At 39.1% G+C, this 144179-nt stretch overlaps 1 protein-coding gene and 1 non-coding gene across 9 annotated transcripts; both read right to left on the bottom strand.

Moving 5' to 3' along the window:
• Window positions 1-266: 266 nt before the first annotated feature.
• On the bottom strand, window positions 267-100673 carry LOC127574120 (protein tyrosine phosphatase type IVA 3-like). 8 transcript variants are annotated; one of them, XM_052022829.1, is made up of 7 exons: window positions 100528-100673; window positions 71858-71935; window positions 26142-26709; window positions 24369-24461; window positions 17962-18092; window positions 17123-17197; window positions 267-11548 (listed from the first exon to the last, which is right to left on the bottom strand). In XM_052022829.1, exons 3-7 carry the CDS (start codon window positions 26244-26246, stop codon window positions 11431-11433), a joined length of 522 nt encoding a protein of 173 aa, XP_051878789.1. In that variant the 5' UTR covers window positions 26247-26709; window positions 71858-71935; window positions 100528-100673; the 3' UTR covers window positions 267-11430. The 8 variants fall into 8 exon arrangements, with proteins under 8 accessions (XP_051878789.1, XP_051878788.1, XP_051878785.1 ...); XM_052022828.1 differs by lacking the exons at window positions 71858-71935; window positions 100528-100673 and adding exons at window positions 52851-52907; window positions 62832-63100; XM_052022825.1 differs by lacking the exon at window positions 71858-71935.
• On the bottom strand, window positions 48824-48897 carry trnas-aga (transfer RNA serine (anticodon AGA)). Its single transcript has one exon. It is a non-coding gene; the product is annotated as a tRNA-Ser (tRNA).
• Window positions 100674-144179: the final 43506 nt, after the last annotated feature.

Genomic DNA, 144179 nt, shown 5'->3' on the forward strand with positions numbered 1-144179 from the left:
TTAGCTGCTAATTTGACCTACTGCTTTAAGATCACTGTTCTAATAGTTCTCACGGGGAAGCAAAATAAACAGGGACATCCAGGTAACCAATCACAGGTGCTCATACCATTTCTGCTGAAGATATCAGTAAATGAACAATGCTTCTTGTAATTATTTTTTCAACTTCAAGGAAAGTGGACTACACCCAAAGTGTTGATGTCATTTAAGATCCCTTGGTAAGACACAACTCACTTATACCTAAAATTAAAAACAAACAATACGTATAGTGAAAATGAAAGCCCTTTTTTATTTACCTTGCTGGAGGCAAATTCATCAAATTGTAATTACAATTGTTTTGAACACCAAACGTTGTTCACTAAAAAATTAGCTGTCTGACATAAACAATACTTTACAGTCTACAAAAACTAATCAAAGGGCTGGGTATTAATTTTTCAGCCACAATAGCTCCATCTAAGTATAGCAGACAAATTCAGATTCATTGTTAATTTGGATAAGTCCTTTGGTGTAGATTTCCTGTTTTTCTTTTATTTCTCCAAACGTTTAAGCCAGTTCCAGAGGATGTTTCTTTCTCTGTTGCAGTTTTATCTTTGCAGTGTAGCCTATAGGACTTGGGGACAAATTAACAGCGTAGTATGTGTAGTTGTTACTCAGGAAGACCTTAAAACTGGATCCTTTGTTATTAAATTCAGCAATGCAATAAAATTCCATTATAATCAATTTCAAACCATTTTTACTGATAAGATAAACATTTTAATCATTTTCTCTTTTGCCATTGGTTCCCCATTTGTTTTACGAGGCAAAAAGTCTTAACAAGAGTACAAGTTAATATTATTCACAAATATTTAAAATAAAAATGCTCCATTCAAATGATTCCAGAGGACTGTCATGAATAGTATTTCTATTCTTCTCTAATTCAAAAAGAAATGTTGAAACAGGCCATGTTCTTTAAAGCAACAGCTGGATGAATTAGTTCAATTAGCCAAAAACCATAATTAGAACACAATCAACACACACACACAAAGTGCTGGAGGAACTCAGCAGGTCCAGCACTTCATGTGTTGCTCCAAATTCCAGCATCTGCAGAATCTCTGTGTCTCCATTAGAATACAATGATAATCCAGATTTTCATGCAGTTCCCCAGCTGCTACTCAATAAAATATTTGCATCTGGATTCAAAGTAGTAGGATATATAATTCTGTATATTGAAAGATTAAGTGTTTTACCTGCAGGCCTTCAGTGCAGACACTGTAAAATGTGTTACATTATTAGTGTCCATACACACATTTTAAATGTGTATGTGCTTCATATGCTATTTTGATACGGTGAAGGCCTCTGAGCTCAGATTTATCATCTGAAACTTTGGCCAAAAAATAAAAGCAAATTTAGTACATCTCTAGCACAGGGGAGGATGACCCACCAATGGTATGACTACTAACTATACAGGACTTCATAGTTTACAATTATTATGTACAAGTGAGTGGTTTTCTCTCAGATGCAATCCAAAATTAAGAGTAAACACATTCACAAATGTATATTTGGTACACTTGGTCGTCTGTTCATATGCAAAAACCTGAACACTTGAATACCGTCACGTTTGTTTGTCGACTAACTAAGCTCATTGCCAATTAAGTTAGCTTGTTCAGTATTAGAAAGAGAAAAGCACTTCGGATAAAATGATGTACAATTTCGCTGTTGGATATTACAATTTGCCTGAGTAAATTAACATATTAAGCAAATTCAAAGCTCTTGATAAAAGCAAGTAAACAGACTTCTATATTCCATGTGAGAATTTAAAAATGCTCTCCAAAAATCTCTGAATCTTATGGGGAAACATTGGTGCAGATAACATTGTGTGTTACCAGACAGTACAAACTGACAATTTAAGGCCTGGTTATAAATTAGTTGATGTGTCCATTGATACAATGGCCAGATAAGTTCCTTTAGATTTTATTAATGGCAAGTTCCTTCATATTTTCTTAATGAAGCAAAAAGGATATAGAGGCAAATTCTGGTCAACTTTAATGGGCTGCATTACGCAATGTGCAACATTATGAAACAGGAATAGAACACAAAGCTCAAGTCTACTTTGCTGTTCAATAAGACCACAGCTGATACTGCACCATGTCCACTTTCATACCTGATCTCCCTATCTCTGGTTCCCTTTTGTCTGCAAAAATCTATTCACTTTAGCTCTAATACACTCAACTGAACACTCACAGCACTTTGAATCAATCTGAAATTTCTGCTTAACTCCATACTCTACAACCATCCCCTTAACCATTGTAACAAATACATGCACATGTAATTTAATACATTTCTCTTTTAATAATGCAAACGTAGTTTAATGTTTCTCCTTAATGCATTCCTTCTGCTTCACCCTGTGAAATGCTTTTCAGAATGTTTTAACAGGAAATGCAATTCAAATGAAGCAAATTTGGTTCACACAGCTGTTTCCCATTCTGTTCCCAAATGGCATAATACCACAATGTGACACACCAACTAAACCCATCCAATTAATGAGCCAGATTTAAGAGGGGTGCCCAGGAATCATAATTGTGCCTGTTATCAAAGGAAATGAGGTCTGAGCCATGCTAGGGAGAGTGTTAAATGAGGAATGCTTGAAAACTTTGTGCATGGAATTAAGTTGTGGGGCACTACTGTTTGCACTTTGAATAAAAATAAACTTAATTGCATACTATTATGTTCACTTTCATGTCTATCCACTTCTTATCCTATGGACAGAAATAGGATAAGAAATGAATAGACATGAAAGTGAACATAATAGTTTTCTCTCCCTAGTTAAATTTGTTGTATTTGTGTGTTAATTGTTTTAACACTTTTGTTACAACAGGGTAAAAATTAAATAGCCAGACAAGCTTAAGTCCCAGGTTTGATGCATATAGAAAGAGTCAGCTTGTTTGGAAGTCAGGCAAATTGCCCACTATAATTTTCAGCAAATTACAGTATAAAAGCAAGACAAAACTGCAGTGTTGCCAAAACCTCAACCATGAAGGCATTTAATTCACTGCAACATTTTCATTTATTGTTCATAAAAAGAGCAAGTGCTGAAATTTAGTTTGAGCACAACAAACCACAATTAGTTTCTACCATGGCAGATGTTAATTAATGGGGTGCTCAATTGTGCTAGCAAGAGTTGGTGTGGTTTGTTCACTGCCATTATTTGGCCTGCTCTGCCCCACTTAAGATGGTGTGAGATGGTGGCCTGAGTTTAGTGTTGTGTATAATTAATTCTCTGTATCAAAAAAGATCAACATTAAATGATTGAAATATTGTCAAATTGTTAGGTATAGAAAGCACAAGCCAAATTTTGTCCTTTTGGCCCCAGTTGCAACTTGCATTCTGATAAGAAAGTGGTGATTGAAGGAAATTGTGCACAGTACTATCTGTAGAGGAGACTCTTATAAATGGCACTGAAATTAATAAAGTACAGTTCAGTTATTTAAGTTTTAAAGGCCAGAACTCCAGACCTCTTGTCTTCTTCAAACCTTTTAGAGCTGAGGGGATGACAATCTACCACCTTAAAAAAAGGATAACACAATCTAAAAAAGCAGTTCCTGCAACAACTGAAGTAATATGCTCATCCCTTAAAGTGGCTTCAAACATCAACTTTCTGATACGGAGACAAGCAAGCTGCTAGGGAATCATGGCCATACATTTTGAACATACAATCCAAAAACCTCTCAGAATGCAGATGTAATTGTCCTTTTTACAACTCTTCCTGGTGTGAATCAAGATTCTTTTGCTACAAGGCCCAAAATTTGGTTACCTTAAATATCAACCTCGACAATAAACCTCAAATTTTTCCTTCTCGTGGGAGGAAACTACCGATTATTAGCACCGTTATCCCAACTAAGAATTTTAGATCAAACACACAACGCGAAAACAAAAATACAACAAAAGGGAAAATATGTTTGTGCAATACCATAGTGTCCTTTGGGGATGGCATATGGAACAAATAATAGCTTTTTTTTTAATATAATCCTGCCACATCAGTCACTGACGACAATTAGGTTCAGGATTCATAATAAAACCATACACATACCTTTCAAAAATATGTACGAAAAACTCTCTTTGCTCTCTTAAATCACCGGGGCTGCTGCTTTAGTTATTTTTGAGTTAATCAAGCAATGCTTTTGTACAACTTCTGCAATGCAATATTTAAACATGGTTTTACTTCAAACTACATCTATGGATATGTACAAGTCAATAATTAATAAAAAGGAACAGGACATTACTGAATATATTAACTGTTGAGGCAAATTAATTGCTTTTCTTTTTAAAGCACATATTTTAAAAGGGTGAATGTTACTTGGTTACATGATAGAGGCTTTACTTGTCTTGATCCATAAACTCATTTAAACAACGAATTACAATTTACCAAGAAGAAAGTTTCAATAAAATGCTCATGAAGTTGATGAAAAATAGTGCTTGCTTTTAAATAAAAAGGACACTGTTGTTTTGAAGGACTGGTCATAGTGGGAGGAAATGTTTAACAAAAGCAGGTTTCATTTAGGCAGGATAAACAGAACCAGTAACAAGTAATGACATTTAATGACATCACAGGATTTTTTAGTTGTTTGCTTTTTTGTTAAATATGCTCCAAACTGAGTATCAAAGTACAAGATATTTGCATCATTGCACTTAACACTCAGTACAGCTGTGCGTACTGTGCAAACAAGTTGTTCTGCTTTCTGATACCTTTATTGTATTGCCAATACAATAACAATACCTCATGGCTATTTTCAGCAGGCATAAATTCTCAAATCATGAGTATTACTAGATTCTGTTCTGTTTTTGGCCAAGTGGAAATGTTGGTTAATTCAGTGCAACTAAATTGAACACTCAGACTTGTGCAAAATGATTGGACTGAGTGTTTCTAACCTTCCCTCCTCCCTATTGTTCATTATGTATGTATACAGAAAAAGAACAAGCATCAGAGGATCTCAGCAATGTGCAGAACTGAACCTGCATCCATTCCCCCATCAATGGGCGCTGTACATTGATGCACCAATTTATTTTATCATGTTGTGATTACATCTTACTTCATATTATGTCTAAAATGTCACAACATTACAAGACTTAAGGAGTTCAGCCTCCAGGTACATATGTAACAAATATTGATTTGGGAGCTTATAAGATTGCTTGGTGCCTAAAAGATGAGTATTGCATGGCTGCATTTTCAAGCCCATAATTTTGAACTTTAACTTGCACAAGTCTTCCACAATAATATTGTTACACATTAACTACAGGACGAAGCAGGAGAGTAGCTGGTAGGTAAGGTAAGGTTTACCTGTTATCTGTAATAAATTTTAAAGTAGGATAAAACTAGGTAGGGAAAGAATTAGTTCAGATGGAGGACATGGTGATGCGCTGCAGCTGCTTGATGTGGGAGCTAGTGGACCTTGCTGTGGTGCACGATGACCACGTCTGCAGTAAGTGCTTGAGGCTGGAGGAACTTCGGCTTAGAATTGATGAGGTGGAGTCGCAGCTTCAAACACTGTGAAGCATCAGGGAGGGAGAGAGTTATGTAGATATTGTGCATCGGGAGACATTCACCCCCCCTTAGAGCAGGTACTTCTGGGGTCCAGGAAGTAGATAGAAGGGTGACTGTCAGGGGAGAGAAAAGGAAAAAGAAAATGAACAGGCAGATAGAGCAAAGGACCCCAGAGGCTGTTCCCCTCAGTAACAGGTTTTTCTGCTTTGGAAGCTGTTGAGGGGGATGACCTGCAAGGATCAAGTAGCAGTAGTCCAGTCTCTGGCACTGGGACCGGTCCTGCTGTTCAGAAGGGAAGGGAGGAGAAGAGGAAGGCAGTAGTGATAGGGGACTCGATAGTCAGAGAAACAGATAGGAGTGAGCATGAATCCCAGATGGTATGTTGCCTCCCAGGTGCCAGGGTCTGGGATGTCTCTGATAGGGTCCACAGGATTCTTGAGCGGGAGGGAGAACAGCCAGAAGTTGTGGTTCATTTTGGTACCAACGACATACGTAGGAAGAGAGATGAGGTCCTGAAAAGTGAGTTTAGGGAGCTAGGCAGAAGGCTGAACAGGACCTCAAGGGTAGCAATCTCAGGATTGCTGCCAGTACCACACGATAGTGAAGGTAGGAATAGCAGGAGATGGCAAATAAATGTGTGGCTGAGAAGTTGGTGCAGGAGGGAAGGTTTTGGATTTTTGGATCATTGGAATCTCTTCTGGGGAAGGTGGGTCCTGTACAGAGAGGACGGGTTACACCTGAACCCGAGGGGGTCCTTGCAGCCAGGTTTGCTAGGGTGGTTCGGGAGGGTTTAAACTAGTTTGCGAGGGGGTTGGGAACCAGAGGGGTAGGTCAGAGGAAGAAGGGGATGGGGAAAAGTCAGATCTAATAGGCAGAGAGGTTTTGAGGAAGAAGAAGCAGAGTACAGGGTATAAAAGTAGAAAGGTGGATGGGCTAAAGTGCACTTACTTAAATGCAAGAAGTATCAGGAATAAGGGTGATGAACTGAGAGCTTGGATAAGTACATGGGACTATGATATTGTGGCTCTTGCAGAGACTTGGCTGTCACCAGGGCAGGAATGGATATTGAATATTCCTGGTTTCTAGTGTTTTAAAAGGGATAGGGAGGGAGGGGGGAGAAGAGGAGGCGATACTGGTCAGGGATACTATTACAGCTGCAGAAAGGTGGATAATGTAGAAGGATCCTCTCTAGAGTCAGTATGGGTGGAAGTTAGGAAGAAGAAAGGAGCAGTTACTCTAACTGGAAGTATTCTATAGGCCCCCTGGTAGCAGCAGGGATACTGAGGAGCAGACTGGGAGGTAGATTTTGGAAAGATGTAAAAATAACAGGGTTGTTATCATGGGAAACTTCAACTTCCCAAATATTGATTGGCACCTGCTTAGTGCCAAAGGTTTAGATGGGGCAGAGTTTGTTAAGTGTGTCCAGGACAGATTCCTCTCACAGTATATTGACAGGCCGACTAGAGGGAATGCCATATTAGATCTAGTATTAGGTAATGAACTGGGTCAAGTGACAGATCTCTCGGTGGGTGAGCATTTGGGGGACAGCGACCACTGCTCCATAACCTTTAGCATTGTCATGGACAAAGATAGGAGCAAAGAGGACAGGAAGATATTTAATTGGGGAAAGGCAAATTATAAGGCGAGAACTAGAGAGTGTAAATTGGGATGGCATTTTTGAAGGGAAATGTACTATGGAGATGTGGTCGATATTCAGGGATCTCTTGCAGGATGTTAGGGATAAATTTGTCCCGGTGAGGCAGAGAAAGGATGGCAGGGTGAAGGAACTATGGGTGACAAGAGAAGTGGAACAACTAGTTAGGAAGAAGGCGGCAGCATACATAAGGTGTAAGCAGCAAGGATCAGATAGGGCTCGTGAGGAATATATAGTAGCAAGGAAGGAACTTAAGAAGGGGCTGAGGAGAGCAAGAAGGGGACATGAAAAGGCTTTGGTGAGTAGGGTTAAGGAGAATCCCAAGGCTTTTTTCTCATACGTGAAGAACAGAAGGATGACGAGAGTAAAGGTGGGTCCGATTAGAGACAAAGGTGGGAAGATGTGCCTGGAAGTTGTGGAAGTGGGTGAGGTTCTCAATGAATACTTCTCTTCAGTATTCAGCAAGGAGAGGGGTCTTGATGACGCTGAGGACAGTGTTGGTAAGGCTAATGTTCTAGAGCATGTAGATATCAAGAGAGGATGTGTTGGAGCTGTTAGAAAATATTAGGACAGATAAGTCCCCGGAGCCTGACAGAATATTCCCCAGGCTGCTTCGCAAGTCGAGGGAGGAGATTGCTGAACCATTGGCTAGGATTTTTGAGTCCTCGTTGTCCACGGGGATGGTACCGGAGGATTGGAGGGCAGCAAATGTTGTCCCCTTATTCAAAAAAAGGTAGTAGGGATAGTTTGGGGAATTACAGACCAATGAGCCTTACGTCTGTGGTGGGCAAGCTGTTAGAAAGGATTCTAAGAGATAGGATCTATGAGCATTTAGAGAATCATGGACTAATTAGGGACAGCCAGCAAGGCTTTGTGAAGGGAAGATCTTGCCTCACAAGCCTGATGGGGTTCTTTGAGGAGGTGATCTGGAAGATTGATGAGGGTAGTGCAGTAGATGTGGTCTACATGGATTTTAGTCAGGCGTTTGACAAGGTTCCACATGGTAGGCTTCTTCAGAAGGTCAGAGGGCAAGGGATCCAGGGAGGCTTGGCTGTAGAAAGCAGAGGGTTGTGGTGGAGGGAGTGCATTCAGATTGGAGGGCTGTAACTAATGGTGTCCCACAGGGTTCAGTTCTGGGACCTCTACTTCGTGATATTTATTAATGACTTGGATGAGGGGGTGGAAGGGTGGGTTAGCAAGTTTGCAGACGACACAAAGGTCGGTGGTGTTGTGGATAGTGTGGAGGACTGTCAAAGCTTGCAAAGGGATATTGATAGGATGCAGAGCTGGGCTGAGAAGTGGCAGATGGAGTTCAATGCAGAGAAGTGTGAGGTGGTACACTTTGGAAGGACTAACTCCAAGGTGGAGTACAGGGTTAACGGTAGGATTCTGGGTAGTGTGGAGGAGCAGAGGGATCTGGGGGTTCATATCTACAGATCACTGGGACTTGCCTCACAGGTGGATAGGGTAGTTAAGCTTATGGGATGTTAGCTTTCATAAGTCGTGGGATCGAGTTTAAGAGCCGCGAGGTAATGCTGCAGCTCTACAAAACTCTGGTTAGACCTCACTTGGAGTACTGTGTCCAATTCTGGTCGCCTCATTATAGGAAGGATGTGGAAGCATTGGAAAGGGTACAGAGGAGATTTACCAGGATGCTGCCTGGATTGGAGAGTATGCATTATGAGGAGAGACTAAAGGAGCTAGGGCTTTAGTCATTGGAGAGGAGGAGGATGAGGGGAGACATGATAGAGGTATACAAAATATTAAGAGGAATAGCCAGCGCCTCTTTCCTGGGGCACCAATGCTCAATACAAGAGGGCATGGCTTTAAGGTAATGGGTGGGAAGTTCAAGGGAGATATCAGAGGGAGGTTTTTCACCCAGAGAGTGGTTGGTGCATGGAATGCGCTGCCTGGGGTGGTGGTGGAGGCTCAAACGTTGGTCGTTCAAGAGATTGTTAGATAAGCATATGGAGGAATTTAAAATAGAGGAATATGTGGAAGGAAGGGGTTAGATAGTCTTAGGCATGGTATAAAGGTTGGCACAACATGGTGGGCTGAAGGGCCTGTATTGTTCCATGGTTTGCAGCCCAAGAACACAATCATAACAAAGAGAAAAGTCAGCAAACCAGCTAGGTTTTGTAATTGGTTGTTACTTCCATTAATTAAATTGAATAAGATCTTTATAGAAAGCAGAAACGGGCTTGGAAAAAAAGTAAAAGAACTGACTGGATCACATCACTTTCTTTGGAAAATTCAGGCAGCTAATGCTGTAGTCACACTGGTCATTAATGAACAGAAGGTTGTACAGCTTTAAGTTGACTTTCACTACTTGCACTGTTGTATTATTGACTTCACTGCAACAAACTAGTTACCTTTCTCATGGTCAGATTAGTTTCTAGCAGTTGTGCTTGAGCTGAACTTTGAATGAAAACTGAATTTCATTCATATGGTTTTCTTTCTCCACGTACAAAAACAATTCAAAGTTATAAAAACTTAAGCAGATGACAAAGGCACAAAATGAGATGAAATGCCTGCTCCATTTCATTATGAATCATTTCCTAGAGCTCGCAAATCATTTGTTATTTGTTCTCTTGAATGGTCAGTCATCTCTTGCTCCACAGATAAGGCCCAATGTGCTGAGCATTTCCAGTATTGAGCTTTAATTACAAATAAATTACAGAAGAGGAAAAAGCTTTAGTAACAAAGTGGCCTTGCTTTCTCACCAAAGTCACATGTGAAATAACTTGGTTGTAAAGCTCTGATCAGCAGAGTGAATCATCAACTTCCAGGAGTTTACACTCCACTATACCCTGATTTTGACTTAGGCTGAATTAAAATGAAAAAAGTCTTCACTGTCATTAAACATATAGTGTGAGTGCACACTTAGATGCTTCCCATTCAACTGCAAAATTTATAATTCACTTTAAAAATCCCCTTAGTTAACTCCTACCAACTTGTACTCAAAAAAAATATGGGAATTTGGTTCAAGATCTGCCCATAAGATAACAGCAAGAAACTGCAAGTTTTGGAAATCTGGAAAAAAAACAATGGAAGATACTGGAAATATTCAGCAGGTCAGACAGCATCTGTGCAGAGAAACAGAGTTAATATTTTAGATCAATGACCTTTTATCATATGGATATTTCTAGCATTTTGTTTTATGACACGCAAGAGACTTCAGTTGAACTTAAGTCTTCATAAACAGGTATTATTAAAAATTATTAAAAAAAAACTTCGTTTCTCACACAATCAATATCAAAACTCACTTGCTTCACTTCTTTCCCTATCAACACCCAATTAGGGTAAGCATTCGGTACCCTCTCTGTTAAGTCATTGAGTGAATATTATAGATAAGTTCAGGATTAGTACGCAATTACTGGCAACTTTCAATGTGGACAGGAAAGTTTGTGTTTGTGAAGAACCAAATATCAATTTGGCGATAGCTATTTGGTGCTGGAACCAGAAGCACACAGATTAGTGATTCTAGTACTGGGATATTGTTTTAAAAACAAAAGTGTGGAATCCTAGGAATGAAACTGCCTTAAGGGGACCTTGCACCTATTGCACTGCACTCTCTCAGTAGCTGTGACACTTTACTCTGTACTGTTATTGTTTTTACCTGTACTACATCAATGTACTGACTCAATGTAACTGCACCGTGTAATGAATTGACCTGTACGATCGGTTTGTAAGACAAGCTTTTCACTGTACCTCGGTACAAGTGACAATAATAAACCAATACTAAAGGCCCATCAATGCAAAATATTCCTCTGCATTTGGTCCAACAAACTTAAGGAAGCACTTTATAAGAATCATCAACTCAATTTATCAGGCCACAGAATAATGTTTCATCACAATAACTGTACCAATTATATTTAAGTCAATTTGCATCACATTTACAACTACTTTCCTGGACCCATACTTTATTTTTTAGGTCATCACAGAAAATTTCCATTTGAGTACCAGCCATAGATGAAACAATCAGGATATCTTTTTAAAGGAAGAAAGAGACATAAAATTGCAGATGGTAAGATTACCTCAAATGATGAGTTGCTTAGAACTTTTAACCAGAATCAAAATGCCTTCATAAAGAAACAAACTTCTTTTCAGTTGGCGATTTTAGTATAAATAAATATTCAAGTTACTAATGGAGGAAGAAACAACATCTGATTGGATTTTAAGACAGGAAACCCAAATGGCATTTTATTCTTTTTATATATAAAAATCACTGTAAACCATTGTTTGCTGAAAGTGTTCAAGTTCATACGATGGCACAACTGTTCTTGTGATTATTAGGGTCCTTGAAACGAAGTCTCATCTTTGGCCGATACTTTTCCAAGTATGAGAGTTGTTTGCTGTTGATGGCACCTCTACGTTTCCTGTTTCATAAAAAAAAGACAGGAAAAAAGTGAAAAGAAATCCAAAAATGATGAAATTATTCTTAATTTTTATATTGTAAATATTTATTTTTAGAAGTCAAATTTAAATATCAAATTTCCACCATAGCCATCATAAATGTCAAGAAAGCCACATCAGTTCTTCCTGAATGTTGTCTTGAGTTTTGCTACAAGCTGGCATGGATGGCTTTGTTTTTTTGAGGAATTGCAACACTACATAATCACCATCAATTTTCCAGTCTTATGGTGACAGCGAGCTGACTAATGAAGCAGCTTAAGATGATAGGATCTATGATATTGACCTGAGGAACTCTTGCAGCAATGATCTGGCATTGGTTTTTTCGAACTCCAACACACAAATCTTTATTTGTGTGAGTTACGACTCTATTCTTTATGCACAGTGACTTAAATATTATCAACGAATCAAGAAATAGGATGAAGCTGGAGGAAAGTGGCACCGAAGTAAAAGATCAGCTCTGATCTTATTGAATGGTGGAGCAGGCATGACGGTATGGATGTCCAATGTTTGCCCTGCTTCAGTGTTCTTACGTATATAAAAGGGCTCCTTCATGTCCCACTCATTTTAAGTGCTGCCTTGATGACAAATACAGTCATTCTCAACCCACTTCTGAATTTAGCTCTTTAGTCTGTCTTTGGATCAAATCTGTATTGACTGCTAGGAAAGACTGATGAACAGATAAACCTTGATGTACATGCCCAGGGATCCCTGAAGCAAACAACACAGGGTAATAAAATGATTAAGCAAGCATACAAGATACTTGCCTTCCTTAGCTGGGCATAGCATATAAGAACAGGGAAGTTATGGCAGCCTATATAAAGCACAAGTTAGGCCACAGCTGGAATACTGTGCGCAGTTCTGGTTGTCACACCATAGGAAGGGTGTGATTGCATATGCAAGCATGCACAGGAAGTTCAGCAGGTAGTTGTTTGGGATGGAGCAATACAGATATTGGGAAGAGACTGGATAGCTGACTTTGTTTCCCTTTGATCGGAGAACGCCAAGGTTTGTGCGAGCTAACTGAGATAGATAAAATGTGAGAGGTGTAGATAGGGTAGATTGTGACAAACTTTTCTTAGCAGAAGTGTCTATAATTAAGGAGTTGGTGATTTAGAGGGGAGTTGAGGAAATATTTCTTCAGCCAGAGGGTGTTTGGAAACTGGATTGCACTGCCAGCGACCGGGGTTCAATTCCGGCCACTGTCTGTAAGAAGTTTGTACGTCCTCCCTGTGACTGTGTGGGTTTCCTCTGGGCGCTCTGGTTTCTTCCCACGTTCCAAAAGACATGGGTTGTGGGCATGCTATGTTGGCGCTGGAAACATGGCGACACTTGCGGGCTGCCCCCAGAACACTCTATGCAAAAAGATGCATTTCACTGTGTGTTTCTATGTACATGTGATTAATAAAGAAATCTTATCTTATTTAGATGAGCACTTGAAATGCCACAGCATAAGAAGCTATGAACAGTGCTGGAAAACGTGACTACTTTGGATGGCTTCTTGATGGCCAGCACATTGGTGGGCAAAGGACCCGCTTCTATGACATACCCAAGTAATTTCTTTTCACATTACTGAGTGGATAGTAATATTGCAACTGTAGTGGAATAGTATGGCTAGAGGTTTGACTAGTTTTGGAGTGCAGGTTTTCAGTCCTACAGCCAGGATGTTGAGTACTCTTGTCCGTTTCTTGTATCACATTGACTGAATACTGGTTTCAATGGTGGTGATCTCAGGAAAAAGCCAAAATCTATCAGCAACTTGGCTCTTGAGGTTTAACATGGTTACAAATTCACAAGATCACAAGACAAAGGAGCAGAAGTAAGCCATTCAGCCCATCGAGTCTGCTCCATGAGCTAAACTAATACTATTCCTATCTAGCCCCAATTTCTGGCCTTTTCCCCATATCCCTTGATACCTTGACTAATTAGATACCTATCAATCTCCTCCTTAAACGCACCCAATGATTGGGCCTCCACAGCTGTACGTGGCAAAGAATTCCATAATTCCACTACCCTCTGGCTAAAGAAATTTTTCCTCATTTCTGTTTTAAACCAGTACCCTCTAATTCTAAGATTGTGCCCTCTAGTCCTGGACTCACCCACCATGGGAAACAGCTTAACCATATCTACTCTGTCAAGTCCTTTCAACATTCAAAATGTTTCTATGAGGTCCCCTCTCATTCTTCTGTACTTCAATGAATACAGTCCAAGAGCCGACAAACGATCATCGTATAAGTAAGCCCTTTCATTCCGGGAACCATCCTCGTAAATCTTTTCTGAACCTTCTCCAACATCAGTACATCCTTCCTAAGATACAGGGCCCAAAACTGCACACAGTACTCCAAATGAGGCCTCACCAGTGCCCCATAGAGCCTCATCAACACTTCCTTACTTTTATACGTTATACCTCTTAAAATGAATGCTAACATAGCATTCGCTTTCTTTACCACCGATCTGACCTGGTGGTTAACCTTTAGGGTACGCCGCACAAGTACCCCCAAGTCCCTTTGTACTTCTGTACTTTGAATTTTCTCCCAATCTAGATAATAATCTGCCCTTTTATTTTTCTCCAAAGTGTACAACTGCACATTTCTCAACATTGAATCTCATCTGCCATTTCTTTGCCCATTCTCCTACACTATGCAAGTCTTTCTGCAACATTCCTATTTCTTCAATACTCCCTACTCCTCCACCTATCTTGATGTCGTCTGCAAACTTAGCCACAAAACCATTTACTCCATAATCCAAATCATTAATGTACAGAGTAAAAAGAAGTGACCCCAACACCGACCCCTGTGGAACACCACTAATAACTGGTAGCCAACCAGAACAGGATCCCTTTATTCCCACCCTTTGCTTTCTGCCTACCAGCCAATGCTCCACCCATTCCAATATCCTACCTGTAATTCCATGAGCTCTCATCTTATTAGTCAGCCTCTTGTGCGGCGCCTTGTCGAAGGCCTTTTGGAAGTCTAAATACACAACATCCACAGCCTCTCCCTTATCCACCCTACCTGAGATTTCCTCAAAAAACTCCAATAGGTTGGTCAGGCAGGATCTTCCCTTCACGAAACCATGCTGGCTTGGGCCTATCTTGCCTTGCACCTCTAGGTATTCCATAACCTCATCCTTGAGGATCGATTCCAATAACTTTCCCACCACTGATGTCAGATTAATAGGTCTGTAATTTCCTTTATGCTGTCTCCCACCCTTCTTATACAGCGGAAATTCTTCAGCCTAGTCTTGAGTGCTCAGATTCTGGGCCCTGCCATTGTTGAGTATTGAGGGGGAAAGCTCTTGAAGCCTCCTTCTCCTCCCTAACAGTTTAATCACCCTCCCCTATTCATAACTTGATGTGGTACAATTATGCATTTCAGTCTGCTTAGCATACGTGTTGTCCTGTATTATAGCTTCAAAAGGTCAACATCTAATGTTTAAATACGTCTGCTATGATTCCCAACATGCCCTTCTACATTCCTCATCGAATTAGTGTTTACACACTGGTTTGATTGTCATGGTGATCAATATATGAGGCCATGAGATTACAGATTTTGTAGGAATACATTTTTACTCCTGCTGATGGTCTACAGTGTCTCATTGTTTTGAGCTATCAGATCTCTTCCAAGTCTCTCTTATTTAGCACGATGATATTTCCACACAACATAATGGAAGGTAATGTCAGTGTAAAGACAGAACTTTAACTCTATAATAACCATAGGGTGGTCAGTCATAGTCAGAGAAATACAGCATGGATACAGGCCCTTTGGCCCAACGAGTCCATGCTGACCACAGTGCCCATCCAGCTAGTCCCAATTTCCTGTGTTCGGCCCATATTCCTCCAAGCCCCACCCATCCATGTGCCTATCCAAGTGCTTCATAAACGATACTATTGTACCTGCCTCAACTACTTCCTCTGGCAGCTCATTCCACATACTCACCACCCTCTGCATGAAAAAGTTGCCCCTCAGGTCCCTTTTAAATCTTTCCCCTCACCATAAACCTATGTCCCCTAGCTTTGGACTGCTCTACCCTGGAGAAAAGATAGTTACCATCCACCTTATCTATGCCTCTCATAATTTTTAAACATTCCTATAAGGTCGCCCTTCATTCTCCTACGTTCCAAGGAATAAAGACCTAGCCTGGACGACAACTCCCTGTAACTCAGGCCTTCTAGTCCTGGCAACATCCTTGTAAATCTTTTCTGCACTCTTTCCAGTTTAACCACATCTTTACTATAACAGGGTGACCAAAACTGTGCACAGTACTCCAAGTGCAGCCCCATCAGTGACTTATACAACTGCAACATAATGTCCCAACTCCTATACTCAATGCCCTGGCTGATGATAGCCAGCGTGCTAAATGCCTTTTTCACCACTCTGTCTACCTGTGACACCACTTTGAATGAACTATGCACTTGTTCCCTAGATCCCTCTGTTCCATTACACTCCCTAGTGCCCTACCGTTCATAGCATAAGTCCTATGCTGGTTTGACTTTCCGAATTGCATTATCACACTTTTCTGTACCGAAATCCATTTGCCACTCCTCAGCCCACTTCCTAACTGATCAAGATCCCCCTGTAATCTACGATAACCTTCTTCACTATCAACAACAAACTTACTCATCAAGCTTTGTGCACTTGCATCCATATCATTTAGATAAATAATGAATAACACCAACTCCTGCGGTACACCACTAGTCACCGGCCTCCATTCCAAGAAACAAACTTCATCCACTATCCTCTGCTTCCTACCTCTCCGAGCCAATTTTGAATCCATCTAACTAGCTCTCCCTGGATTCCATGGGACCTAACTTTCCAGACCAGCTTACCGTGCGGGACCTTGTCAAAAGCCTTGCTAAAGTCCAAGTGTCTAAAGTACAAAGTCTAAAGTTGTACCAGTGCTGTCATAGACAGATACATCTGTAAGAGGTCAATTGGTGATTTCAAATTTAAGTACATTTATTTTTCATGTTGGTTCACTCATTATCTGCTGCAAACTGTGGCTGGCAAGTTTAACATCCTTCAAGACTTGGGCAGCTTGGTCATTGGTGGTGCTGCCAAGCCACTATTGTGATGGACATGGAAGTTGCTCACTCAGGGTATATTTTGTGTCCATGGTATGTCCAACTGCTTTGACATGGAGGAGTACTGATTCAACAACTGAGGAAGGTAGGTGATAAATCAGATTTCCTTGCAAATGCATGACAATGCCCTGAGACTTCATGGGCTGTGGTGTCAATGTTGAGGACTCCTAGGTCTACTTACTCCCACCACAACTTCTGGCAGGTTGGTCCTGCTGGCCAGGCAACATCCTGACAAATCTCCTCTGTACCCACTCTAGTATTAATACATTCTTCCTCTGATGTGGTGACCAGATCTCTAGATAGTAATGACGTATTTGTTAAAATTAAGTGCTCCATTGCACTTTGTATATCATGCAGAGTTTAGTTTTCAAAAGGAACCAGGTAGAGTTCCCTTGTAAAAATGTGATCAAATCAAATAATGACTAAAACCAGTTTTAAGGGAACAAATGGTACTTACTGCCTGATAAATTGAATGGCATCTTCATACTTCATTCCACATTCGATAAGAGCAACTGCTACCAGTACAGGAGCCCTGCATATTTGAAACATCTGTATAAGTAAATTATAGCACAAGGCACTGCCCCATCTCTTAAGATGTTATTGTTTTAAACACAACTTTAAAATATGCGGGTCACACCCACCTCTCTGGACATTGCATTTTCTAACACTCCCTGGAAAGAAAATTTTTCTAATACCTCATTCCTCCATTGATGACAATGCCAAATATCTTGATACACTCACACATCTCTCACCAAGATTATGGATATCTCCTACCAGCATCCCTGCATCAATACGTTCTTATGGGTTGTGCCAGGAAGAAGAAAGCTTTTACACATTCATTGCATATTCTTCTTAACTCCCCACTTTGCCAACAAATACTTTCCCAAATTCTTTTGAAGCCCTTTGTGCCATTTGCCAAGTTTCATACTCAAGTAATTCTGACATTTTGTTCTCCCCAGTTATTTTAGCGGCCCGTTGGACAACATACTACTTTTTGCAATTCTCTCCTTCAACTGCTCTGCCTGGTATATTGCTTCTGTCAACTCTTCTCCCCTACTAGAAATTGCCAAGTGTTTGATTTTCTTCTTTTATGATCTGTCCTTGATAGGTTTTCTTACACTGAAGAGACTACACAATTTCCTTCTGCCACTATCAGCTTATTTGAATTCACTCAACTATAGATAAGAGAAAATTAACCCTTACTACAATAATAACAACAACATTAAATTACAACTTCTCCAATAATAAGACAATAGGAAGTTAGACATTGACCAGCAGAAGTTCTTGTATACCTACCGCCCAAGGCCAGCAACACAATGGACTGCTACACAGCTTCCAGGTTCTTCTGTAAACTTAGTTTTAAGTAAATTTAGCCAATCATCCACAATTTTGCTTGGAGGTGGATCACCATCATCAAATGGCCAGTCCTTAAAAAGGTAAAAGTGCTTGTAAAACACTTGGTTTTATGCTGCAACGAAGAGGACTTTGTCATCAACCTTTCCAAATACGTAATATTTTAATTCATGGTTGGTCTAAGACGAAACACAGCAACATGAAGCCATCTTAGACATCCGATAAAAGATGATCAAGATATCTAACAAGTGAGTAATTAGTGTGTCAAAATTTAAATACATGAAGTATAAACTCCATCTTCAACCATTTCCATTACCGGCCCTGAAGTATTCTTCAGAAAATACTTAGTGATGAAAGGAGGGAAAAAATTTTGCAGTCCATGGGAGAAAAGTTTTTCCCTATAGCCTGTCCATTTCATTTTAATGTCACATTATTTTCTACTGAAAGTTCTCTTCCCACTTGCACCTCAAATACCTGAATATTCATCTTTTAATTCTTCCATTTGCAATGAATGATGAACTATTCACAAATCATTAAAAACCAGGAAGACCTTGAAATCTGTCCTAACTGCTGGGATTTTCAGAAGGCCTTTGACAAGGTGCTGCACACGAGGCTGTTAAATAAGGTAAGACCCCATGCTGGTACTAGTCTGGATAGAAGATTGCTGACTGGCAGAAGGTCGAGAGTGATGGTAAAGGGGTCCTTTCCAGGATGGCTGCCAGCGACTCTTGGAGTTCTGCCGGTGATGAGACCACAACTTTTCACTTTATACGTTAATAACCTGGATGAAGGAACTGATGGCATTGTGGCCAAGTTTGCAGACGATACAAAGATAGGTGAAGGGACAGGTAGTGTTGTGGAGGAAGGGAGTCTGCAGTAGGACTTGGACAGGTTAGAAGAGAGTGGGAAAAGTGGTGGCAGATGGAATACAGTGTAGGGAAGTGAGGGGTCATGAACTTTGGTAAGAAGGTGTAGCCTATTTTCTATATGGGGAGAGAATTCATAAATCGGAGATGCAGAAGGACTTGGGAGTCCCAGTTCAGGATTCCCTTAAGGTTAATTTGCAGGTTGAGTAGGTAGTAAAGAAGGCAAATACAATGTTAGCATTCATTTTGATAGGACTACAATACAAAAGCAAGGACATACTGCTGAGGCTTTATAAAGGCATTGGTCAGACCACATTTGGAATACTGAGAGCAATTTTGGGCCCCGTACCCGAGGAAAGATGTGTTGGCTCTGGAGAGGATTCAGAGGAGGTGCATAAGATTGATCCTGGGAATGAAAGGCTTAACATACGAGGGGAGTGTTTGATGGCTCTGGGCCTGTACTTGGAGTTTTAGAAGGATGGGGAGGGGGGTGTAGGGAAAATCTCACTGAACCCTACCGAATACCGAAAGGCCCGGATATAGTGGACATGGAGAGTCCATTAGTTTCCATTAGTAGGAGAGTCTAGCAGCCGAGGGTACAGCCTCAGAATGTCCCTGCAGAACCAAGATGAGGAGGAATTTCTTCAGCCAGGTGGTGGTGAATCTGTGGAATTTGCCACTGAGGGCTGTGGAGGCCAAGCCATTGGGAGTATTTAAGGCAGAGATTGATAGGTTCTTGATTGGTAAGGGGGTTAAGGGTTATGAGAAGGCAGGAGAATGAGGTTGAAAAACAAAAATAGCCGTGACTGATTGGCAGAGCAGACTCGATTGGTCGAATGGCCTAATTCTGCTTCGATATCTTGTGGGATAATTGAAGTGACAGGAAACTACCTTTTATTCCCCCCAGTAAGGCTGTGAATTTACCACTTGAAAATAGATACCCAAATGAATTCCAGAGCTGGTGGCGCTATTATTGTTTCTTCTGCCAAGAAATGTCATATGGCGACAGATTGGATTTTGTTTTAAATAAAACTAGTTGGTGCTGCAATATCAAAAAAAATGCTCCAACTGAACCCGCTGCTCTTCAGGATTTTTAAGTCAACAAATATTAGCCGCTAATCTATTGAGGCAAAACATAAAAAAATCTCACTACATCACACAGATGTTACACCCAGGTACAATGAGCAATTCAACAAAATAAAAGTGATTCCGTAATTTTCTAGTTTTGCACGAAATTCTAAGAAAATAATGTCTCAGACCATGAGGTCAATGTGAAAAGACAATACTTGCTGCTGAGCTCAAAGAAGGCTAACCACAATCTAGCAGCCTTGCTGATGTGGACTTCCACATTTCAGATGTTGGTTGCTAATAGGCTTCAGTTCAATAGATCCATGTTGTACAGCAACTGCATGGTCATCAAGTTGGCTGAGCAGCTAAACCCAGTCAGCTGCCACGAAAGAAAAAGTACAATTTTAAATAGTTTACGGAATGCAAAATTCCAAAAAGGTACATACATACGAGATTAAGATAGAAGCACAAGTATTGAATCAGAAAAAAAAGCTTCTAAAAAAAATGATATTATGAAATATTTATCTGGGTTTTATAATTCACACATAGAAAATTGGTTTGTTAGGTCCAGCAAGTTTGCCAAGCTTAATTGGCTATGAAAAATTCATAAAAATATTCCACTTTGTGGCAAAGTCTAAGTATTTTACAGCAAGAATACTTCAAGAATACCCAAACTTCATCCGATCACAGATTTCCTTGGATTACATTGAAAGTTACGAAACAGCATAGCCTGTGAAGAACCGCTGACAGCAATTTCAATATTTTCACATTAAACAATGCTGAAACTTTATAAACTGCCAACTGTGGAGTAATTTACATGATCTATACAGCACTGTCAACATTACCAGGGCAAAATTTACGCCAACTTTTTTCTCAGAATTCTACTCTATCTTGACTTGGAAATATATTGCAGGTCTTTCAGCATCACTGGGATTAAATCCTTGAACTCTCAAACCAACAGCACCAGTAGGCCTGCAATGATTCACAGTGGCAGCTCATCACCAGCTTTTTTCTCAAGGTGAATTTGGAATGGGCAATAAATGTTGGCTTATGGTAATCCCGAAAATGAATGAATCTTAATCTTGGAGTAATAAATAAAGGCATTAGGACATCAGTGTCAAAACTAGCTTAAATGTAGAAAAATAACAATTATGGTTGTTACAAAGTTGGAGCTAATTTACTTTTTTTTGGTAAATGTAGTATTGGAGCTGGGTACAGGGAAATATGGAATAGCATCAGTTGCCTCATTGCCCTATGGTGCAACAGGTGATCTTAGGAAATTCACAATTTCACCAAAACTCTCAGATTTTTATACTAGCAACATTTGGTCTTTACTGATTTATGTACACCCTTAGTTCACTCAACAACTTTATTTTTGTCATGAAACAGCTCCAAATGTGAAACTTACTAAAGATATTGAATGGATATTAGTACAACAAGCAAGGCCATTCAGTGGTTAAATAGAAACCAATTAGTTTATGGGAGCAAGTAAGTGAACTATAGCAAATATTCAAATTCAGATTTGTCGGTGTCAAAGGATCCCATAATAACACTGGATGTTTTCCATGAACATTTCAATACATAGTACATTGAAGAACAAGGCTATGAAAAGTTCATAATTCAAAATAAGCAAATTCAAAATAAGCTTTGGAGTGCACAAACGGCAGGACACCACTGTGGAAGTTTCAGAACCTGTTAACATCAGATGCCATAGATGTGTGGTAAAACTTCAATAACATATGTTTTAATCAAAACAATTAATCCTGTTACTACTTTTACCAAACAAATTACAGTGGAGCCAATCAGGAAATATATTGCTAATGCAACATCATTGGAACATCTAAGAAAATACTGTACAGCTAGTGCTATTGTTTAATGTAACATTGAATTTAAATAACTATAAAAACAAACCAAGTTAAACATGGGTTGAGTGCAAACATTTATACGAATAAATGTGAGAAAAAAAAATCGGTGTTTTAAAATTTAAGTAAAAAGGGTGGATGCATTTCACTGCAAGTACTATAGGAATGAAACCAATTCTTGTGCTGAGACAACTTGAACAACCATTGTGGAGGAGACTTTAATTTCATGCAACAAGACTGTCCCACATTAAAAACCCTTCCTAATCCAGACCACCTTGTTCATAGTCATATTTTTGAACCAGCCACCAAGACACTACACAATATACTTTTGAGTATACTCCTGAATCTGTTGAATGAAGAATAACAATTTTCAGTGTTGGACTACATTCAAGATTAATTTTTTTTTGTATTCATTTTTCAGGATATGGGCATCACTGATAAGACTAGCATTTATTGCCCATCCCTAAATGGTCTCAAGAAGGTGACAGCAAGTTGTCTTCTTGAGCTACAGCAGTCCTTCTGGTGAAGATACTCAGTGTTGTAGGCAGATCCAAGATTTAGACCCAGTAATGAAGGATGCTATGTACGATTTGGAGGGAATCTTGCAATTGGTGGTTTTCCCATGCCACTGACCATCAAGGGGTAGGTGTTTAGATTCTGTCTCTCTCATTCTCTCTCGATAATGATCATTGCTTGGCACTTTTGTGGCGTGACCGCTATTTGCCCATGCCTGAATGCTATCTAGGTGTTGATGCATGCAGGCATTTTCATTTGCTGAAGAGTTGTGAAAAGAACTCAACACTGCACAATTAGGAAACATCCTCAATTCCAGCCTGCTAATGGAAGAAAGTCTATTGATGAAGCTGCTGAATATCAGTGGGCCAATGACACTACTCCAAGGAAATCCTGCAGTGATGTCCTGGGGTTGGGATTACAACCATTGTTGTGTGAAATGTGACTTCAACTACCAAGGTATTTTCCCCTTGATGTCCACTGATCAATTTTATCCAAGGTTCCTTAATGCCATATTTGGTCAAATGTTGCCCTTATGTCAGAGGCGTCTCCCCTCTGGAATTCAACTCTTTGGTCCAGGTTTGGACCAAGGCTAAGGTGACATATGGAGCAGATTGGTCCTGGTGAAACCAAAACTGGCAATGACATGTAGATTATTGGTGAGTGCATCTATGTCAGGTTGTTGCTTGACCAGTCTCTGGGACAGCTTTCCCAATTTAGATACCAGTCCCTAGATATTCAAGAAGATTTCACAAGTTTGACTGAGCTGGTTGTAACTTTGCTCTGTCCGAAGTCTTGAATATAGTGGTGAAGGTAAGATTGAGGGAAAGATAGTGAATCAAATGGACTTTTACAACAGTTTGGTAGCTTTTGCAGTTATTATTAAGGCTAGCTGATAATTTTCCAAATTCCAGGTTATTAACTGACCTTAAATTCCACAGCTGCCATAGTGAGAATTGAACTCTGGTGTCCATATAATTAATCCAGATATTAGGAATACTAGGCCAGTAAGTTAAACACTATGCTGCTACTGTGGATCCATATGGATGAAAATAAGTGTATTCATACCAGGAATTCAGGGGAAAATGTTTTAAGATACACAATATGGGATCAATTTTAACATCGTTCCAGCTTTTAAAAAAATGAGACAAAATCAGCTTCAAATGGAAATTGATGTTGTAGTAGAATCAGAAGATTTTCATTAATAAGGAACTAAGTTAAAAAAGCAGCAGAAAAAAAAAATCAGAAAAAAAATGATGGAATAATGGATATGGGATTACAACTTGCTTTGTCAGTACTATTTATTGATGTAATCTAAATATTGAACAATTTAACTGCAAGTTCATAACAATGGTAGTGTGCTAATGCAATTTTTATAATTACTTTTAAAAAATCTATTTCAACTTTTCTCTCCCCCCCATCCCTAAAAACATCAACTTTAATATTAAGTATTTGGAAGATAAATTCAGAAGAAATGTGTTTAAAAGTAATTGAAAACTGCATGTACAGGAAGACTTCCAAGAAGCAGAGAAGAAAAAGTAGGTGGAAGGGTGAGGGGATTGATGGCAAAGAAAACAGATTTGGGAAGTTTTTTTTAAACTGAGTTAGGAATTGTAGTCGACAGCCAATTACACCAATGGGTCACCACACATGGATTCCAGCAAAGGAAAGCAAGTTTGATAACCTTCAAGGTTTATTAATAACTGATTGAATATTAGAGCATATTGGAGTACATTAAAGTTGTGTAAATGTGTTTCTTACAGAGATTTGTTCAAAAGAAACTTGGAGCAAAGAGCTTTCATTTATGAAATTTAGCTTAAATTGAGTCTGTTGTGATCCAGTGCCACATGTTGGTCACCTATTAAGCCATAGAACATTGGATCACAATTCCCAAAACAGAAAGCTTCAGGAAAATCTTATTATTTGCAACAGCAAGCCATTGTTTTACTCTGAATAGGTTTTTGAGTTTTTGACTTTCGTCTGTAAAAATTCACATTATTATTTTAAACTTCCATTCGGCAAAGCAAAGAGCCTTACTTACTATTACTACAATACCCTCATTCTCCAGTGGCCTCTTATCATACGTGGTATCACATACTCTCACAATAGTGGTTACACCATACTTCTGCAGTTCCTAAGGGAAGAAAAGCATAAGCAACTCACTATTTAAGAATTATAACTGATAAAACATACTGGGAGATGAATGAAGTCATGCAATCTAATTTTTATTCCCATTAATGATGTGGATTATAGGCTCAAATCAAACTGAAATCAAGATCTTTGTGACTTTAGATTTTTTTTATATGTATAAATTCTGTATGGACAGATGAAATTGATTCTCACCCAGGAAATAGGGGTCTATAAAATCTACAAGCTCTTAATTTGGCCATTGCTGGTGCACGATAGAAGCTTAAATAAGTTTTATTTATTTTTAAATTGAAAAAGCATTGCTAATTCATACCCAGTATTAAATGGACCACAAGTACTAATTAATCCTTTAGCCAGTACATGGTCTGCAATTACCTGCAAACAACTGAAAAAACTATTTGACCTAAAATAAGCCTTCTCACCCATACTGCTTGCTTAAATCTCCCTCATTTCACCTGTTCTACCCTGATCAGAGCCCATTAGTTGCTGACAGATGACGGTTTGACTATTCATAGCTCTCCTATATTTGTCCTCTGATATTGCAACTTCCATGAATTGAAGGCTCATTCCAAACCTTCACTTCATACATATACTCTCTTCTGACCCACATGGCTCCCAGCTTCCAAACACCACCTTCAGTTCTGGCCTCTAACTCTTTCTTCCTCATCAACAATGGTAGCTATGCCTTCAGCTAGCTGTTGATAGATAAGTTCTGGAATTTGGTCAATTTCACCTCCTTAGGCCTGATCAATCTTCAGACTGTTCAATTTGAAATAAAAATCTCATACTGTCCACATAGGCTCAAAATTAGTAATAAAGAGAGATCAATAATAAAATGTTAAGAGTTTTTGTTTTAAGTGGCAAATTATCTACCACAGAATATCTAATCTCTGACCCGCTCTATTACATGCAACATTTATGTAGGTCAAATTTCTTGTCATTCCCATGGTGTTATTGGCAGGGCACATAGCAATGGAAAGGCAAAAAGTATTATAAAATTACACAGAAGCAGAACAAGGAGGAAAACCACCAACTTCTCTATTCCTTTCTATCCATAAAGAACATTTAACAAAACTCAGGGTGAGAGTGAAATAACTAATAAGGCAGATGGCTTTAATTTCATTATTTCCAATTCAAAAAAAAATCAATCCATCAGTGGAAATCAGTTTCAATGAAGCACCAGACCTGAAATTTCTAATTTATACAAAAGAAAATTGAGAACTGAGAGCAGCAGCAGCCTTTTCCTTTATGTGGGTCACAAGGTCGTGGAATCATGATTATGGTTTGTGTCTGATATAGAAGTTAAGTCAGCATTCAAGGTTTTATAAATTATTGAAGACAAAGGGAAGTAGATGAGTGTGTGAAAGAAATAATCTGGACTATTTGAGTCAGTCTATTTCATCAATTTTGTTAATTCTTAAAAGTTCACTGTTTTCCTGCGAATCTTCATCACCGTCTTTACCAATAATGCTTAGGATTGCAAATCACACAAAAATGTTAACAGTCTACCCTGGATATCTCAAATGCAAAACAGTAGACACCAACATTTATCCTAACAGAAGCAGGTTTGTCTACCGGTTACATTTAGAGTTTCAGTTTGAACATCTATTAGACTACCTCTCAAACACTAAACTGCAAACATTAGGTTTAGTGTTTCAAAACTCACCTCTATAAATGCACCCAATGTGGCATTTGTAGGATTGTGGGTTATGAGAAATCTCATGTGTTTGTAAGAAACTTCCACAGGTGCAGGTCGATTCATGCGGGCCATGGGACTGGAACCAGTGGCACAGAAGAATGTTAGTACAGGGGCTGTAAATGATCTGAGTATCTCCAAATTAATCTATGTGCACTGTCTTCATAGGATTGTAGGTTTCTTATTGCAGCAAGAGAATGAAATAGTCTTCTCTAAATTTTGTTTAAAGTCCCTCTTTGTTTCTTCTTATTCCCTCTCCTTCAAACTACAAATGCTTCTACATTCAACAGTTCAGTCACCCCATTTGGAGATGCATTACAAAGCAGTAAGAATACAAGTGGAGATGCTCAACAGGCCAAGTCTGTTATCTCTTGGATTCTTTTTTTAAAAAAAACTTTTGATGGTCAATCCAAAATGGTGGTCTGCAGGTTCTTGCTTAGATTTACTTGTCTGCAAAGATGCTATGTTGTGCTGGGCAGTAGCCACTGCTGTTTCTCACAAACTCCATAAAAGTGTGCTGAAAGGAGCTGTTGAACCACTGAAAAGAGAAAAAGATACATATTTTAGAGCTGCATTGCTAAAAAATTTGACAGACAATATTATCTGTGAATAATGCTATTGTGGAAGAGCAAAATGGATAGCTCTGGCCTCATTTCCCCATTTGATCACTGACTAGTAAATGTACCTGCCTTATCAACTGACACAATGTATGTAAAATGTCATGTGACTACTGTTTATTGCTTTCAAAATACTCCAACTCTACAGTATTCAGTATAAACAAAGCAGTGTGATGTAAGCCTGACCCCTCAGTTATAATACATGCTTGCTAAACAAAAGAATACCTTTCTTTTAGCATTTCATGTTATTCTACTAATAAAGTTCACCATCTAGTACCTTCTTGCTAGGTCATGTGAGTGCAATCTCACGTATTTTGTCTTGTATATTTATTAGCTTGACTGCAAATGGTGATTAAGATATGAATAGGCTTTAAAATTAAAAATTTGTTAGCCTTTTATTAAAACTCTGACTCACATGCCTGGTAATTATGGGATAAAATACGCAAGAACAAAGCTTCTTTAGGTTCAGAACCATAGAACAATACAGCCCACCATAAACACAGATCAAAATCTTTTGACTGCTGACAAATGAAAATGTCAAAATAATATTACAGTAATTACTCTTCATTAAGGGGAGGGCGCGGCTGCTTTGACTTAAGTATTTACATGCCTCCTTTTCATACAATAGACATCCAATATGAATTAAAATACATGAATAATTCTCATGCAGAGAGTCATATATACCTAATATTGCCATCCACACTACTTTTCACTGTACCACGAGTGAGAAAGTGGTCAAACCAAATCACTGTTTCAATAGAGTTGTATGCACAACCTGGATCACCATAAAAAAAACTTAACATGCCTCAGCAGTACCAGTTTTCATTTAGCTTCCTTCCAGTTGCTTCAATAAATGCTCCATTTCAAAGTTGAACCATAGGGCACAGGCAGAAGCCATTCCATCCATTAAGCTTCTGCCAGCTTTATTTGTTACCAAAAAAATCTTTTTAGTTCCACTCTCCTGCTACTTCCTTCAAATATTGGGCTAATCCTTCTTTGAGAGCTACTACTAAATGTACATGTGTTACTCAAACACATTTTTCCCAGTGACTGTCTAGTTCCATTGACAATCACCATTATTCTTATGTCCCTGGGTATCTACTCTTCAGCAACTAATAGCAATTTCTCCACAGCAAATGCTTCATGATTTTAAACATATCTATCAAATCACTTTTCGACCTTCTCTGCTTTGAGAGCCACGAAGTTGCTCCAGACTACTCATATGGCTGCAATCCTTCATCACTGGAAACAAAAACTTCTGGCCCACTCCAAAGCCTGGAGTGCCTAGAAATGTACAATACTAAAGGCCAAATTAGTATTTAATCTATGATTAGCAAAATTTTATGACTTTGTCACATTTATGTGCATTGAATTTCACCTGTCATTGTCTAAAGGGCAGACAATGTCCTCTTGAAGTCTATTGCCATCTTAACTGTCCACTTCTCTTCCCAAGTTTGTGTCATAATCAAATTTTGAAACTGTGTCTTGTACTTCAAAATTCAAGACATTGACAATAAACAAAAAAAAAGTGATCTCAGCTGAAACCTGGGGAATTTCACAGTCTGCCTCCCATTTGATTGAAAAACAAATTTTCATCAGAAAGGATTCCCACACATCACCTAATTTTGTATTGCTGCCAACCCTACATTTTATTCCATGGTCTTCAATTTTTCTAGCGCCCTAATCTGTGGTACTTTATCCAAGTTTGTATGCATATCACCTGCTTCCTCATTTCTCTCAACAACCTAGGCTGCACCACAGCTGGACTAGGTGACTTACCCATTTACATTAGTTTTTATTGGTTTAAACACAATATTTACCAGTCTGCAACTGGTATGATAACAGAGGTTAAGTTATTAGATTAATATCTAAAGGCATGGACTCATATGATCCCTAGACATTCCCACAACAGCTGGGGAATTTGAATTCACTAATGTAAATCTGGAAATATTAAGATTGTATCAGAAAAGACCATGAAAATACCAAACAGTCCTAAATCCCTTCTGTTTCATTAATACTGTTCAAGGAAAGAAGTTTGCCATCCTTATCTGGTCTGGCCTTCAAACCCACCAATGTGTTAGACTCAAAGTGCCCTTTTTCAGGGGCAACTCGGGCATTTATTGCTTGCATTATTGTTATAATTGTATTTACGGTCAGTTTTTTTTATGAACAATGACGGAAAATAGACAAAAGGTGGTAAAATTGGTTCAAATTTATTCCCAAGGATCACATTACGATGTTTTCAACTATAATGCTTCAGTAGAACTTTCACTTGGAGGCTTTAATAAAGAGATAAATTTCTTTCTAGAGATACGTTCTCTACTTTTTACTACTTGTATATGACTGGGATGAACAGAAGTAACTCCTTACAAGAAGACCATCATTTTTTCTTTCAGCTGCTGTGCTGCATTGAAGGGGGCAGTTCTCCAGAATGTTGCTACTCCAATCAAAAAGCCAGTCACTCTGCCGTCCAAATAAACATTTACAACCTTGGAGGCCGAACTTTTGGAATACTGCCAGAACTGTGCAGGTTGCTGTTTGCAGTGGTGAGGGTAAGCTGGCTCTTTTGGCCTTGTTTTTCACTAAAATGCTGCTTAGTTTTCCTCACTGGACCAAACAATACCAATTTTTGCCAGACTTGATAAAATGTCATCAACTTGAAACAGCTAATCCGTTTTGCTTTCTACAGATGCTGAAAAACTCACATTATATTGTACGAGTATTTCCAGTATTTTCTGTTTTAATTTCAAGTTTCCAGTACCTGCAATTACTTTTGAATGCTTTTCTTAAGTGGTCTCATGGATCACAATCTTATGCTAAATCATGTAGAATTGTCACATAGCTGCATTTCTTTAAAACAAACATATTTCAGCAATGCATAATGACTGACATGAAGGCTTCATTCTATGGATATGAAAGAACAAATTTTAACCCACCAACTTGCGTTTGTTTGGAGAGAGAATTTTGACCTTTGTAACATTTGGAGGAAAGATTAATTAATAATCAAATTATTCTCACCAATTAAAAGTGTATTTTCCTTCAGCATATAAGTACTAGAAAAACATGCAAAACCAGCAACAGCAATCAACTTAAAACCATTAGTTTCTATGAAAATTAGATGCACGATTTTATTCAATGAGGCCAACATGCCAACTTTAATACTTTATTTTGGCAAGCAAATATTGTAAACTTTCTGGTTAAACAATATTCTTCATATGAAAATTTTGATATCTGAATCAACATGCCCATTCTTTGTGAAGTTGTGACCACTTAAGATAGAATTAGTACAGCACAGGAACAGTCCCTTTGGCCCACAGTGTCTGTGCCGACCACAATACTAATTTAAACTGCACATCTGCCTGCACATGATCTGTATCCCTCCATTCTCTGCCTGTTCATGTGTCTCTCTAAATGCCTCTTAAATGTTGCTATTGTATCCACTCCCACCATTTCCCCTTGTAGCACATTTCAGGCAACTACCACTGAGTTAAAAACAAAACTTGCCTCATAAATTTCCTTTAAGCTTTTCCCCTCTCACTTTAAAGCTATGACCTCTACTATTTGACAATTCCATCCTGGGCCAGGTTTCTGAAAAACAGGTTAGGTTATGTGGCACTTTCCAACTGATAATCAGTTATGTTATGTCTTTAATTACCAATAATCAAACATCAATGTAGGTCTGAGCAGTTGTTAATATTTTGTAGATGGAGGAAATCTTTCTAAACTTCACAGGTGCTATATAAATGAAGGCTTGTCTAATTCAAAGTAGAAAATTAAAAGAGGGATTTAAAGAAAGAGTCAAACATTTTCCTTAGTGGGAGTGGTGAAGATTGGGGGAATAGTGATGATAATTTGCAGTGCAAAAACTAGACCAGGAGATCAAGAGAGAAGGTTTTGGGGTAAATTCCCACTCCAGGAATTGAGTTTTGTGATCCATTGATAGATTACTGGATTATCAGAGACTTAAATTCAGACGAGGTGATCAATACTTCAGTCACTTGGATCTGGCGACTGTGTTATTGCACTTATTTTTGTGCATGGTATCTTAGTGACAATGAACCACTGAAGATTTGAGAGAACGGGGAACATGAGCAGAGAGGAACATAATGATTCAGGGTGTACTTTTGAGATGTTGTTGAGGTCTAGTGGGGATAGTGGTGGTGGAGGAAAGGACAAGGTTACATGTAGTTTTGAAGTGTAGGAAATCAGTAAGTAAATTATGAATTTGGAAGACTTAATTACAAAAAAATTATTAATTAGACAAAATTATTGCCCATGTTACAATGTAGCTGAAGCACAGTAAAATGGCCACTGTATTTATAGCACTGATTGCTGAGATATATTCCACTTATACACACAAATTCATCAAAATTATTTTATTGTTGCATATAGTGACAATGCCAAAGCCATAGTTGGGCTGTAGGTGAAAAAGAAATGATTTTTTTGCATATTATTTATATATACATATTTTATTTTGCTGGAGAAGTTACCCTTATTTTATTAAGAGAGGTTGCTGTAGTTTCTGTTTTGTCTGCTCTTCAAATAGATTCTGTTCAAGTGAAATGGCTTCACTTCTATACAATAGACAGTCATGAGTTAATGCCCCATCCCACTCAATAGCAGACATAGTTTTGTTAATAAAAATATTTTTTTTATTATAAAGAATATACTTTGAGGCTCTTTAAAAAATATTCAGTAGTAGCACAAATAGGCTGCCAAGTTTAAGTTGCGGCTATGAGAAGGCAGTTTGCAGGAACATAGTGTCTGATTTTGTACTGATTGAATAAGTATTAGTTTTGGAAACATTCATGTCCAGTAATCTAAAGTTCAATTATTGCACAGAATCTGTACTGTAACAAAAACAGCATCTCTCTCACAACCACCTATTTAGAATACATTATGGTAAGGTACCTTGCTGGTTGAATTTGACCAAAGTTACGTTATTGTATAATGATAAGCAATACAGTCTTCTTGAAATTTTAATGGCACTTCAGTCTACATCATGTAGTTATAAACATGTCAGCACCTGCAATGACTCTCATTTGAAAGTGAGACGGCAGGTGCCTGTCAAACACTAACCTGAACAATGGCAGATTTCATTCATTTTTACCTGTGCAACTATACTTAGTTTATTATATTTTACAAACCTAAAAAACATTGTTGTAGAATTTCAGGCTGCTTAATAATTGTACATCTTCCTTCAGCTGAAAAAAAATTCTTACCTTAATAATGGAGCTCAAAATGAGATCTCTAGAGAATATTCTGTGTACACTGCTTCTAATCCTGGCCTCTAATAACTAATACTGCTTCAAACCAGTCAGAGACTGCCTAAACCAGCCATATGACACTGACAGCAGTTATTGCTAATGTCAGAAACAAATGGCCCTTTAATACTATTAGGCAGGTCTGCTGAAACCCAAGAGCATTTTAGGTCATACAACTTGCAGCTCTTGCCTAGAAATCCTGGAACTACTATTGTGATTTTATTTTAAAAAGTGCAACCTGATAAACAGGGTCCCATAGTAATCACATCAACAATTCAAAAGATATACACATTTAGCATTACAACCGTAACAACTATACTCCAATGACAATCTCAGTTGACACTACATGCATTGTATAGACCTCAAATTATTTTAGTCCATAGGTAATCATAAAGGGCTAGTGAGTTCAAGGAAGAGAACAGAGATGTCCTGAAGCATATCCATTATTACAAAAGAGGTATTTGGCAGTCTTGAAGCACATATAGGTGAATAAATCCCCGAGGACTGACCAGGTATATCATAGGATGTTGTGGGTAGCCAGGAAAGAAATTGTTGGGGCCCTGACAGAGAATTTTAGCCATAGGTAAGGTGACTAATGTTGTGCCTTTATTTAAGAGTGGCTGCAAGTACAAGCCAGGGAACTACAGGCTGTTGAGCCTAACATCAGTGGTGGGAAAGTTACTGGAGAGGATTCTGAGAGGCAGGATCTACCTGCATTTGGAAAGGCAAGGACTGATTAGAGATAATCAGCAGGGCTTTGTGTATGGGAAATAGTGTCTCACGATTTTGATGGGTACAATTTGATGAGGGCAGGGCAGTAGATGTTGTCTACATGGGCTTTAGCAAGGCCTTTTACAAGCTCCAATATGGTATGCTGGTCCAGAAGATCAGACCACATGGCAGGCAGGGTGAGGTAGCCAAATGCATACAAATTGGCTTGGTGGAAGGAGTCAGAGGGTGGTTTTGGAGAATTATTTCTCCAGATTGGAGGCCTGTGACCAGAGGTGTGCCACAGGGATTGTTGTTGGGTCCTTATTGTTGTTGTATGTTATTAAAGATTTGGATGAGAATGTAGGTAGCAAGATTACTGAGTTTGTGGATGACACCATAATTGATGGCATAATGGACAATGAAGAATGTTATCTAAGGTTACAAGGGATCTAGATCAACTGGGAAAGTAGGCAAAGGTACAACAGATGGAATTTAACTCAGGCAAGTGAGAAGTGATGCATTTTGGGAAGTTAACCTAGGGCAGGTCATACACAGCGAATGGCAGGGCCCTGGGAATTGTTGAATAGAGAAACCTTTTGTTTCCTGAAAATGGCGACATAGGTAGACTGGGCAGTGAAGGCAGCTATGGCATGCTTGCCTTCATCAGTCAGGGCACTGACTATAGGAGTTGAGGTGTCATGTTACAGCTGTACAATACATTGGTGTACTGTGAGCAGTTCTGGATACCATACTAAAGGAAGGGTGTGATTAATCTTAAAAAGGATGCTGAGAAGAAACATGAAGGTTCTGAGGCAAGAAATGGATGGTCTGAGTCATAAGGAGAGACTGGGACTGTTTCATCTGGAGCGAAGGAGATTGAGGGTGACTTTACAGTGATTTATAAAATCATGAGGGGGCATAGAGGAGTCTTTTTCCCAGGGAGAGAAGACTAAAATTAGAGGGCAAAGATTTAAGGTGAGAGGGGAACTATTTAAGGGAGACCAGAGAGGCAAGTTTATCATACAGAGAGTGGTGGGTTTATGGACTAAGCTGCCAGAGGAAGTGGTAGAGGCAGGTACAATTACACTTGAAAGACATTTGGACAGGTACATGGATAGGAGAGGTTTAGAAGGATATGGGCCATACGTGGGCAAATAGGACTAACTTGGGTAAGCACTTTGATTGGCATGGATGAGTTGGACTGAACAGCCTGTTTCCAGACTGTACAACTCTGTAACTATATGAAGAATTATAAAATTTAACCAATTCAATGTAAGAAAAAACATTTAACTAATCATGAAGGCAGTAATAAGTACCAGCAAAAGACCTTTGCTCCATTTTCACCCACCCATCCACAGAATTCCTTTGGGGCATTTCTAATAATCCAGTTAAGGTTTTATGCCAGCATGAATGGAGGGAATCAGTTTCACATACCCAGCACATCTTGAAATTAAAAACAGTTACTCCTGTATTTCTTATTTTCTTTTGAACAACCAGTTGTAGTTAAATTCTGTTACAGCCAGAAAAGGTTAGTGAATTAATTTATACATGAGCATGCAGGGCAATTAATCCCAGAAGCACCGTAAGAAACAGATGAGTTGTTTAAAAATATAGATTAGATGGATCGATATTCTCCTTGGATCTAACCTTGAAGTTTTTGTGCTTTTAAACTTGTATCAAGCAAGTTCTGTCAAGAATAAACCACAATGCAAGTAGTCTCCATAAGATAGCAAACAATTCTGCGTCCATTCTGCTAATGTCAATCTTAAGATATCTTCATTAGTCACATGTACATCGAAACACAGTGTAATGCTTTTATGTGTAGAGTGTTCTGGGAGCAGCCCGCAAGTGTCGCCACGCTTCTGACGCCAACATAGCATGCCCACAACTTCCTAATCCATACGCCTTTGGAATGTGGGAGAAAACCGGAGCATCTGGAGGAAACCCACACAGAGACAGGGAGAATGTACAAACTCCTTACAGACAGTGGCTGGAATTGTACCCAGGTTGCTGGCACTGTAATAACTTTATGCTAACCGCTACACTACTGTGCCTGAAACAGGAATAGGTGTAAACCATTCAGCCCTTTCAGATCGCTCTACCATTCAATAAGATTAAGGTTGATCCAATTCTGCAAATCCACTTTCCTACCCTATTCTCACTTACTGATTAAAAATCTACCTCAGTTTTGAATACAACTCAAAGATCCAGCCTCCATAGCTTTCTAGGGCAAGAACTCCAAAGACTCACAACCCTTTGAGAGAAGAAATTCTTTCTCATCTCAGTCTTAAATGGGCACCCCCTCAGTCGAAGACTATGCACTCGACTCTCCCAGGAGACAAAACATCCTCCCAGCATTTCCTCTCAAGCGCCCTAAAAAGGCTCACTGGCTTCTAATTCCCTGGTTTGTCCTTGTTCCTGTTCTTAAATAAAGGAACAACATTGGCTATTCTGCATTAGTCTAGGACCCCGCCTATGGCTAAAGGATCAAGACCCAAGCAATTTTCCTTCTTGCCACCCTCAGTATCCTGGGATAGATCCCATCAAGCCCTGGACTTATCCACTTTAATGTTTTTCAAGAGACCCAACACTATCTCCTCCTTAACAGTCAACATTGGGGAAGTTAAAGTCACCCACAACAACCCTGTTACTTTTAGTTCTTTCCATGATCTACGTATATATCTGTTCCTCTATCTCTTGCTAACTGCTGGGAAGCCTATAGCAGAACCCTATCGTAGTGATTGCACCTTTCTTATTCCTGAGATCTACTCACGTGGCCTCACTGGATGAGCCCTCCAAGTCATTTCTAAATGCAGCTGTGACATTCTCCCTGATCACTCATGCAACTCTTTTACATCTCTCTCCATCATGTCTGAAACATTTAAATCCTGGAATATTGAGTTGTCAGTCCTGCCCATCTCTTAACTTAGTTTCTGTAAATGCCAAAACATCATAGCTTCATGTAGGCTGTCTCATTTGCCTTATCAATTATATGCCTTGCATTAAAATTAATACATGAGACCGTCAGTCCTGCTGCGTTCCATTAACCTAGCCCTGCCTTATTTCATTTTGAGTTTACTTCACTTAACCTCTACCTTTGCCCAATCTCTCCACCTGTTGACCGACTGCTCTGGTTCTCACCCCATGCCACATTAGTTTAAACCCTCCCAAGTAACACTAGCAAATCTGCATGCAAGGATGTTACTGTCCCCTCCAGTTTAAATGCAACCAGTCCTTCTTATACTGGTTCCACCTGGTCTGGAAGAGCACCCAATGATCCAGGAATCTGAAGCCCTTCCTCCTACACCAGCTCTTTAACCACACATTCATCTATCTTCCCATTTCTTGCCTTGCTAACACATGGCACAGGGAGTGATCCTGAGATTACAAGCCTAGAAGTCCCGCTTTGTAATTTTCTACCTCCCTAAATTTTCTTTGCAGGACCTCATCCCTTTTTCTGTCTACATTATTAATATCAATATGGACCACAACCTCTGGCTGCTCACCTTCCCCTTTCAGATAGTCCCATGCTCACTCCAATACATGCTTGACCCTAGCTCCAGAGAATCAACAAACCATTCTGGAGTCTCACTTGCAATCAGAGAAACACTTACCTGTACCCCTGACTGTAGAGTTTTTGACTACAGAATTGTTTGACAGTTTCCACAGAATTAACTTTAACTGGGCTAAACCTTCATACATCAAGATAGTCAATCTAGTTTGCACCCAAAATGCCACCTTAATCTTTATTTAATTATTGCAATTTTAGATTTTTACTGCTCTCCAACAAACAAACAAACCTCCAATAGATGTGTGTGAGGAAACATTGATCTTCAAATGCTTGACAACAGAATGGTTTCTGAAATTTGTTGATTTTAATTTGCTCTATTCACATTAGGTTAATTGAGGAGACTGAAAGCTAGAAAAATTCAACTGGATGAGATCAGTCGACAAGGTACTGTCATGATATACAGTTGCTCATCTCTTACCACAGAACAACTTCTGTGGTTTGATTTTTTTTTATTCCCTTTAAAATCATAAGAGTTATGACCTGTACAAACATAGCAAGGTTTAATCCATTGCAGGTTTATGCTCCACATGCTCTTTGGATCCATAACCAAAGCATTCCAAGAAGATGAGCATTTATATAATGGCTTGCAGCCAATGGAAGGATGCAGTCATAATGACCATATAATATGGAATTCCTCAAGCCACTGGAGTACATCTCTTCACGACAAATCATAAGTGGGATGAATGCACACAGTAAAAAAAAACTAGAGGGAAAAGATTTAAAAAGGAACCCGAGGGACAACTTCCGCATGCAGAGGGTGGTGCGTATATGGAACGAGCTGCCCAGAGGAAATGGTTGAGGTACATTAAAAACATTTAAAAGATACTTAGGTACATGGATAGGAAAGGTTTAGAGGGATGTGGGCCAAATGCAGGCAAATGTGACTGGCTTAGGTGGGCATCTTGGTCAGCATGGACGTTAAGCCAAAGGGCCTGTTTTCATGCTGCATTGGTCTACAACTCTAATTCTGTGATATTCCTTCCCACCCCCCCACCCCGCCCAAGCCAAAACATTTGAGTATTACAAATCAAGCAATTTAAATTTAAAATTCGTTTAGAACAATGTTTTCCACCCTACCTTTCTGATTTATAGAAATACAGTGGGACCTTCAGTTATACATTTGAGTTACACTGATTCATATAAATATGACCAATGTTTCAATTCACAAAGTACCTAGCTTCATTTTTATATGGTACAGTGGTATTTCAATTAGCACTCAGGATAAGTCCCCAGGAATGAGAGCCCTCAATGCTTGGATGTACAGGTCAGGGCTGCACTCTGGCCTGCATGATGAGTGTTGGCAGACGGCATGGATCTACAGCCTCTCACATCACTGACTGTTGGATGTGGTGGAAGCAGTTGTCTCCTCCTCACTTTGTTTGATTGCTTTCCCGAGCCTGGAGATTTCACTATGGTAAGACACTTAATGGCCAGTGACCATTATAGTGAAAAAAAGGCTTTAATTAGCCCATTGATTCCATTGCTTTATGGTTAAACATCCTTTTATGATGAAATATCATTATCAAATCTTGGAACTATGTCCATATCTACCCATTTTCAACATAGTTGAAGGCTCCAGTTACATGGTTTCAATTTACACAGTGATTTTCAGGAACACATCCCTGGGCATTACTTGAGGCTCCTGTTCTTTCATTTATACTGGCTCCTTGTTGACAATGTGATCTATTGTATTTGGCCTTCAGGAAGAGTACGGTGTACATTGCACAAAGCCCTCTTCTTCAGATGGATGAACAATTTGGAGGCCCAACTCCTAGACTGATGAACTGGAGAAAGATAATTGCCATAAAGATGTTCCTGTGGAGTACAGGTAAGCTATCAAGGTTTTGGTATGTTCATACAGCTTTTAAGGGAGAAGACCAAAGAGATATTTGGTGCTAGAAAAAATTCCCACAGCAAAATGCGTAGAGTAGGAGCTTTTCTTCAGCATAATTAATGAGGGTTTTGCTCCAAATCATGCATGACCCACAGCAGGCTTGAAGAACTGTGTGGCCTACTCCTGCTCCTGTTTTCTTATGATCTTATACTTGATTAAAAAGTTTTGGCATAAATTTAACTCGTACATTTTTTCAAAAAGCTTTGTTTGTAGGTAGACAAAATGGGAACAGGAAAAAAGTATAGGCAATAATTACTAAAGCTGGCAGTTACTAGATTTCGAAAATGTATTAGTCCAGAAAGGGCCTGATCCATCAAAACATTTTTCAGTCTCAACTGGGTGAATCAATCTCATCCTTCACCATGAATATGTCTTGAAGTTTCTTTAGAACACATAAGATAGTGTTTCAATATTATCTTACAAGCCAAGATTTTCCCATGGCAAATAAGACAACAGTTACTACATTTGTTGTGGTTGTTATCAATGATCTGCAAATTATAACCAATATAGTATTTCAAACAGTAGAAATGATACCTGGTTGATGGACACCTGCCAATTACACATTCTACCATCTGTCAACTGACAAGTTCAGATACACTCAGTAAAACAACTAAGTACAGCAAAATAATCAGCACACCTGTTCCATGTTTGCATTTTGGACTGGTTAAATGTCAGTGCACTATCAGTAAAATATTCAAATTTTACAAAACAGACTAGTCATAGAAATGTATATTACAGAAATGGGCCCTTCTGGACGACTTCATCCATGCTGACCATGATGCCTATCTATGCTAAGCTCATTTGTCTGCATTAGGCCCATATCCCTCTACACCCTTCCCACTTAAGTACCCATCCAAACACCTTTTAAATGCTGTAATTGTATCTACCTCCTCTGGCAGCTCATTCTAGATTTAACTCAACAGCAAGATTTCGTTTCAAGTCCCAATAATATAAAAGGCTTGGCCATGCAGCACAGGATTCTATGAATTAACACAAGTACTGAAATATATAAACATCCATTATGTGCAAGTGAAGGAAGTGCAATTCTGCAGAAGGAAAACATTTGAGTAGGAATCAACAAAAAAAAAATAATTTTTTTTGTTAAAATATCCAACAGGTGGCTTGATATTTGAATAGGTATACCCACTAACTCAAGAATTTCAACAAGAGAAAAGAATTAACATTTAAAACATTAGGTCTATGGATCAAATAAGGTATAACAGATATCTTCAGTGTTGTAATATTGAGATCTAGTTCATTGCTATGAACTAGACCTAATGTAGCACTGGTAATGGAGATCCCACTACTTTACCCCTACTATTTGCAGGAATCAGAAGTTGCCAATTAATATTTAACATTTTCGTGCTCCTTGCACTTAAACCACCAAGTTCCAATCAACCATGATCTCAGTGCTCAATGGCTTTATCACCTCCAGCAAGAGCCCAAAGGTTTAAAATTTTCATTCTTGTGCCCTCTCTGGCTTTGGCCTCCCGATCTCAAGCCTTGCAGTCCATTGATAACTCTTGTATTTCCACTTCTGGCTTGAGCATTTATGCTTTTCATTTTGCCAGTGCTGAAATTCCCTCAAATATCTCAGTGACTCTCCACTTTAAGGGTGCTCTTTGAAACCTGACCATACTTTTTCAGTACCATGCACTATCTCATTACGGATTTAATTTTAAGGGGAGTGTGAATACATTCAGTTTCGTAAGATAATAATAAAAAGTAGAATGCAGCATTATTTGAACTTAATCAATCATTTACAAGTTTTGCTTTAAAAAGCCTTTAATATTTTGGTGTCACGCTATGACATTGGGCAGAAGATACAAAAGCCTGAAAGCACGAACCACCAGACTCAAGGACAGCTTCTATCTGCTGTTATAAGACTATTGAACGGTCCCCAAATATAATAAGGTGGACTCTTGACCTCACAATCTACCTCCTTATGGCCTTGCATTTTATTGTCTGCCTGCATTGTACTCTCTGTAACTGTAACTTTATTCTGAATTTTGTTATTGTTTTTCCTTGTACTACCTTAATGCACTGATGTGATGAAATGATCTGTATAGATGGCATGCAAAACAAGGTTTTTCACTGTACCTCATACATGTGACAATAATAAAACCAATTTATAATTTATGATTTTATTTCAAATGATTAAAGATATTCCCTGATGAAAATTAATAATGTCGCAAGTGCAAAGTTTTGTACAGGGTTTCCAGACTGATTGGAGAAATAATTCATGCCAGTAAGCAACTTAATCTCCATAAGGCAGGTAAGTACTTGAACAATATGGAGTTCTTACATTCAACTGTTTAATTACACGTGGGATTTGAATTATTACCCAAAAATCCGTGGTATGGAATAAAATTTGCTCTTACAGAATGTATGAGCAGGAAAAAAAATAAACAGAAGACAAAATGCAACAAATTTTATTTTCATTGTCTTCAACTTGCATATCTTCAAAATGTCTGAAATAAGGCCAGCAAGTTTAAGTGCAAGTTGCAAACCCAAATGACCACAAAAGGTATTTCACTAAGCTATCTTACTTATATTTGATATGCCAACTATTATTTGTTGCGAGTTATATCACTAAATTATTCTACTTATATTTGATACGTCAACTTTTATTTGTTGTGAGTTATATCATTAAACTATCTTACCTATATTTGACACGCATTTAAATGTGTACATCTCCATTCAAATTGAAGATTGGAAGGAGATGTGGAGACAGAGGCCGTCATGTACCTCCACTCTCTCCTCCACCTGCCTCTTTTTTTCCTTTCTCTCCATATCATCATCACATTCACCTTCAGTTTGTTTTTGCTCCAGATTCCAACATCTGGAATTTATATAGTTACAAAGTTTATAAAATTATGAGAGGCATAGATAGGGTAGAGAGTCAGAATATTTTTTGCTGGGTAGAAGTGTCAAATACTAGAGGACATGCATTTAAAGAGAGGAGGAAAAGTTCAAGAGATGTGTGGGGCAAGTGTTTTGTTTTACACCGAGTGGTAGGTGCCTGGAACGGGCTGTCAGAGGGAGTGGTGGAAGCAGATACGATAGTGGTGTTTAAGACTTTTAGATAGATACATGAATACACAGGGAATGGAGGGATATGGATCATCTGCAGGCAGAAGGGATTTAGTTTAATTTGGCATTGTTCGGCACAGACATTGTGGGCCAAGGGGCCTGTTCCTGTGCTGTAGTGTTCTATGTTCATCTGCAGTCACTTATGTCTCCAAACACAGCAGTTGGCCGCTCAAGCGATTTGCTTTGGAAAGTAACAAGGCAATTTCTTAAGTCCTGCCCCCCATCCCCTTCACTTCTAAGGCTTCACGTTATGGAAAAGCGTGATAGGGATGGTTTTCCAGGATTGCAACCCCTCTGTATTGTGGAATTCGCCTATAGTTTAACTGAAAATGTTGAAAGCCAAATGAAGCATTCTGAATTCTGAGAGTTCTCCATGGTTGGTGTTTATTGGTGAATAAAGTGAAGAACAAAGCTTCCAATTTAGTCTATGGGAATATTTTTCTCGCTTTTGTCAAATGAAATGAAAAATTCAAGCTGTAATTATACAATGTAATTGTTATTTATACTTACCTAATGTTACCTGAACAAATACAATTGCTTTGCTTCCACACTCTGGTTACCTTAAAAAACTCTAAAAAGCAAAACACTGTAGGTGCTGGGAAACTGACAGTTTCTGCAGTTTAAAAACTTGCTTGGTCTTCAATTCTGCCTTGTAAATGTGCAAGTGCCTCAACCTGCAACCTCCAAAGTGTAGGAGAACAAGGGTAGCATGGGAATGCAAAGCAAAATACTACAGGTACTGGAAATATGAAATTAAAAAAAAGCAAAATCCTGGAAAACCTCACCAACAAGTCAAGCAGCATCTGTGGAAACAGTTAATATTTCAGACTGATGACCTGTAATCAAGTCTCAACAGGTTGGAGACCAGAAGAGACTGTGCAATGCAAGTTGTAGGGGTGGTGCTGATAGAAACAGCATTGCAAAGGCTAATGTGAAAAAGGAGGGCATAAATGAAATTTGTCACTGTCTCCAACCTATAATGGACCTTCCCTTCTTTTCCCCTTGCCTTCACACCTTTCTCTGGATCTTCAAACCTGTTTCATTTCTAAATTTCCCTGTTCTAATAAAGTTATTGATCTAAATCATAATCCCTGTTTTTCTCTTCACAGATGCTGCCTGATCTATTATTTTATTTCTAGCATTTTCTGTTTTTAGAGCATTGAACAGCCATCATCTACATGCTTGCCTACAATTTGCACATCCCTGCATAGAAATATACTGCTTTTCCCAAGTATCAGCTAGGTCAAAAAAAAAGGAATTATAGACAACAATCATGGTTTAACCCATGCTTTGTACTAATTAATTATCAGTATGCCTTATGGTAAAATGAGGTTACGTACATACATACATATATTTCAACATTTTCAAACTGTGCACCCAATAATTAAAACAGCTATGAACACTGACAAACATGAAAACAAGACTGGTAATGGATCTGACTTCCAACCCTGTGTTTTGAAAGATTAAATGCAGAAACTGAATTCAAATCAATCTGGTGATATGTAGATTGCCATAAAAATCAAACTGGTGCTTTAAAACCCTCAAGGTAAGCAAGCTTACCACCATTACCCAACTTTGTACAGGACTCCAGACCCCTATCATGCGATTAACTTCTCTTGTCCTCTGAAGTCAGTTGTACAGCACAGAAATGGACCCTTTGGCTCACTATGTCTGGGCCAACCTTTTGTCCATCTACACTATTCCCATTTGCCTGCATTAGGATCATATCCTTTTATGCCTTGCTTACTAAGGGCCTGTCTAAATGCTTCAAATGCAGTGATTGTATCTGATTCTACCACCTCCTCTGGCAGTGAGTTCCAGATATCAACCCCCCCCCCCCCCCCCCCCCGTTTAAAAAACTTTCCCCTCAAATCCCCTCTGAAACTCCTTAAACCTATGTTCTCATGTTTTTGAACTTCTACCATGGGAAAAAGATTCTATCTACCCTACCTATGCCTCTTATAATTTTATATACTTCTATCAGGTTACCCCTTAGACTCCTTCACTCCAGGGAAAACAAGCCCAGCATATTCAATCTCTTCCCATAATTAAAGTCATTCAATCTAGGCAACAAACTGAGTCTCCATTGCACTCTCCACTGTAATCTTATCCTTCCTATAGTATGGCAACCAGAAATGCACACAATACTCCATATGTGGCCTAATCAGTGTTTTGTAAAGTTGCAACGTAATGCCTCAACTTTTATGTTTTATGCCCCAATCAATGAAGGCAAGCATGCTATATGCCTTCTCCATCACCCCATCTCCTTGTGCTACCACCTTCAGGGAACTATGGACTTGAACCTCAAGGTACTGCTACCATTTACTCTACATGTCCTACCCCTATTTGATTCCCAAAATGCATTACCTTGCACTTGTCGAGATTAAATTCCATCTGCTAATAGTCTGTCCAATTTTCCATCAGATCTATATCCTGCTGTAGCCTCCCAGCTATCCACAAAAGCACCAACTTTAGTGTCATCTGCAAACTTACTAATCATACCTCTACATTCACATCCAAGTTGTTAATATACAGCACCATTCTCTGAAGATGCAAAAAATCTCCATCAGGGCCCCAGCTATCTCTTTCCATGCTTGCCTTAGCAACCTGGGATAGATCTCATCAAATCCTGTGGAATTATCTATCTCTACATGTCCATGATATCTAACACCTTCTTAATACTAACCTGCTCCAGATTATCCACATACCCCTCCTGTAACTCACTACCTTCTACATCCTTCTGCTTGGTGAATACAGGTAAATATTTATTCAGGACCTCGTCCACATTGCCAGGCTTCATACACAGATTACCTACTTGGTCCCCAAATGACCCAACTTTTTCCCTTGGCTACCCTCTTGTTTCTGATATACTTCTAGAAATGTCTTGGTAAGTAAGAATAAGAAGAATCCCAAGGATATTTTATGACCCTTTTATGCCCTCCTAATTTCTTTAAGTTCTCTCCTGCACATTCTATATTCCTCAAGAGAATCCCTCAATTCCAGTTGCCTATACCTGCCATATGCTTCCTTTTTATCCCCCCCGATCAAACCTTCAACCTCTTTCCAAGATCCCTAATCTTGCTGCTTTTGCCTTTCACCCTTATCAGAATATGCTGGCCCTGAACTCTTACCAACTCTTTTAAAAGATTCCCACTTGTCAGCTGTCATTTTAACAAGCGTCTGCTCCTAAACTACTTTCACTGGGATCTCTCTTATGTTGGTGAAATCAGCTCCCCATAATTCAAGACCTTAACTTGAGGACCAACTTTATCCCTTTCCATAAGGATTGTTCCTAATGTGCTTCCCCACCGACACTTCCATTACCTGCCCAATTTCATTTCCTAAGGCTTTACCTCTGGTAGGATCATGTATTGTCTCAGAGAACTTTCTCAGATGCACTTAAGAAATGCTGCCCCATCTATGCCCCTTGCATGAAGAAAATCACAGTTAATATTGGGAAAGTTCTCCAAGAGTATCATTTATTTCTAAATGATCCATTGACTTTCTCCATTGGCTTTGCGAACTTCTTTAATTTGCCATCTAGCTATAGAGGTTTTTAATTGGTTAGCCAATAATTTACCTGTTTCATCTCCATGGATTTAAAAGATAAAAGTCAATTTTATGAGTTGATTCTCAATTGGATATATTAAAAGGAGATCGTATTTGGTATTAATTTCAACTCGCCTTTTATATAAAGTGGGATCTGGATCCAAGGCATACTTTTGGTCTAGAAGTTTCAATTGATTGGCTAAATCAATCCTCTGTATTAGCTTTTTCTTAATGCTTGCCATGTAAGAAATAATTTGTCCTCTAATAAAGGCTTTAAAAGCATCCCATATAATAAGAATAGAAGTCTCTCCCGGGGTATTCTCTTTAAAAAAAGAAAGTGATTTGTTTCTCCAAAAATTTTAAAAAGTCTTTATCAGATAGCAAAGTTAGATTAAAACACCAGGATCTGTTTATTTGAGGGGGTCCAGGGAGATTTAAAGATAAAAACACAGGAGCATGGGCTGAAAGAGTAATCTCTTTATATTCACAGGATCAGATTGATGAAATCATTTGACTATCAATTAAAAAAAAATCAATCCTGGTCTTAGAACCTTTAGCTATTGCTTTTTGGGAATCTACAGAGATCGCTGGTATCTTTAACAGAGGTATTACCGACAAAGTTTCGCTCTATGCTGATGATTTATTGCTCTTCATTTCTAATGTTGAGACTTTGTTACCTTCTAAGCTTTCTCTACTTTCCCGTTTTAGCCAATTTTCAGGATATAAACTGAATTTACACAAGAGCAAACTTTTCCCTTTGAACAATCTGATGCCATTCGATATTAACCTTCCTCTTAAAATTGTAAGAAATCATTTTACCTATTTGGGTGTAACAATTACTAAAATTTATAAACATTTATTTAAAGAGAACTTTCTTGCTTTACTGAATTATGTGAAAAGGGTCTTACCAAACTGGTCACCCTTCTCTGTATCGCTGGTTGGCCGCATTAATTCTATTAAAATGAATATTTTACCTAAATTTATATATCTATTTCAGGCTTTACCTGTTTTTTATTCCCGTCTTTTTTTGATTCTCTTGACTCAATTATATTTTCTTACATATGGAAAAATAAACATCCTAGATTAAATGAAGTTCATTTTCAGAAAGCTAAAAATAATGGAGCCTTTGCCTTACCCAACTTTAGGTTTTATTACTGGGCAGTCAATATACGAAATCTTACTTTTTGGTTACGTTATATTAATTGTGAGGCCTGTCCAGTATGGGTTTCTTTGGAAGCTAATTCTGTTAAAAAAATTTTCTATTATTTCTTTGCTTGGCTCTTCACTTCCTTTATCAATAAATAAATTAACCGATAATTTGGTAGTTAAACATGCTTTGAGGATTTGGTTACAATTTAGAAAATATTATGGTTTATTGAGATTTTCTTTGTCTAGTCCCATTTTTGCTAATTGTTTTCTTTAAACCTTCTATGACTGACATAATTTTTAAAGAACGGGATAGATTAGGTATTACTTGTTTTCAGGATCTGTTTGTCGGAACAGATCCTGAAAACAACATTCGCAACATTTGAACAATTGTCAACTAAATATAATTTGCCAAAAACTCACTTTTTTCGATATTTGCAAATTAGAGTTTTTCTCCGATCTCAAGTACATACTTTCCCTACAAGTCCTGATAAGAATTTACTAGATGTAATTTTTAATTTGAAGCCTTTTTATGATGGTTCAATATCTAAGATTTATGGTAGGTTATCAGGAACGAATAAGGCTCCTTTAGACAAAATGAAAAATGCTTGGGAACATGATTGTAGATATCAATTTCTGAGGAAACTTGGAATCAAATTTTTAAACTGGTTAATATTTCATCATTATGTGCACATCACTCCCTCCTTCAATTTAAAGTGGTCCATAGAGCTCACCTGTCCAAAGTCAAATTATCGCGTTTCTATTCGGATATATCTCCTTATTGTGACAAATGCAATAATGGAGAGGCTTGTTTAATTCATGTTTTGGTCATGTTCAAGTCTGGAAAAATACTGGATAGAGGTATTTCAACCCTTTTCTGTGCTTTTTAAAATAAATTTTAAGCCAAATCCTTTAACTGCATTATTTGGGATTGTTGGACAAAAAGATATAATCCTGGAGACTTCTGATTTATACATATTGGCCTTTATTTCTCTTATAGCCAGGAGGGCTGCACTGCTTAAATGGAAGGAAATTACTCCCCCACTCATGCTCAATGGTTATGGGATGTTATGTCATATCTAAATTTAAAGATCCGGTGCTATATTTCTGGATCTATTCTGAACTTTCAAATATTATGGAGACCTTTTTTGAACTACTTTCAAAACCACTGATTTGGTGCTTAAAGTACAGATATTGGCCAATACTGTTATGTCTTTAGGGTGGTTTTTTGGTCTTTTTTTAACCAAACAGCTTCGGTTTTGGTAGTGGGGTTAGATTTTTTTTAATAATAAAATTATTCCGATTTATTAATTAGTTATCATTTTTGTTTATTAATGTGAAGTATGGTGATTTCAAGTGTGATTCAATACAATCTATTTTGTAACATTGTTTTTTCCTTTGTTTCATGTACCTTGTATTTTTATTTGGAATTAATAAACATATTAAAAGAAAAAATATTGGGGAAGTTAAAAAATCCTACTAATATAACCCTATTACACTTGCACCTTTCTGTTCATATCTGTAATTTCCACCAACTAATAAGAAGTTATATAGTTTAACCCAAGCAAGGTGATCACCCCACTCTTATGTCCAAATTCTATCCCTTTGGGCTTACTGAGCATGCTATCTAAATTATAATTATTAAAAATTTCAGTAAGCACACTTTATTCACAATGGTCTAGACTTTGTTTCAGTTCCAATCCCTGTCCACCCTACAAACTGCTATCAGGGCAAGGGAGCAAAGGGGAGACATACAGAGATGGAGAAAAACTGGAAATAGAACATTGCATTTGTATAGGAACTTCTATTCATACAGGATGATTAAAATTCCTTTACAGTTAATTAAGTATCTTTGAAGTGTGGACACTTGTAGCAAGGCAAAGGCAGTGAGCAATTTGCATACAACAGTTAAATGCCCTGATAAAAACCATTTAATTCAAATGAATAGGGAAAGGATATACACAGTTGCCATGATTCTATTGAAAAATGGCTAATACCAATTATCCAACTGGATTAGTATTCAAATTGGTATGCTTTGCTCAAAAGACTTCACTGCATAATAAGTTTGCAATACTCCAGTAACTGAATAGACAAATTATTTGTCATGGCACAAATCTCATTACACTAGCTCAAGTATTACCTCAACTAGGTTACAGCATCAGGCATCTGCTAAAAAAAATAAAAATTCAACACATTCAAAGTTTTCTCCCCAACTATCTTAGCAACATTTTGTTGACTTGGGAAACCTGCTTGATTCATATCATACTTATCTGAAGATGAACATACAAATTAGGAGGCATAGGCCACTCAGCCCTTCAAACCTACCTCATTGTTTGATAAGATTATGGTAGTACCTACCTTTTGAGAAATAGATAGTATTTGGAAATCTAAGATAAATTGCACCCTAATATGGTCTTAAACTGGTGAGTGTTTATTTTCAACAGTGACCCCACTACTCTGTTGTGCCTGAATCAAGTTCTAGTTCTAGCTTCTCACAAAAGGAGATGATATTTATTAGTCATATGTACATCGAAACACAGTGAAATGCATCTTTTTGCATTACTGAGAATGTGCTGGGGGCAGCCCGCAAGTGTCGCACTCTTCCGGCGCCAACATAGCATGCCCAAAGGTCCTAACCTGTACGTCTTTTTGGAATGTGGGAGGAAACTGGAGCACCCAAAGGAAACCCACGCAGACATGGGGAGAACGTACAAACTCCTTACAGACAAGTGGCCGGAATTGAACCCGGGTTGCTAGCCTGTAATAGTGTTACGCCAACCACTACACTACCGTGTCATGAATAAATGAGGCACCACTGAGATTCAAACTCGGGATCTCCTGTTTTCTAGACAGGTGCTTTAACCAGCTAAGCCACAGCGCCAGCTACACAGGAAAAATCTTCTCCAGATCTACTTCTCAAGACTCCTCAGGATCTTGCATGTTTCAATCAAATCACCTCTCAGGCTCTTCTTGATTCCAGTAAAAACAAAAATAGAAATGTTGGAAGAAATCAAGTCAGTTAAGCAACTCCTATGGGAAGAGAAACCAGTTAACATTTAGGGTCAGTGACCATTTGTTTTCCCAGTGGATACAAGCCTAACCTGCCCAATGTCCTCATTAAAAAAAACACCAATTCCATATATCAGTCTATTAAACATACTCTGGACTGCTTCCAACACATCGACTTCATTCCTTAAGCAAGCAGACTTACTTATGTACACATACTCCAGATGTGGTCTTATCAATGCCCTATATAACTGACACAACTTCCTTCCATTTGCATTCAATTCCCCTCAAAACAAGTTACTGGCAGGTGCTGTACACTAGCATTTTGCCAATCATGCATTAGGGCACCTTGGTTCCTCTGCAGCTCAGAGTTCTGCAATTTCTTACTATTTGGGCAATGTGTTTTTTCTATTTTTCCTACCAGGGTGGACAAATTCACATTTCCCCACATTATAGGCCAATTGCCTTATCTTTCTCCATGAACTATAATTTTGTTCCTTCCTTATGCCCTCCTGCCAATGTGCTATCAGCAAATTTAGCAACTGTATCTTCTCAGTCTTATACATAAATCGTAAAAAGTTGAGCCAGCACCAATCACTGTAGCATACTACCCATTACATCTTGCCAACCAGAAAAAGACCCATTTATATCCACACATCTTTAACCCATGCCAAAATGTTACCTCTTACACCAGGACATTTTATTTTCCAAAATAACCTTTAATGCTGCACCTTTTCAAATGCCTTCTGGAAATCTAGGAATTATACATCCAGAGTGCATGTTATTTCTTCAAAGACGTCCAATAAATTGGTCAAACATGATTTCCATAGCGTTGTCAGGGGAGGCAGCAGAAGCACATATGAAAGCAATGTTTAAGCAGCGTTTAGACAGATGCATGAACAGGCAGGTAATAGAGGGATAGGGACCACGTGGATGCACATGGGATTAGTTGGACTAGCATCGTGGTTGGTGCAGACATAGTGGGCCAAAAGGTCCTGTTCCTGTGCTGTACCGTTATAATGTTGTATAGAGGGATTTAAGGGCATTTCTAGAACTGGGAACATCACCAATAGAGATCCCCCAATTCATTTACTTTCCTATTCTCTTTGGAATAAGCCTCCAGCCCAGTTTCCTAAAGCTCATGGTTCTAGAGAGTGAATGTTTAAATATAAAAACCAGCATTGGCATCCTGTGTATGTTTAAATGGTTTTTACTATTAAAAGAACAATGTTGAAAAGAAATCTTTTGCCTTGTCTGAACACACATTTCAGAAAGCTGAAAAAGCAAATCATCTCCCACTGTGTCACATTAAGAAATTTCTGTCTCATGACAGCCCCCAATACTCCCTACACAGAATGTGCAATCTTACCCTGTAGTTCTTGATGAGAGACTTAAGGCCCTCTGAGTTTATTTCCTTGATATTGGAATTTTTCAGATAGGGCACAACCAATTAAATGTTTATTATTCTTCGATACCAGTACATAGATCTGCACAGCTCACTGTAGATCTAGCCCAGATCTGGAACTAACTCACAGCACAAACAGTCATCATGGTTGTTAACAAGTGAGGTTAAGTGTGGATTTTAGAACACCATTATTCATTATGACAAAGCGAAAGAGACAATAAATGTACAACATATTTTATTTCCAGATGACTACTGGTAGCGTAGTGGTTAGCATAACTCTATTACAGCGCCAGCGACCCGGGTCCAATTCCAGCCACTGTCTGTAAGGAGTTTGTACGTTCTCCCTGTGTCTCTGCATCGGCTTCCTCCAGGTGCTCCAGTTTTCTCCCACGTTCCAAAGACGTACAGGTTAGGAAGTTGTGTGCATGCTATGTCGGCGTTGGAAGCATGGTGACACTTCCGGGCTGCCCTCAGAACACATTATGCAAGAGATGTATTTCACTGTGTGTTTCGATGTACATGTGACTAATAATGATATCTTATCGAATATCTAATCAGAACTATCAGAGATTTTGTGCTAAAATAGTCAGAGGTAATTACTTTTGGCATTCCTGTTGTGTACAGCAATTTCAATTTTTAACCATACATGAACTAACTCTTTATTTCTGCTGCTAAGCAATGGTATTCTACTCAGAAGTGGATTAGGGAACACAGAGTACAGTTAGAATGGGTGTGCAGTGAAAGAGGGCATATTGTCAAACTGTAAGATCCAGCAAACAATGTGATAAAGACACTACAGATCACTACAACAGGATGGAAGAATTGGAATACATTCACAGTTTAAAACTAAAGGTCAAAGTTTTATTTATAAAGATTGGTTCATGGTCTTTTAGCATGAATGAATAACCTCTGCCAAGTAGAGTTTTGGTTTCTGGGATGCAGTGATTGTTATTATTTCCAATCTCTCTTTATACCATAAAATTGCATGCATCAGCATTGATGCCATTTAACCAGATTTTCCACAATCTTTCACTAAAAATCTGTGCATTTTCAGAGTGGCGTCTCAAAATATTCAAGGTGATGAATTGAGTCATTTTAATGTTACAAGTTGACGTACTTTTGAGACATCTTTTACCATGTTAGAGCAGTGAGAAAACAAAATTTGTTGCATTAGTGTTTACTATTTCTACTTTTTTGGAGGTCACAATTTGAACTGTAAGCATATCATCAATTTTAACAATTCAAAAGCAAAAAGTAGAGGAAATACTGAAATTTACATAAAAATTAGGAAATATACTCAGCAACACCATACCCTATCATTAGATCTGAAGTTATTCAAGAAATTCAACAGCTGAATCAAAAATTTTCCATTGCAACCATGGACATCCAAAGCAAGAAAATGAATGTTCGCATTCATTTCACAAATTTTCATGTCTGTCAGAAATGCCCCAAATTGCTTCCCAATCATCAAATTACTTTGGAGAGTTTGTCAAATAATCAAAAACATCAAATATTTACTGCTTTTCTTCAAATAACATCTTGGAAGCTTTAATGGCACATAGATACAAACTCAGTTTAATGTTTCATAGTACAGTACTTCTGCTGAATCAACTCTCCCTCCATACTGACCAGATTGTGTGCTTAAGTTTGGGGGTCAGGCTTAAAGTTTACTTAGAGACTAAATAAAGAGATCAATGCTTAACAATTTAAAATACATGTGCAGAAATGGAGCGCACACAGATGAACTCAAAAACAGCAGCTGGTACATTTTTAGAAACATGGCCATTATAAATTAAGGTTACAATGTAATATGTTCTATGAAATGCACAAACTTGGCACATAAGCCTCCCTTTCGAGCTTCTAAAGTACCATACGTTCAGGAGTTCTGATTGCTGTCATGCTATTTGTACTACTGTCCTTGGCTGCCAAGTCTACAGTAATAAGTGATCATCGATTTTGCCGGCACACAAAGTTGGTAGCAGAGCTGAGTTAACCTTCATTTCACAACATGCTAAAGCTTTCAGTTAAAGTCTGCTGTGCCACTTTAACACACTAATGCAAATGAAGCTCTTAAGGAGTTCTAAGATTTTTCTTTTGTCTTGATCACAATGCTAATATTGTCCCATTTATCCATTCAAATAATCTATATGTAAAACTTTCATTCCTAATCAAATATTCAGCATTAAGAAATCATCATGGTAAAAATTACATTGAGGTTTTTTTCCATAATTTCAGACCAAGAAGGTACAGCATTTTGTTTAGGCAGATGATTCTAAGGCATGCTATAACTTTAATAATTACCTAGAAATATTACTGGATGTTAGGTTCAGCAGCTGATGAAGAATCAGACTTAAAACACCACAACAGTCCAAACATGGAACTAATTAAGAAAAGGACAAGAGCAACAGAAAATAAATCCTCACATGAAGCTGTGTAAACTTGCACTGGTTGGATGTTCCTCTCAGATCACACCAAGCCCACTGAAATGCATAAGGGTTCAGTCCGTGAGATGAAGACCCATCAATGATTTTTAACTGAATTATTTTAGTTTCCCCTGCAAGCACATCAGAACATAACTAAAGACTTAAACAACAACAGCTGTTTCCGTTTCATCTGCACTATAGGAAACGACACACTAAAACAGGCGTTTCCTTAGCAACCACAGAACAACCGACATGCAGGAGACTGAAGTCAACTAACGTACGATGCTCCATTTTATCTTCAGCTTTTGTTGCCTTGATGGATTACACCTTCAATTTTCCCTTTCAAAAACTTCAATGTTAACATTCAATTAGCATCCATAACTAAACATCATATGTATCCAACTGTTTAATTTGAAATGACAAACTTATGATGTACTATTTCATAATTATATTTGACACATTATGTTTTGAAGCTAAAAATGAGCTGCTGGAGGAACTCAGCAGGTCAAATAGCATCCATGAAGGGAAATGGACAGTCGACGTTTTGGGTTGAGTGCGAAACATCGACTGTCCATTTCCCTCTACAGATGCGGCCTGGCCCACTGCATTCGTCTCGCAGATTGTTTTTTGCTCCAGATTCCAGCATCTGCAGTCTCGTGTCCTCTCTTGAAGCTAAATGATTAAAGCAATCTTAGTTTAAAAAAAAATTTAAAATGTCTGTTGGTCTCAGGTTTCAGTTCTTTTAAAAAAAACACAATCAATCATATTTAGAAGTTTAGCAGTCCATAGAATTATGTTCGACACCATCTGGTTTGAAAATCTACATAATATCTATATTACGTCAATGCCAAAGCATGGGTATGGGAACAGGTTGACTAAATTGCTCTTGCATTTTTCTGCAGCCTTGCCCCAAAGTTCAAGGCTCTTGAACAGATTCAAACAGTCACTGACGCAAACTAACCAGGCATTATCTCCTGTAAAATTACTGATCCATGACCAACTTTCTAGAACTGATATTGAGCTTTTTGATGAAGCCACCAAATGAAATATTAGACTTTAAATTTTCAAAATTATAAGCCCGACAAATACAAACAGAAAAATATACCAGCAGTACTTTTAGCTTTGAAGCTGTGAATACTCAGTTTTACTTGCATTATAAATTTTGTAGAATGGGGTATATCTTTTTCACAGTCAACATAGCATCATTTCTAAATTTTTTTTTCCCAGTAAACTGGACCAGGTTACTTTCCAGTTAACTACTGCATAAATAAATTCAATAACTTTTAAAGTGGGGTGGTGGAAGATAAATAGGGTCATTTATCTGCTGAATCATCACTTCTAAGAAAATTTAAAATCTCTTTACTGTCAACAACTTACAGGAACAATAGGTCAGGTAATATTTATGGACAACCTAACTCCTCTGTATAAAATATAACATCTAATGGATACAAAGTGATTTCAATGTAACCATCCCAATCATTATTCATAAAATGCTATTAATCAGATTTTTTTTCCTTACAGAAGATGTGGTGATGACTTAACAACTTTTACAAATATGCAGATCAAAGAGGTTTTATGTACAATACTAAACCAAAGCAATGCATTATCAAATTAAATTAATATCTGGAATCTACTGCTGAACATTTTGCTGACAGAGAGGGAGGTTTTGGATGACCTGTCTGCAGGCTCTCAATACAACTGATCAGACCTCTACATGTAAATGAGAATAGCTTTACTGACTCCCTTCAAATTTTCCTTCACATGGGAAGCATCTGGTTCCTGCTTCATTCTTCCCTGGAGCAGCATATATAATTTCTGATCTATGCGAATGAATCCCACATCTCAGTAACATAATGCAGCACAATTCCAAAATTCAGCTTAAAATGTAATGTAGAAAATATCTTCAGCAATTTCTATTATTTTACTAACATTCTTCAATGCAAAAGCCATTTGAACAATTATAGAGGTCTAGATGTTAATAAATTTTCCTCTTCAAATTTAGCACCAATGTAATGAAGTCAATCAACCACAGAGCTGTCCAGTTCATCATCTTGCAGAAGTACTTTGCAAGTATAACTGATTGTAGAATTATTACCAGAGACATTCTTGGTTAATATTTTTTGCCTTCAGCCAAGAGTGATTTACTGACAATGCTAGCACCTTTTAGCAGTTTCTAAGGAGCGTCATTGTAATGTTTCTACTTTCAAAACCCTACAAAAATGTGCTTAAAGTCACAATTCATGATTTCAGCTTTATGTACCATTTCAGATAAAAATCCCAGTGAAAAGTGTGATCCAACCACAGCACAGCGTCACCACAGCAGTAAGTAGGGATGGAAGCAAAGAGGCACGTTGAATATGCCCTGCAGGCAATATGCCACATTATTTTTGTTTCTATAGAATGTTGTGAAATGAATAACACATTAAATAAAATAACATGCATATTAACACCAATTTAGTCTTAAAAACGTAATTTTAACTGTGCAAATATTTGTAACCGAAAGTAATAGCAAGCACTGTACATTTTGAATTGTACTACAATCGAAATCATTATATGAAAATGGAGCAAAATCTAATTTTAGAATTCCATTATCGTTTAACAGTGCAATTCAAACTGCAATTAACTCATGATTAATATTTTAATTTTTCAAACTGGTAATCTTCAGTTAAACTGATCTATTCTGACATTGTACCTCAATTAACTGCAAGACGTAGAACAATACAAATCTTTAGAAAATACAACAAAATTGCAGTTATTTAAAAAAATTTTAGTAGTATTCTGGCACATTAAAACAGATTAGAATTTGTGATGCATTTTCAAATCACGACTTGAAATAAATATTTTGGAAAGGACTTAATCTGCTACATGGACTTTGCTGGCAAAACATTCGCTTCTCATCCCAATTCACCCTGAGAAAGTCCATTTTTAACTGAGTGGCTTGTTACAACATTTAGTAGGCATTTATGAGCCAAGCACATTGTGTAACTGAAGTCACATACAAGTTAGACAGGGTAACAACAGCAAGCTTCTGTCCTTGAAAGAGCATAAATGAACCAGTTGAGTTTCATGGTTTCTTTCCTAAAGTAAAAATAAATCTATTTTTCAAACTGACATTGATATTTAAGCTCATTTTCTCTCAATTCAGACTTGTGAAATAATCCAGATACCACTGTACCAACATTTTGTCCAATCTGCGCTCAAGTTGAGAAGTTTATGCAAGAGAAGCACATTCTTTCAATTGTGTTATTTAGTGTTCCTCAAGCTCATAAAACAGCAAAGTGCAAGCTTTATTCCACATCCCCTAAAAAATGAGCCTTACTCCTAACCCCTCTGCATCACCCACCATGCCAACATATCAAATGAGACAGATAAGAAATCTCCAAAACTTGAAGAACCTTGGAATCAGCAAAGTTTCAGCACAAACTGCCAATAGATTTGAACCAAACTATCAAAAGGTTTAAGGCAAAATCTTAGCAGTACGCACGATGCTAACAATGCCTTCCCCATATTTGTACAGTTCGCAGATTCATTTCTTTTGATATGCAAAATCTAGATGATATTGTACCTGCATGCAATGAAGTTAGTAATCCAGCCAATGGGATGTACTTGAATCAATTTAAACTACTTTCGTACATTTTAAGTTTGTAAATGGACTTTAGTTAGTGCTAATTTAAGTAAACTGTAGCATCCTTCTTCTTAGGGAATTCTTCAGAACCAAGCACGACTTACTTCTGTTCTGGCTTAATGGGTTCTGAGACGGCTAATGAGCCCATATGGGAACTTGAAGACTCTTTCACAGATGTGCCACAAGGTGGCAGACAGGGAGGTGGATGAGTAGGATGTTGGATCTGAGGATGTTTGCTCCTTCTCCTTATGCATGGCCTCTGTGTGCTCCCAATGCAGGGCTTTGAGGTTCTCAATATCATACCAACTGCTCCATCTCCATTTAAGGCAGTCATAGTTTAGAAATTCCTGGAGGTCAGTGCCGATGTTACAGTTCTTCAGAGGCTTTGAGCACGTCCTTGAATTTTTCCTCCATCCACCTGCTAATTTCTTCCCATGATAAAGCTTGGAATAGTGTGCCTGCGTCAAGAGCGTGGAGTAAGGTATGGGTTTGATTTGGCCTGACCGATATCAATGACAGAGTATATCAGGGTCTCAACACTAGGGCTGTTGGTGTGAGAGAGCAAACTGACATTGGTTCAGTTATCCTTTCAGTGAATTTGGCTGATGATTTTTATGGAGACAGAATTGATGGCATTTTTCCTATGCCTTGGAATGTCCGCTGTAGGTGGTTCACGTGTTAGAAACATATAGGAAGGTAGAGAGCACTGCTGCCTGATAGACTATACTATTCCACCTGCTATTTTGATAAAGAGCATGGGATTGCTACACTTAAATGAGAAGCAAGTTATTCACCAGATCAAAACACTGCTGCAACAAGAATTCCTGTTAGTAATAGAGTACCAAAATACTGATCATCAACAAAACCAAAGTACCATAGCAGTAAACTACATGTAATTTGTCTTTTTTGATTTTGGCAAGATCAACTGGAAGAGAAGCCGATTTCATTCTCTCTTTAGCTCAATGTCTAATGTTTTTCTCAGAATTGTTTATCACAATACACTGAAATGAAACAGAACTTCTTATCACTTATACAACATACACACCAAATGGTTCCAGGGCTAAAAGATGCAATTATTTAAGACACACACACTCCACCCTTTTTTTGGGAATTTAGATGATCTTGAATATTTGTCAATACAAAATTGCTGAACTACCAGATAGTTCCTTAGCAACTTGGCCACCTGCTAAAAAAATTCACGCAATGAGAAATGCCTCGTCTTTGTTGTAAACCTGTATATGTCAAGTAATCTAAATTCATATTTAATCTGATAGTCTGACATATAGTTGGTGACATCTGAAAATATGGTGGCACTGGAAACTTGTGGTGTTAAACTGTGGGTTCACAAAAATAAAGCTATTAATTAAATACTAGCAAATGATGGAGATTATTGATATTCAGTAAAACCCTACTAGGACTGGAAATGGACTAAAATTGCCTGAATCTTCAACACTGATAAGAAAAGACTATTCACATTGCATGTCACATGATTGGTGATAACAAGGCATGCAAAAGGTTAAAAGTTCTTAGAATAAAAATTTTAAATTACAGAAAACACACTGTTGTCCATCACACCTGTGATGCCTTTTGCATCCCAGTCCATCACACCTGTGTCGGCTCTCTCAAGGAGCCACTAATTTAACTGCATGCCTCTGCTATTTCAAATCACTTTAAGTTATCATATTCTCACTAAAATTAATAGATGCCATGTTTTCAATTTATCCACTACATGCCCTCAATCAGTTAAATTATTAACATCCTCACCTAGATTAAAGGGTTGTGGATTCAAAACCCATTCAAGAGACTTTAGTGCAAAATGCAGCTCCACACTCCAGTGCAATACTGAGTGTGTTGCATATCTCAGCTTTTGGATAAGAGGTTCTTACGCATACGAAGATGGTATAAAGAATGGATGGCATTATTTCAAAGAACAGCAGGTGCATTTTCCCAGGCTTTAATGTTAATCTTTATTCCTTGAGCAACATTAGTAGAACACGTAATCTAATTATAACTGCTTTGCTTTTATGGGTTTTTGTTGTGTCCAAGCTGGCTGAAATCTTTCATAGTCTGTAACAGTTAGATTGAGATCTACATAAGAATCCTTTGTTATCTGTAAGGTGCTTTGGAACATCCTGAGGTTATGCATGGCGTGATAGAAATGCAAGTCTTTTTATATAGTGGACGATAAAATTAAATTGGTTCGTAACAAATATTTTTGAAACAAGAGACATTTGCCTTTTAGCAACTTCAACTCCTATTTACAAGTAGATGGATTTATGTTGTCTTCACTAAAGGTAAAGCCCATTTTAATGAGATCGAAACAGCTGACTGAAACTGCCTGAAAACTGATTTTGACAAAAATAGGCACCTAGTTTCAAATTGCTCAGTAAATACAGGTGATTAACGTGTGAAATAACCAACATCAGAAATGCAGGAACACACTTAGCAAGTTCAGAACCTGGTGTGGCAAGTGCTCAGTTGAAATAAATGGTACTGCACTACAGCCAGCGGTTCCACATAGAACCATCAACTAACAAAATTACATGTCGGTGGGTACTTGCCTTCCACATTCAAACTGCAACATGGAAGTCAAACACAAGCTACAGGTCAAATGCCAGTCCTACTCTGCTGCTGGACTCAGTACTGAGTGCAGGGGCAGAGCTCAGTCATTTACACTTTATATTTGGCACCTCCCCTTTATGCTAGTCATGGCTCTACTCATTTGAGCAAGTTTGTCAATGTAAATTGAAACGGTAAATGCAGTTAAGTGTTTTGGTTTACTTATAAAATTAAAAATATCGATATCACAAGTTAAAGGTGCTTTTCAGTACATTTATTTCCAGTGGCAGGTTCTAGTGCCACAATTAAAGACACTGCAGAACCTAACAGTTTGTTGCTCTACTTATGCTGCCCTTATCTGCTGAATGTTTTCAAGCATTTCCCATTTTTATTAGCCAACTGAGGAGAACTCAACATTGACCATGCAGAGCCATAATACAAGAGGACAGAAATATGTGCTGTAACTTACAAAGAATCACCAAGATCTTAGAGGCATTTTTAATAAATGCTTTGTGCACATCTACCTTTTCTAAACCTATTGTTTAGATAGCAGGATGGTCATGGTACCAAATACACTCTTAGCTCTGAAATCTCAAGACTAATTCTCTATTTTATGTTACTTATTAGGACCCAATATAAATGCACATTGTTGTTACATTTCCAAGCAGATGTCACATAGGAAATTTAAACATCTTGACTTCCTCTGAAAAAGACACTCTGGATACCACTAAATAGATTACTTGGACAGCAAGAGATAAACAAAGGTAGGCAACTTCAAGCATAATTATCCTTGTTTATTAAAGTGCAAAAAAGATTACATCACAAAACTCACCTCCTCCCAACTTCATATCATCCATCACTACTTCTACCTCAGCCAATCTACCACCAAAATCTTCTGTGTCAACCATTTCCAAACTGAACAATTCCAACGTTCACCTGGTTGGTGCCCCATCCTGCATAACTTGAGCTAATTGAAAATTAACTGCTGATATCTTCTCCTGTACTATGTCTAATTCACTCAGCACCAAGATTTGCCAGACTGTAATCAACATTAAATGCCATTGACTCAAATGAAAAATTCATACTTGGGTTCTCATTCCTTCAACACAGCAGTCCAGTGGACCAGTACTAGATTAACTGTTCAGAACTCAATTTTCACTATGGATGACTATACAGTTAGCAAAATGAGGACTGTGATGCAATTGGGGTAGAGGAAAAAAGATGTGGTTGGAGAGTCAGTGATCTAAAATATGTGATTAGGTTTGGGGGCAGGTTAGGGGTATGAAGCAAGTAGCAAATCAGGGGCCTGTGATTGGTGGTCTGAACACATATTGGTTCAGCTGATTAAAACCTGGCAATAGTGGGATGATGGGATGCGGGTCAGGTGTAGAAAAAAATAACTGGTAGCCCCAAAGGAGAACCAAAAGTTACATGGGTCATAACTAAGATAGGTTCCCTTGTGTTTCCAAATGCTGGGCTGGGACCAGCTCAGAAATCCTCCCTTCAAATTGTGCCAATGCAGACCAAGCAGTGCCATTAAAATCTAGATGGGACGAGATGAACATTTCAGAACTTCGTGAAATAAGCTTTCCTTAATTTCCAATAAGTTCTGTACAGAGAGCATCATTATGTGCAAATCTAATGTTGAAAATTGCTGATCTACACAAACATTATATGAAATTGCTGGTTGAATTTCCAGAATGATGTGATTTAACCTAGAAATCATTGTAAGTGCATTCCACTCTTGGGGAGAAAATAAAATTATTTTCACATGTAGCACCGAAGAAAAGCAAGCATCGTGTGATTGAATATCTAGGCCAATCCTTTTTACTATTAAACAATGGCAAAGTAAAATTACCTATCAGAATATATAACTAGAATATAGCATGTTAGGCATTTTGAGATACGCTGAATGCATTGTCAAGAGAATTCACTGGAAATATTGCTTTCAGTTTAGGTCAACATATGACAAAAAAAACAAATGTTGTAGTAAGGGATTGCCCAGGCATTATTCCAAATATAGTATGTGACAGGTCAAGATTAAACAGTTAATTCTCCACAATTTATAAAAGCTACAATAGGTATAGATCTACAGAACATAACAGTAAACTTATGGCAAAACCTATATATTACTTCATAGTACACCAAATGAAGTAGCACACAAGGAAATGAATTTACATTAGGACAGAGTTGTCCTTTGATACATCCCATAAGTGTCTCAGATGAAATAGAGATTAATAACTTAGTCTTTTGACTCATTCTTGTGTTTAACTATGAATAAGAAATCAAACATGTTACATTACATGCACAATTTTAGACTGGGGACAGATGTACTGTGGAGAGCATTCTGACTGGTTGTATCACAGCGTGGTATGGAGGCTTCAAATGCACAAGATCGCAAGGCGCTGCAGAGGGTTGTAGACTCAGCCAGCTCCATCACGGGTACAACCCTCCCCACCATTGAGGGGATCTTCAAGCGGCAGTGCCTCAAGAAGGTGGCGTCCATCACTAAGAACCCTCACCATCTGGTACATGCCATTACGATCATCAGGGAGGTGGTATAGGAGCCTGAAGACCCACACTCAATGTTTTAGGAACAGCTTCTTCCCCTCTGCCCCATCAGATTTCTGAATGGTCCATGACCACTTCCTTTTGTTTTTGTACTATTTATTTTGTAATTTTTAGTAATGTTTATGTCTTCGCACTGTACACAAGTCAGTGATAATAAACATGATTCTGACTCCAATCTAGACAGCCTGATCCGATTGCCATTGATCTGCTAATGTCACATGCCCAATGTCAAAAGTTACATGATATTTATGAGAAACATACATGGAGATGACATTTCAGAGACCAGAAATAAACAAATTTGTTTCAGCTATGTAGCTCCTTAAAGACAGTAGGGAGAACAGAATCTTTTCTTCCAAAAATAAACAAATTCCTGTTGTGAAAGACCTCTGAATTACTGCAACAAAACCCAATTGTTTCCTCTCACAGCCAATCTGAATTTTTAAATTTCTATTTAACTTAAAGTAGTTTTGTTCAAGTACTCAAAAGTCGTAAATGAAGGCTGTGACCGAACAGAACACTAAAAAAAACCCACAGTACATTTAAACTATATGGCACAAAATTTACACCAATGCCCAAGTATTCTTTTGAATCAATTTTGCAAAGTTAAACTTGCTATTGTTTCTGAAATGGGTAATTTAAAAATATTTTAATTGTGAGCTCCACTGCAAATCAAGATCTTGTACATGCAATGTATATGGAAATTGATTAAGTATGGAAATTGCAACCACATTGCAGCAAATGTTCATCCAAAGTACTGTTCCGGATAGCAAAAGTTGTGCATCATTTCTTGCTTACAAATCATGCAGTTTTTGCAGCAATTAAATGAAGTCATGATTTCTCTTGAAACTTGAAACTTTTCAAGAATAACTTATAATGCCTACATTGATGTGCACGCACATTTTGATGTTGAAGTGTTAATTCATTAAAAATTTAATTGGCATACATCCAGAACTACATTTATTTGTAGTATAGTTTCTATGTCTTACAGCTATTGAAAGTGAAAAAGACAAGAGTGAAGGCTCAGTATCACAAACAACAACTAGGAGACTGTTTAGCAACTAACTGAATTAAGCGTTCCTCATTAATACATATAAACATGGAGACTTATGTCGATATGTATGTTAACATCAGTATATACATTAAAAATCTAACAACAATATAACAATATCTTCATTAGATAATACATTTAAATCTACCTTTAAAATATGGAACAAAAATAAACTCACTGAGTGGCAAAATGTGGTGGTTACTTCCTGCTCACAAGCTGTAAAATCTTGTTGCTAATCTTCTTGGAAAATCCTGTTAGCAGCAGAGAAGGATTCACATTCTTCCTAAAGCTTTTTGCTTTGACAATCTGAACACAATGTGGTTTTGAAAAACTTTTGATAAAATATATGCAGACAATGAATGTATCTGCTTATCCAGCAAATACCAACCGAACCACAGAGTGCAACTACACTAAGATGTTCTTCCCTTGTCTCGGTTTATCTGAATGTTTCAGACCTTCCCCTCACTTCCCAAATAAACTCCAAACGATGCACTTCCTGTAAGTCAATGTTTGTCTATGCAAAGTCTGTGTCCAATTAGCAATCTCAAATGACAGCTAAGGGAGAGTAAAAAAAGAGTCCGCCTCAGTGGGGAACTGAACAGCCATTCAGCTGGCCGTAGCACAAATCTGAAAGTTCTAGTTATCCTGGCTGACTGCCAGCACCTGGAGCAATCCAATCCTTTTTTATTACAGAACTGTATGCTTTCCATTTTGGTACAAGTCCTGGAGCATGTCTACTAACAAACCAGAGAAAAGTTTGCACACTGACTTCTAATAACGTATACACAGATAAGAAAGACAATGACCATAACTCTACACTAACAGTATGCCCACAATTTTGATAAAAAAGAAACCTGGGTTTTAATTCACACATCAAATGCTGAGGGGAAATGGGCAGGAGGGAAAGGTGCATTTGAAATAGGGATCTAATGTAATTTTTTATCGTAAGTATATCACAATATCATTACAATTTCTGGAACACAGTTGAAAGCTACAGCGATAACTTTCTGATAGTAAAGCCCTCCCTATAAAGACCTTAAATAATTAAATGGGGCAGATTGTGCCTACTGCACTTGGCGAATTCAACAACCGTGGTGCTAACGGCCACCCATAAAGACTTATGTCAGAAGTGGTTTGAAAATTGCAAATCGAATCAAATCAAGACTTGCATCTACACAGTGCTTCCCCAGTTCCTGGATGTAGCTTCTACATCAATAAAATGAAAGCAGCTAGCAGGAGAATGTAGTTGCAGATAAGGGAGGGTTCTTCACCTTAGCTGTGAGATTTCTTTCCATTACAGTAATATGACTGTAACACATTGTAATGAGGGTAACACATTCTTTTTATATAAAAAAAGATAGGCAACACATTTAAATGTGCACTTGGATTATTTTTCCTTGTACATTTAACCGACATTCAGAACTTCTTGTGGTTATAACCTACATGCTGGTCTGCAGAGTACCAGTACATAGTGACACAAACTATTTTTCTCTTCCACTCCAAATCAAAATCAAAATAAAAACAACCGACACTGGATATCCAAAATAAAACCAAAAAATGCTGGATACACTCAGCAGATTAGTTAGCATTTGCACAATCCAAAACATTAAATGGTTTCTCTTTCCAGATGCTGCCTGACCTGCTGAGCGTTTCCAGCATTTCCCTGTTTTATTTCCTTCTGCTCCATCTGGTGGATGAATAGACAAATGGCAAAGCTTACATAACTACAAGAACAGTTTCTTGATTATTTAATGATTACACAAAGGTAAAATAATTCAACATTTCAAATACTATAACACAATTTCTCATAATTTAAAACAAAATCAATGCATTGGATCAAGCATAACAAACTGCAGTCAAGTGCAACAAGTGTGTTTCCTGAAGTTTATCATAGTTAATTGGAGACAAATAAAAGTGAATGCAGTTCTAAACCAACTGGTCCATTCATTTTCTCAAAGAAAAGCTGTCATTCTTGTCTAATTAGATCTATGATTCTATCCCATACCATTTCCTCAAATGGCAAGGAAGTAACTCAATAACATAAACTGTGATAACTTAATTTGCAGCAGTTCGAGAAAGCACCAAATAATGCCCATTTTTCAAGAATAATCAAATAAAAAGTTACTTACCAAGAAGTAGATCACAGATATCTTTTGACTCAGATATCTAAATCCCTTATGTAGGTATGTGATGGCCAATTCTATACAGAGGTATGGCTGATTCTCCACAGTTATTCCACAAGTTACAACCATTTGACTTGCATATTTTCATTATAATGCCATTGACTCTTTAGGGTACAATGAATCAGTAGTGTTATAATGAAATACTCAGAGCTGGCATAAACTTGAAAGGTCAAATGGTATCCTTCTACACGAAAACCAAACAAAAAACCTGCAGATGCTGGAAATCTAAAATACAAACAGAAAATGCTTGAAATACTCAGCAGGCCAGACTGCATCTGTGGGAACAGAAATAGAGTTAATGTTTCAGGTTGAAGACCCTTTGATGTCTGACAAAGATATCAATCAGGAACAGAAGACAATGTTGTCTTTTGCACTTAGCCATGATATTAAATGTTATTTCCTTAAGAAATAAAGAGAAAGGCAAGAAGTTCTTGGCCCTTGTCATTGTAACTCTTGGAAAACTAAGACTTTGAGTTCAATGAAAAATTACAAATGACATTCATAAATGATAGGCTTCAAACATGATAGGATAACAAAAGCAATACCAATTAGAAAACAGAAACACTATATTTGCCAACTTGTTGTAAGCATTTACAGATGGCCATGATTTAGGATACACTTGATTTTATGTTCCAAACACTCCAAAACTATATCAAGGTCAAAGGTACCCTAATCATAAAACAAGAGAAAGGAAATAAAAACAAAGGGTGGAAATACTCAGTAGGTCAGCCTGTATCTATGAGAGAAACAAAATCAGAACTGGGAAGGAAAAAAAACTTAAACTGCAGTGAGGATAGGGGAGGTGGGGAGTTTCTGATAGGGTAAAAGTGGGAGGAGACCATGGGGATTAGCAGTAAACAAGGTTATCAAGTGAATGAGTAAATAAGAGCATTTAGAGAGTGACAACATAGACAAAAGAACAATGACAAAAGAATTTGGGAGCTGCAAAATGCTGAGCAGGAAGACATGCCTGGCACATGAAACTGGGCATGTCCTCCACACCCAGACAAAGAAAAGGAGGGGAGGAAAAAATACAAGAGTGGGAGTGGGGTGGAGAATTAAAGTGGCAGGCAACAGGAAGCTTAGGGTCACCCCTGCGACTAAATGCAGGTGCTCTGCAAAGTGATCACCATATTTGCATTTGTTTTTTCCAATGTAGGAGAGACCACATTGTGAGCATTGCAGTAAACTAGATTGGAAATAGTGCAACTAAAATGCTGTGTCACCTAGAAAGACTGTTTGGGTCCCTGGATGATGCGAAAGGTAGAGGTGAAAGGACTGGTGTTGCCTCACCTGTGGTTGTAAGGGAAAGTGCTGTAAGATGGGGTTGGCAGGTGGGAGTCGAAGAGTGGACCAGGGGTCACGAAGGGAATGATCCTTGCAAAATGCCAAAAGGGGAAGATGTGTCTCGTAGTGGAGTCTCTTTAAAAGGGCAGAAATTGCAGAGAATGATAGGTTGATTGTGAAGGCATTTGATTCTGAAGAAGACATTTCAGAGGCACCTGTACAGAAGTCTCTCAGCATCAGAGCAAATACGACAGAGACAGAAGAACCGGGAGAACAGGACAGACTCCTTATAGAGTAGTCAAGATAACTGTGGGAGTTGGTAGGATTATAATGGATGTTAGTAACTAGTCTCTCCCCTGAGATGGAGACAAAGATCCAAAAAAGGAAGTGAAGAGTCAGAGATGGACCATGTGAAGGTGAAGACGGGATAGAAAGTGGCATCATGAGTAATGAAACTGTCAAGTTCCACATGAATACAGGAGGCAGCACCAGTAATGGAAAAAGATTTGAGGAGTAGGCCTGAAACAAAGACTGCTCTATATATCCCACAAAAATCCCTCGAGGTATTGAGTTATGGACTCAAGGGACTGAGTTATCGAGGAAGATTGAGCAGGTTGGGACTCTATTCAGTGGAGCGTAGAAGAATGAGGGCTGATCTTATAGAGGTGTGCAAAATCATGAGAGGCATAGACAGGGTCAATGAACAAAGTCTTTGCCCTTCCCCCCCCCCCCCCCCCACCCACAGTTGGGGAAACCAAGAACAAATGGGCATAGGCTTAAGGTGAGGGAGGAAAGACTTAACAAGAACCCGAGGGGCAACATTTTCACTCAGAGTGTGGTCAGTGTATGGAATCAGCTGCCAGGATTACAGGACGCAACGTTTGACTTTATGAATCATGGTGCTGTCACTGTGGGTCAGCAGGTTTCATAACTATTAACAGAACCTATCAGATTACAGCCTAACGCTAATAAATGTTACAGGTCTCAGTGTCTTTCTTTAATGCATCAGAATTTAACATTATTACAAGTGCCTTTAAGTTTGAAACTGGAACATACCAAAATCAACTTGACCTGTTTTTCAAGACACAGTAACCATCATAAATGCGGGTGATAAGGCCAAAGTAGAAATTAAGTTTCATAAATGTTTTCTAAAATCACAATTCTCAATTAGATTGCCTTTATCAAGAAAAATAAATCATAACTTCCTTAAAGAGACAAATAGAATCTATAGCAATACTACAATTTCTTCAAATTTGTACTCCATTCATCTCAAAGGCAGAGATATTGATTTTTTTAAAAAGCTAAAACTAAGCAGTGGTATAACTTCATAGTCCAACTATTATTGCTAGATCTTTATACTGACCAGCAAAAACAGCCTTAGCGTTAAACATTGATATCTACATCTTATTCCCCACCTCATCCTAAAATTTGAAGATCCCCATTGAACTGCTGCTGCTACTTTCAGTTCCCTACAATAAGTGCATTAATTGTTTACCACACTTCCTATTTTGATTATTGTTCAATCATAGGCAATTTTTATGCTTACAACTCTACACGTCATTAATCTATCAGTAAAACAGCACATGCGTAACACATAAATTTGATTGACTGGCTGGGGTAACAACTATAAATCAGACGTGAAGATGCGAGTGGGGAAAAAAAACCAAAGAAATTGCAGATGCTGTTAACTTAAACTTATCTCATGCACTCATCTCTTTAGTAATTAAAACAGAACATGCTGGAAATACTCAGCAGTTCAGGCTGCATCTGTGGGAAGAGAAACAGAGTTTCAGGTCCAAGACCTGCTGAGTACTTCCAGCATTTTCTGTTTTTATTAGAGGCGATGCACAAATCGAGATTGTCAAAGCAGGAAGATACCAGCTAAAACTGAATACAACCTCTCATAAATGCTTAAAAAAAGACTTAAAATGCTTACAAATGAGAAAAACAAATCAAATGCTGAAAATAAATTTAGTCAATTGTAGTTGTTCAACTTCAGTGCCTTTGTTAGCCTCGCCAATTCTAAATCAGCCTACAGATCCCTCAGTGGAAAAATGAAATTGTGTCTGTGTGCAACAGCACTTCAGTTTTCTTTGATGTTTTGCGTAAAAGTTATAAAGATTCTGAAGCCAAAAGGAGGAAAGAGGGACATTTATGGGTAGAAACAAATTCTATTTCAAATTCCATTATTCATATTTAAAACTCAAATACGTTTGTTTTTCATAACATACAATGTATTAGGCTGCAGTGCACAACTGATTTATCATTAATATATCAGGAACTTGTTTTCTGTTTTTTTTGGCGTATTATATCTTAGGACAACAAGCAAACCACTAAATGTGACTTTTTTTTATATATACAGTAAATATATATCGTTTTAGGCAAAATAAATTTTTAACAAGGCAAATTTAAAGCCACCAGATATATAAACCATAAAGAGACAGATGCTAGTAAATCCACCTCTTCCACGTTGAAGGCGGCAGGAATAAATTTGACAGAATTCAAAAGGCATTTACAAGTCAAAACAAAATTTTGAAGAAATTTATTCTGGTCTTTTATTGCTCCAAAGCTTTTTTTAAAATTCATCTTGCAATTTTTATTTTCCAAGTACCAACATACATTCACTTCTCACTGTTGCTTCTATACAAAATACTTAACTCCCATTGCCCACTAAGTATCCTACCACTGCCTCAAATCTGGTCTATGATAGCTACCAAAATGCATGTTTTCAGATGTTTAAGAGACCATTTCAGTTTATGACAATTACATTTTTATTTATGATTTAGCACAATATTACATTTTAAAATACATCCGTATAATAGAGTATAAAATGGGCTTGTTCTCAATATCATGTACTAGTGTTAATTTAGCATTTGTTGCAACTTTTAGACTGTTGTTGAGAAATTACACACTAGAAAGAAGGCAAGACATTTAGTAAAATGAAAACATCTTACAAAATTTGTTCAAATTACTTGGCACAGCAATAACTTTTACATATAACAAATCATTTGAATTTACCAGTTGCCAATAACTGGTTTGAAAACATTTACCACAACAACTTTTTCAATGTACAGTGTTAACTGAAAACACTGAATATGATTAGATAATAAAGCTTAAATGGCAATGCCAGTTAAAAATCCTCTAGGTGAAATGATTTACATCTTTGTTTTGTGCAGCACTTATAAACAAAGCATTATAATGTAGAGAATGCTACATTTAATTAGAATAAACTGTTTACTACTGCTGTCCGTTGCATTATTTGGAATGCAAGTATTTGACAAATTTACCAGGTTTTTTAAGAATTTAAAAATAATTGAATAGGCAAGGGAAAAAGCAGTAACTGCATACAAATTTCCTAAAGACAACTAAGGTTTAGAAAAGGCAGAAACGTAAATCTGCATGCTTCCTTTCCACAAAGTCTAACTTTTGTTGCCACATTTGCTTCAAACTGATGTCAACTTTTTCTTTATAGATTTCTCTCTCTGCTTTAAGTGAAAGTATGCATGCAAGTATGCCATGAAATTATGTACTCTTACCAATGGTGGCACCATATTTGCATGCTCAGACTCTTTAGCCCATCCTGCATGCACTTCTTTGTGCTCCAAATTATTTCTATTTCCCCCCACCCCCCAAAGTTCCATTTTCAACAACATCTATGAAATTGAAATCAGAGCAAAGAGGATTTTCAAGAGGGGAAAGAGTTGAGGGTGTGCAAGCCCTGATCCAAGGCTCCCATTTATCTACTACACCTTCAGCTGGTCTGGTGTCTTGACCCTTGATTCACTAGTCAAGAAATTATTTATTTTCCTTAAAATACATAAAACATAGAATACTGCAGCACAGGAACAGGCCCCAGACACACATTGTATGAACCTACCATGATGCCAATCCAAACTAATCCAATTTGCCCACACACGGTCTATTTTGCCTCCATTCCCTGCCTGTTCATTGCTCTTAAACATTGCTGTTGAAACCATTTCCACCACTTCCCTTAGCAGTGTGTTCCAGGCACTTACCTCTTTCTGTAAAAACTTGCCTTGTAAATTTCCTTTTCCCCCGGTTAGCATGATGCTATTACAGCACCAGTGACCCGGGTTCAATTCCGGCTGCAGTCTGTAAGCAGTTTGTATGTTCTCCCTGTGTGTCTGCGTGGGTTTCCTCTGGGTGCTCCGGTTTCCTCCCACATTCCAAAGACGTACGGGTTAAGAGCTGTGGGCACGCTATGTTGGCACCGGAAGCGTGGTGACACTTGCGGACTGCCCCCAGAATACTACGCAAAAAGATGTATTTCACTGTGTGTTTTGATGTACATGTGACTAATAAAGAAATCTGATCTTAGTATTTCACATTTCCACCATGGGAAGACTATCTATCCATGTTTCTCATAGTTTTACATATTTCTATCAGGTCACTCCACGGCCTCAGATGCTCCAAACAATCCAAACTCTCCTTAACAGCTAATACTCTCTAATGCAGGCAACATCCTAGTGAACCTCTTCTGCATCCTCTCCAAAGCCTCCACATTCTTCCTGTAATGCGGCAACTAGAACTGCAAACAATACTATTCAAAACCGTTGAAAGGTTTCAGAGTTAATTTAAAAGTTCAGCAAGATCTTGGTTAGGCCAATAGGAGGAAAATCATTAAATGCTGAAAGAACTCAGCCAGTCAAACAGTCTGTGGAAAGAAAGATCACTCAACATTTGAAAACATTGCCTGGTTTCTCTTTCCACAATTGCTGCTTGACAGGATGAATTCTTCCATCATTTTCTGTTTTTGTTTCAGAATACAGCATCTGCCGTTTTATTTGTTTTTCAGTCGAATAGGAGCATTGGACAAAACTGGTTTTCCCACCAAAAGGGTGTTAATGCCATTTTCTGCACAACAAAGATTCACTAGAAAGCAGGAATGACAAGAGGTTTTAAGGACAAATGGAAAGGTTCTGAAATTAATACTTCTGATGTACTGTATATTATTAATGTTCAATCAATTTGTGATTTAATTATAATTAAGTTAGGCAACCTACCCAAGTATTACACACAGTTGTCATCAGGGCATCATGAATAGCTAAACTTCTGCTATTTTACCGAATTTGCAATATTATTGGAAGGAAGGGAAAAGCCAATTATGTCATTTTTGTGGCTAGGTTAGGGCAGCGAATAGTAGATTTATTCTCCTTCAACCTCAGAATAAAAGTAGTTGAAAAGTTGTAGCTCTCACTGTAGCTCCAAATAAACAAAACAAATATGAAATTGGATGCACTTTTTTGTTCTTAGACTACCAAAATTACCCAGGACAGCTAAGTAATTCCTGAGATCACTCCAAAGTAACAGCATGGCATGTGTATTTTGGAAAATTAATGCATCCCCCTCCCCAATGGTTTTTGTGATTGGTATGTAATATTTATTTCTACTTGTTGACTTCTATAATCTGCAACGACTACTGAATAAAATCAAACAATGCTTTGAATCCTGTCAAAGTGATTATCTTTGCAACAAATTAATAATTGTGAATCCAAGCCTTAACAAATTTCCTCCCCTTCCCTTCCTACTTTCCCGTCTGTATCCAAATACTAAAGCATCAAAATAGTAGAAATTGAATAGCTTTTAGGAAGGCTGCACTTTCATGAATAGTGTCTTGCAAGTTTAAAAAAAAATCCTATCCCCAAGAATACCGGGAAGCTAGATATTGTACCCGTCGGAAACTGACTGACAATAAGTTTAGCTTGATTTTCACCTGTCAGCTGTAGTTACACTGTTTCCAGTCCCAGGACAGATTCTTCTGGGACTTCAGCCAAGAATCAAGGCCAGACAGCTGTAGGGGAAATAAACCATAATGGTGAGCACAGGGCAGGAAGTTTTGCCTGCTGGCCGAAGTTCAGATCCAAGCAGCCAGATCTACTGTGCTGCAAGCCATGCAGGAAACTGACCAAATTTATATAGTACTGCAAACCAGCTCTATTGTGAATGTCCTCCCTAAAGACCTCAGCCACCTACATCAATGAGGCCTTTAAAAGGGAAACAAGAGGAAGCAGCGATCATACAAAGTACGTCAGAACAACAATGTTGTGGGTCATTGGTTAAAAGCTGCTTTTATGCTAGGCAGACTTCACTACTATAAATTAAATTCTAATGCATGTACTGCTGTTTGAATTATTACAAGCAAATTGGGTGCAACATTTATAAACTAGTACTTATTATAAACCACTTCAAAAAATCCATTTTGGTGTATTTATTATTTTAACTGTACAATAGTCAGTGCTCAGAAGATGAAGCATTATTGAATAACGAAAGGCAGCCAGAAGCAACAATTTCCCTTGCCACCTCTTTTAATAACCATTTTCATTTATATTTCTCTATTACTGAAAATCAATGGGCATCAAGAGGAAAACACTCAAAAGGCTGGAGTCAATTCTCACACCAAGTAACATGACCGTGGTTGTTGCAGGTTAATCATTCCAATCATGATACAACTGTAGGAATTCCTCAAGACTCTTTTCTAGACCCAACTATTCTAGACCCAACTATCTTTAGCCACTTCATCAATAACTTTCCTTCTATCACAAGGTCAGAAGTTGCGATGCTTGCTGATAAGTGTACGTAATTCAATTCACAACTCCTCAGAAAATGAAGCAGTCCATATCTGCAAGCTGCAAGAAATGGGTAACATCATCCGGGCATGGGCTGGGAAGTGGCAAGTAACATTCTTGCCATAAAAGTGCCTGGCAAAGACCATCTCTAACAATGGAGGATCTAACCACCTAATCTTTACATTCAATGGCACCACTATTGTTGAGATCCTGCCATCAGCTTCCTGCAGGTCAGAGGGCAGGTATCCTGCAGCAAGTGATTTCCCCCACCACTCCAATATTTTTCACCACCTATAAAAGCACAAGTCAAGAACACAATAGATTACTCTCCACTTGCCTGCATGAGCGTATTTCAAGAACTCAAAAAGCTCAACACCATATATGATAAAGCAGCCCGCTTGACAAGCACCCCGTCAACTATAGGAAGCATTCATTCCCTTCACCACCTGAAGTGCAGTGGCTGCAATGTGTAAAGTATCTACGAGATGTACTGCACTTGCCTCCCAAACCCATTAACTCTGCCACCATAAAGGACAAGAACAGCAGGTGCACATGAACACCATCGTCTGGTTTCCCATCAAATCACATTTCATGTTCCCTTTCAAGTCACATTCTGCCCTGATTTGGACATGCAGTACTGGTCAGTATCACTGGGGTCCAAATCCTGGAACCCTCCACAACAGAAATGTGGGAGTTGCTTAACCAGAAGAACTGTAGTAGCTCATCTGGACTCACCTATCACCTGCCAGCCCATGCTCCTCCCCCGACATTATTATTCTGGCTTCTGCCTTCTTCCTTTCCAGTCCCGATGAAGGGTCTTGACCTGAAACGTCGACTGTTTATTTTCCTCTATAGATGCTGTCTGACCTGTTGAGTTCCTCCAGCATTTCGTGTGTTGCTCCAGATTCCAGCATCTGCAGAATCTCGTGTCACCATTGCTTTTGGCAGGGCAGTTTGGGACAGGAAACAAATGCTGGCCTTGCTCGTGATACTAAGAAACCAAACAATGAATAAGTAATAAAGGCCACAGAGGCATCTGAACAGAAGGATAAAGAAATTTAAGTCCAAGTACATTGATCCCATAAATCTTACCCAGCCATGTCCTTGTTATCGTGTGTGTTTCAAATTGGTTCAAAACTGATTTCCATAATGATAGTGATCTCAAGAGGAAGCCAAAATGGATCATCCTCTCAAAACTTCTGATCATCGTTCAAGATGTTTCAGCCTCAATTTTGGCTGTTGCTAGTCCCAAGCATCACTAGGATGGGAATGCTCCTGGAGTTGCTTCCTCCTGCTAACTGTTTAATCATCCACCACCTTTCATGACAATATGTGGCAGGACTGTAGAGCTTCCATCTGATTGGCTGGTTGTGAAATCACTTAACTCTGTCTTCTGCATGCACATTGTCTATTGTTGCAGCTTCACAGGATAGTATCTCATTTTTAGATATGCCAGATGTTGCTTTGAGCACATCCTTCTGCATGCCTCATTAAACCAGGTTTGGTCCTCTGGCTTGATCATTATGGTAGAGCTAAAGATATTACAGACCACATGTTGGAAAACGTTTCTGATGCTGCTGATGGTTCACAGCGCCTCACGGATGCTCAGTTTTGAGCTGTCATACCTGTTCCAAGATCTATACCATATAGGTGAAGATGAAGTAAAGATGAACTTCTATGCCCAACTTGACGATGTCCTTTCCTTTGTTCCCAATAATGACAAGATCATTCTCTTGGGATACTTCAATGTTAGAGTCGGGAAAGATCATAGGCTCTGGACTGGAATAATAAGCAAGGGAGGGTTTGGCAAGGTCAACGCCAATGGAACACTCCTCCTCACCAAATGTGCTGAACACAACCTGGTGATTACAAACACCCTGTTTCGCCAGAAAAACAGGCACAAAGTCTCCTGGCAGCATCCACGCTCCAAACACTGGCACCTCATCGACTACATCATCGTACGATCTCGGGACCAACAAGATGTACTGATAACAAGGGCTGTTACTGGAGCCGACAAGTGCTGAACAGACCATCGACTCATCTCGTCCACCATGAGAATGAAGATTCGGCCCAAAAGGAGGCAACAAAATCAGAACACTATTAAGAAATTCAATGTTGACATCCTTAAGACATCAACCATATATGGAAGTTCCAACAAAACCTTCAAGAACAACTGCCTCAACAAATCCCACTATCTGCAGAAGAACACTGGAATAAATTGAAGAATGCTGTCATTACCTCCTGCAAGGAAACAATTGGGTTCAAGACAAAAAAAAAACATCAGGAATGGTTTGATGATAACGATAAACTACTCCAACAACTCAAAGAAAAAAGTTTTGATCACTTTACAAAATAACCAACAATCAGCTACTAAAAGGAAACGCTATCAAGAATGCAAGGCTGCAGTCCAGAAGAGCACCAGAAACCTGAAAAACCAATGGTGGAGGAAGAAAGCTCAGGAAATCCAACAACCAGCAGATGCCAACGACACTCGAGGCTTTTTTAATGCAACTAAAGCTATTTTTGGCCCATCCACTCATGGTCAAGCCCCTCTCAAAAGCAAAGATGGTTCAACCATCCTGAAGAGCAATGCTGACATCAATTCTAGATGGAGGGAGTACTTTGAAGATCTTCTAAATCAAACCGTCTCATTTGACAGGAATATGATTAACAACATTCCAAAACAGCCCATTGATGACTCCCTAAGCAAAATACCAACACTTGAAGTCAAGGAAGCCATCAAAACCTTGAAGAAGGCCGCCGCTGGACTCGATGGAATACCAGCCGAGGTCTACAAAATTGGAGGTAACCTGCTTCATTGCCAATTGCATCAACTTCTCATCAAGATCTCGATAAATGAAGATGTACCAGCAGACTTTACAGACTCAGCAATTGTTACCATCTACAAAAGGGAAGGTGATCGATCCGAATGCAGAAACTATCGTGGAATTTCCCTGTTAGCAACAGCAGGAAAGATCCTCACCTGCATCATGAACAACTGGCTCAAGCCTTTAGTCAAGGTGATCCTTCAGGAGACACAAGCCGGTTTTAGACCATCACGTGGATCAATCGACATGATCTTCACAATGTGACAACAACAAGAAAAATGTCGTGAACAACTTCAACCTTTGTACATGGCATTCATCGACCTCACCAAAGCCTTTGACTCGGTATCAAGGGAACGCTTATGGGATGTCCTATCCACCTATGGATGCCCTGAAAAGTACATTCGAATCCTGAGACTCCTCCACGATGGCATGCTTGCCAGTCATGGTCAGCAACAGTAACTGTGAGCCTTTTCAAGTCAAGTCAAGTCAAGTCAAATCAGGAGTAAAACAGGGATGCGTGATTGCCCCAACTTTGTTCACCATCTTCATTGCGACAATCATCCACATCATCAAGGACGATCTACCCCCAGGAATTGAAATTGTCTACAGAACAGATGGCAGACTTTTCAATCTTGCCCGTCTCAAGTCCAAAAACAAGACATCCACGAGTTCCCTCATCGAATTCCAATTACGCAGACGACAATTGTGTTGCAGCTCTCTCAGAGAACCACCTACAACAGATTCTGACTGCCTTCAACCGTGCGTACACAAAACTTGGACTTACCATCAATTCCAGGAAGAATCAGATCATCTACCAACCGTCACCAACTGAGACAAATTGGATAGAACCATCAATCCAACTTGGCGAAACAACCTTGGAAAATGTGGACCACTTTCTATATCTTGGAAGTTACCTATCCTCCAATTTCGACCTTAATGACGAGATCCAATGTCATCTTAAATGCCCTGGAACAGCTTTTGGACGTCTCCAAACAAGAGTCTTTCATGATCGTGACATCCAAACAGACACTAAAATGTTAGTGTACAAAGCAGTGGTGATCCCAACGCTCCTGTATGCATCAGAAACTTACACATACCGACGACAACTGAAGGCACTTGAAAAGTTCCATCAACGCTGTCTTCGAAGCATCTTAAATATCAGCTGGGAAGATGGAAGAACCAATGTCAGCGTGATAAATGAAGCAAAAACAAGAAGTACTGAAGCCTACGTTATCATGAACCAACTAAGATGGAGCGGTCACGTTGTTCAGATGAAAGACAAATGTCTGCCGAAACAAATCTTCTACTCCCAGCTTAAAGTAGGCAAACGTAAAAGAGGTGGACAACAAAAGGGATTCAAAGACGTCTTAAAAGCCAACATGAAAAAATGTAACATCGACATCAACAATTGGGAAACCAATGCCAAGGACAGGAAACTCTGGCAAACCATCATCCGAGAAGGAACAGCAACTTTTGAAGCCAACAGATGTGCAGAATTAGAGGAAAAGAGAAGAAAATGGAAAGAGAGGCAGCAACAACCAAAGCCTGATCTGCCATCTGGAACTACCTGTCCTGAATGCGGAAGAACCTTCAGAGCCAAGATTGGACTGACAAGCCACTTGAGAGCCCATAAATAGATCAACGGAACGAAGGCCATCATCCTCGACCTTGAGGGATAGCCACGATGATGACCATTTAGCACAATTGCAGTATCAACATAGAGGAGTCCTCGATGTGAAGACAGGACTTTATTTCTAGGAGAGGCATGCAGTGGTCACTCTTTAATACCTGTATACTATAATATCATCACCTCTGGTGGAACAAGATGGCATGCTGTCTGCAAGGTATGATTCTGTATGACAAGGTTAGGCTGCTTCTTGATCAGCCTGTTGGACAGCTCTCCCATTGTAGACACCAAGATGTTTGAGGGGAACTTTGCAAGGTTGACTGGGCCAGGAGGTACTTTGCTTTATCTGAATTCAGAGCATGGGTGGATGCTGGACGTTTTATTTTTGTATCAATGTAGCAGTTAGGGCTAAATGGCCTTTAAGGCCATTTCAGTGGGCCCTCTAGAATCAGCCACATTGTTCTGGATCTCAAATCACCTAGAACAATACAGTACAGGAACAGGCCCTTCAGTCCATGATGTTGTGCTGAATTAATTAATCTAGTAATTAAAGGCCTAACTAAACTAATCCCTTATGCTGACACAAGTTCATATCCCTCAATTCTCTGCATATTCATGTGCCAATCCACGAGCCTCTTAAATGCCTCTATTCTATTTGTCTCCCCTACCACCCGTCAGTGCATTCCACTCTGCGTGTAAAGAACTTACCCTGCACATCTCCTTTGAACTTACCCCCCCACTCACTTTAAATGCATGTCCTCCAGTTTGACTCTGGGAAAAAGATACTGGCTGTCTACTCTATTTATGCCCCTCAATCTTATAAACTTCCATCTGGTCTCCCCTCAGCCTCTGTTGCTCTAGAGAAAACAACACGAATTTGTCCAACCTCTCCTTATAGCTCACGCCCTCTCATCCAGGCAGCATCCTGGTAAACCTCTTCTGCACCCTCTCCAAAGCCTCCACATCCTTCCTATAATGGGGTGACCAGAAATGAATGCAATACTCCGGATACGGCCAAACCAGAGTTTTATAAAAGGTGCAACATAACTTCCTGACTCTTGAACTTAATGTCTCAACTAATAAAAGCAATCATGCCATATACCTTCTTTACTACCCTATCAACTTGTGCAGCCACTTTCAGGCAGCTATGGACTTGGACCCTAAGATCACACTTACATTAGATGAGATAAACTTGGGGGATTTATTCCCTTGAAGGATGCAAGCAAATCAGATGGGTTCTTACTAAAATTCACCAAAGTTTCCTGGTTACTATTACTGAGATTAGTTATTTTTTTTAAATAAAACATTCCATGTTATTTAATTAACTGAATTTAACTTAATTGGACTTCAACCCCCATTTTTAATCAGCTAATTGAAACACCATGTCAACGTCATACCCAAAAGAACAGAAATAAGCCAGTCAGTCAAATGACAAATCAAACATGCCTTGGGATTTCACTTACAAAATAATTTATTCCACATTCCTAAATAGTTTCACATGCCAAGCAAAACTCAGACTTCACTTTTAACAGCACAGTTAATTTTGCAGCTAATACCACACACTGAACGTAATTTTATAACTCAAACAAAACTAGTTAAAAACTGGAATAAGAAAGTTTCTTTGACTTACTTTTGCTTGTTTACTGGAAATGAATGCTTTTACCTTCATTTACGTCCTTGACTGATATTTTAAACCCCTCAATGACACCATTGTCACCCCCGGTGCTGTGATAAATATAGGTGATATTTTAGAAACAATTCATGGAATGTGGAATAAAGATTAATTATCGACCATCCCTCAATGCCATTCAGTTAGGAGTCAACCAATTTGCTGTGATCTTGACTGTAAATGCAAGATCATCTTCCTTAAAATACATTACTGAACCAGATGTATTTACACATCCTGGTATGTTCCAGGTCACCTTTTCCAGGGCTAACTTTTTAATTCCAGGTTTGTTTTAATTTAATTTCTGCAATTGCTATGGTGGGATTCAAACTCTTACCTCCAGATCAATTGGCTGGGTCTCTTAATACAGTAACATTAGTATAGTACCATATCTGACCATTACCATTTATTATATTGTTAAAAGGGTACTTATAGTTAGAGACATAACCTAACTTTCTGTAGTGAATTTAATGCACAATTAATGTATAAATACAGCAAGTGGCTTAGAAAAAGCAACCACAAGGCAAGATACTCTTTGCAATTCAAATGATACTTTGACAGATCTTGGTCAAAAACTTGGGTACAGTCCCATTACATCACATATCTATCCATTACCTTAAGTTGCTATACGATTACCTATAGTGACAAGCAGCATTCACCTCACCATTACTTTTAATGACCTATCTGGTCTATTAACATTGATATCAGTTGACAATCTTAACATCTATTATCTAATGCAATCCAAATTAAAAATCTGATCAATTACACTAAATTAACAAGCTAATGCAAACTTTGTGAAAAAAAATTGGCTATTCATCTGTATAAAGAGTATAATATTTTTAAGGAGAAATGCCATTCAAGTATCATAAATATGTATTTTAATTAATGAAGGAACTTAGTATAACTATTGTAGTTCTTAGTGCACTAACAAATTATTCTAAGAGGAATTTGCAAAATGTTGTTAGTCTGCTGGGTCTTTGATTTAAAAATTTACTCTCCTTATCTGAAGACCACAAGATGTACAACATGCTGCAGACTATAAAGAAATGTGTTCAAATATTATAAACAAAGAATGCTGCCAACCCTCATTTCTGGGGATGAGCCAGTATAACTATCAGCGTGCGTATGCAGGGTACAAGGTCAGACAAATTTACTTCCTTTCCCGTCATTGCAATTGCAAATGGGTTGCGTTCTCGCTGAAGGGCTGCATAAACTTAATAAAATTAATGACTGATAGGTTGGGAGTGTGAAAGAAAACTATACTGTTTGCAGAAATTACATTTTTTGCTTTATCAGTGTTTCCATATACAGTGGTTAAAAATGTGCTTTGGGCAAATCTTATAAATGTGGGGTGGTGAAGAGTTTCAAAAGTAGTGAAACCGCCAGATAAATTAAACACTGCTGAAGCGTAACACAGAACAGGCCCTTCGGCTCACAATGTTGTGACAACATAACTAATCCCTCCTATCTACAGGATGCCCATATCCCACCATTTTCCTCTCATTTATGTGCCCATCCAAGCCCCCAATGAATTGCCTCCACCAACCTATCAGGCAACACATTCCAGGCATCCATCACTCTCTCAGTAAAAAAAACTTACCCCTCATGTCTCTTCTCAACTTACCCACTCTCACCTTAAATGCATGCCCTCTGGTATTGGATCACTCAATAATGGGAAAAAGATATTGCTTGTCCACCCTATCTATACCCCTCATAATTTTATACACTTCTAACAGATCACCCCTCAGCCTCCACCGCTCCAGAGAAAAGAGCGCAAATTTGTCTAGCCTTTCCTGATAGCACATGCCCTCTAATCCAGGCAGCATCCAAGTAAATCTCCTCTGCATCCTTTCTAAAGCCTCAACATCCTTCCTATAGTGAGGTGACAGAATTGTACGCAATACTCTGAATGCTGCCTAACCAAGCCATCCATGCATCTATAGTTTAGCAGTGTTTCATTATCTTAAAGTATGAGGACCAAACTACTTTTGCTTGTAGCCCTACAGTTGTATGCATAAAAATTGGAGCAACGGTTGCAGCCTAGTATCCACTATTTTCCAACAGAAAATACCCAGAGCATAAAGCAACAATATGCATGAAAAGTTATTGCTAAAGTCAATTTGTTGCTAACGTCCTGAAATAACAGAGTATTTGCTTAAAAAATTGCTGCATGGTTATTCATTTTGGATGCTAATTATATAGCTTTCTGCCCAACTCATCTTTTCAGAAAACAAAAATCCTAAGTGCTTTACATAAAGTTAAACAAAACCAATGGAAACTACTAGCAAGGACACTGGCTTAAATCAAGGTATGTATTGTAGTAATCAGAAAAGAATAGCAAGTAATTTAACGAGTACTTCTTCTAAAATAGTAACTACGTGGAAATTAGTGCATTTGCTTACCCTGCTCTTGTGCAAATATTGATTGCACCATATTTCTAGCTTCCACAAAATCCAGACACTGAAGCTTTTGTTTCACAAAACAAATTTTAAAAATCTTACTTTTTAGATGAAAGTTACAAATCAGATTTTTTTAAAAAAAAGACACATTGATACACCAACTGTAACACATGCTGAACTTGTCAAAAGAAAATTACACGACTTAATGCTGCACCCTACTGTTTGTACGTTACCCATCCAGTGAATTGCAATGCCAAACAAACTCTGCAAAGTACAACATTAAGGGAGTTTTGTACATATTTTCTCAGACTACATGTGAACTCTGAAGTGCCCTGGAACTTTGCCTAAACCACAGTTTGGAATCCATGTCCCCATCTGCAAAATGAGAAAAGGTCCACATGGCCAATTTTTGACCTTAGACAAGGGGAACCACTGAAATGGATTTTGAACGTCATTGTTGTAACTTGAAGGGAACTGCTGTGGAGTTCTCATTTTCAGCTGGTTAAGGTCATGTGTAAGTATTTAGAACTAAAGGTCTCACAAGGGAGACAATTCCATGTATTGTCGGTCTTGAGAAAGGCCCTCATCAAATAATGAACATTTTAAAAATCTAAAAAGATTTACAGAGCTTACGTAACATTATAGCAGGCAAAATCTAACTACATAGTTGTATAATCGAAGGATATCATATGCTGTCTAGTTCCCATAAATTCATGGGATTTTGTGGCTCAGGAATTAACCTTAAAGCCACATTTCATTAAATAATAAATGCATCTGCAACAAAAATGTATTTTAAATCTATTCCAATACCTTTATATATAGTGTAATTTTTGAATTTCTATCCATTTCCTCATAACCTTTTAAAATTTTCTTTGAAAATTATTTATCTACATCTCTTCTAAAAAGTTGCTTCTAGTGTTATTTCTGAAAGTGCATTATTTATCTACTTTCCCACGGGCTTGACGCCCTCACTAATAAGATACAATCTAATTGTGTAACCAAATCACTTTGTCTAGTTAACAGTGCACTAGTCAGACAATTTGGTATCCCACATACTTTACAAAAATAAATACTAATAGGCTTTTTCAATCTATCCCTCTTTTGAACAATTTGAATGTTTGAAACCACAAATCCCTTAATTGTTTTGAAGTTTTGGTATTTGCTTTAAGGGCTGAGTTTTGCAGTTAGCAAGTAAAAATAACATTCACTTGCACTTAATCATAGACTTATTAAAGTGAACTTTTGCACTAGAAGCTATTCAGCCAACTATGGAGGTGCTGCGCCTCCTACAGAGCATCTACTATCTCTAGTGATGGAGAAAACAAATGCGCATCATTTTAAATCTCCCAAAAGAATTGTAAATGAGTTGTGTCTTCAAATCAAGTACAGTAAGGAAGGAGGGGAATAGAAAGGCTGAAGTGATAGTTAAAAACTTCAAAAATTAAAATGCAAAGGAATGGGACAAAGGTAATTTTCAGTACCAGGTGAGGTTCTGGACAGCAATTAAGAATTATTGTCATGCTATTAAAGATTGATACTGGAATGGACAAGCCTCATCTTTTGGGAGTGGTGGGGGCTAGTTCATACCTACTAGTCAAAACCACATCTTTCTGCACATGTCAATGCAAGTCTCTTAAAAGATATCATTATCAGCAGTTTCTGAAGGAAGGTACAACAGATAACATGTTCTTGGTTTACATATGTATGTACAGTTGCCATCCCATCTGCACATGATGCATCATGGATGGCATTAGCCATAGCACTTTTTTTTTTGAAATCACAACTCCAGCACAACGTTTCTTCTCATAAATTTTCAATATTTATCACCTCTCATTTCTCACATTAAGTTTCATGACATCCGACTTCTAGATCCTCAAAGTCATTTGGTATTTGACAATAAACAAAAAATAAAATGAAATAAGGAAAAACATCTTTAAGCTAACCACTGGTTAGGATATGGAATGCATTTCCAAGGGTATGAGCAGATGCAGATTCAAGTAGGTTGTTCAAAAAGTGTGCTGGGAAGTACTTACATGGAAAAAAAGATGCAGATTTAAGGGGCATAGAGCAGGAGAGTGGGACTACCTAGACCGCTTCCATATAGATCCAACAACAACTTAAAATGGATCAAATAGCCTCCTTCCAAGCTGACAGTTCCTGTGACTTTGGAATAGTAGCAGAATTCTAAACTCCCTCTGGGAACTTCCAAAACTAGAAGTCTGGAATCCTCCAGTCGTTCCTGACCTCTATTAGCATTGCAGAGTGTACACCAATAGGATCTTGTAGCTTTTCCACTTAAGTGGAATATTTCCTGACACTACATACAAATCTAAAATTATTAGAACATAAGAAACAGTAGCACTAGGCCAACTGGATCCTCATGCCTTTTCTGCCTTTCAGTAGTATCAAGACTGATCTTTTACCTCAGGGACACTTTCTGCATTAACCTCACATCCTTCAATTGATTACTGTCTAGAAATCTATTGATCTTTGTATTGAAGATATTCAGTGACTGAGTCTCAATAACATTCTTGAGAATTGAATTAAAGAGATACACTACCCTTTGGGTGAAGAAATGTTTTCATTTTTGTCCTGTTTTGAGACGAAGATCTTTGGTTTAGACCCCTGGTTGGAGCAAGGGGAAATATTAACACTACCCTTTTATGCACATTTCAATGAGATTGCCTCTCTGCCTCTTATTCTTCTGCACTCAAGAGAGCACAACCTTCATCTCTCATCTTACGACAAACTTGCCATTCTAGAAATCAATTCACTGCACTACCTTTATCACAAGTATATCCTTTCTTAGCTAGGGAGCCCAGGCCCAATATTCCAGATACAATATCCCAGATGCAGTCTTACTAAATCCCTACTTAATTGCTCTTACACTCAAATCTTTGTGCAATGAAGGCCAACAGTACGTTGGCCTTCCCAATTACCTTCTAAACCTCCATCTTAATTTTTAGTGTTTCTTCATGTATAGGGATACCCAGGTCCCAGTGAACACCAACACTGTTTAAATCCCTTAAATACAAAGATTAGGAAGGAGTATCTTTTTAAAACAAAGTGGATGATCTTATATTTTTCCCACATTCTACTCCATTGGCCACAGCCTTGTGCATTCGCATAGCCAGTCTATATGCCTCACAGTTCACAATGCCAAGTATCATGAGCAAACCTGGATATATTATATTTGGTGTCTCATTCAAAGCATTGATATACGTTGTGAACAGCTGGGACCCAGCACTGATCCATGCAGCACCCTACAGATTAGAGCCAATCAATCCAAAAATACCTGGTTTATTCCTACTCCACTTTTGCCCATTAATGGAATTCTTCAATCCATGCTAATATACTCCTCCAATACTGTGCACTCTAATTACAATAATAATCTCTTGTACCATACGTTATCAAAGGCTTCTAAAAGTTCAAATACAGCACATCTACTGGTTCATTCACATCTATTCTACTAGTTACAACATAGTAGAATAGTTTCAGATTTGTCAAAAAAATCTTCCTTTCATAAATCCATGACAACTCTACACGATCCTAGCATTTTCCAAGTGCCCCATTACCACTTCCTTCATAATAGATTCTAGCATTTTCCTTCCTACTGATGTCAGCATAACTGATCTATAATTTGCCTTTTTTCTTTTCCCTCTTTTTATAGATAGTGGAGGTATATTTACCACTTTCCAACTTGTAGGAACCATTCTAGAATCCCTGGAATTTGAGGATGACAATTAGTGCATCCACCATCTCCAAAGCCACTTCCTTTAAAGCCATAGGATGCAAGTCTCTGATTTATCAATTCTCAATTCCATTTATTTCTCCAATATCACTCCCAGCCCCACCCCCCCACACTAACGCAAATTTCTTTAAACTCTTACTTTAGGATTATGACCCTCTATTTTCAGAAGAAATTTTCATTCCTCTGCCATTTCTTTAGTCCCCAACACAATTTCTCCTGTAACAGTCTCTAAAGGGTCCTCATTATTTCCACCCTTCCCTCCTCCATCTGCTGATTACTGCTCCTCACCTGGATTCACTCATCACTTGCCAGCTCTGCCCATCCTGCCCCCTCACCTCTTTATACTGGTCATCTCCCTCTACATTTTCAGTATAGATGAAAAGGTCTCCACCCAAAACATCAACTGTCCACTTCCCTCTGCAGATGCTGCCTGACCTGCCGAGTTCCTCCAGTGGTTTTTTTTTGCTCCAGATTCCAGCATCTTCAGCCCGTTGTGTCTAATCAATAAAAAAATGTTCTTTTTCTTGTTACATTTATCAAAGCTTTTACAATCTATTTCTCCATTTCTCACTTGCCTACTCCTGCGTTCTACTTTCCCTTTGCTTTTCATTTTCAATGCCTTGGTCATTCTTTGCCAAATTCCGAAACTTTCCCAATTCTCAGGCTTACTGTTTTGTATTTGGCAACATTATAAGCCTTCCTTTGATTGTAAAAAAAAATTATATATACTGTACATATACCCCACCCACCCAGGACATTCTCTCTTCTCCCATCAGGTAGAAGATACAGGAGCCCGAGTGCACGCACGGACATCTTCTACCCCACTGTAATAAGACTATACAATGAGATGGACTATGACCTCATGATCTACTTTGTTGTGACCTTGCACCTTATTGCACTGCACTTTCTCTGTAGCTGTGACACGTTGTACTGTTATTGTTTTTACCTGTACTACATCAATGCACTCTGTATTAACTCAATGTAACTGCACTGTGTAATGAATTGACCTGTATGATCGGTCTGTAAGACAAGTTTTTCACTGTACCTTGGTACGAGTGACAATAATAAACCAATATGTATACACGCACATCATCATCATCGGATCTGTTTAATTTTGGATATTTATGCCTTAAGACAAAAGAATAAATAAATACTATATATTAATAATACTATATATAAAAAACTTTTGAAGAACACATTGTTTACAACTTAACAAATGCTGGTTTAATGTTATTCTCCATCTCGCAACTTTCGTTTTAAGTAAAAACAGTAAATGCTGGAAATACTCAGCAGGTCATGCCACACCTGTGGGAAGAGAAACAGAGCTAATGGCACAGGTTTAAGACCCTTTGTCGGAACTGGGAAGGAGACAAAAGAAGCTCGTTTAATTGCAGGGAGGCTGGGGGGCGGGAGGGGGAATGTCTCTGAAAGGGTAAAACTGGGCTAATCATGGGGATAAGCTGTATTACAAAGATGTTACCAGGGACACAAGTTTTTTTTTAAATGAGGAAAGATTGGCTAAAATGTATTAAGGAGAGAGGCAGAAGGTAGAACTAAGCAAGATCTAGACAGGTTGATTGAAAGGAGTAATTTTTCTAAGCAAAGTGGATCAAATGGAGATTTGAAAATAAGTTTCCAGCTAGAGCCATGGCTTTAAAAAAAAACTGGTAGGGGCAGAAACTCCAAGTCCGGAGTGAGAATTCTAAAGGTTCACCATACTCTGAAGAAATTTCTGCTCATCTCAGTCCTAAACAGCCGATCCCTTATTCTCCAATCGTGTCCCCTAGTCTGCGACTCCTCAGGCAGGGGAAACACCCTCTTTGCATCTAAACTGTTGTGCCCTTTTTTAAAAACTTGTATGTTTCAATTCTCCTCTTATTCTTCAAAACTCTGAAGTACTCAATCTGTCCTTTTATGGCAAAACCTGCCATTCATACAGTATAGTAAATCACTACTCTCTTGCCATAGAGCGCATCCTTTCTTAGGAAAGGAGAACAAAACTGTACTGAAATGAGGAGAAATTCCTTCACTCTAAATGGTGAACCTTTGGAATTCTCTATCCTGATGGATGAGGAGGTTCAGTTAGGCTGTCATTCATGACAGATCAATTACACTTTGACATCAAGGGTTATGGGGATAGTGCTGAAACTTGGCATCAAGGTGGATGATCAACCATGATCTTGATGAATGGTGAAGCAGACTTGAAAGGCTGAATGGCCTATTCATATTTGTTACCTTATGTTCAATACAGCCCACATTTGGAATTCAGAGGAGCCAAGGATACGTAAAGTAGAAAGTTTGTAGCACAGCTTTAATTTGCTCTGGAGAGCTTATATACTCATGAATGTAAAAAATAGTGCACATGAATGCCTGTCAAGTAGAAGATTTGCTTCCCCCCCCCCCCCACCCCACCCGCAAACTGGATAAAGAGAATTTAAATATACCGTGCTCCATTTTGGAAAATTGAAATGTGTATATGCTACTCAAGACATTGCATGTGCAGCTATTCTACAATGCATATTGGGACAGTAGCTAGAGAGAAAAAAAACCATAGGTTTTCCAACAAAAATATAAAATTGTGTATGGATGCATTTGATAGAGTAATACAGCACAGAAACAGGCCATTCAGCCCAATTCGCCCATGTCGACCAAGATAACCATCTAAGCTTGTCCCATTTGCTCACATTTGGCCCACATCTCTCAAAACCTTTCCTATCCGTGTACCTGTCCAAGTGCCTTTTGAGTGCTGCCACTTCCTCTGGCAGCTTGCTCCAAATATGCACCACCCCCTGCATGAATAAGTTGCCCCTCAAGTCCCTTTTAAATCTTTCTACTTTCACCTTCAACCTATGCCCTCTAGTTTTTGACTCCCTTTCCATGGGAAAAAGACTGTGTGTTCACTCTATGCCTCTCATGATTGTGTACACCTCTGCAAGGTCACCCCTCAGTCTCCTATGCTCCAAGGAATAAAGTCCTAGCTTGCCTAACCTCTCCCTATAACTCAGGCTCAAGTCCTGGCAACATTCTTGTAAATCTTTGCACTCTTTCTGGCTTGATGTGCTAGATTAATATCTGATTTAATTGATAAATGTGAGTTTACCATTTTAAGCTGCTTTTTAACTAGTGGAAAGCAGACACTTTGAATGCTACCACATATTATTGAATAAATTTAAATTGCAAATTATTGAACACTACACGATGTATTTCCTAAAAATATGCCATCTCCACTGATTATTTAGCTAGATAAGACAGAGTAAATGGGCCATATCGACCATAAAAGTTTCCAGCTTTCCATTACATCTACACTGTGTCAGCTTATGAATAGGAGGAATGAGTGTGAGCAGTAAGGCAGAAGACAGGTGGGATAGAAAAACGGAGCATTATACATAGTACGAGTAAAAGAGCACATCATTGTGTTCGTTTGGTTCTGCTACATCAGCATTATTCATGGCAGTCTTGCAATTATGCTTGGCATGTCTTATTAAAACTGCAATATTTTAATTGGTATATAGAAAACTTACAAAGGAAATGTAAAGATTAGGACAGAACATACAAGTTACAAATGAGGACAAAATATTGCCTGCATACTGACATCCAATTAATTTTCCTGCTGATTAAATTGCACTTCAACAGAAGATGAATTGCTTTTGAAGTATTATACTATTCTTTGACCGTGTTTGACTACCATAGGTTATGAGGAGAGACTAAGGGAGCTGGGGCTTTACTCATTGGAGAGGAGGAGGATGAGGGTGATAGAGGTATACAAAATATTAAGAGCAATAGATGGAGTGGACAGCCAGCACCTCTTTCCCAGGGCACCAATGCTCAACAAGAGGGCATGGCTTTAAGGTAATGGGTGGGAAGCTCAAGGGAGATAGAGGGAGGCTTTTCACCCAGAGTGTGGTTGGTGCATGGAACGCGCTGCCTGGGGTCGTGGAGGCTGATACGTTGGTCAAGTTCAAGAGATTGTTAGATAAGCATATGGAGGAATTTAAAATAGGGGGATATGTGGAAGGAAGGAGTTAGATAGTCTTAGGGGTGGTTTAAAGGTCAGCACGACATGGTGGGCCGAAGGGCCTGTATTGCTCTATGTTTATCCAGATTTATTTTGGTACTTAAAACTAGTAGTTAATGAACCATTTATTCCAGAAAAATGTCTTTGTTTTAGTTGAATTGAGCTGAGTCAGTATTCACTAATCTCTAATGGTATGTTTATGTAAGTGGTTCAAGCATTGGAAACTGCCCTGTTTATAAGTAGAGCATGTATTCACACTTGATCATAACTTCTTTGTACAAGATGGATGAGCACAACCTGCAATGCAGGTTTTTAGAGTTGGTCTAAGACACTTGCCTGGTTGGCTGAAAGTAAATATAGCAATTCCTCAGTTTAGGAATAATTGATTTACCCTTTGCTTCCATTTAAAAAAACTACTTTTCGCTGTAACAAATAACGCACAACTTATATTCTCTACCAAAATGGCTGCAACGTGTTTTGCCTAGGTTTTTCAATTCACTAAATTTTACTTAACAAGTTGTTTCCCATAAACTCATCCCTTTCATAAATCGAGAACTGGCCGTACCTATTGCCTCAAGGGAAATCTTTTACATTATCACTGGGTGTGGTGCCACCTTCTGCAGAGCCCACAGCAGGAACCTCCCTTACCTGCTTTTAAACTTTTATCACCATCACTCATTTTGGTTGGGTAATTTTTTTAATCTTATTTCTTATAATTGTAATGCCATTCCATGGAAAATGCAATGTTGGTTTGGATCTTCTCCTATCCTTCTGATATGGAATGATTTTTGATCCCAAATGCATTTTATGACATACATTTGTCGCTACATGCAATTCCACAAAATTTAAACATAATTATTCATTTACAGTTTGTTCCTCTTCTGTTGATTTTCTTTATATTTGCTCCTTCTCTGCTTTATCTCAACAGAAATTTTTCAAAATGTGTTGCCTTGGCTAAGTACTCCCCTGCTGGGAACATACTCTCAAAATTGTAAGTACATGACCCTTTACTTAACCCATTACCTTGTAGAAAAATGGTTACCATCACCATTATTTACCAGGAACGGTAAACTGACTTGGAATGGAGGCAGCCAAGGGGTGACCCCATGGAGGTATATAGAACTATGAGAGGCACAGATAGAGAGGATATGCAGAACCTTATCAAATATAATCACTACTTTTAAGAGGCATTGAAATAGACACTTGAATAGTGAGCGAGGGAAGGTGAATGAAGTGCAAATATTCATTATTTTACTTAGTTTATCTTGATAGTTAGTAATTTTACTGTCAAATTCCTGCAAGCAGCCGACTGCTGAGTCTAAGAGTATGGCAAGAGACCTATGGAGTTGCTGCTCTGGCAAATATGGGAAATTGGGAAGGCTATCCAGTGTCCCAGGTGACCATATGCACAGTAAGTGTGTCCAGCTGCAGTTTCTGACTGACTGCATTACACAACTGGATCTGCAGATGAATTAATTATGAAGTATCTGCAATGCTGAGGACATTGCAGATAGTGTGCTTAGCAGCTAGTCACACTGCAAGCAATGGCTGCGCAAAAGGAAAAGTGGCAGGTGACCACCAGGAAGAGTAGGTGTGAGTAGGTAGTGCAAGAGTCCCCATGTCCATTTCCCTCTTAAACAGATATTCTATGTTAGACACTAGAGGGAGGAGGGTGGGAATAGCTTCTCAGGAGAAAGTAGCCAAATTTCTGACAACATGGTTGACTCAGCTGCTCAGCAGGGGAGAAAAAGCCTAGGAAAGCTAGTGATGGGGGACTCAAATGCAAAGGGAACAAACAGGCACTTCAGATTCTTGAAATGGTATATTAGCAGGGTGAGGTCTCTGAATGACTGCCAGGGGATGATGTATCCTTGGCTACTCTAGGAAGAGATTGCTGGAGTCCTGACACAGATATTTAAATCTTTGCTGGCCCTCACGTGAGGTGACAGATGACTGGAAGACAGCAAATGTGGTATCTTAATTCAAGAAAGAAGGCAGGGTCAGGCATTAAGTCCAATGTCCGATAGAGGGAAATTATTGGGGCAGGGTGAAATAAAAATTCTGAGGAGCAGGATTAATCTATATTTGAAAAGGCACAGATTGATTAGGGATAGTCTGCATGGATTTGTCAATCGGAGATCCTGTCTGACTAATTTAATTGACCTCTTTTGAAGAGATAATTGAATACATTGAGGTAAGTATAGTTGATAATGATTTACACAGAACTTTGACAAGGTCCCTCATGGAAGACTCTTACAGGATGTTAGAGCCCATGGGATCTAAGGCAAGTTGGCAAATTGGATCCAAAATAGCTTGTCTCCCATTAACGAGCTTGTGTACCACAGGGATCAGTGCCAGGATCCTTGCAATTTGTGATTATACAATTTAATGACTTGGATGTGAATGCAGGAGATATGATTAGCAAGTTTGTAAATGGCATGTAAATTGGTAGTGTTGATGGTGAGGAGCATAGTCAGGCTACAGAATGATATTGATCAACTGGTAAATTTAGCAGGACAATGGCAGATGGAATTTAATCCTGACAAGTGCGAGGTGATGCATTTTGGCAGAGTCATCAAATAGGACATGTACCATGAATGGTGGGGCCCTATGGAATATTGAGAGACAAAGGGACCTTGATGTACACATCCAAACATCCTTGAATGCAGTGGCACAGGTAGGCAGGGTGGTGAAGACAACTGAGGCTGTTTAAAGTATAAGAGCAGGGAGGTCTTGGTACAACTTTCTAAAACATTGATTAGACTACAGCTGGAAGATTTGTGCACATTTCTGGTCACCACACTATAGAATGAATGTAATTACACTGGAGGGGGTGCAGAGGACATTCACCAAGATGTTGGCGGAGATGGAGTATTTCAATTATGAGTGAATGGAGAGGCTGGGCTCAATTTCCTCAGAGGAGAGCTGGGCTTGCCTTTCCTTGGAGCAGAGAAGACTGAGGGGGGAACTAATAGAGCTGTACAAAATTGAGAAGCATAATTAGGTAGATAAAGAAACTTTTCCTCATGGCAGAGGCGACTAAGACTAGTGGACGTGGGGTTATGGTGAGGAGTAAGGGATCCAAGGAATTTTTTCACCCAGAGGATAGATCCAATCTGGAACACACTGCCTGAGAAGCTGGAGGCAGGTACACTTAGCTTCTAAGCACCTAGATGAGTACTTGAATTACCAATATACTAGCTATAGACTAAGTATTGGTAAATGGAATAAGTGGTACTTTAGCAGCATAGACATGGTAGGCCGAAAGGCTTGCTTCCATACTGCATGACCTCATGATGCAATGAAGGCAGTACACAAGATAGCTTCAGATCAGTATACTGCTTTTACCTTTGCAAAGGTAAGTATTTTGAATAGAAACATTTTTAAATTCAGTATGCCCGTTTCACATCAAATGACCAGTACTTAATAGGTTTGACTGTTTCTTTGAAAGAAAACAGTTTGTGTTTATATAACTCCATTTGCTACTTTGGTATTGGTTTATTATTGTCACTTGTACCAAGGTACAGTAAAAATTACCTTACATACTGTTCGTACAGATCAATTCATTACACAGTGCATTGAGGTAGTACACAGTGCATTGAGGTAGTAGAGGGTAAAAACAATAAGAGAATACAGAGTAAAGTGTCACAGCTACAGGGAAGTGCAGTGCAGGTAGACAACAAGGTGCAAGGTCAAACAAGGTAGATTGAGAGGTCAAGAGTCCATCTCAGTGTATAAGGGAACCATTCAATAGTCTCATTACCGTGGGATAGAAGCTGTCCTTGAGCCTGGTGGTATGTGCCCTCAGGCCCCTGTATCTTCTGCCTGATGGAAGTGGAGAGAAGAGAGAATGACCTGGGTGGGTGGAGTCTTTGATTATGCTGGCTGCTTCATCAAGGCAGTGAGAGGTATAGACAAAAAGAGTCCATGGAGGGGAGGCTGGTTTCCGTGATGCACTGGGCTGTGTTTACAACTCTCTACAGTTTCTTGCAGTCCGAGGCAGAACTGTTGCCATACCAAGCCATGATGCATCCGGATACAATGCTTTCTATGGTGCATTGATAAAAATTGGTGAGTGTCAAAGGGGACATGCCAAATTTCTTTGGCCTCCTGAGGAAGTAGAGGTGCTGGTGAGCTTTCTGGGCCATGGCGTCTATGTGGTTGGACCAGGACAGGCTATTGGTAATGTTCACTCATAGGAATTTGAAGCTCTCAACCCTCTCGACCTCAGCACCATTGATGTAGACAGGTGCATGTACACCACCCCCTTTCCTGAAGTCAATGACCGGCTCTTTTGTTTTGCTGACATTAAGGAAAAACTTGTTGTCATGACACCATTCCACTAAGCTCTCCATCTTCTTCCCGTAATCCGACTCATCATTATTTGAGATACGGCTAACTACGGCAGTATCATCTGCTAACTTGTAGGTGGAGTTCGAGCAGAATCTGGCCACACAGTCATGAGTATATAGGGAGTAGAGTAGAGGGCTGAGGACACAGCCTTGTGGAGCACCAGTGTTGAGAATTATTGTGCTGGAGGTGTTGCTGCCTACCCTCACTGATTGCGGTCTGTTGGTCAGAAAGTCAAGGATCCAGTTGCAGACGGAGGTGTTGAGTCCCAGGTCTTGGAGTTTGGTGACGAGTTTGCTTGGAATTATAGTGTTGAAGGCAGAGCTGTAGTCAATAAGCAATAGTCTAACAACTATTTGGGGTTGCCTGAAGCAATTCAAGTATTCAGTTGGCTGTAATTACTGGTAATACAGGAAATGCAGCAGCTAACTGGTGAACAGAAAGACTCTACAACAGTGTGGGAATGATAAGGTAATTTGCTTCAGTGAAGTTGGGTTGTCAGGGCACCTTGCAACTTTCATATAGAACCGAGAATTTCTCATTTTTCACTGGATTGTAGAAGGGCCTTGGTTTAACACATCAAAAAGATGACACCTCCAACAACACATCACTCCTTCAGTACTGCACCGAAGTGTGAACCTAGATTGTGTTCACATTTCCATAACTAGTCAACCTTCTGACTTAGTGCTCCCCACTGAGCCACAATCATGCTGGTTTCTCATGAACTCTCCTAATTACTATGTTTTAAAAAGGAGTCAGCAGCTATTATGGATTTGGAACAGACCAAAGGATGTGTAAGATACCAAGTAATTGCAGGTTTCTTCTTTCTGAAGCACCAAAATATCTTGTGAATACAAAAGTACAAGAAATTGTTGCTGGAAGATCCAAGGGTGGACACCAGATGAAGAGAATGGATTTGGCTGTAATATCTTACTGAATACACATTTACTATTTAAGTTCACATATGAGAAGTAGATAATTACTTATTTTTTGCAAAGCCACTTTGGAGTAGAATGTCCTGCACCAGTATAATCAACCATTAATTGCCCAAGTAAATTGCTATTTCCATCACAATCCTGCCAATAGCAACTTGCACTTAAATTTCCTAAAAAAAATCACATTAGTGCATGTCCCAGCTGAGCAAAGCATTGTTGAACCTGATCTTAAAAAAGAAAATTTTTTATTTTCATCAGAAATCAGGGCATCAGAAATGTGTAGCAGTGCAAGGGGTGAGAACATTCTCTAAACTTGCTGGAGAAATGATATGGCTGTAAAGTGCAGCATGATTTATTTTTATTTTTAATTAACATTCAATAGATTGGATCCAGGGAAGTAGTCTGTATCAGAACAGATCTCATCTGAAAGTGGGGTCTGCCATCCATGAAGAACATGTTCCACCACTCCAATCTCTTCCCCCTCCCCCCACCTGCTATTATTGCAGAATAATGCACACAGAAAAGATTATTCAGGCTAAAGTAAGATTAACTCACGGGATGCAACAAAAGTTTTATATTGCCATCTATAGCAGTTATAGCTCAGTTACTACCAATGTAATATATAGTTGACTTTAATTTTAAAATGTCAGTGGATTTGATGGCAACCCTGGTTACAGGGGATCTCAATCTATATAGATAAACCTTAGTATTCATCTATTGAACACAACTAATGGAAGACGTGCACCATGCTGTTTCAAATTAAAGATTGTTGAACAAAAATAAAATCCAGGTTTTATTATACACATCTGAAGACTTGCAACCAATGTCTCTAAACCATAGACAAAGTATAATAATGATTCTGATGTGTTGGTAGTGCTGCTTGCTCATTTTATGTTGCCCTTTCACAAGGCCTTGGTCAGGTCTCAGGTGAGGACATGGTGTTGTGCAAGTTTTAGTCCTCCATTGGGCATACACAAGTTCTGGAAGAGATTGGATAATTAACAAAAAACAGAGCAGGAATAGATCATAGGTCCCTCAATACTGCTTTGCCATTCAATATCATGGCTGATCCATCTCAGTACGTTTTTTTTGTATTAACACCATATCCTTTGATCTCAATATTTCAATCTGTCTTTAATGTCTAGTCCTGATGCATATTCCTTAACTTGAAACATCAAATATCCCTCTGCCTCCAGAGATGCTGCCTGACCCACAGTTCCTCCAGTAGTTTGTTTTTTGCTCCAAATTCCAGCATCTTCAGTCCCTTGTCTCAGTTTTGAATACGCTGTGACTGAGCCTCTCACCCTCTTGGGTTGAGAATTCCAGAGGTTCATCACCCTGTGTGAAGAAATTTCTTCTCAACTCAGTCCTAATTGATGACTTTTTAATTTGAGAGTGACACCTTGTTCTAGATAGATGCGTCATCCCTGCATCTACCCCATAAAGCCCATGAATTTTGTACACCTCGATGAGTACAAGGGCCAGTCTGCTTAATCTCTTCTCAAAAGCACAAAGCCATCATCCCAAGAATCAATCTAATGAATCTTTGTTGTACTCCCTCTATCACAAGTACCTCCTTCCTTGGGGAAGGGATCAAGATCTATACACAATATTTCATATCCAGTCCCCTTTTCCTATAGGCAGAAAGCCTTCTCTGCAACCTTTTCACAACAAATTTTTGAAAGCAGCAAATTTGGAAACTATTTGATCCACTCGTCTCAATCACTGATAAAGGCTGAACAACTGGTGCTCCAGCACCCCACAAGTCATGGTTTCCCAAGTTAACCCCTCAGCTTTGTTCATTAACCAATTCTCAATCCCTGCCAACATAAAACCCTCAATCCCAAGTATTCTACTTTTGTTTAATCTGCTGTGTGGCACTCCATTGAACTTCTTCCAAAATCCAAAATAATCACATCAACTGGTTCACCCATACTTTTTCTACTAGTTATAACCTCAAACCTCCAGATTTGTCGAGCATGATTTCCTTCAGTTTATCTATTTTCTAAATGGCCCATTAGCACTTCCTTAATAATATATTCAAGTACTTTCCTGACTACTAATCTAAAGTTCATCCTTTCTTAGTGGGGTTAAATGTTCTAGCTTTCAATCTGTGGGAATCTATCCAAAGTCCAATGACATTTACTTGACTAATTTTTTTTTGGGAAAAAGCTCATTACATGGGCAATTTTTCACATTGGTGAGTAGATGCCAGTGTTGTAGCTATACTGGAATGTGGCTAGCGGTACAGCTGGTTCTGGAGCACAGGTCTTCAGTACTACAGATGGGATATTGTATTTGCTATATCAAGTGCCCTTATGATAAAGAAATAGCTGTGGAGCGAATAAAGTTGGCTGAAGATTGGTCTGTGGCGGTAGTGATCTCAGAGGAAAGCCAAGAGAGATCTATTTGGCACATCTAGTTGAATATGGCTGTGAATGTTTCAGCTTCATCTTTAGAACTTGTGTGCAGTGATACATTCAGTTGTTGCTTACTTGCTATCATCAAAAATTCCAAGATTAACAAACACTCCAGATCTCCACAATATACCTGAATTCAACCTCAAAACTATACTATTCTCTGCAGTAGCACATCATTCCATATTCCCAAAACAGTTTATGCAGTTTAACATAGTGAGCCCCAAAAGGACAGAATGGACTCTCAAGTTAGAGTCAGTGATGATACACAATTTGGTCAAAGGTCTTGATCTCAGACCTTTGAGGTATCAATTGCATATCATCCAACATTAGTTAACCTTGACCAGTAAAATGTTAAAGTTTTATTCCCATGATACCAATGTAATTGGAACCGATGTCCCTTAAAAGAAATAAAATCACCCTAGCTTTACGCAACCAATCTAACTTTGCAAGGCGGATTTTAAAGATGGCTCAGCACTCAAAATTGCACTGAATACTTTTCATGGAAAGTATTCAGTGCAATGGATACATCTTTCACTCCATAGAAAGATATTTTGCCTTGGTCCTGGCTTGTCATTTACATACTTATTTTCTTCTGGCAGTTACTTAATAAATTGCATAATCTGCTTACATATTTCCCCCCCAATAAATTTAAAGACTTCTCAATCTTCATTCTCCAGTAAAAAAAATTGTAAATCACTTTGGATGCAAATCTGTAGCCCACAATTATATTTTTCTCTGAATAATCATGGAGGATTCATACCAAGTACAATGGCAGTGCAGAACTTAAATTACTGAACCTGGACCAACAACTCAGAGACCCAATTTTAAATCCCATCATGAAAGTTATGGAACTCGAATTCAGTTAATATTCAAAGATTTAAAAAGCATTTGTAAGAACATTAGAATGAGAAGCAGCAGTAGGTCATTTGGCCCCTCATGCTCTAGCATTAACATTGTGTCTGATCTTTTTGCCTTGGCATCGCCTTCCTGCTTCAGTTATGCTGACACCAAATGAATGGAACATCACAAAAACCTATATGGCTTTTCAATGCCAGGGAGGAAATTCTGCCATTTTTACCTAGTCTGGATTATATGCCACTCGAGACCCACTGTCGTAGGTGACTCATAAATGTCCTTTGAAATGGCATAGCAGGGGCAATTAGGGATTTGCAATAAATGCTGGGCTTGAAAGCAACACCCATATTCCAAAAGGGAAAATAAAAATAAAGTTGAAAGACAGGATATGGATAAATTAACTAAAGACAATCTTAAACTTTATAAACCACTGTCTTCTCTCATCCACTATATTACCGTTTGATAATTACAAACAACTTGTAATGTAATACCCTATTACCTTTTCAAGATCCCTCAAAGCAATTAAAGCCAATTAGTTTGAGGGGCAACTTCTGTTTTTTTACATTGGCAAATGCAACTACCTATTTGTTCCAGGTATTTTCTTTTTAAAAGTCCAACAAATGATGAGATAAATACATAGATAATCTGCTCATTGGTATTAGTACATGCAAGATGCTTTTTCTTGTGGTAACATTTCTGTTGTCACTGTTTTAGAGCCAGGCTAATGGAGGGGAACAGGACAAATTAGACTGTAGTCAATCCAGCAATTATCAGTACCTGTTTTTAAGTGGGTGACAGACAATCTTGCAGTTTCTTGCTCGGATAAAATGATCTAACATGCATCAGTTCCTGGAAAGTTGTTGCCAGGACATCTTGTACTCATTTTTCTGATGAAACAGGGTGTTGGTTATGGCAAGATCACACTTGAAGCACTTTAAAATTAGCCTTCTCCATTCCTTCCTTGCTGATTGCTTCAGTTGCAAAGTATAGCATCTTTGCTGATTCTGGCACTAAAGCTGCCCAGAGGATCAGTTTCTTTCTCCCTGGGAAGCAGCAGTCACAGAGTGGAAGCCCTCCTTGGAAACATGTACCTTCCAGGGTTGAGGCACATGTGCTGTTTACTGTAGCATGTTGTGTGTTACACTGAGCTGGATGGTCAAGAGGCATCCAGTTAACCCAGAGGATGAGTGGCTAATTTGTCACCCCATAAAGACTATGTTCCTTTTCAGTTTTTCTGTTACCCATCATATTTCAGTCAGGGCAGCAATTATGTGTGCGTGTATACGTGCACAGGTAGACTCAGGCACAGACACTCTGCCCAATGCCTCATTCACTTCCCACTGACAGTCCCCTTGATCTTTTTCACCCTTGATCATCCCAGTCTCCCTTCCACCACCCCAATCTCCTACTACTGGCACGCCATAATTGGAAGGTCAAATATAATAAACACAAAACTGCATTACAGTAAGTCTACTTCAATACGGCACTCAACTATAAATATACTTCTCCTCTTCCCTCACAAAGTAAAAACAAAAATTGGCACTCACTTCGAGCTTAGAGGGTGAACAAGTGACCTTCTCCCAGGGTCCCTGCCAATTTCACTCTAACAAGGCACTCACTAACAAGCCAGTACAATGATCTGTTGACTGATCTAAAATCTGATGGTTTTGACATTTTAAACTAAAAAGTTTTTCATAATGGCAAAGTTCGAGATATACATCCCACAGATCTTCAAATCACTTCATTTCCTTCCAAAGTTTGTCAGAATGAACTATAATTTATATATACCACAAGAAATGCTTCTCATTAAAAGCAGTATGAAATCCACATTTTTTTACATTTAAGGTTGCAAATTCTGAACATTTAATGGAACAGTGTGACGCAAGTTTCAAGATAAAACTATGTGTAAAAACAAATCAATCCTAAATCTGAGCAACATCAGTAGTATCTGAGCAACATCACTGGTATCCAAATCACTCAACATAAATACGGGTCAGAGCACTGAGGTTGCTGCACACTCACCTGTGACTTGCTATTCATTCATATCACATTATCAAGTCAAAATACGAAATGGGAAAGAAAATGATCTTGTTGCAAATGGAAGGCAACTCTTCCCCTCTTACAAGGGAAAACAAAAAAAACATGAATTCGAAATACATTTCATCCACATACAGTGGTGCAACATTCACAACGCATGATATAAAATCAATATCATTCAAAGGCAATGGCCGATTTCCCAATCCAAGGCACAAACTTTCAAGATGCAAGCTTTCAGCTAACTTTGAGGGAGCGATTAGGCCCCTAAAGCTTCAAATGGTCAAAAAAAAACCAAGATACAAAAGTTAAAAAGAGCGTGACAAGCTATTTTTAAAAAGTAAGAGATCGTTTAGAAGCAAACGCGCGGGGATGAAACAGTTGCTGGAAAATTTGATTTACAGAAATCCTCTGATCCAAATTCTTGATTTAGAAAGATATAGCCTTATAACTATAGTGTAATCTTGGGAGAGCACGGAGCTTTACGCAATCTTTGTGTTTGCCTTCACAGTCCAATTTGTATGTAGAAGACCGTTGGGAAAAGATACATAAACTTGTTAAAGTTACAAACAACAAGAAACAAATATAAACCAGACACTTCCACAGTGTGCGATTCATCTCTGTAGAGAGAGAACAAAACTCCCCCCGTTGGATTTAGAAGCATGAGAGCTACACAAAGGAATGGAGCAGCCACTCACTCAAGCTGGGATCCATAGGCGGCCCACTGGCCTCTCTGACTCTTGTGAAAAGGATTCACTCTCAATAGAAAAAAACGTTTTACCAATGAATAAATTAAAAAAATTACAAACAAAAACCAGAGTGAACGGGAAATAAATTGCAACAACCCCGGGCGCTGCAGAAACCCAGAGTCAGGTTGGTCTCAGTGTTTTATGCAGTGAACTTTCCCCAATAGAGAAATGGAGGTGTTATTACTCACTGCGCGGCGCCTGTTCATTTAAACCCGAGCGGTATTATTGTTGATAATACTACTAATTGGTGCTAGTGATGAGCTGAGGGCGACTCCTGGCACTCAGCATCTGCCTCCTCTCACAACCCGCAGTTACCATGTGTTCCACTGCCCGTCGCTAAGGGACGTCAGCGTCAGGTCATAGGTCAATATTCAGAGGAAAATTAGCCCCCTCTCAATACAGGCTTGCTCCCAGATATGAAAATTGTTACTTTTGCTTCAATTTGGTAAATTAAAATTTTTAAAAACCCTCTAGTTTTTTCAGCTTCCTTTCCCATTTCTTTCACTGATTGGAGACACTGGGTCTTTATTGCAACGGGGTGCGTCATTTCCTCCTCCTACATTGCCCGCATGCCTTGGTGTCAATGGGTGGATTGGACTGGAGAGGGCGGGTATGGGTTTGTTTTTAATACTTGTTTGAAGTTAATAGAGTTTAAATTTCCTCGATTACTGGAGGCTGTGGTTCAACCGGATTATGAAGAATGTTTTCAAAGGATTCAAAGAGTAGACTGCTGAAGGAACTCAGCGGTTCAGTAGACAGTGTCTACTGTAGGGGAAGTAGACAGTCGAGGTTCTTCATCTAGACTGAAAGGATTATTTAACAACAAGTTTATTTACAATTATGTCCAACAAATGCAAGTTTTTAAAAAAAAATTTTTGTTGTTGCTTTGGCATATGATGGACTGCCACTTAACTGGTCAGTTTTTGATGTTTTGTTCCTTTTAACCAACAAAAACAAACTAAAACTAGGTAGTTATGGGAAGAATCAGTATTAAGGCGAGGAGCTATGCATGATTTGCTCAGCCAATTATCTCACTTTTTCTTGTGTCGTGTTACATTACAGGCAAGTTACAGGCTCATACTTTCCTGCTGCCCAGTTGTTGTTCTGGACATGTGTGATAAACAATTGGATTTATGTAGTATCATTTGCATTGTTTGAGCAACCTAAAACACACAATAGTCATAAATTACTAACGAAAATAAAGTATTTTTGTCTTAGTTTGGTAACTGCTATTTTGCTATCCAGATAGGTTTACAAACTGACAACAAAACTACAGTTTGGTTCTGATACCAATATTTTCAATAGTTTTTATTTTTTTGTTGAAAGACTATTAATAATCCAACTGTGTGTCAGATTGGCTAATTTAACATTACTCTTGTAATTGAGTTAATCATGTAGGGTGCCTGAAAACTTCCAGAGCTTGAACACCCGACCTCAGATGACATTATTGTTGGTTGCTGAGGTGTGCTGTTTTCAGAAGATATTAATCCAATGTTCTAGATGCCTTCAGTATCACCTCTTGGTGTGTAATACACAAATCATAACATGTGAAATGATGTGGTAGATGGACAAAATTAAGATTGTTAATTTTCTTACTCATTTAAAAGTTTGGGCATAGTTGGTAACCCCAACATTGCTCTGGTTTCCTCCCACATTCCAAAGATGTACTGCTTGATTAATTAGTGTAGGTGGGCAATAATAGAATTGGGAAGAGTTGATGGACATGTGAGATGGGTTACAGGGATTGAGAATTGAATAGCCTCCTGTGGTATAAGGAGAAATATGAAATAATTACTCTTAAGGTACTGTTGAGCTACCTTGGACTGCTGCTCATCTGATAATGAATTTGTTTGGGGTGCTCTGCAGTTGTTGAGTTGGATTGGATCTAAAAAGGTTGGAGGAAATATAACAAAGTTTCAAGTCAGGATGATGTGTAACTTCGAGAGAAATTTGAAAGTGGTAACATTCCCATGTGCCTGCTGCTCTCAGCTTTCTAAGTAGTAGTGGTCACAAGATTAGGAGGAATTGTCAAACAATTAAGATGTTTTTATGATGCCATAACAGTTTGCTTTTTATGATGTGCTTTTTACTTGAAAATAACCCAACCACTTTAAGTAAGACAGAAAAATGCTAAATTAGGAAAGAAAAAATAGCTGGCTTATTAACTTACAAAAATATTTCTTCTAAATGTGGAAGCTGCTGTGACAATCTGTGGTCTAGAAGTTCATCATGTTTTATTTTCTGTGGCCTTGTGCTCGACTGGCCATTGCCCTATTGGGCAATTACCCCATATCCAACATCATGAAATAAAGCACTTCCTTCACTGAATTTTAGCTTTATAAGCCATTGCTAGTGTGTGCTCTTGTAGACGTAAGCAAGAAAGTGTACGTCTTAATCTGCATTGAAAGGCAGTTATTCATTTTATCGAAGCTCTAGGCTAAAGGACAATTTAAAGGAAGAATTCATTCAAGAACTAGACTTGTCTTACCAGTGGTCTCAATATAAAAACGATAGAACATAATGACAATTTTTACAAAGCAAATTGGTGTCACAGTAAGCCTGAAAGAATCAGGAAAGACACATTACTTTTTTCTATTGAACTGAAAATTAAAAAACTGCAGATCCTGAAAATATGCATTTTCAAAAGAAAATGCTGGAACTACTTGGGTCAGGCAACATCTGTGGAGAAGGAAATTGAGTTAATGTTTCAAATCAAGGACCCTTCATCAGAACTTCAAATCTGAGAAAACTAGTGTGCTTTAAGTTGCAGAGAAGTGAAAAAAATGGAGAGTTCAGCTGGTATCTGTAACATGTTGAAGATAAAAGATTGTCCAGGTAACAATACTCATGGGACTGATTAGTTAATAGATAAATGAGGGCACTTGGAGAGGAAAATAAACAAAAGAACATGCTGTAAATGTGAGATGCAGAACAGTGGTTGCTGGAAACCTGGAACAAAAGAGAATGCAGGAAAGAGCATCCATGCTGCATCTGTGGAGAGAGAAAAACTCAGTTATTGCTACAACTGGATGACTGTGCAGCAGAATTGGCCTGTTCTGATGCAACTTCAAAAAAAAAGGCTGGTTATCTGGAATTGTTGAAATCCAAGTTGTCCCAAAAGGCTGGGATGTGTCTAGATGGCAAATGAGATGCTGTTCATTGAGCTGATACAAAAACAGAAAATGCTGGACATATTCAGCAGGTCAGAATGCATCTGTGGGATGAGAAACAGTTAACGGTTCAGGTCGGAGATCCTTTGTCAGAACTGAAAAGGAGTCAAAAGCTGCAGGAAGGGTGGGGGTATTTCTGAAAGGGTGACCTTGGTAATAAGCTGTAATCAGGTTATCTGGTTGATGAGTGAATGGGAGCAGGTAGAGATAAAGAACATTGACAAAAGAATGTTGGAGTTGCAAAATGCAGAGCAGGATGAAATGCCCAGTAGGTCAGGGTAAGCATGTCCTCCACTCCCAGAGAGAAAATGGTGGGAGGCTTGAGCTAATATCACAGTTGGCTGACTGATACAAACTTGAGGAATCAATATTGAATTCTACAACTTCAGATAACTTGAGTCCAGAAGGCTGCAGAAAGTAAGAAAGCAGCAAGAAAGAAAACAGAAAGAAACTTTTCTTTCTTTCTCCTCAATACCTGCTTAATATTTCCAACATTTTCTACTGCCCTTGGAACTTTTTCTTTAAAGAAAACAATACCCTTCAGTGTAATGAGTAGAATGAAACCTGTAATATGCTAACCTATGTCAATTGAAGTTGTCTTAAGCTCAGTTGGCACACCACAAAGCAAAGTGCTTTGTAGTATGAAACTCTGATGTAACCTTTCACAGACTTGGATACACTAAAGTCAAAGGCTATCATGCTAATAGCTCACATCTTTATTTTGAAAGGGGAATGGAGTTTTGGGTATGCTAAAAATTCATCAAAGGTCTGTGAAGTGCCACTGTGCCTTCCACAGGAGGTTAAGGCCTTTAATGCTTTCTGAACGATATCTCAATGTTAAACAGTCTTTCAAAACTTCAGAGTTTCCCAAAGAACTTTGCACCCAGTGACGTGTAACTTAATTTGTAATGTGGAAAGCCCATCAGCTAGTTTACAAGCAGCATGCTCCCACAAATAGCAAAGTTATGATATCATTAATTTCTCATAATTTTGATAGAGGGACAAATATTGCTAACATACCAGCATTAACTCTCCTGTTCTTTGTTGTTCATGTTATCTTTTACATCCACTTTGGACAGCAGGCAAGGTTTCAGTTTCCTAATTTGAAAGGCAGCACTTCAAACTGGTAGCACACCCTCAATACTGCAGTGAAGTCTCGGCCTAGATTATTTTGGTTAGGTATCTGGGGTGGGACTTGAAACTACAACACTGCTGGCACAGAGTTAAGATTGCTACCAACTGCCATTATTAGAGCAGGCATAAAACTAACCTTTATTTTGTGACACCACAAATTAGGTGGACTTTAAAATTAGTTGCAGAATTGCTGAAAGGTTATGCAGGAAAGGAGGGCATCCAGTCTATCAAATCTGTGCCAGCTCTTTGCAAGAGCAGTACAACTAGTTCCACTCTTCTGCCTTCTCTGCATAGCCCTGTAACTTTTCCGTTTATGTATTTATCCAATTGTTTTTAGAAGACCACAAATGAATCTGCCTCCATTATCTCTGCCAACATATCCCCATGCCAACACACTCCTCCCCCACCCTCTCCCCAAACATCTAGCAGTGCATTCCAGATACTAACCACTCACTAATATCCCCTCTCAGCTTCCTCTTTTCTAAGGAGAGCAACCTCAGCTTCTCCAATCTGTCCATATTACTAAAGCTGTTCATCCCTGGAATCATTCCAGTAAATCTTTGCTGCACTCTCTGTAAGCTTAATGGACTTTAGTTATTTAAAAAACCAAAAATGCTGGAAACATTCAGCATATGGTAAGAGAAATAAGAGTTCCAGGTCAAAGTGCTGACTGTTTCTAGTGTTTTCTATTTTTATTTTAGATTTCCAGTATCTGCAGTTGTTTGATTTTTGTTCTGGGACTTTAGTTATGTGAAAGCTGGGGTAGATCAGATTGGAAGGAAGCAAATCCCTTTCCACCCTCACCACCATGTACTTCATTGGCTGTAATGTGCTTCAGGATGAGCTGAGGTTATGAAGGGTGGAGGTTTCTTTTGTTCCCATGAGGTGACCCGCAGAAACACATTGAAGCTACAGAAATCCAATTTGTGCCTGTTCAAAACGCAGCGTAATTCCTGGAGTGCAGGAGCTAAGGTTGGTAGATGGATTTCAGCAATTTGAGGAACGAGAAATGCTAAAATCAAGGCAAAGACCAATTTCCAGAAAGATCAAGTTTTAGTTGGAGCACATAGGTTCTGTTTATTCCTGTCAAGAATGGGATAGATTCCAGTGTTCAATTGGGTTTGGTGTGCGGTCAGAGTTACAATAGATTTAAGATTAATGCCTGGCCAGTCCAGTTGTCATCATGATTGATGTACCTGCTGTGAACATTATTCTTTATGTTGGCACAATATTTTGGCTTCCTAGAGCAAATGAAAACTAAATTTTCCAAGTAGGTTTTTCAGTGTTTCTTCCCCCCCCCCCATTATAATTGGTTAAAGCTATAAAATCTGAAGCCCTGGCTATATTTTTGGTATGTTGTTGCTATGTGCATTTCTCGAGATTATGTCCCATATTTATATTTTGCAGTTACATTAAAATGGAGGACCACTTTGTAAAAATGTATCTTGAATAAGAATGCTACCATGGAAATGTGAGCAATATCTAGAAATATACCTTCAATTGATAGTTCATTGGTAACTGAATGCTGGAAGTTGCGATTCACACTAATTAAAACACACACAAATATTCTTCTGAGCCAGTAAAGATTACAAATCAGGAGCAGTAGTGTTACAGATGAAGCAAATAATCCTGCATTAACCCTTTGACTACTGTAATATTGCAAGGTTAAAATAATTATCCCTGTCCTTGTATTGTGAACAACTTGGGAAGTTAGCTGCCTGCATAGATTCTGTGAACTTAAAACTTCTTGTCTTGTAACAGGAACTTCATCAGTATCAAGTTTGAAATGTTTATTTGTTTTAGCCTCAAGTTTTCCAGGGGATTTGGATGAGTGAGGAGAACCCAGGACAGTAAAATGTGAGCAACATTAGGACAAAAAACAAGACTTGTTACAACTTTGAAAGAGCTACCCTAGTTAGAAACGGGGGGTGGGGGGTGGGAGTGGGGGTGGGGGTTGGGGGGAGGTGGTGCGGAAACTGAAAATGCTGGAAATCTGAACTAAAAACAGAAAGTGCTGGAAACAGTCAATAGATTAGGCAGCATCTGTTGAGCGAGAACGTTAAAATAGGAAGCTAGAACTACACTAGATATTTCCAGCATTCTCTTCTAGACCAGATTTCCTGCATCTGCTGTGTTGTATATCTACCAGTTCCAGCTGCTTTTTTTTTTGTCTTTCCTTGCTCTTCTCCCTCAGTTGCAAAAAAAAACCTTCACCGTCCAGTCTTGTATGGAATCATCACAATTTACATCATTCACTTTCTTTTGGTTTCCATGCTATCACACATTCTCTTTGTCCCTTCTTGGTAGTTAGTTTATTATTGTCACATGTACTGAGATGCAGATCATTTCAGAGCTTAAGTACATCAAGGTAGTACAAAGGGAAGACAATAACAAAATATAGTGTTACAGTTACAGAGAAAGTACAGTACAGATAAACAATAAGGTGCAAGGGCCATAATGAGGTAGATTGTGAGGTTAAGAGTTCATCTTTATTGTAGTGGTCTGTTCAATAGTCTTATAACAGCGGGATAGAAGCTGTCCTTGAGCCTGGTGGTACATGTTTTCTACCCCTCTACTCTGCAGTTTAAAGATGCTTGTTTTCCAATTTATTTCTGACACAAGGTCAATGATCTGAAATATTAAATATATTTCTCCACAGACACCTGTATTTACTGAATTTTATGTTTCTATTTTTGAATTGTGTATTGTGGAGGGTCGTGGCTGTCATGTGACAGCACTGCCCATTACCTGGTCAGAAGACACACCACTGCCAATCAAGATTTGGCCCCGCCCCACCCATCAGCACACACCTGACCGTTGGTCCCTTTGAGTACCTTTGTACTTGGCCTTGGGCCATTGGCCATTGTAATCGATTGGTCCTTGCTGGCACTGAGCCATTGGCCTTTGTAAATTACCTGGGCTGGACCCCCCCAGCCCTCCAGCATTATAAAGGGTGCCACATGTGCTCGGCTCTTTCTCTTTGCGACCTTTGAGGGACCACCCTGCTTCACTCCAGGCTAAGTACCGTGGAACGGCGCTGGAGAAGTCATTGGTAGGTGTGCACTGTTTAAGGGTTGGGAGCGTTTTAGTTGGTGTCCCTAGCAGCATAGAGCCATGCCTGCACTGAGTCAAGGGGTGGCAGGTATCGTATTGCTTTTCCTTGATTGTATGTACCTAGTCTGTTGTGTGTGCGTGTGTGTATTTTACCCCCATTGTGATTTTCCCATGCTCGCTATAAACCACGTGTGTGTGTTATTCCTGTTACCATTTTTCCTTGTTCGTCTTTTGTAAATAAGTCATTTACTGCCAGGCTGTGTTCGGAGTCCTTGCCTTTTGAGACCCCGAATCTGTTTCACAACAAATTGCTTCATTTTCTTTTATCAATCTGCACACTCTATAGTGGGCTTTGAGGTTAATAACTCATTAAGTGCTTTCTGAGCATTATCATTTGTTCTTGCCAATTTAGTTATGATTGGCAAAATTCAGCATTTAAAAAAAATAGTCAAACAATGATAATTGCAGAAAACACCTCCTGAACAAAAAAAAATCAAATTGCTCAGACCTTGGATATGATATGACATTTATGCAGAAAGAAGAGTTGCTGCAGACATTTTCACATTCAGTAATCCTTCTAGAGCTCACCACAGTAGGACAGCCATTCCTGGCCACATTTTACATATGATGACCTAAGGGATTTATAATGTTTAATTATGAAATATTTTTTACTAATCCCTTGAGTTTTAAATGGTACTTTAGCTCCAGGGACTAAAGGAGAGGCACAAGCTGTAAAGTTTCAAGATACATTATCTCTGTTGCTAACTATGTCCCAGCTGCAGTATTTCTCTGGATCTGTCTGCTTTGGCTGGTTTTCAAAGTCTACTGTACACAACAGGCGGTCCCATGTGAATTCTGCAAATTAAACCTTGCCGATCAGGCCATGGCCAAATCTCTGAATGGGTTCCTCGCTTTGTTTTTGAGGGAGGACTATGATACTATTCCAGGTCCCACAATCAAACTGACATGGGCAGCAAGGGAGTGTGTGGGGAAGATGGATGTTAGTAGAGCAAGGGTCATGTTGTAAGGAAAATATTTTTAAAAGAATGTGCTTCTGCTTTTCACAAACTGCATTTTACTTGCAGATGCATAATCAATGTACCTGTGAATTCCTACTTCATACTGTTAAAATTGAATAAACATCTTTGCAATGTAACACAAGTATAATCATTTTTACTTTAATCCATACTAAGCATGTTGGCTGCTGATGCAAAGGCTGGCATTTGTTGTCCAGCACAAACATGATGGTGCCTTTTTTGAATGATGTGCTGCTGTTTGTAGTGGTTTGATACAACTTAGTTGCTTATAAAGCCGCTAGAGAGCAATTTACAACTAATCATGTCAGTGTGAGATGGAGTCATGTAGAGGTAGATAATGTACGAATAGTAGGTTTCATTCCCTGAAGTGAACAAGTATACAAGAAGCAAAAGTAGGGCACTTGGCCCTTCAAGCTTGCTCTGCATTTAATATTATACTTGATCTGATTGCAATCATGTTCCTGACTATGTGCAGTAACCTTTCACCCTCTTGCTTATTAAGAATCTATGTACCAAGCTCTGACTTAGAAATATTCAGACTCTGCTTCCACTGCCCATTGAGGAAGACTCGTAACCCTATGAGAGGAAAAAACAAACTCATCTTTGCCCTAAATGGCTAAGACCTTATTTAAACAGTGATCCTCCATTCTGGATTATCCCGTAGGATCAAACATTCTCACCACATTCACTGTAACAAGTCCCCTCAAATCACCTCTCACTCTTCTAAACTCCTATCCTCATGAGACAACACATCCATCCCAGGTGTCAGTCGAGTAAACCGCCTCTGAATTGCTTCCAATGCATTAATGTTCTTGAAATAATGAGATCAATACTGTACACAGTGTTCCAGGTGTGGTCTTACCAATGCCCTATATAACTGATGTATAACTTCCCTACTTTTGTATTCAATTTCCCTTGCGATAAACAAAAACATTGTTAGCATTACTAATTTCCTGCTGTATCTGCATACAAGCTCACCAGGTCATCCAGATCCCTCTGCACTTCAAAGTTGTAAAAGACCCATTTATGCCTATTCTCTACTTCTTGTTAGCCAGCCAGTCCTCTGTCCATGCCAATATGTTACCTCTTACACCATGAACATTTATTTTACCTTATCAAATGTCTATCCTGAAGCTAAGTGTAAGGCATCCACTGGTTCCACTTTATCTACAGCAAACATTACTTCTTCAAAGAATGCCAATGTATTGGTAAACTATGATTTCCCTTTCACAGAACCATGTTGATTTGGCCTGATTACCTTGAATATTTCAACTGTTGTTTTTTGTTCAACAAATATCAAATGTGCATCAGCTTCACAAATCACTTTGAAAATATAAAAAAATTGATGTCATATTTTATCAAACACAATTCAAGTTCATGAAGATACCAGGGAGGTATTTGAACTCAAGACCTTTGGATTGATAGTTCAAGTCACCATTACAAGCCAAGTAATGTAACCACAACACTAGTATACCCATTGCTTTCAATCTCATTTGGTCCTCTGGATACATTTGTCAACAGTGGAATGGTTAACAGTGAATATTTTTGAATTTAAATCTGTAGTTAGCAGTTGTTAAGCATTTTCAATGGTATATGGCTGGTTTGAAAACTTCCTATTTTTCTTCCATGGAACCTTTCTGGGCTGCTACCTTTACAATAGGATTAATTACTCCACACAGATAAACGTTTAACTGAATTGGAACATATGGGTTAATTTGCATTTGCTTATGGTGGTGGTAGTACTGAATTTCCATTACACTGCATAATGCCACTTTTTAACATCCCTGTACTTAAAAACAACAAATCTAAGAAAGAAGGATCTTGCTATGAAGCTGTTTTTTTTCTTCTTTGTTCATTGTTTAGGTGCAAGGTCAAGGCATATGATGAAGGAAAGCATCAAATAATAAAAGGATAGATAATAAGGTAAAATGAAAAAGTGGTTTGATAGTACCACCTTCACAGATCATAGGAGGAAAGGAAGAGACTTTCACTCTTTTGAGGTTTCAGTAAAGAGTTTGCTAGATTAGGCATCTTCATTTTAAGCACCCTCAGGAACAAGGATCATTTGCTTAGTTTGTGAAGTGGTTGTCTCCTTCTGCCACTTACGCAGGACCTCTGTGTGCTCCCAATGTATGGACTTTAGGTTCTTGATACCATCCCAAATGTTCGTTCACCATTCTGATCTGTCAGAAGTCCTCTGGAATCATTGGGAATGTTACACCTATTCAAGGAGGCTTTGAGAACATTCTTGAATTTTCTGTCTATATGATCTTTTCCTGTGAGAAAGCTCAGAATAAAATGTCTGTTTTGGGAGTCTAGCAAACAATGTGTCCTGCCCAATGTAATCGGTATTAGTATCTTAAAATGATACAGTACATGGTAATTATGCTGGTACAATAACAAAGCTGTCCATTTGGATCATCAGTGCAATAACTCTTATCCCTGAACTTCTGCAAAAGTTTCTTCTTCCAGCATGTATTAAATTTCTTTTTAAACTTCTAATTAAATTTTAAAATTTCTTATTGACCTGCTTCTAATATCTGGCAGTACATATTGGACCACAACTATAACCATAAGAAAATAAAATCTCTTCATTACTTATTTGTGAGAAATGTCTTAAAGTTCTTCATATAGATTGAATTACATTTTCTAACAGCGGCTGTTGTTAAGTGGGTAACTACAGTTGCTCTTTTGACCAAGGAGTTGAATAGTTTGCTGCTTGGTTAGTAGTGGGAGGAATAATGGTTAGCACACCAGGAGACCTCAGCACTCCTTTGAACAACACTATAGGAAGTTTAATATAGGAATAGAAAACAGACCTTGATTTTACAGCTTAGCTGTGAGATGAGACGTCCAGTTTATCAGCATTCCCTTTGTGCTGCGTTGGAACTTCAATCCAAATTAATAACCATGTGTTTAAATCACAGAGTGGGGTTTGAACCACAGCATCCTATTTAGAGGCAAGATTCCTACCATCTGAGCTAGAAAACCAAAAGAGAGCTGTATAGCATTTACTTAAAAAATAAACTGTACAGGAAAAGGTAAACTTGAGTGCATCTGGGACAGATTAAAGAGAGGAGTTGAAAACAACGGAATGCAATCTGGAAAGGGAACAGAGAAAGCTATGTGCATAGAAGAGCTGTTTCTGTCAAGGGTGCAAGACAAAATTACATTCAGGAAGCAAATTTGCAGATACAAATAACAAGCACAGCCACATCTCAGAGATTCAAGTCTTGACATCAAACGAAAATAAGCACAGTGCAGGAGATGTGTATCTAATTTGAGTTTCTCTCTCAAGTCTGTTGCAGTATTTCTTAGAACTACGATGGCACAATGGAAATCCGTTTGCCTGTGTGTGTTCCTGTTCAAGTTCATTATTTATTTTAAATTCCATTCCATATTTTCTTTAGCCATGGATTTATTCTGCTTTGGTCTCTGCTCCTTTTATATTATTTCTTCACATTCACTTTTCTGTGCCTTTTGGCTTTAGTTTTTGCAGTGGGCAATATCTTTGTGGAATAACAATATGGTATAAACTCAGCAAACTGAATGGTATACCTACTTGACATTCAGTGGCATTCATGTGTTCTGTTGAGGTACATTTCATAATTATGTTCTATGTTCTATCCAAACTTAAATTCAACCAATTCAAATTATGATGTAGTTCAGTTAGATATAGAACAACAGAGAAAGTGGATGCTATCCTCTTCATTTGCCTGGATGACGATACCTAGCAAATTTGAAACCATCCAGAAGAAAGCAGCCTACTTGACCTGCACAACATCCACCCACCCTGAATGTTTCCTCTCTTTCACTGGGATGGGGGTGCAAATACATTGTGCACCATTTATAAAATGCACTGCAGCATCTTGGAAAGGCACCTGCAAACCTGTGGTCTCCATCATCCAGAAGGACAAGGGGTTTTGACAACGCCACTACCTTCAAGTTCCCTGCCAAAGCAGAAACTATTCTAGTTTGCAAATGCATCACCATTCATTATTGTCAGCTAGTCAAAATCATGGAACTTCCAAGCATAGGGTTCAATGCAATGAATAAGCATCACTGTCTCAAGGGTAATTAGGCTTAGAGATTAAATGCTAGCAACAATATTCACACCGAAAGAGAGATTCTTGTAAAATGTTGCCATCGGACATTGCTGCTTACCATACCAATCTTCAAAGCTGTTACTAAAAAAATTGATAAAATTTGAACCATAAACACACTATCTATAAAATTACAAATTATGTTTGTTCACTTATCCAATGCATTAGGTTTCCACTTTCTAGGAGTTTGGCTTTCTTTCTGCTTCATTGTCAAACTTCCTTCCCTTTGTTTCATTCAATACTGGCCAATTCTGTGTTCCTCAATATTATTTTTCCATGTAATGTTTCCTTCATTACTTTTGACCAGTCTTTGCAACCTGCACCTCTTTTCCCTGCACACCCCCCCCCCACCCCATCACCAGCCAAAACCCCACTATTCCCGTCACCAAGCAACACACACAAAATGCTGGAGGAACTCGGCGGGCCAGGCAGCATTTATAGATGGAAATGAACAGTCAACATTTCAGGTTGAGACCCTTTATTAGGACTGGAAAGGAAGAGGGCAGAAGCCAGAATAAAATGGTGGGGGGGAGGGGGAGGGGGAGGAACACGAGCTGGCAGATGATAGGTGAATCCAGGTGAGAGGGGGAAGGTTGGTAGGTAGGGGAGGGGGGAAATGGGAATGATGTGAGAAGTTGGAAGTCTATAGGTGGAAGAGGCAAAGGGCCTTTACTCCTTCCCTTCCCCGCCCTCATGACCTGCCTTCACGCACACCTTCCCTCTGGTTTCCCACCTCCTTCCCTTTATTCCATGGTCCGCTGTCTTCTCCTATCAGACTCCATCTTCTTCAGCCCTTTGCCTCTTCCAACTCACAAGGCCTATCTATCATCAACAAGCCAGAAGTTAAGGGCATGATGGAATACTCTCCACTTGATTTAGTGAGTGCAGCTCCAGCAATAATCAAGAAGCTCAATATCATAGAAGACTTGATTCACAATTCACAACTGTAAGCATTTAACATCCTCCACCAACGATATACCAAGGTGCCCTTGTGTGCCATTTACAAAATGCATTATAGTTGCTTGGCTAGTCTTTGCTGACAACAGCCCCTCAAATCCATGACTTCCTTCAGGAAGGAAAAAGCTTCAGATGCATCACTATCTTCAGGTTCCCTTCCAAGTCATGCACCATTCTGACCAAGAGGCACATCACCAGTCCTTGTTGGTTCTAAATCCTGGATCTCCTTACCCAACAGTATTGTCGGAATACCTTCACTAAAATGACTGTAATGATTCAAGACCATTAGCGATGGGCAACGAATGCTGAACTTGTCCCCAGTGCCCATATCCCAAAAACATGAATAAATAAACCTCTGCACTCTGCATTGATTGCACATGCACATCTCACTACCCACTTAATCTTGCTGCAGATAACTTATACCTTTTATCAATTAAGATTGAGTGATTATTTTGACAATAATTTTCCTTATAATTAAGCTTTTTTGTTTAAAGAAATTGCAGAAATTTTGAGCGAAATTGATGGGGTTGGTGGGGGGGGGGATGTGTGAAGAATCGTGTACTGTCTGAGTATTAGGTGGGTAAAAGGGTTCTGAAGTTTCAGCTTTAGGATATGGAACTGATGTTTTGTGGCAATGCAGTGAGGGACATACTTTGGGCTTCCAGCACCATTGGAGGGGTTGTAAATTCAGCAATGCTGAGGCTCATAATGCTGGAATTTGATAACTTTACAATGATGTTTGAAAATACTGGGTCCTAAATAACTGACCCTTAAATTGAGACTGACTTTCTCTCTTGTTAAGCTTCTTCATGACTCTGTTTTTTCCCACCAAGCCAATTTTAATCTAATTTGTCACTTGCCCTTGGATCCCATGCACTCTCATTTTCCTGATCAATTAAAGTTAAATGCTTTGTGGAAATCTATGTACACCAGATCAAATGTATTACTATCATTAACTCTCCTTGTAACCCCCTCAAAAAAAAACCCAAATTGGTCAAGTGTCACCTTCCCTTAACAAATTAGTACTGATTGAACTTGGTTAACTACGCCTTTTTCTTAATTCTTAATCATGTTGTACTTCAGAACTTTTTCAAATAATTTGCCAACCACTGATGAGAGGCTGACTGTTCTGTAATTACTCAGTCTATCCCTCTCCCTTCTGCTTAACAGCCTTACCACATTAAACATCTTCCAGTTATCTGGCATCACGTCTGTAGCCAAAGAGAGTGGGAAAAGATATTCAGTCTTCTCTGTTTCCTCCCTTACTTAAGAGTCTGGGTACATTTTATCCAGACCTGACAACTAATCCACTTCTAGAAGCTAGACCCTTAATATGTTTTCCTTATGTTTATTATTTTCAATAATTTCACAATCTTTTACTCTAATTGCAAATCTGTATTTTACTATTTGTCTTTTTAACTGCTTGTGTTACCTGATAATCTGCTGTGATCTGTGTACGTGATTGACAAATTCATCTGAATACTAACATTTGTTAATCTTGCTAATCTTGTCATTCTTCCTAGAGGCACTTACAGTATTTTATTTATACTTGCCAATTTGCTCCCATATTCTATTTTATATCATTAAAAATAACTAGGTCCTATGTTTCTACTTATTAAAACCCTTCTAATATTCTGTCTTATGCTTGTTAAATAACATTGTAAGCTGCCATAATTCTCTAGCTGGCCGTGGCAATACCATTTTTGCCTGGAGAATTTAATTCCTTAGGGAATGTATATTCATTGAGAATTGTACATAATTTCTTTTAATGTTTGCCAACACTTATCTATTAGTATGTCCTTTCATCTTTTGTCCCAATCTGCTTCAGCCAACTTGTCCATTACATCTCTATAATTGGTTTAGTTTAAATTTGAGAATCTAGATTTGGATTTACTAAATTTGAGAGTAATGTGATTATGAAATTATATCATCCTATGATTATTCCCTCAGTAAGTATCCAGGTGGTGGAGGCAGATACATTAGGGACATTTAAGAGACTCTTGGGTAGGCAAATGAATGATAGAAAAATGGAGGGCTGTGTGAGAGGGAAGGATTAGATAGATCTTAGAGCAGGATAAAATGTCGACACTACATCATGGGCCGAAGGGCCTGTACTGTACTGTGCTGTAATGTTCTATGTTCTATTATAGTAAGATTACCAATAAAACTGGATTTATCACATTATACTGGATCTAAAATCATCTGTCCCCTGATTGTTTATTTGACTTATTCCATCAAATATTTTTTGGATTTGTTGAGTTTGGTTTGGTCTTTCATTTTGCACAGTCAATTCTCAAAACAAAAAGACACAACTTTGAGTTTGAAATAATTAGAGGTTTTACATCAGATATTTTCTGTTTGGGGATTGTGGCAGTCACGAAATTTTCTCCTTGTTAAATATTAGATCTTACATAAATATTGCACCCCCCTACCCCAGTCTAGAAAATATAAGCTCTTTCTCTAAGCTATATTTGCTAAGATGGTTTGACCAGACCATTTGAATGCCTGATGTATGTCTTGCATAACACTGCTTTTAGAATAAGGTGGCTAATAAATTATCCTTCAGTGTACCCTGCCATTTTATATTTTGTAGTTCAAGGCATATCAATTCTAATCATCTTCTGGACTAAAGTTTATTTTCACTCCATTTTAGGACTACCCCATCTCTCTGTCTAGTTTACCCATCTTTTCTGAAAGTTGAGTATTTTAAAATATGTAGTTCTTAACCTTGGTCACCAGCCACATCTCTGTATTGATTAAGAAGCAGACCCCTCCGTCTCTAACTTTGCCCACCAAAGACGCTGTACAGTCTATTCAGTGGATTGAGAAGCCCTCAGCTTGTGTGGCACAGTCAGGTGAAGTAGGTGTAAGCCAGGTTTTGGTGAGACATAACACACGGCAGTCCCTCAGTTCTCTTTGATAGGTCAGTCTTGCCCTTAGTTCATCAACTTTGTTCTCAATGGCCTGGACATTAGCTAGTATGCTGGGGAGGGGGTCTGTACTCATGCTGTTTCAGCTCTCTTACCACACTTCCGAGGTAAGTGGCTGCGACTCATCGGTCCTCGAAGTCCTGGAGTGGAGCCACCTGGTTGCTTAAGGACAGACCTGGAGCAGATTCACCTGGATTGGAAGGTAAGTGACTGCTTGAGAACAGACTTAGAATGGATTCAGCTGGCCTGTGACAAGTTGTTGTTCCTGTACAGGTCTGAAGGTCCTGAAGAGTAGTAGTCTGCCCCATTAGGTAAGTGGGGACGTCTCGGGGGCCTCGGCATCAGGACTCGGCCCTGGACACTCTGTAGGGTCAGGCTTCCAATATGGAGGGATCCTGGTGTTGGGCCTTGGCATTGGGTGACCCCGCAGATCGGGTCTCGCATTGGGATGGGCCTCAGGACTTGGCCTCCACTGGTCAGGCCCCGTGTCGGGTTGGGCCTCAGAACTCGGCCTCCGCTGGTCGGGCTTCCGGATAGTTCAGGACATGGGTCGGCATTGGGTGCTCCCACTGGTTGGGTCTTCACTCTGGGTCCTCGGGTCTCAGCATCAGGTGCTCCAATGGGGTCCAGGAGTTGGGTCTCGGTAGTGGGGTCTCCATGGGGTCGGCTCTTCACCCTGCGCAGGCTTCCACGTGGATGGGCCCGTCCTAAGCCTTGCTGGTCATTTCCATCTGGGTCCGGCAGTCGGGTCAGTCAATCAGTTGTTCTTGGAGGTCGGAAGATCACCAGCCCTGTAAGAAGATTACTAATACATTACTAGAAATTAATAATGTAAAAAAACATTATTAGTAATTCTTAGAGACATAAAATTTAAACTTAAGAGTAGAATGATTATAGTAGAAGGACTGAGTAGATCCACAGAGAGCAGCTTGCAATGAGTTGCCACACTCCAGTGCCATCTTGCCTCCCCACAATCCCCTGAACTCCCTCTAGATTCCACCACTCACCTACACACTAGGAGCAATTTACAGTGGACAATTAATCTACTGACCTGCATGCCTATGTGATGTGGGAATGAACCGGATCACCCAGAGGAAACACATTCAATCACAATGTGCAAATTCCACACAACACCTGAGGCCAGGATTGAACGCTGGGTCACTGGAGCTATGAGGCATCAGCTCTGCAAGCTGTGCCATTATGCCACATCGCAATTAAAGATGTTTTCAATGAAAGGCTGTGGTGTGATCACAATGTCCATAGAGGGCTACAAGCAATGAGGTTGTCTTGCAGTGTTATATAAACAACTTGGTTTACTAATTACTGTGCTGAACAATCAAACTATGTTTCTAGCAAGATCCTTTGATAACAGAACACCTCAGTAGCTGACATTCCCCTTGTGATGCCCAACAATTTGTTTCTACTTCAAATCCACTTTGGTTTCTTTTCTCAGGAACTCGGACCAGGAGTCAATATAACAATGGACCCAGAGCTAACCCTTGTCCCCAAGTTGAAATTTCTTCTTAACTTACAGAGATGAATAAACAGAACAGGCTGAAACTTTAAAACTTTGGTGTTACCTTTAATGGACCTCCATGCACTTCCTTCAGAAAACTCTATACTGTTGTACATACAGTGCCTAATGCAATATTAGAGCTTCTTTCTTTTACAGAACATAAGCAAGAATGTCCTGTTCCATGCATTTATCCAGCTTTGCTTTCATAAGTTACCAAAGATGAATAGTTCCACTTGCACTCCCTGATTGCTATGGAAATCGTTTTCTTGGATGCACCAACTTAAGCTTGAAAAGAAAATTAGGAAGATCATTTGGAAGTTCCAGTACACTCTCCTAGAGCCAAAAACTACCTCAAAGAAAGAGGACTCAGTTCAATGCAGAATGGGAAACAAACTAACAACAGTGACCCGCCTGAAATCAGGCAAGAACAGTGACCCAAATAAACATGACCTCAGGTTAATGTAGGCAGGACCATTTGTTCCCATCGATCCAACTAAACCTCAGGGACCAAGACTAAATGAATTGCTTCAACCCTCAAACCTGCACTGCTGCCAAAGTATACACAACAGAGCCAAGAAAACAAATGTACCAATTACTTGTTCAACAAGCACCCTGGAATGTTCATGCACATGGCTTCCCCAAATGTATGTTGGAGAAGAAAATTCAATGCACATGATCTTCAATCAATGCACCAAAAGGGAAGGAAGCATGCAAAACATTTTCGGCACAAATCAAAGAAAATTTGTTGCAACGCATTTTGGTAGAATCAGATGGTGAGATTTCTGGAAAATCTTGGCATAAGGATAATAAAAACTGCTCTTAAATCAGATGAAAATTTGCTGTTGGATTTTCTCCTTATCTAAGCCCTTTGAACTGCTTTAGGTGTTCTCAAAATGCCAAATGTTATAAATGTGAATTTATAAGATTTGGCATTTTGAGAACACCCACTTATATGGGCTTCTCTCTCTATTGATGTAGTAGATAGGTCCACCCACACTGGTAGACTGCCATGCTGTTATCTGTTGATTGCACACATACATAGACAGGAAACAGGACTGGAGGATTAAAGTGCTGGAGTGAGTCCATTGAGATCTGAAACCTAACAGACTCCAGTTCAGGAGAAAAAAGTAAATGTGTGGTTGTGTCGGTCAGCGTACATAAAAGCATTCAAATATGGTTCTGTGAGTAAGACTTTTTAATGTGAATAAAAGAACAGGATTAATGTAAAACAGACTACTGGCACCCATTTCACAAAATATTGTACAGCGGGGACATCATCTCTGCTCCGGCTCCCGCACGTGCCTTTATCAGAACGGGCCTGTGAAGGAAAGCCCAGCAGTGCTTATTCTGCAGAACAGTTGGTTAAGTTCTTTAATTGCTTTGGTTGTATTCACCCAAGGTTTCTGAGGGGTTCATTTGCTGTAACATTCAAGAGACTGGATTTTCTGGTCCTAGATTGGCTATGAAATAAAACATTTTAAAGATTTCATGACAATCACTTTACAATAAATTGCCACGAGGAAGTGATCAGTTCAATAGTTCTGTAAGGATCCTGATAAGGAGAAAGATCATGGTTATGAAATGATTGCTAGCAAATATGGATTCAACTCCATATGAACCATTCAAATTACCTTTAGGCAAACATGGGCAAATACCACAGTCACTGGAAGAATTGTCTCTGGATACTGCCTTGGGTTCTTTTGCCAATCATTTTCAATCTGAATCTTCTAGTTCCTAATACCACCAGAAGAAGTTTCACCTTTACTCTGCCAAAACTGTTCATGGTTTTGAATACCTCCGTCAAATTTCTTAAATGTCTCTGTTCTGATGTAAACGACCCTAGCTTATCCAATTTCTTCACACAACTCGGGACATTTTAGGGAATCAATTCTGCAACCTCGTTTGCAACATTACTTCCAAAACTGTTCATGGTTTTGAATACCTCCGTCAAATTTCTTAAATGTCTCTGTTCTGATGTAAACGACCCTAGCTTATCCAATTTCTTCACACAACTCGGGACATTTTAGGGAATCAATTCTGCAACCTCGTTTGCAACATTACTTCCAAAAGTGTCATGCCTGGAGATGAATGCAATCCTCCAACTGAGACCTAAAACAAAGTTTATTAACTTTCTTGCTTTTGTACAGCCAAGAAACCCATATGCTTCTTTTTATCAACTTTCTCAACTTGTTCTGCCAGCATCAAAGATTTGTGTGAGTACAACCACAGGCCTGTCTGTTCACACCTCCCTGAAGGCAATAAAGGAGCATAGTGACAGTTACTTGCACCACCTGCTACAGTCACAATGCACCTTCCTTTAGAGGGAAGATATTTTAACTTTTTAAGGGGCATAGATTCAACATTTTGGGCAGAAGGTTTAAGGAGGGGGTGAGTGAAAACTTTTTCAAGCAGAGTGTGGTTAAGGTCTGGAATTCACTGTCTTGGTGATGCCAGAAACAGAGCCAATCAATGATTTCAAAAGGGAATTGAAAAAGGCAGTTGTCTGAGAATTCGCAGAGCATTACAGAGGGAGTAGGAGACTGGGATTGATAGGATGTTGTAAATGAAGCTACCACAGACTTGATGGGTGAAATGGTCCCTTTTTGTGCCATAACAGTATTATACTTTTATACTATGCAGGTGCAAGCTGGTTTTAAGCAATGTAGACTAGCACTTAGAAATACAGCAAGGGAACAGGACCCTTTGGCCAACCGAGTCAAAGGGGCCAACTACCCATTTACACTAATTGTACATTTATCCCATTTTTTTTATTCTGCCAACATTCTCATCAAAACCCTCCCCATGTCATCACAGGAAGAATGTGCAAATTCCTTGGAGATAGGACCTGAGACTGAACTGAAGTATCGCGCTCTTTGAGGCAGCAGTTCCACTAGCTGCACTACTGTGTTGTGTAGAATGCTGCACTACTGAGGTAATAAGTTGTCAGCAGGGTGGCTGGCATGGCTGGAAACAAAGATCATTTTAATGAGCAGGCAGCATGACTTTGGTGAATTCCCCACATTGAGTTGAACAGGTGAGGGATAATGTTGCATTGCGATCTATGCAGGTTGATCCAGTTTAGTCCTGAAGAAGCAGTTCTCTTTTGTAATTGCTCCAAAATAATCAGTACAGCAGTGCCAGAGCACAAAAGACACACTGTAAAACTATTCACGAATTGGCATCAGTTACATAGCAACACATCCCAAAGTTCATGACTTAGTACCTGAACCCTGCTTTAAGAAATCATAACATTAGTGTTTTGTTTAATTAAGTTTGCTTAAAAATGCATTCTCTGCAAAATTTGTTCGTAACTATTATCACCTAACTCGCGATTTGTTGATGTACCCTATTTCCTTCCTCCAGCAAGTTTGTAATTACAGTGCTTTCCTCATTGATTAAATACTGTAATTCTGTTCTTTATCTCATTTAGTGCTGTAATTAGTGTCATTTTTTTTAACTGGAGACCTAAGTCATAAACATAATTTTTGTAAGTCTTCCTTACAGATAGTCCCTCCAGGTATTGTTATTGGTTTATTATTGTCACTTGTACTGAGGTACAGTGAAAAACTTGTCTTGCATACCGATTGTACAGGTCAATTCATTACACAGTGCAATTGCATTGAGTTAGTACAGAGTGCATTGAGGTAGTACAGGTAGTAAGTGACATAGAATTTAAGTTTAAAAGTGTAGAACGATTATAGTAAGGGTAATGAGTAGATCTGTAGAGAGTAGCTTGCAATGAGTTGCCATGCTCCGGTGCCATCTTGCCAGGTTGGAGATGATTTGCTTCCACTCCACTTCTGCAGGTTCTGAGGTGGCTAATGAGACTAATGCAAGCAGACCCTATCACTGATGGAGCAGGAAGTGCTTTACAGGGCAGGTGGGTGGGTAGTTTGGAAGGTGGTGTGTTCCTTCCAGTGTTTACACTAGGCAGCTGTGTTTCTCAAACTCAAGTTTCCCAAAGCCACCCCAAATTTAGAGCAGTCATGAGTCAGAGATTCTTGTGAGTCAATGGGGATGTTATATTTTTTCAAGGAGCCTTTCAAAGTATCCTTGAATCTTTTCCTCATTCAACCTGTTAATCCCTTGCTGTATGAATCTTGGAAAAGAGTGACTGTTTCAGGAGACAGATGTTGAGCATGCAAATGACTTGGCCTATCCCTTGGAACTGACAAAGTACAATTAGAACCACATTGCTGGAAATAATTTCCTGGGAAGGGACCTGCCAGTCAATTTAGAGGATTTTGCAGAGACAGTGTTGGTGGTATCTCTCAAGTACTTAGAGATTTCTGATATGGATCAAATAACGATGAGTTGGAGTATAGAAAGGAAATAGCTTAGTAACATGGTGTCATGACGACTACCTTTCCCTCAATGTCAGCAAAACAAGTGCTGATAGTTGACTTCAGGAAGGGGGGGATGGATGCATATGCTCCTGTCTACATAAATGGTGCTGAGGTCAAGAAGGTTGAAAGTTCCTAGGAGTGAACATCACCAATTGCCTGTTTTGGTCCAACCACATAGACACCATGGCCAAGAAAGCTCACTAGTGCCTCTACTTCCTCAGGAGGCTAAAGAATTTAGGCATGTCACCAACTTTTATTGATGCACCATAAAAAGCATCGTATCTGGGTGCATCACAGCTTGGTATGGCAACTGCTCTACCTGTGACCGCAAGAAACTGCAGAGAGTTGACAACACAGCTCAGCACATCACGAAAACCAGCTTCCCCTCCACGGGCTCTGTCTATACTTGCTGTCTCGGTAAAGCAGCCAACATAAACAAAGACACCACCCACCCCAGACATTCTCTCTTCTCCCCTCTCCCATTGGGCAGAAGATACAAAAGCCAGAAAGCACATACCACCAGGCTCAAGGATTGGAAAGCTCAATATATAGGAGGGAAAAGCAGAGCAGTGATAGGTGGACAAAAGAGGGGAGGCAGCGTTGGGCACAAGGTGGTGATAGGTAGATGCAGCTAAGAGATCGCGATAGGCAGGTGCAGGGGAGGAGGGGAGAGCAGATCCACTAGGGGATGGGTCAAAGGTAAGCATGATCCACGCCTTTTCCTATCTTAAGTCCTGAAGAAGGGTACTGACCCAAAGTGTTAACCACCTGCTTTTCTCCACGGATGCTGCCTGGCCTGCTGAGTTCCTCCAGCATCATCGTGTTTTTCATCTGTTGTACTCTCTTCCACCAACTACTCAGCTTGTCTTTTTATTTCCACAATGAATTGACAAATGCTACCTTTTCCCTGTGCTTATGTCTACACCTCAGACTTACCACAATTAATCATGAGCATCTTAGACTCATTTTTTCAACTTAATCATGTCTTGAATGTTCTCAATAATTCATTACATTTGAATGTCTGTGGTCCTTCACCATTCCAATTCAATGCAAAGTTTGCTTAGTGGTTCTTAACCTCTAATGAATCCATTACAGATTTATGCCTAAGAGACACAAGATGTTAAAAAAAGTATATACATTTTATTCAAGGGCTCTTCATAGCCTAGCCTCAGAAACTTTCTATGAACATTGCTGTAGCCCAAAGAGTAGTTAGTCACATGGCATAATCCTTAAAGGAGAGCCTGTCTTAAAGCAACACTTATGTTTTTGCAACCAATATCATATACTGTATACTACAGCTGGAAATGGGAGCCACAGCTTTAGTATTAGAAATTCCAGGGAATAGTTGTGCTGTTGCTGCGATTTTCTTTGTAAGTCAATGAGAGAAAAGAGGTTAAAAGTAAAAGCAGTTAGTGCTGTAAATATAAATGGCACTGAAAATGCTCAGTGAACCACTGGCATTTAAGAAATAGAAGAATGTTGGAGGTGAAAGCTTTCACCAGATCCTCTTCAGGACTCTCAGATTTAGAGACTCCACAGGTTTTCTTCTTGTCTGAAGGTGGTTAAATTATTCAAATGTCTTTCTGATGTAAGGCACCAACCAAAAATCAACCTTCCCTTCTTTATCAGATGTATATTCAGCATTCTCTCTTCACTTCCTACAAACAGAATGGCATAGAGCATAACATTATGTAGAACTGTGAACTGAATGACAATGAATCAGCACTTCATTTTGCAGTCCCCCTCCCCACTGCCCAATTTATATTTCAAATAGCTAACCCATATCACTGTTAGTAGTTTTCCCTGCAATAACACAAGAACAAAATACTGTTTATGTGGGATGTTACTGGCCCAATCATTGACATGAAATGTTTACTCTATTTCTCTCTCCACAGCTGCTGCCTGATCTGCTAAGTATCTCCAGCAATCTCTGCTTTTAATTTACTGCAATAGTTGGAAATTAGGAGTTGAACATGATTATAACTCAATTTACAACAAGTACTCAATCTTCGTGCAGACTGGTGTCAAGCAAGACTGTGACATCACCCCACCAGTTTTCTCACCACATTGCTGCAGCTCACCTCCAACAAGCTTCCAGCTGGACTGGAGCTAATCTACAGGATAAATTGGTATGGTTCAACCCACACCATTTCCACTCTAGAACCAAGGACACTCCAACATCGGTCATTGTCAATATTCACTGAAGCATTTGAGAGAATGGGCTTTATACTTCTCGTCCACAAAACGAAGGTTCTCTACCAACTTGCCCCACTCACCCATATTTGACAATAAAGGTCCACAACAAGACATGGAAAGTTCTTACATTCCAGGAGCCACCTCTCAGTGAAGGCAGACTCAATGATAAAATTCACCATCGTCTTCAGTGCACCAGCACAACTTTTAGTCAACTGAGGGAAAGAGCATTTCAAGATCAAAATCTCAACCCTGGCACATAACTCAAGGTAATTGGTAATTTGTTTATTATTGTCACATGTACTGAGATACAGTGAAAAACTTGTCTTGCATACCGTTCATACAGATCATTTCATTACACAGTGCACTGAGGTGATAAAAGGTAAAATACAGAATGCAGAATAAACCATCATACAGATCATTTCAAATAGTAAGTACATTGAGGTAGTACAAAGGGAAAAGCAATAACAGAATGCAGAGTAAATTGTAACAGTTACAGAGAAAGTATAGCGCAGGTAGACAAAGTGCAAGGACCATGACGAGGTAGCTCTGGAGCATCTGGACAGTAAAGACACATACGTTAGACTATTGTTTATTGACTACAGCTGTGCCTTCAGTACAATAATTCCAAGCAAGCTTCACACCAAAATCTGAGACCTAGGGCTCAACACCTCCCTCTGTAACTGGATCCTTGACTTTCTAACAAACAGACCGCAATCAGTGAGGGTAGGCAGCAATACCTCCGGCACGATTATTCTCAACACTGGTGCCCCACAAGGCTGCATCCTCAGCCCTCTACTCCCTATACACTCATGACTGTGTGGCCAGATTCTGCTCTAACTCCATCTACAAGTTTGCAGATGATACCACTGTTGTAGGCCGTATCTCAAACAGCGATGAGTCGGAGTACAGGAAGGAGATAGAGAGCTTAGTGGAATGGTGTCATGACAACAACTTTCCCTCAATGTCAACAAAACAAAAGAGCTGGTCATTGACTTCAGGAAAGGGAACGGTGTACATGCACCTGTCTATATCAATGGTGCCGAGGTTGAGAGCTTCAAGTTCCTGGGAGTGAACATCACCAACAGCCTGTTCTGGTCAAATCACGTAGGTGCCATAGCCAAGAAAGCTCACCAGTGCCTCTACTTCCTCAGGAGGCTAAAGAAATTTGGTTTGTCCCCTTTGACTCTCACCAGCTTTTACCGATGCACCATAGAAAGCATCCTATCTGAATGTATCACGGCTTGGTACGGCAACTGCTCTTCCCAGGACCGCAAGAAGCTGCAGAGAGTTGTGGACACAGCCCAGCGCATCACGGACACCAGTCTCCCCTCCTTGGACTCTGTCTTTACCTCTCGTTGTCTTGGTGTAGCAGCCAGCATAATCAAAGACCCCACCCACCTGGGACATTCTCTCTCCTCTTCCATTGGGTAGAAGATACAGGAGCCTGAAGTCACGCACCACCAGACTTAAGGACAGCTTCTACCCCACTTTGATAAGACTATTGAACGATTCCCTTATACAATGAGATGGACTATGACCTCACGATCTACCTTGTTGTGACCTTGCACCTTATTCCACTGCACTTTCTCTGTAGCTGTCACACTTTGTACTGTTATTGTTTTTACTTGTACGACATCAATGCGCTCTGTACTAACTCAGTGAAACTGCACTGTGTAGTGAATTGACATGTATGAATTGGTTTGTAAGACAAGCTTTTCACTGTACCTCGGTACAAGTAACAATAAAAAACCAATACCAATAGATTGTGAAGTCAACAGTTCCTCTTTATTGTACAAGAGTCTCATAACAGCAGGATAGAAGCTGTCCTTGAGCCTAGTGGTGTGTGTTCACAAGCTTTTGTATTTTCTGCCTGATTGAAGGAGGGAGAAGAGAAAATGTTCGGGGTGCAGGGGGTCTTTGACTATGTTGGCTACTTTACCGAGGCAGCAAGAAGTATAGACAGAGTCCATGGAGGGGAAGCTGGTTTCCGTGATGGACTGAGCTGTGTCCACAATTCTCTGCAATTTTTTGCAGCCCATCAATCAGCAGTGATCCCTGTCTTACTCTGTCTCCAACTCATTGGAATTGGTTTATTATTGTCACTTGTAGTGAGGTACAGTGGAAAAACTTGCCTTGCATACCGTTTGTATGGATCAATTCATTACACAGTGCACTGAGGTGATAAAAGGTAGAATGCAGAATAAAGTGTAACAGCTACAGAGGAAGTGCACTGAGGCAGGTCGACAATAAGATGCAAAGTCATAATGAGGTAGATTGTGAGGTTAAGAGTCCAGCTTATTGTACTAGGGAACCGTTCAATAGTCTTATAATAGTGGGATAGAAGCTGTCCTTGAGCCTGGTGGTACCTGCTTTAAGGCTTTTGTATCTTCTGCCCACTAGGAGGGAGCAGAAGAGAGAATGTCCAGGGTGGATAGGGTCTTTGGTTATGTTGGTTGCTATACCAAGGCAGCAAGAAGTATAGACAGAGTCCATGGAGGGGAGGCTGGTTTCCGTGATGTACTGAGCTGTGTCCACAACTCTGTGCAGTACCTTGTGGTCACGGGCAGAGTAGTTGCCATACCAAGCATGATGCATCTAGATAGGATGCTTTCTGTGGTGTATCGATAAAAATTGGTAAGGGTCAAAGGGAAGATGCCAAATTTCTTTCACCTCTTGAGGAAGTAGAGGTGCTGGTGAGCTTTCTTGGCTATGGTGTCTACATGGTTAGACCAGGACAGGCTATTAGTGATGTTCACTCCTAGGAACTTGAAGCTCTCAATTCTCTTGACCTCAGCACCGTTGATGTAAACAAGAGCACTGCCTCCCTTTCTGAAGTCAATGACTGGCTCTTGTTTTGCTGACATCGAGGGAAAAGTAGTTGTCATGACACCATGTCACTGGGCTCTCTATCTCCTTCCTGTACTCTGACTCATCGTTATTTGAGATTCGGCCCACCACGGTAGTATCATCTGCAAACTTATAGATGGAGTGAGAGCAGAATCTGGCCACACAGTCGTGAGGTTGTCTGGGAGGCTGGAGTTAATGTGTGCCATGACCAGCCTCTCGAAGCACTTCATGATGGTGGATGTCAGAGCCACCGGGTGGTAGTCATTAAGGCATGTTACCTTGTTTTTCTTGGGTACTGGGATGATAGTGGTCTTCTTAAAACAGCTGGGAACCTCTGATTGAAGCAAGGAGAGGCTAAAAATGTCTGAAAATTCCCCCATTAGCTGATCTGTGCAGGATCTAAGGACATGGCCAGGGACAACATCTGGGCCAGATGCTTTCTGTGGGTTCACTCTCTGAAAGATTTTTCTTCCATCTGTAGCGGTGACTATGGGTTCAGGTGCTTTGGAAGCTTTCAGGGCAGTTGGTGACATTCCAAACCTCTTCAGTTTAAAATATGCATAGAACGCATTAAGCTAATTGGAAGGGATGCGCTGTTGTCAGTAATGCTGCCCGACTTAGTTTTATAGCCCGTTATAGCATATAAGCCCTGCCGTAACTGACAGCTGGGCTGGGACTCTATTTTGGACTGGTATTGTCTCTTGTCATCCCCGATAGCTTTACGGAGGTCGTATCTCGATTTCTTGTATGGGTCATGGTCACCTGATTTGAATGCCACAGTCTTAGACTTCAGTAGGGAGTGGATCTCTCAGTTCATCCATGGTTTCTGGTTTGGAAACACCCGTATTGTCCTCTTTGGTACACAGTCCTCTACACACTTGCTGATAAGGTCCGTGACGGTGGTGACATACTCATCTAGGCTGGCTGCTGAGTCTTTGAACATGGACCAGTCTACCAACGCAAAGCAGTCGCATAGAGGCTCATTTGTTTCCTCAGACCAGCACTGTACGACTTTCTGTACTGGGTCCTCGCGCTTCAGCTTCTGTTTGTATGCAGGGAGAAGGAGCACAGCCTGGTGGTCTGATTTACCAAAGTGAGGGCAGGAATGAAAGTACCATAAAATAATTGACCAACACCCATCATGGAGGTACCTAATTCAGATAAGACTGTGTGGTGATTAAAAAATGACCCTTAATAGTGCAATGGATGATGAATAATACCCACATCTTAAGATCTGCAAACTAAATTGGCAAGTACAAAGATCTTAGTTAAACTAGACCTGTCTCATGCATATGCCCAGATTAAGATTGACAAAGAAAGGTAAGTGTACTTGAAGTAAGGGGTATACCAAGCTATTGGGTGGTAAAATATTGGCTAAAATTATTCCAGGCTTCAGAGATCAAGCTTGACTGTGAAGTCTATATGACATTCTCATTATAACAATCATGGTGAATGTAACATTAAGAAAACTTTATCAATATGTCAAGCTTAAAAAAAACAAACATGCCTTTGTGCATTGATTGTGGACTTCAGGAAGGGGAAGTCGGGAAAACACACACCAGTCCTCTTTGAGGGGTCACTGGTGGAATGGGTGAGCAGCTTCAAGTTCCTGGGCATCAACATCTCAGAGGATCTATCCTGAGCATGACACATTAATGCAATCATGAAGAAGGCTCGCCAGCGGCTCTACTTCATTAGGGGTTTGAGGAGATGTGGTATGTCGCCAAAGACTCTTGTAAATTTCTACAGCTGTATGGTGGAGAGCATACTGACTGGTTGCATCACAGCCTGACATGGAGCCTCCAATGCACAGGATCACAAGAGGTTGTAGATTCAGCCAGCTCCATCACAGGCACAACTTTCCCCACCATTGACGGCATCTTCAAGAGGTGGTCCCTCAAGAGGGAGGCATCCATCACTAAGGATGCTCTCCTCACCATCTCTAAAGATCACTCTCCTCACCATCACTAAAGATCACTCTCCTCATCATCACTAAAGATCACTCTCCTCACCATCCGGGACATGCCCTCTTGTTACTACCATTGGGGAGGAGGTACAGGAGCCTGAAGACCCACACTCAACGATTCAGGAACAGCTTCTTCCCCTCGGCCATCAGATTTCTGAACAGTCCAAGAATACTACTTTGTTATTCCTTTTTTTTGCACTATCTATTTATTTATTTTGTAATTTATAGTAATTTCATGTCTGCACTCTACTGCTGCGCAAAATAACAAATTTCACAACATATAAGTCAGTGATAATAAACCTGATACCAATTCTGAAGGAAATGATTTATTTAGGTCTATGAATAGATGAAAACCAGCTGCAGCCAGTGAATGAGAAAGCTAAGGCCATCGCAGTAGCCAGAAGTGCTGAAAGCATAACTGAGTTCTGGTCATTTCTAGGCATGATCCAATACTATGTTTTTACCTGACTTGGCCAGAGCTTTCTGTCCATTTCATCAGCTTTTAACAAAAGATGACCCATGGGACTGAAGATATGCAAATGGTGTATAAACTATGCAGAAAAATCTCTTAGCAGCCTTTGTGGTCAATTACGACACCAATTATTTATTGCAAACTTTGTTGCAATGCTTTTACTTTTTAAGTTGAAGCAGTGATTAGCTGCATTATAGACAATGGTTAAGAGAAACATATTGCTAATACAGGCACTGGAGAAGTTGGCATTTGCAGTTACAAGCTGACAAGATTTCACCAATTTTTGATGGGAAGACTCTTTACTCTTGGAGATGTCGGACAAAGCTGAGTGTTGTTCAGCCCAATTTAAAAGCAAGAGTGAAGGAAAGGCAGTGCAAACAGAATAAGCATCATGACACAAGCCTCAAGAAGATGGTCAGTGTGCATAGTAGAATTCATATATTGAGACCACCTGGCAAGTTGGAGATGAGAAAGTGAGGCACTAGGAAAATGGTAGAAATATGTTGGAATGCGTGAGAAATTCTGAAAAGACTCCCTAAAAGTTTACTGCTGGCACATGATGCCTATATAAATAGTGAAGAAGCCTGCCAAATTGAAGATGATCCTGAAATGAATATAACAATTGTTCAAGAAGAACTAACAAATAATATTTCTGATGAGAGTCAAGATGAAGCCACTTCACTGAGTCTGGAGGTGAATGTTATTCCACCAAGATCTGATGAATCTGCAAGTTCAGAACAAGTAACATCAGCACCTCAGATCACAGAGTATGCAAAAGCCTGTATTAAACTTGTAAAATTTGTAATTATATGTTAAATAGGTTCAATTTTTCAAAAGTAGAAACAGTGTAACATATATAATAATGGATGTGAATAATTATTGTTCTTTTAAAGTTGTCAACACTTCGTTATTCTACTGAAGTCTGAGTCTGTGATAAACCCTTGAATAAACTAGGTTTGCAGTTGGAATAATGATCCAGCTGTCAGCATTCACTGTTATTATGCAGGTACACGCACTCATTGTACATGTAATGACAGATTGAATGACTAGAGAGTTTGCCTCACAATTAGCCTTTCCATCATGCCTTCTGGAGGAAAGAATCAAATGGTTCAAATTTTGGTGCACGATGCCTCATAGAATTATATGTTAAAGATAAAAACTATGCAGTTTGAATGAGCTGAACAAACTAAGGTCTTATTATCCCCCTTAGGCAGATATTGAACTATTTGAAGAAGAACACAGGTGGACATAAACCAAAGCCACCAAAATATTGTTTGGTCATTATCCTCTGTCGGTATTTCCTTGTATTATAAAGTGCCTTACAACACTCTGGTGCTATGAAAGGATCTCTATAAATGTGAATTATTTCTTCCTTTCTTAACTGAGTCATAGAGTTATACAGCATGGAAATAGACCCTTCACCGCAACTTGTCTATGCCGACTAAGGTGTTTACCTCAGCTAGTCCCATTTGCCAGTGTTTGGCCCATATCCCTCTCAACCTTTCCTTTCCACGTACCTGTCCAAATGTCTTTTAAATGCTGTAATAGTACCTGATTCTACCACTTCCTCTGGCAGTTTGTTCCATATACCCACCACCCTCTGTGTGGAAAAACTTGACCGTCAGATCCCCTATAAATCTTTTCCCTCCCAACCAGAACTACGTACAATATTCCAAGTGTGGTCTCACCAGCATCTCGTACAGCTGTAACATGATGTCCCAACTCCTGTACTCAGTGCTCCAACTGATGAAGGCAAGCATGCCATATGCCGCCTTCAACACTCTGTCTACCTGTGTCACCACTTTCAGGGAATTATGTACTTGTACCCCGAGGTCACTCTATTCAACAAAACTCCCCACTGCCCTGCCGTTCAATGTGTCTGTCCTACCCTGGTTTAACTTCCCAAGATGCATCACTTTGCATTTGTCTGAAATTTGATGCACTGAAAATGTATTTATTTGTTACCAATCATTTATTGAATTCAGTAAATGTGAACAAATTAAAAGCCCTTCAGCTGAGTCAGTTGGCATGAATGATGGATAAATGCACAACTGAAAACTGAACATTGGGGTCACTTAACTTTTTTCTTAACTACAAATGTGATCTAGCAAGAGACAGGAACCTATTAATCAAATTGCTTAAACCTTTTGTGCACTTATGTAGGCTGACATCTTATTTTTTTAAGTTACCTTTGCAGTTATCTCACTGAAAGAACAAACTAACTATGCTGAAGGGTTTTGTGTACATTCAAGAGAACAATAGTTCCTTTCTTGTTTAACAATAACTTTCTGGTCTTTATCTCAGATGCTTTTCCTCTTAAAGCTGATGTGCCCAGCTATTTTCAAGGACTGCCAATGGTTTCCTCAGCACCTTCTTATAAAAGCATAACTTGCTATGATCTGTGCCATGTGTAATTGGCCATTATTTTTATGGGACTTTTTAACTGACAAAACATTGCACAAGTAATTGAAATATGGTGACCATGCAGTACAATTTTATGATATGTTGAAATTTATTGTGCTGAATTTACATTCATACCTGCTTAACGAATGTAGTGAATGCTTTTGAAGCAGGTGTACAAAGAATGGGGTTAAGCAATTCAATTCAAAAGTAAATATTTTGTGGATTTTTCATTTTTGGTATAAATGTTTGCTTGACATCACCTTGAGTCAGATCACATAATTAAATTTGTTTTGCCCTGTTTCACATCAAAAAATATTGCTTAGCTAAGTTTATTAAAATTGGGTATCCATTCTGAAGCTAGATACAACTACTAGACATGCATCTACCAGGCAAAGTGAAAAATTGCCTAGTATATACTGTCCACAATAAGGATAAATTTGATCCCAATTGTCACCCCATTTGGCTACTTGTAATCATCAGCAAAGAGATAGTCATTATGAACAGTGCTTTAAAAGAAGCATCTACTGACCAAGAAACTGATCACAGATGTTCAATTTATGCTGGCATAACTTGGTTGCAGAGCTCATTATAGCCTTGTGGGAGTCAGAAGGTGAATCACTCATGAGAGAGTATTCAGTCTCTTAACTATTAATGTGGTCTTACTAAGATTCTGGTCATTGATAAAACCCAAGGCAATAATCATGGCAGATTTGATAAAAGTAATATTGAATCTCAAGAGCAGATGGAGTGATTCTCTTTTGATAGATAGTCATTAAATGACACTTATGTGGCACAAATATTACTTATTCTTTATCAGGCCAAGCCTAGTCAGTCCTTTCATTTTCTGAAAGGTTACAAAATTCTGTGCAAAATGAGATTTACCAGTTTATGATCATGGATGAGTCCTGTTTCCAGCTGCACTCACTGCGAAGGTCCACATTAGTCACACCTGATTAACATCCAGATAGTGACTTGCTGAGAGGTCATTTCAGATACAAAATGATGAAGTCCTCATAGCAGGAGAGCTTTGCACATGAAGCTGCTGAAGAACAGGCTCTTCCCATGAAACTGCTGGAACAGTTTTGATAGCTTGCAGAACCATGCTTCCCAGTTTTGCCAGTTGCCAAAGCTATCAAACATTTTGAATTAAAAATAGAAAACGCTGGAAACACTTAGCAGATAAGGCAGCTTCTGTGGAAAGAGAAACAGAACTAATGTTTCAGGTAAAAAAAAACCTTTTGGATGCACTCAAAACACCTTGAAAGCAATGAAATAATTAAAGCATTTTAACAATTTTTGAAAATGATAAAAAGTATTTAAAATAATTAAAACACATTCAATAATTAAAAACATTAAAGGAAATGCAATTAATTGAAACATTGCAGCTTGCCTTATTCTTACTATTCTACCTTGCATCCATTCCAGTCCATTCAAATGTATAGGTTTCAAGATTTATGCCAGGGTTAAGTGGGCAGATTCTCCAGTTTAATTGCTGTTTAATTCCAGTTCAGCAAGTTTATGTTCCACCACTTGACCAATACCGAGGCACAGTGATAAAGCTGCAGTCAAGAAAATACTGGAGGAACGTAGCTTGTTAGTTGTTCTGTATTTACGTGGTAATCTCAAATTTGCCCACTGTAAATGCAAGCAGCTCCAAGTTGTGTTACAGTTAATATCTTTAGTCACAGATTATAGGTTTCAATGATGTGGAAAATCATATAACAGCTTGTAATGTAACCAGCAGTCAAAAAAATGTAGAAATTAGGCTTTCATGTTCAGTCTCTGTAATCACTACTAGTAATACAGATATTAGGCTGATAAAAAAAATGTCAAAGGTTTCAGGAATAGCACGTTTATGATTGCCAGAAACACTGTATGTAAGAAAGATATCTTATTAAAAAATACTAAAAGCTCCTTCTTCCACCAGATTCAATCCTGACCACTGATGCTGTCTGTGTGGAGTTTGAATGTTCTCTCTGTGACCAAGTTTCCTCTGAGTGCTCAGGTTTCCTCCCACATCCTAAAAATGTGCTAGCTGGTAAGTTAATTGGCCACTGTAAATTGCTCATAGTGTGTGAGTGAGTGGTAGAATCTGGGGGCAGTTGATTGGTACATGGGAAAAGTAGAATGGGGTATTGTAGGATTTGTGTAAATGGGTGCTTGACAGTTGGCGAGGACTCAGTGGCCTAAAGGAGCTGTTTGTGTGGTGTGTCATCCATGTGATTCTCTGAGTTGATTTTCCTTGCTATTAATGCTGTGGTTTCATTATGTCCTGTTCCTTTGTTCAGTATTTCCTGGGATATTGTACAATTCCTGAAGCAATGGTGTGAGATCTGAGAATCAACGGCAAAGTAGGCTGCATTTGAACTATTTTTCACATTCATCTGCTTGTTTATGAAGTTAGGGTTTCGTTTCTTGGCACCACTAAGGATGGTTTTGAAATTACTGATGCAAAATTGGGAACTGTGGAATGTGTTCTCTGGTTAATTGAAAGTAATTAAGCTTTATAACCTAAGTAAGAATTCTGAAAAGTTTTGTGAAGGTCCGATGACATAATAAATGGGTGAGTATTCCAAAAGGGCTCTCTTAGGTAAAAACAGAAAGTGCTGGAAATACTCGGGCACCGTTGTTAATGTTTCAGGTCAATAATCCTTCATCAGGTCAATTATTTTCTTGGTGACCTGGTTGTTCAACAGTTGGTGCTGCTGCCTCAAACCTCCAAGGACCTGAGTTTGATCCTGACTTTCTGTCTGTGTTAGTTTGCATGTTTTCCCCATGACTGCATGGATTTCTCCTGGGTGCTCCTGTTTCCTCCCACATCCTAAAGATATGCTGGCTTGTACGTTAATTGACTTCTGTTAAGTACTCCTTTTGTAGGTGGGTCATAGAAAAAATAGTAGGGAGTTAATGGCCATGTGAGAGAGAATTAGTCAGAAGGAAATAAGTGAGGCTATGGAACTGATGGGATTGCTTTGAGAGCTGGTGTAGACTCAATGGGCCACATGGCTCCTTCCGTGTTGCGATGAAATATGGAAAGTTGACATTCTTCATACTATTCCTGATTGATAACTTGCCATTCAATTGCAAATTCCGAAGTTCACAGATACCATCTTGATATGGATAACCAATTTGTAGTTTGGTTATCAGCTCCATCTTCAAAAGAATGATGGATTATTTTCAAAATGAAATTTCTTTAAAGTATTCACACTGACTTTAAGTTAGCTTATCTGAACCTGATTTCTATGGCACAATAGAATAACGTGGTGGATTAAGACAGCATCTTCTCATGCTTTGGGCTGTGTTGAAGTCCAGTCTGGGCTGGTAGAATTAATATCCTTTCCTGCCAACTACAGGAATGGGAACAATATCAGGTTTGGATGGTTATCCTGATGTGTGCTTATAATTAAATTAGTCCAATTTGGAATCTCATGGCCCCTTGTGCAAATTTTACAGGAGTTGGCTTTGCCCCAGAATCAAAGCCAACAAAAACTTTCCTGAATGTGAAGTTGATGGCCTTTAGCTAGACAGATGGTTAGTTTGCCTGGCAACACTTTGCCAAACAAGGCAGCCGAAGCTTTGAAAGATTTCATGTCTGATGCCAAAGCATTATCATAGAATATAGAACAGTACAGCACAGGAACAGGCCCTTTGACCCATGATATTGAGCCAAACTAATTAATCTAGTAATTAAATGCCTAACTAAACTGATCCACAGACTTAACAAATAAACTAGTCTTTCCCTACTAGTCACCCTTTTATTTTCCTTATGGTTGTCATTTTCAGTCTTGATGTCCACGTGAAGTTAGATATTTGAAGAAGAAAGCCAGGCAAGCACCCAGAAAAATAGTCTCACATTATATGGAGCAGGCAGAAGCTGGAATGTTAGGGCAAGTGAAAGGTCTTTTCTTAAATTTGGCAGGACCAAGATTTATAAATTAAATCTAAGGTTTATAGAAGGCTGCTGTATAGCCTTTCAACTTCTGATGAATGTGTATTGCAGGCAGGATGTGCTGATAAAGTCTATTGTTTGACACAGTTTATTCCATGTCCACAGGCAGAGAAGGGTCCGATTTGCAGTTATGCATTAAGTGGCCACATCTCTCATGTTCTGTCCAAATCCTATGTGAAAGGTAAGTAACCTTAAATCCAAAGGGAATTAAACTACCCAAATAGCATCCTAGAGAGAAGTGCTTCTGTTGGTATTCATTTGAAATGTTGTTCCTATGTGATAGCTTTTTGATGAGAAACATGAAAACAGCTTGAAACAGGACCTTATTGAAAATACTGACATTTTTCTGGCACCTAAACTTACTATATAGCACAGAATCCGCTAAAGCTACAATAGTTCACTGGGGCACGCAGCCAGCAATTTGTGAGGCATTCCCATCGACTGCAGATTGAAATCCATCACTTTGTTTCGGGAATACTCAGTGAGAAAGTGCAAAACATTCCAGGTGTGTGATGGAACACCTCCCTCTAGATCCATCACCTTCAGAGTAATTTTCCACTGCAAAGGCTCAGTGCTGGCCTTGAGAAGCATTGAAATGTTTCCAATAAAGAAAGATTTGCATTTTCTTCTCCTTTTCCGCACATTGCAAGTTGTTTTACAGCCAGTGAAGTACTTTTGAAATATAATCACTTATGAAATATAATCACTTTTGTTCTGAGGGAAATGAGCAGTCAATTTGCACACTGCAAATTCCCACAGACAGCAAAGTAATATAAACCAGATCACACCATCCTGGAGTGGAAATATATTGCCAGTCCTTCATTGTTGTTGAGTCTAAGTCCTAGAACTGTTTCCCCAATAGCACTGTGGGAATATTATCGCAAAATGAATGCTGTGGCTCACGACCACCTTCTCAAGGGCAATTAAGGATGGGCAATAGATGCAGGTCTTGCCAGTGACTCCTAGATGCTGAAAATGATTTTAAAAAAGATTTTTTTTAGAAATGCCAAATGAGAAAGATCTTGGCCATTATACCTGATATAACTTATCTGCTCTTTTTCAAAACAATGCAATCGGATCTTCTATTTCAATTTGAGAAGCAAACAGAATGTCAGTTTAATGTCCGATCTGATTCAGTGCAGTCCTTCCTTAGTACTGCACTGGAATGGTGGCCTAGATTTTTTGTTGCTCAAATTGCTTGAGTGGAACTTTAATTGGAACTTCCCTATCCAGACACAAGAATGATACGAACTGATGAGAGTTGATATTATAATTTTCCACTTGGAAGTTTAGGGAAGTAGTAGTGTACATCTCAACTTCTGATATCTCTTTTTCTCCTGCCCTTTACTGGAAGTGAGTTGACTAAATCTTTGCATCTCCCCTGGCCATTAAGTGAAATAGTAGAAACCTGAGGTCATAGCAGATATCCCAGCAGGTATGAGTCAACTAAATAAAAAAGGTTGATACATTTATACCACTGGATACCTAATCATTGGGCTGAGGTTGATCGAATTTTGAATGCCAACCCCCCCCCCCCCCAGAAAATGGGGATAGGTGGAGCTGTGGCAGCATTTCAGCCACAGTCTGATTGGTTTATTGGTTTATTATTGTCACTTGTACCGAGATACAATGAAAAGCTTGTCTTACAAACTGATCGTACAGGTCAATTCATTACACAGTGCAGTTACATTGAGTTAGTACAGAGTGCATTGATGTAGTACAGGTAAAAGCAATAACAGTACAGAGTAAAGTGTCACAGCTACAGAGAAAGTGCAGCGCAATAAGGTGCGAGGTCACAACAAGGTAGATCGTGAGGTCATAGTCCATCTCATTGTATAAGGGAACCGTTCAATAGTCTTATCACAGTGGGGTAGAAGGTGTCCTTAAGCCTGGTGGTACGTGCCCTCAGGCTCCTGTATCTTCTACCCGATGGAAGAGGAGAGAAGAGAGGATGTCCTGGGTGGGTGGGGTCTTTGATTATGCTGGCTGCTACACCAAGACAATGAGAGGTAAAGACAGAGTCCAAGGAGGGGAGACTGGTATCCATGATGCGCTGGGCTGTGTCCACAACTCTCTGCAGCTTCTTGCGGTCCTGGGCAGAGCAGTTGCTGTACCAAGCCATGATACGTCCAGATAGGATGCTTTCTATGGTGCATCGGTAAAAGTTGGTGAGAGTCAAAGGGGACAAACCAAATTTCTTTAGCCTTCTGAGGAAGTAGAGGCGCTGCTGAGCTTTCTTGGTCGTGGCATCTATGTGATTTGACCAGAACAGGCTGTTGGTGATGTTCACTCCCCGGAACTTGAAGCTCTCAACCCTCTCAACCTCAGCACCATTGATGTAGACAGGTTGAATAACAGAGCAGGCTTGTTGTCTACTTCTATTCCTATTTGCTTTCTACCTTGTTTGAAAATATCAGGGTAAGAAATTGCTTATTTTATGCAACAGCATCATTAGGGCATTCTCCATGGAGTAGTGAATCAGGTAGAAATTATGAGTGAATATGGACCAAAGATCCAACATTTTCTATTAAGTTTATTTTTGTAATGTAATCTGCTAAGTGGAGCAGTTGTAAAATATACATCAACTCTGTTGAGTTCCTCCTAGCTGAGTAACAAAGAGCAGCTGGAAGATTTGAGACTTTTGTTTATTCTGCACAGCATATGTTGTGGTCACAGACAATTAAATTTTGCAACAGGAATATCAAGTAAATGTTAGGTCCCCCCATCTGCAAAAGCAAAGGGCCTTTCTCCTGCTCCTGAGGTGCCTACTGAGAAGTTTAATCCACATGGCAGCTGACACATTTCCAATGCAGAATTACACCTGCCAGTTTGGACCAATATACTGCACTCCTGTGTACAGTGTGCTCTGCAATCCATTTTCTGGTTCTCCCTATGTGCGTTTCTCTGTGGCTTAATGTGAAAACCCCAAAAAGAGTGAATTAATTTCAGCCTTGGTAACAAAGGGGCTGACATTTCAAAATATTTGAGAACTTGACAGTTTCCCATTCTATTTCTTTCTTTATTTTACTTGCAATGAAAATTCACCGAGAGATCAACTGGTCTGCCATCCATGATGTTGAGGGCCAATGGCATGAAAACTGGTGTACAGTACATATGTCCAACAAAAATTTGGTCAAGGATCTGACCATCAAGCTTCTGCATCTCTGCTTGCAATGTAAGCATAGGACTGGAATTTGTGTCTATTTATTGAATGAATAGGGTGTCACACAGTTGTCTGTTAGTGAATTCAGGGAAACACAGTCATTGAGCAACAATCCAAGCTTCTCCATGAGGTTGCTTAACATGGAGAGACTAAAACAATCCACTGAGCTGGTCTGGATGTCATCATCTGGCTATCAAGCCACAGCTTATAAATTTAACATGCATCTTTAGGCAGCACAGTAAAGCAGTTGCCTCACAGCTTCAGTGACTTGGGTTCAATCCTGACCTCTGATGCTGTCAGTGTGGAGTTTGCACATTTTCCCCATGACTGCATAGGTTTCCTCCAGGTGCTCCGGTTTCCTTCCACCTGCCAAAGATATGCAGCTTTGTAAGTTAATTGGCCACTGTAAATTGCCCCTAGTGTGTAGATGAGTGATAGAATCTTGGGAGGAGGGGATGTTAATAGGAATTGTGGAGAGAATAAAATGAGCCAGGGTAGGTTGAGTGAAAAAATGTGGACTCAGTGGTTGGCGTTGACACAGTGTGTCAGACAGTCAATTTCTGTGTTGTATCTTTCTATGACCTATATGATCTTCTCTGTCACTGCTTGTCCCAGGTACATGGAAGAAGAAGAGAACAAATGTGATGAAGAGTTGAAATAGAAAGTGTTGGAACTACTCAGCAGGTCAGGCAGCATCAGTGAAGATAGCAACAGAGCCAGTATTTCAGGTCGATGATGTTTCATCAGAACTGCTTATTGATGGTGAAGGGTTGATCTGTTTGTTTAATTCCAGTCTAGGGAGGAAGGGAGCGATATTCTTAACTTGTCTTCATCAATCCCAATAAAAAGTAGGTTTAAGTGCATACTGGGTTCAGTTGTGATGCTGCTGACTATCAGCTCCTCTGCTATCTATTAATGCAAAAGCTTACACATGAATAGCATCTCCAGAATGTGCTTCGAGGTACCTGTGGAGTTGTACCCTGGCCATCAAGAGAAATGAGAAAAGAAGTGGAAAATGAAGGTGAAAGGAATACTTAGAATCCATGGAAGATTTTTTCTGTGTTGTATCTTTCTGTGGATATAAAGAGCAAATGCTTAAGTGGTTGAGACTGGAGGGTAAGGGAATATTCTCCTGATTCTTCTGATCATTGACCTATAGTGTCCCAAGAGTCACTGTTGAGTGACATAAAAATGCTCTGTATGTTTGTTGTATTTTACCCTTGGGGTCCAATACAAAAACAAAATTCTGGCAGCTGTATAAAGAGTTATGATCTCCAAAGTAAAGAACATTCTCTGTGGAGTGCCCGGTCATGGCACAGTACTAGGCACCCCTAGGTCAGTGACGAATTAGAATAAGCTAGTGGGAATGGCAGTGGTTCAAAAAGGAACACTGTGTAAATAACAGAATATTCTCAGCAACAAGCCCAGCCATGGCAGAGTGCTAAATATTGCTGATTTGCAATCATGTGGGTCCAGTTCAAATAATAGCCACATCTTAGGGCTTCCTCACCTGGTTAATCCTAAATAATTCAAGGTATCACCTTCTTAAATGTAGTTAACATGCGATTCACTCTGTGCTCACTTTGTTCTCACTAACCCCATGGAAGTATTGTTTCTCTCACAGATCCTGTGAATGGTAACAGTCTATTCTGATACTGAGAGCAACTATTTGGATAAATCCTACTCCAATGTTTTATTACCCTATGATTTCATAACTGGATCTGTGCTATGATACTACAATTTTCAAACTGATTCCATGACTGAATAGTTTCTATTTATCATATGTTGCTGTTTTTTTCCTCATCTGCTGTTTGAGGCAAGAGTACAGTTTAGTGGCTGGTTGTAAATTGATTTCACTTTGGAAAGTCACAACTCAGAGGCAAGTTAAGAGGCAAGACAGGGTGGCAGCTAGTAGAGCTGCTGCCTCACAGCTCCAGTTCAATCACAACTTCTGATGCTGTCTGTGTGGAGTTCACACGTTCTCCCTGTGACCACATGGATTTCTCCTGTGTCCTCTGGTTTCCCCCCACATTCCAAAAGCTTGTGGGATGTTGGATTAATTAGCCAATGTAAGTGACCCTGGTGTGTAAGTGAGTGGTAGAATCTGGGGAGAATTAATAGGAATATGGGGAGAATAAAATGGAATTAGTATAGGATTAGTGTAAATGAATGCTTGATGGTCAAAGTGGACTTGATGGGCTGAAGGGCCTGTTTTCTGGCCTCATGAGTCTATAGATAAAAACTCTTAATACTTTCAGCAGCAACTTCTTATGCAGCCTGAAAGAGCTGAAGTGGGGCTCCTGCATATTCCAGATCCATACTAAGTAAATGGAAATCTTCTTCAAGTAAACAGCTCAACAGTAATGTTGGATCCTTGAGTCATAATGTTGAATGATACTGAGGCATACAGTACAGTAAGATCCAAGGATGGGTCACTTAATTATACTTGAGCTGGTTGGCTTCACCACAGCAATGCTTGGCACATGCATGGACTTCCCATAGAGAACGTAGAAGGTGTATGCATGATAGGGGCTATGGATATGATTATAATCCACATGATGTCTTCAGGAAGATCAATCTTCATTTTATGGGTTCCATTATGAAGAAGAGTCACATGAAATACTGAATGATAGCTGGTGGCCACTGAGTGAGGACTTTCTGGAGAGAAAAGAAGGTATTAGCACAGAAAATTGCCCATCATTCATTGTAGCACCTGAACATTAAAATAAATAGTACCAAACTACAGAAGCAGAGTGCAACATGCATACTTCATGTCAGAGATGGGACGATTTTGGCTAATGGAATTCAATCCAGGGAATTTTGTGTAAAAAAAAACTGTTCTCAGGATGCGGCATAATTAATGATGAGTTTAGGCCCATATGACATCATTAGTGTCATCAATACCTTGGCATCAATTGATCTAATATGTGGCACAATAGGACAGAGGTGTTACATCGGAGGGGAGACAATGATGGACGCTGAGATCTTGAAGGTGTATTTTTCTAATTAATTGTGCTATCAGATAGAGATTCAGAATTTTGGCTTGTTTTCCTTATGCCAATACATCGTTAATTTCAAGTGTTTTAGTTTCATTTGGGAAACCATCAATTCTTGGGATTTGCTGTAAAAGTTAGGAGAAGGTTGAAAAACATTTCTCCTGTGCTGATTCTCCTCACTGTTGCTGTTTCATTGGATAAGGAACAGCAGGTGCTTTCATGATGCAGCACCAAAGAAGATTCAGATCCTTTAATAGGTACCCATCCTTTAGGCTTTTGGGGAGCTCAAAGATTTTATTTATTTGCCAGAAATGAAGTGAGAGGATGCTGAGAATCCTCGAATGAGCTTTATCGCATAGAGGTCAGCAAACTAACATAAGGAACACAACAAAACTTAATTGTGGTTGACAAAATTACTACAATGCATAAAATATTGACTAATACAGGGGTTAATCTTTTTATGCAAGTTGTGGTAACTCAGTTCTTTGAATTTGGAACCAGAGGAGGAGAACTTAGTGAGCAAACCATTCTTTTTCATGGGATTCAAGGACTTTCACAAGCATTTGGGGGTTGTAGAAAAGAATAATTCCATTCTAGAATAGCCAAACTGTTCCAGTACAATTAGCACTGATGTCGATCTGACAATATATCTGACAATATATATTTCAACAATATTGGTCCAAGCAGACACAAGATGAGAGTGACTGCCCATGACATCATGGTAGCAATTGACTGAGCATGGCATCAACAAGTCCTGGTGAAATGAAGTCAATGGTTCTCAAAGGGTAACTTCCAATGGCTGTAGGTGTTCCTCTCAAAAGAGGAAGATAACTGTGGAATTTGGAGATCAGTCATCCCAGTCTCAGACCATCACTGCAAGTGTTCGTTTAGAGCAGTTTCTTGGCTCAATCATTTTCAGCTGATAAAATTAGATGGGAAGTGAGGCTGTAATTCCATTTGCAACTCCTCAGTAAATGAAACAGCCCATACCTGCACGCAGCAGGACCTAGAGAATATTCTAGCATGGGCTAATAAATGACAAGTAATATTCATACCGCAGAGTGCCAACAAGAGAGTCTCCTCTTGACATTCAATGGTATGACTATTGGTCTCCCACTATCATCTTTCTGGGGATCACCATTGACTGAAAACTCAAATAGACCAACTACATAAATGCTGTGCTTACAGTAATAGATTAGAGCCCAGTTTCTTGCAATATGTGATTCATCTCTTGGTTCCATCTAGGAGGTATAAGCCAGGAGGAGTCATTAGTCACTTGCCCAGATGAGTGCAGCACCAACGACACTCAAGAAACTCAATGCCATCCAGGACAAAGCAGCCTGATACCTGATCCATGTCCCATATATTAATTTCTACCATCTCTGGCACACTATGGCTGCAGTATGTGCCGCCTAATAAATGCAGTCCATTTACTTCAAGATTACCTCCCAAACACCTGACCTCTACCCAAAAAAAAACAAGGGCAGCAGTGCACGGGAACACAACCACTTGCATGTTTTCCTCCAAGTTCTATATCTTCCTGACTTTTAAATATATTGCCATTCCTTCAATGTCACTGGATCCAAATCCTGGAACTCCCT

The sequence above is a fragment of the Pristis pectinata genome, chromosome 9 (genome assembly GCF_009764475.1).
Source record: "Pristis pectinata isolate sPriPec2 chromosome 9, sPriPec2.1.pri, whole genome shotgun sequence".
In the NCBI taxonomy this organism is placed as follows: Eukaryota; Metazoa; Chordata; class Chondrichthyes; order Rhinopristiformes; family Pristidae; genus Pristis; species Pristis pectinata.

Coding starts and splice junctions, on each gene's coding strand:
- LOC127574120 (XM_052022825.1), bottom strand. CDS start 26,246: ATGGCCCGCATGAATCGACCTGCACCTGTGGAAGTTTCTTACAAACAC. Junction 24,462..26,141: donor CATTGGGTGCATTTATAGAG/GTGAGTTTTGAA, acceptor TTCTTCCCTTAG/GAACTGCAGAAGTATGGTGT. Junction 11,549..17,122: donor GCCATTCAATTTATCAGGCA/GTAAGTACCATT, acceptor TTTATGAAACAG/GAAACGTAGAGGTGCCATCA.